The following is a 110,191-nucleotide window of genomic DNA, read 5'->3' as shown; positions in this document are numbered from 1 at the left end:
TTGTCGGGAGAAAACAAAGACCGGGTTTTAGATGAGTCAACAGAGGAAACAGCGCACCGCTAACGCAGAGGCTAACAGGGCTGTGCCCGGAGCTCAGGGGTCTCAGGTTCGCGATGCTGCAGGACGACGGCAAGGCGAGGTCAGGTTTCACGGGACACAAAGGGTCAGAAATCAGTAACATAACTGCAGTTGGGGTTTTTGGGTTAGAAGGAGTTTGGGGAGTGAACGGACTCGCCCTTGCCCTTGCTTGGGGCAGAGACCATAGCGCTGGGGCCTTCCTCCCACACGCCTGACAATGACCTGACAATGACCGGGCTTTGAAGCAGCGGGTGGGCTGTGCTCCGTGAGACCTCGCCTGGGGCTTCCTGCCGCCTCCCGCCTCCCGTTATGTGACCTCACACACTGGTTGCCGTCCTGGGGCTGTTGGTGCAATCGAAGTGTTGGTGGAACGCACAGGGTGAAGTTCCCTCGGCGCGGCTTCTGTGCCCTCCGCCAGCCACAGTGGTCCCTTCCCCAATGCGTCCAGGCGACATTCCGCTCCAGGGACAGAGCGGTGCGGCTGGGCGTGGGGCTCCGTGGTCGCTTGAGCTGTCTTGTGCGGCCCAGCAAACAGGAGATCGTGACCGAGAACAAATGCTTTTCTCCCCGCTGCAGAGAGGAGCCGAGTTCCGCTGATGCCAGGGTATTTATAGAAATAATCGCGCCGGCCAGCGACTCCTGTGCTCCAAATCGATCACGGAGCACAAAGCTCCCTGATTCCCAATGTCTGCGAGGCCTCAGGCGGCCGCGCGGCTCCTTCAAGAGCTCACAGCTGAGGGTTTTGAGGCCGAGAGAGGCTCTTCATGTCTGCATTATTAACTCGGTGAAGCATTCGTCCCAGCAAAAGGGGAATAAGCCCTCTAATCATCCGGAAAACTAATTAACTTCTTTCTTCAAATGCCTTATCAGATCTCTCCTGTGCAGCTTTCCCTGAGCTCCTGGGGACCGAAACGCAGCACACGAGCGGTTATCAAAGTCCATGAAGCCGTCAAAAATGTCTTTGATGCGGGGGCGCCTTTGGGGCGCTGATTCACTGTGGACTTGAACCCTAGGTGCCCCCAGCTGTGAACTTGGGCAAGTTACCTGTAACCTCCCGTCGCAGCTTCCCTTCCGCCTCCGGGAAGCCGAGCCCCGGACGGGCGTGCGACCTGTGGAGGCGAGTGCCCCCCGCAGCCCTGGGCTCACAGAGCTGTCCCCCGACTGCCACTGCTCCCGCCACGGAGCCAGGACACCCGCCCGAGGTGACTGGAGTGGCCCAACGGAAGCCCATGACCCCACAACTCAAGGACACTGCATTCCCTGCGGAGCCTGGGGGGTCACGAATTTGGACAGAGCGGGTCTGGGTCCTAGAAGCTCAGCACCTGGGACCCCGCCTGGGACATCAAACTGGGTTTGGGGGCGAGCCTGGCCCTGCAGGAGCTTTAGCAAAGGCTGGAAGCCGGGAAAGGAGAAGACACACCCTCCTTGTTTGTCCCCGGGGCCAGTGAGAAGGGCCAGACCCACTGTCACCTTAGCCTGAACGGTGCTGTCCTGTCCTTAATCTCCGAGGTAGGTTTCATTTTCCAAATAGATCAGCCAGACCCGTGCTGACCTGGGACCCCCACATCCCAGAGGTTACTCATCAGCTGGGAGACGCAGCCTTCTCCCCCATTCCTTTCCCCTTCTCGCTCCCACAAAGCTCAGTCTTCCACCGGTACCCACCCCCCCGCTGAGGGAATGGCAACGTTCAACCAGTTTGTGAGGAAAAAAGTCCGTGGAAGGAGCACCGTTCCGTGGGGAGTTGTGAGGTGCGAAAGAGAATTCTGTGCTCAAACAGATGTTTCCTCCCCATCATGAAAAACCATTTATAGTCCCTTCCTGGGGCGCCTGGGTGGCTCAGTGGGTTAAGCCGCTGCCTTCGGCTCAGGTCATGATCCCAGGTCCTGGGTTCAAGCCCCACATCGGGCTCCCTGCTCAGCGGGGAGCCTGCTTCCTCCTCTCTCTCTGCCTGCCTCTCTGCCTACTTGTGATTTCTCTCTGTCAAAAAAAAAAAAAAATTGTATTATAGTCCCTTCCTTACAGTGTTTTAAAATTAATTCAGGATACGTTTGGAATTAAAGGACGAGCATTCCAGTTGAACAACATCCTAAGAAATTGCATGTGCTTCGCAAACTGTAAATAGAGACCCAAGCAGCAGGATAAACGACGACAGGCCAAAACGGTTCTCAGAAGGAGGGGTGAGGGCTCCTGCCTATGTGGAGAGAAGCAGACATAGTCTTCAATCCCAGTGATATTTATAGCAAAGCCTGTCAAATGTCAAGCTTTGAAAATCAATTCCAATTTTTAAAAAGTGTTAAGAAGAAACACTATGTGCACATGAAACAAGGTAACAAAAGGACAGTGTCTCAAAAGACTTGACTCCTAAAGCAATTTATCCATCCACATACAATGGTTAAATGACATTTTCCTGAAATATATGAGTTTTCAAAGCCTAATTGGAGTTTCTTTCTGTTGATCTGATGTCAGAACAATAAATCATTATGATCTCAAAAAAGAAATGTGAATATCAATTTATAAATTAATTGTAATTTGAAAGCTCGTTCATGAGTCTCAGTCAATCAGGCGTGAGAAGATCTGAGCAGCAGAGGTGCGTCCCTGTGACCGCACTGCCCACGAGGCTTCCGATGTAGACAGCCCGAATGCAGTTTTCCCGCAGCGTCGCATGGGACGTGAAAGGTAGTTAGTCTCTGTCAGGGCGAAGGGAGACAGACCTGCCCTCTCGTGCGGAGTAGCCTGCGCACAGGGGGCAACCAGACCGAAGGGCGACAGGCAGAAGCTGTGGGCCACAACATCCCGCGCAGCCCTGTCTCAGACGAGGGCCCTTTTTACAGAAAAGATGAGAGCCCGGTACGTGACCATGGAACGTACAGTCTCCTCCCGCTATGCCGTCACCCGGGGCCCTGGACCGTGTAAGCTGTGGACCTCGGTTATTAACAGCGTGTCCGTGCTGCTCACGAGCTGTAACAAATACACCCACTGAGGCAAGATATTACTAGCAGGAGACACGGCGTGCCAGGGACGGGTGCCCACGTGGGACTTCCTGTGCCCTCGACTCAATATTTTTACCAATCTAAAACGGTAGTACAAAACATGAAGCAAGCCCGTTAATTTCCAAAAACTCACGATGATGAGCGGGTGTCGAAGGGGGACGGGAGCCAAGGGAAAGAGGTGTGGGGGGTCGAGGCCGGAGCGATGCGGGTGGGTGGGGTGGTGGGGATGTAGCCCAGAGTGTGAAGTCCACGCACAGTGGCACGTATGGACTGAAGCAGACGGCACGGAACGGGGAGAACACACAGATCTCCCTCGGACACCAGTCTTGTTCAGTCCATGCAGACACCTCCTACTTAGGGACGCAGAGCCTAGCTCCCCACGCCGAAAGCGTGGGCAGCACATGTGGACAGGAAGAGAAGAGTGACTTTGCCCCGGAGAAACTGGACCATCATGACCTCAGGCTCGCGATCAAGGTCCATACCAATGGTGCGGAGTCAGGTGCACAGAACGCACCCACGCGGTGCACCTAGGCTTGGGCCTGAATCGGCCGACAGGGCCCCTTCCATTCAGCGTAATCCGGGAGACGTTTTGGCTTCAGTGTACCGTCGTAGTACATTTTCTCTTGTTCCTCTTGCTCTCTGGTCATTTTTATCTCTTTTTGTGGAGGAAAATTTTTCATTCTATATTCTTTCTTCTGCAGTTTGGTAATCAATACATTCTGCAGTGGTTACTGGGATTTGATTAAGTCTGACTGATCAAAGTCTGGTATCAATTAGGACTCTTGCCTCTGCAGGGCATTTTGAAGACAGGAGAACACGTACTTAAGATTTATTTATTGATTTATTTGGTGGGGGCAGGGAGAGCACGTGGAGGAGAGGCAGAGGGAGAGGGAGAAGCAGGCTTCCCGCCGGAGCAGGGAGTCCGATTCGGGACTCGACCCCAGGACCCCAGGATTGCAACCTGAGCCAGAGGCAGACTCCCAGGCACCCCAGGAGAAGACTTTTTTTTTTTTTTAAGATTATTTATTTGACAGACAGAGATCACAGGTAGGCAGAGAGGCAGGCGGAGAGAGAGAGAGAGAGAGAGAGGGAAGCAGGCTCCCAGGGCGCCCGGGGGGCTCAGTGGGTGAAGCCTCTGCCTTCGGCTCAGGTCATGATCTCAGGGTCCTGGGATCGAGCCCCGCATCGGGCTCTCTGCTCAGCGGGGAGCCTGCTTCCCCGTCTCTCTCTGCCTGCCTCTCTGCCTGCTTGTGATCTCTCTCTCTCTCTGTCAGGTAAATAAATAAAATCTTAAAAAAAAAAAAAAAAAGCAAGCAGGCTCCCCACTGAGCAGAGAGCCCAGTGCGGGGCTCCATCCCAGGACGCTGGGATCATGACCTGAGCCGAAGGCAGAGGCTTTAACCCACTGAGCCACCCAGGCGCCCCACGAGGAGAAGGCTTTAGTTACATGGACCGCCTGGTTGATTTGGAAGGTCATTTTTCATTTTTGTGTCTCTGTCGCAGGCTTTCATTCCTTCCTCTGGATTACTTGCATCCTGTGGAATTCCAGCTTAATTACTGTTCTAATTGTTTCAGGCAATCAAGGGTTTCAAGGCCATTCTCAGCAGGCGGCGGCGGTTTTACGCTCCGGATTTTGCAGGTCTGGCTGACTAGCGGTTTCACAGTGACTCTGATGTCTCCGCCCCACATCTCAGGGTCCCTCTTCTTCTCAATTAATGACCTGCCCTTAAGAGAAGAGTCTTGGCATGACAGTGCGTCCAACTTACGTCATAATTTACAACCTGAACAGTTGAGTCTGGGGTCTGGCCCTCAGTTCTGACTATGTCGGGTGTGGACATGACTTAAAAATAAGTAAAAAAATCTTAAAAAAAAAAAGAGGGGCTCCTGGGTGACTCAGTTGATTAGGCATCCAACTATTGGTTTCAGCTTGGGTCATGACCTCAGGGTTGTGAGCTTGAGCCCCACTTGGGCTCCCTGCTCAGACCACAGTCTTCTTGAGACTTTCTCCTTCTCCCTCTGGCCCTCTTCCCACTCATGCACTCTCCCTCTCTCCCTCTCAATAAATAACATCTTAAATAAATTAAAAAAAATAAGAGCTTCTTCTTACAGCCGCTGTTGGAGCTCCATGGCCCTATGGCTGCGCATTAAGCTATACCCAGGCTTCCCAGACACACCCCAGTCCAGGCCACCGCGCTGCCGTCTTGATGTCATCCTTGCTGCCAAGACAGTGGATAACAGCAGCCACTTCCCTCCCCAGGCCCTGCTCTCAGTCAGCTCTGGTGCTTCGACATGAACGGATTTCACATTCGGAAAGATCCCCAACTGGGGAGACTGGGGGCCTCAGTCAGTTGGGCGTCTGACTCTTGATTTCAGCTCAGGTCATGATCTCGGGGTCGTGAGATCGAGCCCCGCGTCTGCGCTCGAGGGTAGAGTGTGCTTGAGATTCTCTCTCTCCCTCCCTGTCTGCACATCCCCCGCATACCTTCTTTCTCTCAAACAAACGAAATCTTAAAAAAAGAAATCCCAACATGTCTGAGCTCAGGCGTGGGAGCTACCTACTCCTGGGATCCGACGGAGGATCTCTTCCCTGGGACCACTCCCGTTAGCATGAACTATACAGTGAGGTTGAGTCTGGAAAGCGGAAACCACTCAGGCAATTTCAGTGCAGGGACCGACACAGGACTTGGTTATGTGGGGTCGAAGGAGGCGGGGAGGCACTCAGAGGAGCGGGGCAGGAAGTGGCTACTTCGCCTAGGGCTGAAGAGACAGTAAGAAGAGCTGATGTCCCTGTGTCCCATGTTCTGGAATCTTCCGACGGGAGTGAGATCTGTGAGGAGAGCACGGAAAAAGCTGGAACATGACGGGAGGGGGCGGGCAGGTCGCAGGCGCTGCCACAGAGGACCTTCGGCTGCTGGCGTGGACTGGGCGAGGGGCAGAGGCTTTAGGGTGAGAGCCTCGGTCGTCTCCTTCTGACCTCCATTTCCCTGGCGGGGACTCGCCTGCCTGAGCCTGCCAGGAGGCCAGCAGTCCCGGGAGCTTGCGCGACAGCGTTCTCGAGAATGTGGGGCAGATCAGGGAAGGGCAGTCGGTGGCTCTGAGAGCACTCTGGGCAGCGTCGGCCTGTCCTGCGCACAGCCACCCTCGAACCCTCCAGGCAGGCCGCCCGTCCAGTCTTGACTTAGTGACACTGGAGGAACCCAGGGTCTTTTTGTCCTATAGCTCGTGGCTTTTCTCCAACCCTGTGCAGCTGGACCTCACCAGCCTATAAGCGCCCGATGACGGGACAAGGTGACATCTGTTCTCTCTCTTCCTTTACCTCCCACTGCTCTAACTCCTCGACCTGGAGTCCAGACAGAGGGATGAGGACAGAGGTCAAAAGTCCTCTGGCCAACTCTGCAGGCGGCCACGCCTTCTGTCAGTGGCCCTCACCGTCTGCAGCCGACGGCCATCAGCGCCCTCTCTGTGTGGGCATCCGAGGCCAGTCCTCCGGGGACACAAACAAGACTTTCCTGAGGGCTCCCCGCAGGGGGTCTGGCTTCCGCAGTCTCCTGGCAGGGCAGGTCCCGATGTCCCTGAAATCGTCTCAGGACCTCTGGGACCCCCTCCTTCCCCGCGGTCACCTGCGCAGCCAGGGATGGACCTTTGGGATGGGGGAGACAGCGGGGGGGTCAGCAGTGTCCGCTCAGCTGCGGCCTCGTCGTCCTCCGGAGGGGCGTCGGCCTCCCATCTTCCAGGTTTTCTTTAAAGTGCGGCGCCCTCCGTGTTGTATCCCAGTGACCAACTCTCGGGACACGCTGTTACTTGTCCACCCGTCGGTCGTGTTTCCGTCTTGAATCTGGAAGAGCAAAGGCCCGTCCCTGCACGTGTCAGCGACGGGGGCAACGGTCCGACGCCCCCGCACGTCTGCTCTGCTGGGCCAGCGTCTCTCGCGTCCTTCCCTCCGGGCCTGGCCCGTCTGGGCGCCCGCGGCGCTGCCGTCAGGACTGTCACTGGCTCTGCGGCCCGGATCCCAGCGGGCGCGGCAGGACCGCCGGGCGGGGACCGCGGGGCCTGGTGCCCCTCTGTGACCCCGCGCTTCGGCCCCGGGTGCGGGACGCGGGCCTTCCGGAGACCTGGGCCACCCACCGTCTGGCGGGGACGTTGTGTGTGCAGGGGACGGGGCCGTCGGGACCCTCCGGGGGCACTTGGGGGAGCGGGGCCGTCGGGACCTTCCGGGGGGACGTGGGCGGGGCGGTGCGGTGCCGATGCTGCGGCGCGGACGTGTGTGGCGGCCCCGCGCTCCGAGGGCAGCTGGGGCAGGGGCAGCCGGAGCGGCAGGGGCGGCCGGAGCGCCGGGGCCGGAACCTTCCAGGCCCGGCGGCTGTGGTCGGGGGACCGCGCGCGGACGGACCGGGGGACTCTCAGACTGGCGCACCCGCCGCCCCGGGCGCCGGAAGAAGCGGAGCATTGTGGGAAGGGCGCGCGGTTTCGGCGGGTTCCGTTAAAATGGCGGCCTCATCGCCGGCGCTGCCCGCGGGGCCGTAGCCTGTCCGGCAGGTCGGGAGCCCGCGAGGCGTGAGGCGGCCGGGTACGGCCGGGGGCTCCGCAGGGCCCCCGTGGGCCGTCCGGGCGAGCATGGCGACCCCGGACCAGAAGTCCCCGAACGTGCTGCTGCAGAACCTGTGCTGCCGGATCCTGGGCAGGAGCGAAGGTAGCGGGGCCGGACCGGCGGCTCGCGGCCGGGGCGCGTCCGGGAGGCCGGGGCGCGGGGGGCGCGGGGGGCGCGGGGGCCGGCTTCCCGGGCGGGCCGGCGGAGCGCTGCAGCCCCGGGTGGAGGCAGGAGGGAGCCGGGCCCGGCGGGGCTGAGTCACCGCTCCCCGCGCCGCGGTCCGGGTGGGGGGGCCGGGGCCGGCGACTGGCCTCCGCCCGCCTGGTGGGGAGCGCGCGGGCTGACCGGCGGGCGCGGGTCACTCGGCTGTCACCGGGGGGGGGGGGGGGGACGCGGCGAGCCGCCCCGCTCCCTGCGCCTCGGGCGGACCCGGCCGCTCCCGGCCGCGTTTCCCTCCAGAGGCCCGAACGCCGCCCCGGACCTCCCGGGCGCCCCGCAGATGCCGGTCCCGGGCTCAACCCGGACGGGGCGGGAAGACGCTGGGCGGGGAGCACCGGGGGGTGGTTCTGGGGGGTCGAGGACGCCGGGACCGTCCGTCAGCGCCTGACGCGGCCGGAGACTCTCCGCGAACTCGCTGCGGGAGCGTCGCGGCCAGAGCGGGCGCGGCGGGCGGGCGGGGGAGGGGGACGCGCTGGCCCCGCTGAGGGACGCGGACTTCGCGCGGTTCTCGCTGCGTTTTCCGCGGTTTGGCGCTGGGACGTGACTCGTCGGCGGGTTGTGGGCTCGACGCCGCCAGGCGGGATGCGGAGCGCGGGCGCAGGGCGGGCCTCCCGGGGCCGCTGCGTGCTGGGCGGAGGCGTGGCCCGAGGGAAAGCGCGGGTGAGCGGGAAATGCCGCAGCGGGGGTGGAGTGGGGCGGCCGGCGGGGGCGTGGGGGCTCGGAGACGCTTCCGCGGGGCCGGCGGGCGGCGGAGAGGCCGGGGCGGGGGGTGGATGCGGAGCGCCTCGTTGTCCCGGCGGGTCCGCGGTTTTCCTCGGGGACGGACCGCGCTCCTCTGCTCCCGTCCTCGCGGCTGGACGCTGAAGGCTCTCGCCGTGACGCAGCATGCTGTTCTGCATGAAAAACATCTTTTCTAAAAAAACCCGGAGGCTCCTGTTGATGGGCTGTTTGAGCCCTTCCAGGACGTAAAAGCACCAGCTTCCGCGGACTCTGCGCCCTCCTCTCCCTCTACTCAGAGCCGCGTTGAAACTAGGAGCAAACGGGGTCTCCGAGGTCCGCGGGGGCCTCCGAGTAAGACGGTTCCCGGGGTTGTTCTGAGCACCCGGTTGCCGGTTGCGTCCGTGATTCCAGATTGTGCTGTTGACGGAGGAGTTTGTAGGCACTGAGTGGCCGCGTTCTGACTGGTTCTGCCTCCGTGAGCAAAGGAGCATATTAATTGCTCACTTTACAGTGTTTGGCGTGGAAACAGTTTTCTTTTTTTAAAAAGATTTTATTTATTCGACAGAGAGCGCGAGCGTGTGCGCGCCAGCCGGAGAGGCGGCTCGAGCGGGGAGCGCGGGGGGCCCGTGCGGCTCGTCCCAGGACCTCAGCCTGAGGCAGTTGCCTAAGGACTGAGCCACCCAGGTGCCCTGAAAACGTCGTTTCACTAGTGGAGTTTTACCTGATAACTAAGAACTTTTGGTAACCCTTTCTCTACTGTCCTGTCACAAGCACTTGCCGTATACTTTTGTAGTGTTGCTTTTTCAGTGCTGTCATGCTGAGGAATAATTGATGCTTGCTTTATTTTTATTTTTTCCCCAAAGTAAGCCCTACGCTGATGTGGGGCTGGAACTCATGACCTTGCATACTCCAGAGAGCCCACTGGCTCCCCTACTTGTTACTTTTTTTTTTTTTTTTTTTTTTTTTTTTTTGAGAGAGACAGATGCAGGGCTCCATCCCGGGAACCTGAGATCATGACCCGAGCCCTGAGCTGAAGTCAAGAGCTGGACACTTAGTTAACTGGGCTTCCAGGTGCTCTTTGTCACTTTTACTTATTTATTTATTTATTATTTCTTTGAAAGATTTTGTTTATTAGAGATCACAAGTATGCAGAGAGGCAGAGAGAGAGGAGGAAGCAGGCTCCCCGCCGAGCAGAGAGCCCGATGCGGGACTCGACCCCAGGATCCCGAGACCACGACCGGAGCCGAAGGCAGCGGCCCAACCCACTGAGCCACCCAGGCGCCCCGCCCCCTTGTCACTTTTATTTTTTTTTTTAATTTTTTATTTTTTTTTAAAGATTTTATTTTATTTATTTGACAGAGATATCACAAGTAAGCGGAGAGGCAGACAGAGAGAGAGGAGGAAGCAGGCTCTCCGCTGAGCAGAGAGCCCGATGCGGGGCTCGATCCCAGGACCCTGGGATCATGACCTGAGCCGAAGGCAGAGGCTTTAACCCACTGAGCCACCCAGGAGCCCCCCCCTTGTCACTTTTAATATGAGTTTCATATGAATCAGTTTTTCATAGAGTACTAAAAATTTTTTTTCTAGTTGGCTTCAAGGGACCCTCAGAAACAAAGCACCAAAGTGTGATGGTATTTGACATTTTTATAAAGTTAGTATAACCATTATTTCTCACCTTTCCCAGCCTGAGAACTTGCTAGAAATGTATACTGCCAGCCAGTGACTGGAAAATTCTCTCTACATCCCTGCCTCTCTCCCAGAGCACGTTTTCCGCATTAGGTCTTTGGAGAGTCCTTTCTGTCTGTGGAAACCATGTTCTTGATGTTAAGTGTTGCACCTCTGTCAGGGACAACTTTCCTTTTCATACTTTGTAATTCACTTTTTCACAAGAGATAACAAATACAGGAGTTTCTGTTTGGTGAGCATTTCCACGCAAATGCTCAGGTGTGATGACAGTACCCTGTGCCTTGAGTTAAGGGGACCGCCCTGCCACATAGCGGCGCTGGGAGTGTGTCCTGAGCCACAGGGCAGGCTGAGGAAGGAGTCTTGTCCTCCTGGGTCTTGGACCTCAGGTGGTATTGCTGTTGGTGTCATGATTTTCCAGAAACGGTGCGGAGCTCTTGATGAAGTTCCTGGTAAGTTATGGTCTTCCCTGATTACATATACTTGGGGAAATCGGTGTGTGTTAGACATTACAACCTACATCAGGAGCGCCTGGTCGGCTCAGTGCAGCGTCTGCCTGCAGCTCGGGTCAGGTCCTGCGTGGTGAGGCTCCGTGCTTGCAGGGAGCCTGCTGCTCCTTCTCTCTCTGCCCCACTCACAGGCCAGCTCACTGTCTCTTAAATAAATAAAAATTTTAAAAATAATAAAACTTCTAATAAATGTATGTTGAAATGTGCACCAAATATCCATTAACATACTGAAATTCCAGAGTTTTAAGCTTCATTTTAAAGTCGTGCTTAGTACTCTTACCATTTTAAAATGAGTTTATATGCAAAAATCCTGATTTAAATTTCTAATACAGTAAGTGTTGATAGGTTTAGCCTGTATAAATAACCAGACCCTTTTGGGGATCCTTAATCCTAGGAGTGTAAAGGGGCCCGAGACCAAACAGTCTGAGAACCAAAGATCCAGAGCAATGTGTTTGTATTTTGGTTCTCGTCGGGGAGCACCGTGTTTCATTCGGTGGGCGCTGTGCACGGGCTCACCTGTGATCTGTGTCAGCCAGACCGCTGGCTTGCGGTCGGGCCCCTGCGGCCCGGCGGTGTGTTTGTTGTTTGTTGTGTTTGTTGTTTGCTGTGTCGACAGTGTCTTACTGCGTCTGAGTCTTCGTGCCTTGTCCCTTTGAATTGTGCACATGGGACGCTTATCCGGAATTAATCTTGGGGCCCTGGCTCCGGGCGCTGATTCTGTGGGAGCGCACATGAGCGCGCGGTCACAGAGACCCACGGCTGGAGGGACGCGGCGCAGCTGACTCCCAAGCCCCGAAGCAGCTGTGGTTCAGCTGGTGCCTTGTCTGCCGGTCCTGTAGGACAGCAGCGTCGTCTGCAGGCAGGAGGAGCAGTGAGGCACAGAGTCCAGCCTTACCGGTCAGCTCAGTCTGCCCTGGTCACCTTGGAAGCCCTCGAGGGTACCCAGCGGCGGTGTTTGCGCTCGCCTGAGCCGCATGCGCCTCTCCCTGAGTCTCTGCATGCAGTTTTGTTTGATCTGAGTGTGCGTGGAATCCTTCTGGGTTCTTTCTGGAGAAGAAGCCTCATCACACCGGGGGAAGAGAATCTGTTTCCTGTGTGTCATCTACAGGATGAAGGGCAGATTACCTTGCTGAGAGGTTAAATCTGGGTGCTTTGTTGAGTTATGGTTCTGATGGTGGCAGTAGGCATGACATGCCTTGAAGTGACATTTTCAGATTAATAACAGCCATAAAAACAGCCACTGCTTCTCAAGTGCTTACTCTGCGCTGAAGAGCGTGTGCACTGTGAGCTCGTGTGTTCAGCTCCCAGTGGCGCTGGGGGTTGGGGTACTTAGTACCCTCCTCTCGGAGCTGGGGAGACCCACGTCTCTGGGTCCAGCACCTGATGTCTTGAAGTCATTCCCTCTTGTTCTTCTGTGTCGCACTTGACAGCTTCCCTGTTTGTGAGCTGAGTGGAGGCAGGACAATGCTGGCCCTGCGTGCGGCATGGCCTCTTGCCTCCGGCCTCACCTGCTTGTTCTAGGGAGGCGTGTGGGGTCAGCGCAGTGTCCACTCTCTGGGACTTGTCGGACGCTGTGTCCCGGAGTTCACTGGTACCAGGTCTTCTCAAACAGCTCTTCTCAGAGGTTGGGCGGAGTAGCCCTGGCCTCCCTTCCAGGCTGCCGGCACCCAGAGCGGTTCCAAGGTGGGAACAGAAGACATTCCTGAGGGGTGTTGTGGCTTAAAAAAAAAAAAAAGTTGAATGCTCTCTTAATCTTGGACGGAGCCAGTCATCAAAGAGCTCCAGCCTGGCCTCCTCACCTGGGTCTCAACGGACTGACTTCAGCTTGTCTGATTGGGATTTTCGAACCCGCCGGCGCCGGCATCCTCTGGAGACCAGGCGCACGGTGGCACACGGTGGCACACGGTAGTGCCGAGCGGCTCCTCCCGGCAGAGGGCTGCTTCCTTAGAGAGGCCTTCCCCAAGCGGCCCACTTCACGGGGTCCCCCCTGTCATTTGCCGTCGTGGGGTCCTGCCCGTTTTCTGAGCAGCTCTGACCACAGGCTCGTCACCTGTGCAGGTCCTTGCCTCGTTTCTCGGATCCTCACCGAGACGGCCTCGTTAGCCGCTGCTCTGTTCCGCTGCTGGTGTGGGGCGTGGAGCGGGCGCTTGGGAGTTACTCTTCAGTTCCCGACTGGGCTTAGCGCTGCTCTAGAAACCGAGTAGGATTTGGGGAGTATTGGCCTAGAGACCCGTAGTGAACGTTGTCTGATACTTCGCAATTTCATCTTCGATGGTTGGGCTCGATAAACAGCTATTCACCGCTGCACATTCAATAGCCCGCGGTCGCGCAGCTGCCCTGGGAAGCTAGGTGGGTTTTACTCAAAACCAGTAGATGGGTTTGCACACGTTTGATGTCAGCAAGAGAGAGAGACGACAAACTAGGTCGGCAAGGAGGTGGGGAGATGGAAGGTGGCCAGCGAGGCGGGGTGAGATGCTGCAGGGGACCACGGGTGCCTCGTGCAGAGACACGGGCGAGGGGGGAGGGGGAGGTGGCAGGCGCGCGCCTCTGGTGTGGAGGAGGTTTGAGTGTTAGAAAAGCCAAAACTTAATGAGACTTTTGGAGTAGAGATGTGAGTCTGATGTACTTGAATAGGCTGTTAGTAAACTTTCTGTGGAACTCGGGGTCATGGGAATCTAAAGTGTTCTTTAAGGAGAATGGTTGCACAGGTACCCCTCTGTGGGCAAGTAGTTTCCAGTGCCACATTTTGTTTTTCTTTGAGCAGTGGTGGGGGGCTCGAACCCAACCCTGAGATCAAGACCTGAGCTGAGATCAAGAGTCAGACGCATAACCGGCTGAGCCACCCAAGCACCCCAGTGCCACTTCTTATATATATAAAATTAACATTTACTGCTTAGAAAACTTTAAAAGTGTGGGAAAGTGTGAGGGAGAAAATTAAAACCACTCGCTAATGTTAGGTTTCCGCCGAAACAGTCTATTTCCTTTGCCCCCCCCCCCCCCCCCCCCCCCCGTACTCACCGAGTCCCGAACACAGCGTGTGCTCCACGCTTGCCCCGCGTGCGTGCGTGTTTGGGTCCCCGCGTGCGTGCGTGTTTGGGTGTGCTTGGGACGGGAAGGCCCCGTGAGGCTCAGGTGGCGTTTAGATAGAGAACCAAGTGACGTGCTGGAAGGAGTCCCCGGAAGGTGTGCGGGAGCCGGCCCAGGTCTGCGTGGGACGCGGGCGCCGTGTGCCCCAGGGTGGGCAAGGCGGGGAAGCGTGTCCGGGCGCAGCCAGAGCTGCGGGCGGGAGGGGCGCGAGGGGCATTGGTGAAGTGACCAGGGCTGGGTTGGGCCGGCCGTCCTGGTGAGTTCGGATCTTACTCTGGGTGTGTTGGGAGGGTTCAGGCAGAGCGACGGCACTACTTAGGTCTTAAAAAGATCACTCTGACTTGGGTAGTCTCAGGGCGCCAGAGTGGGACGTGCTGACCGCTACCGCGGGGACTCCTCAGTGAACGGCCGTGCGGTAAATACCCCGCGTGGGGTCGCGCGGCTCGCGGAGAGCGCGTGCGCAGCTTGTACAGCAACTGCCCGGGTGTTTGGCCGAGCGCGGCGCCTGCCCCGCGCCTGCCCCGCGCCTGCCCCGCGCCTGCCCCGCCGTGAGAAGAGCTCCGGCCCGGGGCTCCCCGCCCCCGGGTGGTTTTTGTTGCTGCGGCTCTAAGGCTCTAATGGACGAATAACGGCGGCTCCTTGTGGCTTTAGATTGTGTTTCCCTGACGGTGAATGAATGCATCGAGCCTCTTGTGTTTCTTTGCTGTTCATCTTCTTGGTGAATTGTCTTTTGGGAGCTTTTGTTTTTACTGTTTTCTTCCCCCTTTCCTGCATTTTGAGAGTTCTCTCTGTGCACCTGGATTCAAGTCCTTTTCTGTGTTTGCAGATGTTTTCTGAGTATTTTCATTCTCTTAACATTGTCCTTTGCACAGCAAGGGTTTAATCGTGGATGGACTCCAGTAATCACATTTTGTTATGGTTCAGGATTTTGGTATTTTATGTAGAATCTCCTTGTCTAACTCCAAGTCCCAAAGATATCTTCTGTTGGTTTTTCCCTCAGAGTGCTGTAGGCTCATGTTTTACGCTTACTATGACATAATTTGCGTTGATTCTTGTGTATGTTGTGTGCTGACATTCTTTTCTGAGTTTACCAAAGAGACCCATCCCCCCATTTAATTTGCTTTATTCTTTAAAGTTTTTAAAACAGCTTTAGAAACCTATTTTTTAAGAAAAGATCTTGTTAAGAGTGAGCAGGGCGGGGGGAGGTGGTGGGACTGAGGGAGGAGGAGAGAATCTGAAGCAGACTCTGCTGAATGTGAGCCCAGCTCGGGGCTCGGTTGCAAGACCCCGAGTTCATGACCGAGCTGAAGTCAAGAGTCGAGTCACCCAGGCACCCCTGAAAGCATGGTGATACCGTGGCCCCATTCCACATCAATACATCCTGATTGGTGAAAGATGGGGTTTAGAATCACTATGTTTTTAAGAATAAACTTCAATTTTAGAATGAGTTTCGATTTACAGAAAAATGGGGACTACCATAGAGCGTCCCCTTGTTCTGCACACCTTTCCCGTTACTGGCGGCTTACAGTAGGATGGTACAGTCGTGCAGTGAGTGACTGTCACAACACAGTCAGTACTTAATTTCCGTAGATTTCCTCACTACTGCCTGATGTCCCTTTGCTCCTGTAGGGTTCCTGCAAGGGCACCGTGTGACCTTGAGCTGTCCTGTCCCCTTGGGCTCCTGTTGGCTCTGATAGTTTCTCAGACTTTAAAAATTACTATTTTTTCGATGACTTTGACAGTTTTGAGGATTAAAAGTTACTTTATAGAGCATCTCACTTGGGATTTAGCTGGCGTTTTTTTCGCTCGGAACTAGACTGTGATTCTGTCTGTTGGGCAGAAGGCCCCAGAGTCCAGAGTGCCCTTCTCATCGCCTTATATCTGGGGTGTATGGTGTCAGTGCGCCCGTCACGTGGTCACGCGGTCTTAACCTGGACCTCCCGGCTGAGGTGTGCCTGTCAGTTGTCTCCTCTGCCCGGAGCCCTTCCCACTCCCACGCTCCCCTCTTGGCTGGGCAGACGCCGCGGGGCCCATGCTTACCGCTGGGCATCCTGGCGCACCTGTCCCTTGAGGCGGGCGGCTGCGGAGGGGACTTGACCTTCGTTTTCAGAAGTTCTGTGGGATCAGCGACAGTATTGCCGCTTCCATCCCTGAATTTGTGTTTGTCTTTTCTTGATCACAAATTGGTTTCTCAATTCCAGTTTTTTTTTTTAAGAACCAGCTTTTGGTTTCACTGATTTTGTTTTTCCTATTTTTGCTGTAAATTTCATTGATTTTTGCTTTTATCTTTACTATTTCTTAATGGTCTGAGTTTAGTTTGTTTTTCTTTTTCTAGATTTTATTCTGTAAGCCGAGATTATTGACTTGAGACCCGTCTTCCTTTTTAATAAAAGCATTTTATACTCTACATTTTTCCCCCAAACACTGTTTCAACTGAGCCCCACATATTTTAATGTGTTGTATTTCCATTTTCATTCAGTTCAAGATGTTTTCTGATTTTCTTTGAGACTTTCTCTGGCCGTCGTGCTGTGTAGGGCCATGTTGGTTGCCTTGCAGACGGGGGGAGGATTTTTCTGTTACTGATCTCAGGTGTAATTCCTAATTCTGTTCTTGGTGGAGAACACACTTGGAGTAATTTTAGTTATTTTGTATTTAATAAGGTTTGTTCTGTGACCCCCAGCGCAGTCTGTCCTGGTGCGTGTTCCCCACGTGTTTGAATAGAACGCGCGTGTGTTCCCTAAGTGCCTCGTGGGCTTGGCCAGGCCTGGCTGGTTCTGGGCTGCTCAGGTCTGCATCCTTGCTCGTCCTCTCATCGCTGATTTTTCTGATGATGGAGAAAAGGCACTTCTGCCCATGGTGCCTGTTGGACTGTCTGGCGTTTTGTTGTGTTAGTGGTTTTGCGGGTGTAGGTTGGGGTGCGCCCTGTGGGGTGGTTGTGCTTCCGGGGAAAGGTAGGGCTGTTGCTGCTGTTACCCTGTAAGGATGTTGACTCCGGGGCCTGGGAAGGAGGGCTGGGGTCTGTAGTTCAGTCTGCTGCTTTTACTTCATGCCCTTTGCTGTCCTAGTGTCCATCCAGACCCTCTGTGGTTTGTCTGGGCGAGGTCCTCCCTGGTTGTCTGGGTGAATGGGAAGCGGTAGAGGACCCGGTTGTCTGTTCTCCAGCCAGACTTCCCGCTGGTCCTCTTCTGCCCCAGTTCATTCACACCTTCTGCACGGAGGAGTTCCCACCTCTCTGGAGCCTCCCTCGGTTTCCTTGTTGGCATTTGTGTCGTGCGCCCTGCCCCCCTCTCAAGCAGACACTGAACTTCCAGTCTAACCGTCCTGAACTGGTTCCCACCGGTCCAGTTGCCTCTCCGCTCCTCACACTGGTTGACTTCTCTTCGGTGTGGTTTCTGCCTTGTTTTCTTTGCCCCGTGGGTTTCTGCTTTTGTAAAAACGAATACAGAATTCTTGATTCTCAGTGGGGTTTTCGGTGGGAGTGGAGGCAGACATCTGTGCTTAAGCCGTCGTCCCGATCCGGGGTGCCAGGGTGCTTTGATTCTCAAGATCCCTTTCCGTGATCCCCGTTTGTGCATCCAGTCAGCCTTGGACCGTCTTGGGGTTCTCTGGGACACGCCTGCCTCTCACGGGCCGCGTTCGGTCTCCGACTCTCCCTGCTACTTTTTGTGGTGACCAGCCCAGGTCACCATCTGTGTCCTAGGATTCTTCACACTGCGGCCCTGCTGCCGTCTCCTTGTCGTGGTTTGTGGAACCGTATTTTATTCATTCATTTGCTTCGGTCTCTTAATAGCTCCTCTGTCCGCTCGGTGAAGACCTGGGGGAGGTGGGAGCTAGGTGGGCGTGCGCGGGCCGCACCTGACGCGCGAGGCGGCGAGCGCTTCCCTGAGCGCCAGTGACCTGCGTCCTCTTGTTCCCTGCAGCTGACGTGGCCCAGCAGTTCCAGTACGCCGTGCGCGTCATCGGCAGCAACTTCGCCCCGACGGTCGAAAGAGACGAGTTTCTTGTAGCGGAAAAAATTAAGAAAGAACGTACGTATTTTTTTCGGTGTCACGGTGTGTAGGATTTTTGAACTTGTGTGTGCGCATACACATGCACACGTGTGCTCACCGGTGGTTCCAGGCACGGTGTGATTACAGGTGCTGTTTGCATGTATATAAAACATGTATTAAAAACATGGACAGCTTGGGGCGCCTGGGTGGCTCAGTGCGTTAAAGCCTCTGCCTTCGGCTCAGGTCATGATCTCAGGGTCCTGGGATCGAGTCCCGCATCGGGCTCTCTGCTCCTCGGGGAGCCTGCTTCCCCCTCTCTCTCTGCCTGCCTCTGCCTACTTGTGATCTCTGTCTGTCAAATAAATAAAATCTTGGGGCACCTGGGTGGCTCGGGGGGTTAAGGCCTCTGCCTTCGGCTCAGGTCATGATCTCAGGGTCCTGGGATCAAGCCCCGAGTCAGGCTCTCTGCTCAGCGGGGAGCCTGCTTCCTCCTCTCTCTCTGCCTGCCTCTCTGCCTACTTGTGATCTCTGTCAAATAAATAAATCTTTAAAAAAAAAATAAAATCTTAAAAAAATATGGACAACTTAATTGTGTCTTTTATTAGAACATAGTGCAAGAGGGTTTTTAAATTTTTTTTTTTCAAAGATTTATTTATTTAATTGAAGTAGAGAGCATGAGGGGAGGTGCAGAGGGAGAGGGAGAGGAGCAGGCTCCCCGCTGAGCTCAGAGCCCGACCTGGAGCTCCATCCCAGGACCCTGAGGTCATGACCTGAGCCAAATCAAGAGTCAGACGCCACACAGAGGGAGCCCCCAGGCGGCCCCAGGCGCACCAGCAGAATGTGTGGGTGCGGGCGATGAAGCTGGCTGCGAGCTCCAGGGCATCCTGCCGCTTGTAGGGCTTGCGCGCCCCCTCTGCCCCCTCTGACCAGGTACCACAGAGCGGCGCAGTAGCCTCTGCTGATTGTCCGCGTCCAGACTTCTGGTACTTTAGAAGTTGTGAACATTTTCATTCTGAGCTATACTGAAAGCTCTCGTAGACACCATTACCTTCGAGAAGAAAGCTTTTCCTTTATTCGCTCTGGGTTGCTGACGTGTTTGTTCTCCGTGCGAGGTGGGGCCCCGGCGCTGTGTGAGGAACGGCGCTTTGCACAGAAGGGCCCACGTAGGAAGATTTCTCTCGTGCCCGTTGGAGGGTGGTTTTTCTCTGGAGGCCGGCTCCTTGTGGTTCTCCAGCCCAGCTTCGGCTGCCAGGAAGCAGCCTTGCTGTGAAGGTCACCGCGTTCTCCCTGCTGAGGCCTGGCCTGGCTCTGAACCGCCTGGACAGATAGGCTTCGGACTGACTTCAGTGTTGGCAAACCTGTGATGATGCCTTCTAGGATTTCCCTTCTTTGTGGCGTAGTCACCCGAGCCGGTGCGTCCTTTCCTGCGTTTGACCCGTGGTCTGCACGCCCTGCTGTGGAGCCCAGCTCGGGGGAGGCGGCCCTGCTGGCGAGGCGGTGGCCCTCGGGTACCTTGGCTTGGCCGTGCTCTCCTCGGCACAGCCCTGAAGTGACCCATCCATTGGTGTTACTGAGCGTGATGTATTATTTAGGGGAGGGACACAAATGGAGGATTTATCTTGCTGTTAACCTCTAAAATCATATTTAAAAAAAAATTTTTTTTGTTTGTTTGAGAGAGAGGGAATGAGAGGGGGAAGGTCAGAGCAAGAAGCAGACTCCATGCTGAGCAGGGAGCCCGATGCGGGACTTGAGCCCCGGGCTCTGGGATCATCACCCGAGCCGAAGGCAGGCACCCTACCAGGTGAGCCACCCAGGCACTCCTAAAATCTTATTTTTATTTACATTTCTTGTCTGTAAAGCTGAACGTAAGAGCCCCGCTCTCCTGGAGCTGTAACACTATCACATCTTGGATTATTTTAGTATTTCGGACTTTAGATCATTTTCCTTTTTGGATGATTAGTGACATCTCCGGCCGTCAGGAACTGTGTTAACAGACCGTTCCCTTTGCAGATTCGCATCTCAAGGCCTCCTGGTGCGCGTGTGTGCGAACGTGTAATCAAGTTTATCACGGGCAGTGAGGAGGGCCCGTGGTGTGATGAACACTGGCCGTGGTATGCAACCCACGAATTGTTGAGCACTACGTCTGAAACTAGTGTCCTCTTTGCTGGCTCATTGAGTAGAAAAAGTTTGTCTGAACTCAGTTACAGGACTGGCAGCGACATTGCTGGAGTGGATGTTGCAAAGAAGTCTTGGGATTTCCTTTACAAAGAAAGCTGTGGTCGTGCATAGTTGGGGTGTGCGTACCTTCTGCGGTTTTGAAGACCGGTGTGTCGACGCAGCACGCCTTTTCTGCCTCTTCCCACCAGGTGGCCATTGCTCTGCTGGGCACCCCACGCTGTCAGCACCCCTCTCGGGGTCTGAGGTGGCCCAGCTGCTGGCAGTGCAGTGTTACTGATGTTTCTCTCGCGTCACGGTCACCACTGACTTCCTGGTTTCATTAAATCTTACATAGAAGTTTTTTGATACTTGAGTACAGTCTTCAGTAGATGAACTGAATTAAGGTAGTTCTGTCCTTTGGAATAATACAAAAGTCATTTTCCATTTTATATGGTGGACTTAAAATGCCAAACACTAGCACATTTTATACTGAAACAAATTGCAAAACTCATGTGTGATGAAATTTAACACCTAATGATTTCTGAATTTCTCACATTAGTGAGTGGGATACGTTGTAAGTAAAGATTTGTTTTGCAGTCTGACAGATAAAACATCATTTTCTGGTGAATGTTCTGTTTATTTTTATTGGTGTCGTGTACGGTTTTGTTGCTCCGTGGTTGCTCTGCATGTGTGAATTAGTGTGGGTCTCATTCTGTAGAAAGAACATCTCTTGTTTAACTTAATGACGGTATTTATTTGGAGTATTTTTGTATATCTGAAAAGGCAATCGGCTGACTTTCAGTTGCGTCATCTTTGTTGAAAGCGTTTTGTGGCGATACCCTTTAAAGGCAGCTTTGCTCTTCTGCAAGGACGACTGTGGTTGGGCAGACGGGACCGGGGTGACAAGCTCCGGCCTGTGGTTCGCGAGGTCGGAACGTGACGCCAAGACCCACTCCCCGCTGGTGCGCATGAGGGAGGACCGGCCGTCAAGCTAGTGACCGTCTTGCTGCAAACCGGTTGAGCATTTAGAGCTCCGTGAACTTGGCTGATGGGGTCTCCAGACAGCAGTCCTGCTGCTGTTCGCTCGGTGAAGGTGGCGCCTCTGCTTCGGGGCAGGCGCGCGCACAGCTGCTGTGTGCGGTGTGGCAGGTGTGGGTGCGTGGGGTCTCCTCCCTCGGGGCCCGGGCCCAGCCTGTAGCCTCGTCCTTTGTGGAACGGACCAGAGCACGGGCACCGGGCTTGTTCTTTGGCTTCCAGGAGCCGCTGAGTGTAGCGCAGGTGTCTGAATGCATTCACTGGGGTCTGCTCCGTGTCTGCAGCAGCGCTTGCGGCGTGCGGTTCCGAGTCAGGCTGCAGTGAAGGCTTCGCTCGTTGCCGTCTGGATCCAGCACTGCCGCCATGTTCTCATCCGCACCTCACTCGGCGGAGTCGCTGAGGAGTCAGAGTGGTGGGACCTGGCCCCACCGGACGGCTTGTTGATGTTTGCAGATAGAACGTGAAGGTCCCATCATTCTGTTACTTTGGCCAACTTTCTCGTAAACTCTGCAGCCTCGTGTATCCAGATCTTACAAACGTCAGAGAGGTTAAAGGCACGGACTGAGTCTGCAGAGCTGGGACGTCACCTGTTGGCGAGTTATTTCGACACTTAAGCTCGGGATTCTTTGCAGATGTCCGTCGCCTGTTTCTGTGGTGAAACGACTGCAGAGGGACTTTGGTGTACACGGTTAACACTCCTTTTCTTGTCTCACTCCCCAGTTATCCGGCAAAGACGCGAAGCGGATGCGGCCTTGTTCTCGGAGCTGCACAGGAAGCTCCACTCACAGGTACTGCACGTCCTGCGGGGCCGCGGCCGGCGGGCCGCTCGGGGCTGGGCGCCGCGTTTCACTGTCTGCGTCGAGCGATGGCTTCTAACAGTAGATGGCGTTTGCTTCTTAAGGGCTTTTCAACATTAAAAGTAAGTTTTAGATGGATTTAACGGCACATTGCTAATGAAGACGATGGAAGCCGTGTGGGGAGGGTCATGGGGATTAGGGACGGCTGAGCTCCTGGGGCAGAGGGCTCCGTTCCCTCGTGGGGAGGGAGCACACCGGTGCGAGTCTTCACTGCACATCACACCGAGAGCCGGTCCTCTAGATCCGCGCTCCTGTTCTGGGATCAGACCCCGATCGGGGCTGTTCGAGTGAATAACTGAAAAAAATTCTGATTTTGAACATTTTGTGATTGGACGTTGATAACTCGCACACAAGTGGTTTGTGTTTTTTTTTTAAACCTTTTTTTCCCCTTAAACAGAAGCCTCTACCCTCCTGTACACGCATAAATTAACCGGGGGTGAGAGTCCTGTGTTCTGCCGGGACAGGAGTGTAGCTCATGTAGCTCTCCCCTCCCCCGTCACGGAGAAGAGAGGCCACAGAAGCCTCGCACTTGACTCTTCAAGTACAGCGGTTTTTACTGAGTTGTGCCTAAGGCTCTTAGTGATTGGACTCGTCTTTCAAGTTTCTCTCTTTATTTCTTTTCTTTTCTTTTTTTTTAAAGATTTAAAAAAAAATTTATTTGACAGAGATCACAAGCAGGCAGAGAGGCAGCAGAGAGAGAGGAGGAAGCAGGCTTCCCGCCGAGCAGGGAGCCCGATGCGGGGCTCGATCCCAGGACCCTGAGATCATGACCTGAGCCGAAGGCAGCGGCTTAACCCGCTGAGCCACCAGGCGCCCCTCTCTTTATTTCTAATTTAAAATGGTGGTTTTCCAAAATTTTGTTTGGAACACTGAATGCTCATTCTTAAGCAGTTTAGACAGCCGGTTTCCTGGGGCTAACAGCCAACCAGCGTGGCTCATTGCGCGGCTAAAAGGGGACGGGCGGTGTTAGGACACAGCAGTATAACGCTAGAACTAAAGTGATTAGGAGAATCCCCGCAGAGTAGCAGGCGTCCCGTCCGGCGTCGATGTTTCTTCCGTCTCCCCACTGAGGGCCCTTCTCGGCTGTGCGTCTGTGAGGCGTGGGCAGGACTCGGGGCGTGGCAGGAGTGACGTTGGGGAAGGGGACCCGGAATTCCCTGGTGGCAGTCTCGATGTCGCCGAGCCGGCTAGAGGCGCAGCGAGTACACCGTGGTGCCTGCCAAGCAAAAGGGGCACGGGGTGAGGGGTGGCGCGGGGCAGGTGGAGGGTCAGGGCTGGCAGGCAGCCGGCCGTGCAGGGGTGACATTGGTTGGGAGGGAAGAGTGCTGCCTGACGTTGGCTCGTCGGGTAGTAGCCGCTTCACTCAGCCCCTGGTTCTGAAGTCCCTCCGGGTCTTCCGGGCCTCGTGCATCCTCTTGCCGTTGGGCTCAGGCTGTGCGTCTGAGGTTCACGCTGGAGTCGGGGTCCTGAGACGTCAGACGCTAGGTAGCAGGGCCTGAAGCGGGTCAGAAGCATCTAAGACGTCTGAGGCTGTGCCCGCTGATCGCCCCCCGCCTTCTGTGTGCTGCTTTGGGCTCTGGGGGCCTGAGGGCCGTGGGGGCTGCCCCTGCTTGGGGCCCCCTGGGTCTGATGGGGCTCCAGGCGGTGAGGCCCCGCTGCTCCCCCACTCCTGCTGGGCGGCGGCTTGGCGCTGGCTCCATGGCCAGAGCACGGCCATGCCCTGCTCCCTGGCTCTGGGGAGCCGTGTCCTCTCCGGCCCCTCGGGCCTGCCTGCTGGTGAGGGTCCTGGGTTCCCTGCAGTGCGCGCCCCTTTGCAGGGCCCCTACCTCACTCGCCCCTCAGGCTGTTCTGCTGACAACGGTGCCTCCTGCACAGGCGCCACTTGCTGGGGTGTTGGTGCCCAGCCCCGTATGCTTTTACAGCTTCCTCTGCGCTGCCTGTGTGTCGTCTGGCTTTCTCCGGGCCAGGGCGGTGGGTCCACCCTGGGACACGTGCTGCACCAGGACAGCCTGTGCTGCCTTCCAAAGCCCCCGCCGCTGCGGGGGGGCCCCGTCCCCGCACTGAAGGGCTCTTCTGTGTTTTCTTGTTTCCCAGCCCCAGGGGGCCCTTCACCGCTGTCCAGGCTCTGTCCGGCTCGCCCTGCTCTTTCCTCTGTGTTTTCCTTTTTTGGTGAACATGACCCTGTTTGTTAAGGGGCAGCCAGAAGCCTGAGTGTCACGTTGACTCCGCCTCTCTCCCCTTCCGCGGTGTCCCAGGCAGCGTTGGCGCTTCCTCGCAGGCGGGCCTCTCCGCTGTCCCTCGGGAGTCAGGCAGGCCTCGGTTTGCAGCCCAGCTTACGGTGACGGAGGTCGCCTAGCTTTTCACCTCTGGCTCTGTTGTTTGTGGAGCGAAGAGAGTAAAGCCTGTGTCCCCGCGCGGGTGCGCCGACGGCAGGAGGCCATGCGTGGAGGACGTCCCCCACGGGCTTCCTGTCAGCGGCAGTGCCCTTAGCTGATCGCCTCCCGCCCTTGAAGGAGATGGGATCCGGTGAGGAGCGGCCCTTCGGACGCGGGCAGACGGGCTTCAGGCCTTGCTCCTGTGTCCGTGGAGTCCCCAAGCCCGGTGCCTGCCCACAGGGGGCTGTGAAGGTTGTCTGGGTAGATGCTGGGTCACCGAATGCCCACCTTGCCCTTGGCCGTGTCCTCCCGAAGGACTGCAGTTTCCTGTGCGTCTCGGCTCGTCTCCTCCGCAGTCCGGCCTTCAGGGACTTTCGGCAGGTGCATTCAGGCCGTTGCAGGCTTCCTGCTGTCCCATTTTTTGGTCCCATACAGGAGACCCCTTTGTCTGAGGCTTCATTCCATTCCCAGTGTCCATGCTCCTGCCTGGCGTTAGCTGGGTTCATCTGTCTCCGCTTCCCTGAAAGGCCGTTCCTGCTCCCTCCTCTGTGCGTGCATTGCCCGTTTCTCTAGGAGACCCTGTCCTCTCTGGGGTCCTTTTGTAAGCGTTGGGCCACCTGTGACCCCCACCCCAGGTCTGAGATGTCCCGTGTCCCACCAGAGTGCCTCTGCTCGTTTGTCCCTTTGCCATCAGAGTGAGGACTGTTGGGGCTGCTGAGTTTATTATTTCTGGAAAATTACGTGTAAATCAGTTTTTTTTTTTTAAAGATTTTTATTTATTTACTTGATAGAGAGGGATCACAAGCAGGCAGAGAGGCAGGCAGAGAGAGAGGTGGGGAGAAGCAGGCTCCCCACTGAGCAGGGATCCCCTGATGCGGGGCTCAATCCCAGGACCCTGAGATCACGACCTGAGCCAAAGGCAGGGGCTTAACCCACTGAGCCACCCAGGCGCCCCAGTAAATTGGTTTTTTAAGTTAGATCGTAAGTTAAATACCTGAGATGAGCTTTTTCTTTTACGAAACTTCCAAGGCATATTTTCTACAACAAAGAACTTGTTTAAAGTGAATATAACCATCGCAGTTTTGTAAATAAAACGTGTTTATGTACTCTAGCTTGTGCATCCAAAGGTAAGGCCGTACGAATAGAATAGAAACACTCTGTAAATCTGGGAAGAAACATATCGAGGGTGGGCTGCTCCCGGGTGAGTCGGGGGGCGGCCATAGACTCTTGGGAGCGAATGAGATCCCGAAGGCGGCCTCACGCAGAAACCTGGCGGTTAGCTTGTCTGGCAGCTCTTCCTTCAGAACCTTGGGTTTAGGTATGCACGACGCTGAGGCTTACAGCACGTGCTTTAGAATTCCTTTTTCTTTCTATCTATAATGCTCTTTCATGGCAAACGGCACTTTGGGGGTGGGGCGGGACGCAATCACCTGTTTTATGATGGCATTTTGTTTATAATTGCTATGTTTAGGAAGCTGGTTATTCTAAAAATTATTCTAAGGGGGAACTGCTGTTAATCTGGAATCCGGAATAGGGTGATTCAAAAACGTTCTCATTAGGGACTGCAGACTCGTTTTCGGCAGGGGATGACCCCTCGAGAGCGTTACTTCCAGCCTTACTCAGTGGGCAGTGCTGTTGGCAGTCCCCGAAAAATGAGCGCTCTTAGACTTGGTATCATGCAAATTAAAAGAATGCGTTTCTAGTTCAGAAGTGTAATTTAGGAGAGAGGTAGGTAAAACTGGAAAGTAGTGCAAACTTGTTCTTGTAATGTTTTCTTTTTAAACAGGGAGTTTTGAAAAATACATGGTCAATTCTCTACCTCTTGCTAAGCCTTAGTGAAGATCCACGCAAGCAGCCGAACAAGGTGAGAGGCTCTGTCTCAGCAGCTCGTGCCTTTTCTTCTGCAGATCCGCTCCCATGTCTCAGCGCGCGCCTGCATGCGGGGCGGGAGGGGCAGAGGAAGGGCGAGAATCCCAGGGTCTTGCTGGGACAACGATACCAAGTTTTGATAGGAATTGGCTTCTGTGCTTAAGAAAATAATAAGAGAATAAACAGCTTGTCTAGTTTTCTTGGTATTCATGGCAGGTCAAGAGATTTTCTTTTTTTCTTTTTTTTCTAAAAGATTTTATTTATTTGTCAGAGAGCCAGTGAGGACAAGCAGAGGGAGAGGCAGGCAGAGGGACAACCAGGCTCCTCACTGGGCAAAGAGGAGCCCGATGTGGGACTCGATCCCAGGACCCTGGGATCATGACCTGAACCGAAGGCAGAGGCTTCACCCACTGGGTCCCCAGGTGCCCCTCTTTCTTGAGACCAGGTACTCACTTTCCCGGAGTTACGTCATTGCCTCAGATGTGACCGCGTCCCGTGGAGTAGAGTGGGAAAATGGTTTTCACAGGTTACCGACAGGAGCATGCTGCACAGTTCCGTGTGGGTTAGAGGACCTTTCAGGTTTTCTCGTGTCTTCACATATCATCATGAACATTGACTCCTGTCCTGCCCGCGTGAACTTCATGCGGGCTCCGTCTGTGGCCCGTGCGGCGTCCACAAGAGCTGTCGGGCTGCCACGGGCCAGGGTGTCCACTGCGAGGGGTGCTCTTCCGCAGGGACCTGCGTGCCTCCCGCGGGGGCTCTCTGTGTTGAGAGCCTCCGTCTGAGTAATGAGCGCATTTTGATTTTAGCGTAGTGCCACCCCTGCAGACACATTTGAGTGATTATTTGGGTTTTAGTTTGCTTGGATTCTGAAGAATGTGTTCAGTTGTCAGACCATGTGGCAGTTTTGGAGTTTAGAAAACATTCTGCAACTGAGTCGGTTCTGCCGTATTTCAGACTATAACAAATTATTGCTACTGAGTACGAACTCCATTATAGAACCAACATCTGAATATACGTTATCTTTATTGATTTGGGAAGTGTTCTGTAATTTTTGTATTTTTTTAAAGATTTTATTTAATTTTTTTAGGGGTAGAGAGAGAGCACAGAAGCGAGGGGAGGGAGAGAGAGACAGACTTCACACCGAGCGTGGAGCCCAATGCAGGGCTTGATCCCGCAACCCTGAGGTCATGACCAGAACTGATACCAAGAGTCGGATGCTGAACCGACTGAGCCACCCAGGCGGCCCTGTGTCTCTTTTCTTAATGGATTTCCTTTCCAGGTTTCCACCTATGCCGCGTTATTTGCCCAAGCGTTACCAAGAGATGCTCACTCGACTCCCTACTACTACGCCAGGCCTCAGACTCTGCCGCTGAACTACCAGGACCGCAGCACCCAGTCGGCCCAGAGCGCCGGTAGCATGGGAAGCAGTGGTGTCAGCAGCATAAGTGTGTACGCCTTAAATGGCCCGACCCCGACGCCACAGTCTCTCCTTCCGGGGTAAATCCAGCTTGCACAGACACGTTGCTTAACCAGTAGAGACGGAAGAATCCTCAGGCTTTGATCAGGCATTTTGTGTGTTCACTGAAACTCGCTGTAGAGCCTCGTGTGTGCTGTGAATGTTCTAGGCACTGTATCTGATGTGCTTCCTCCTAGGATTTTATTCTTTCCAAAAACTGTTTCCAATGGGAATTCTCTGCACTTCTAGTTGTGGTTGGCCGTGATGATGCTTGGTCTGCTCTCACCCTGTTAACGCAAGTACGTGTTAGCAAAGGCCCCGTGCAGAAGTGTGACAGGATGGGCCTGTCGCTGTGCGGTAACTAGTAGACATTTCCCTTGCTGTGTTCCTGGACTTATCTCTCAGTGAATATCGTCCCCGTCACTGATGCATGCTGTTCTCGTTGCTGAATTATTGAAGAGATAAGTAAACTGAAATAAAGCTGTCTTGTCCTCAAGTGCTGGGCTCTCCTGCTGACCGAGCGTCACGGTGCCATGTGCTGCTCGGCACTGAGGGTGAGCTCCGGGAGCGCGCGGCCGGCATGCTGTCACATCTCACCGTGTTTTCCGGGGACACAGTTTGTGCTTGGGAATGGAACCGCTGCTCATAGAGTAGTAAACTCGAAACTTTGCTTTTCTTGTTTTTTTACATGTTTCTGTGCATGGTTCCTTCCTGGCAGTCACATTGAAGCTGACTGTCATAAAGTGGGTATTTTTCCAGACCAGTGACTAGAGAGTCGGGGTTGCATGTGTTCCGCGTGACCATGGCATCCTGGGAAGTTAGTGTGACGTAAATATGGTTAGGTTCACGGCCCTAGAACCTCGAATGTATGCACCACACATGGGTTACACATGCCGACTGGTTTCCAGAAAGACAGCGGAAGAGGTTCTGGAGATGTACTCTCTGATGCGTATTCTGGCTAAAAGAGTCAACAGACTTCGTCACTTTTGCTTTAGAATTTGAAATAATTGTTCTGATACTAAAAAAACTGTGTAGAGAACTATAACTGAAATGGTCCTTTAGAATTTTTCTCTTAAATCTAGAACTGCATTAAAGGTCATAGTTCGACAAGTGCTATGGGGGACTTTTCCCATTGAAGCTAGAAAAGAGAAAGGGCTGTTCCCTGCTCACTGCGTTGGTGGGGACAGATGGGGCTGTCCGCGTGGCACCGAGTGAATCAGTCTGCCTTGTGGAGGCTCGTTTGTGCGCTGCAGTCCTGAGAAGTGGTATTTTTGTTGTAAGTGTCGAAACATACGTCCTCAGAAATCAGCTGTCGGGTTTTTAGAATTTCAAAGAGCAGCTTTTTTTTTTTTTTTAGATTTTATTTATTTGAGAGAACGAGAGGGAGAGATCACAAGCAGGAGGGGCAGCAGAGGGAGAGGGAAGCAGGCTCCCCGCTGAGCAGGGAGCCCGATGCGGGGCTCGATCCCAGGACCCCGGGATCATGACCTGAGCCGAAGCAGACGCTTCACCGGCTGAGCCACCCAGGCGCCCGTTACAGAACAGCTTTGACTTATTTCCAAATCATCAAAAGCTGGCCTGACCTTTGTGCTTTTGTCTTTGACTTTCCATGTGTACATTTTTGGAATTAATTGCAAATTATGATATTTTGTTTTGTATTGAACATTGCAAATGCTGGGAGACGAGTGAGCATGCAGAGAGGGGACAGCACTCCAGATTTTTAACTTCTGTGGTCTGCCAAGGCTGGTTAAGTTTGAAGTTAAAATTAGTTGTGAATTTCAAAGCGGTTTCAGTTATGTATATTATGTGTTTGTAAAGAAAAGCCAAATAGATTTGATTTTTATGCTAAGAAATAGGTGGGAGGTGCCAGCAAGAGCCTGAGTGCCAGCTTCAAGCCCCAAAGAGCCCCCGGACCGGTCAGCTGACGGATTCGCGTAGGTGGTGTCACTCGCCCAGCCCACATTTCTAACATTACATCATCCGATATAGTAATAGAAGCAGAATTTCTAGGAGTGGTTTGTCTGTCGAGTGAGCAGCCTGGGTGTTTGGAGATACGAAACACTCTTTCTTCTTTTAGACAGCCTCATCACACGCCCGGAGTGGGGGACGGTCTGCGGCAGCAGCTGGGGGCACGTCTCGCGTGGACTCTGACTGCAAACCAGCCTTCTTCACAAACCACTACCTCAAAAGGTCTCCCGAACGCTGTTTCTCGCAACATGACAAGACCAAGGAGGGAAGGGGACGTAGGTGGTGAGTAAGGATAGACTTTAATGTAGATTTTCTTTGATACTTGGAATTTATGCTTCCCTTATTTTAAAATACTGATGAAGAGTCCTTGCTTAGGATTGTCGAGTGGTGGGGGTTCTCATGACCTGAGGTTCGGAGTCAGCGTATGGTCTCACGTGTCTTGGGAGGTTTGGCAGTGCCTGGGACATTGGAGAAACCTATTGGAGATTTATTTGATGGTTAAGCGGATACCTGGAGGGTCTTAAAACTCCACTAGATCCCGAAAGAAATGAGTTTCTCTCCAGAGAGCCTGATAGTAGCGGTGTTTGGAACATGAGTGTCTGCGAACAGAGGGACGGGCTGCGTTGTCGGCTTATCCCCTGTAGCTTCGGAAGTCCCGCTGGCTGTGTCTTTGCTTACGGAGAAGGCGAGGGCCAGGGGTGTCTTGTGTGCACCTGGGAACACGGCCCAGAGCGCGGAGCCTGGCCTGTGCAGCTGCACCACCTGCCTCGTCCGTCCTGTAACACGGGACGGCTAGGGAGGCTCTGGCTAGGAGGCTGGCGCCTAGACGGGAAGAGTGCCCTTCTCCGATGCTCGTTGGCTGTGGCTTCCGATCTCTAAGCAGCGTCTTCAAGCCCGTGTAATGTGAGAGCTAACGTGAAAAGATGTCACGGTGTTGCCGGTCAGTCCAGAGGAGCAGGAGGGGATGTGCGAGGGACGCAGGAAGGGCTGGACAGGAAGCTGCGGCGGCAGATGAAGCCGGACACATCTGGGGTCTCATGCACTGTGGATGGACTAGACACTTCCTTTAAAGGACATAAAATTCTGTGGAGACAATTACGTACTCTCAGAAGAGATGTGTTCTAAACGTAGGGACGCAGGTCGGTTAGAAGTAAGGGGACGGAGAAATGCATCTCGTAGACACTGACTGCAGGAAGACGGGTGGCCTGGTCGGCACATCACTGTGGCAGGAGGCCGGGGCAGGAGTGTCGCCAGGGCCAGAGGGACGTTCATAACAACGAAAGGGTCGGTTCTTCAGAAGAAATAATGCTGCTGAGTGTATGTTCGCCTGGTCTCAGAGCTTCAGATGCACCAAGGAAAACCAGGCGCTCTACAGGGAGCAGACACCCGCGGTTACAGCCGGTGTGCCTACTTCTCTCACGGTAATCGGTGGAGGGGAGTAGACAGAGCGGTCCATAAGGACAGGTGGGTGACATTCGAACAGTACTACCAGCCGTTTGATGTCGGCGATGTTGATGGGATATTTTCTCCACGACTGAGACACAAACCTGTCCTCACCTTCTGATTCTCTGCCCTGTTGTGGGAGGGCCGACCTTGACTGTGTACATGTTCCATTTTTCCTGCCACTGATGACTTGAATTTCTGGGCATCGCCTCCTTGTCATTGGGTGACATCTAAACTCTGACTTAGTTTTTGTTCAGGGTTCGTGGAAATCATAACTTTTCTGCTCTCTCCACTCCTCTGCATGTGGTTGAGGACGGACCTGTGTCTGTCTGCGTGCTGTGTAACACCCAGCTCTGCACACCCCGTCTTAGGAAAGCGTCACCCGTCTCTCTGATGGACTTGTGCTGCTGTTTCTTGTGCGTGTCGCTCCTGGATTGTGTATTAGGTCCCCACATGCTGCTGTGTGTGTGCATTTCTTTCTGTAGTGAAGACCGTCTTTTTAAGTCCTCTCCGTATACAGTGTATACAGTGGGGCTCAAACGCGCGCCCCCGAGAACAAGAGAGGACGCTCCACCGACTGAGCCGGCCATGTGTCCCACTTCTTTTTTTTTTTTTTTTTTTTTTTTAAGACTTTCTGTAGAAGAACTCACACGCTCTCCAGCTCTCCATATCCTTTTTAGAGAATTCTTGTTTCTTAGAATTTCATACTTTTTCCATCTTAGGCTTTTTTTTTTGGTTTTAAAATTTTGTTGTGGTTGCACATGCATAACGTAAAACTAATCGTGTCCTGAAGTTTATTCCATCTTAAGATGTGCTGTTTGCTAATCACTTTCTTACAAAAACCGCTTCAGGTGCTGCGGAAGTGACTGAGGCAGCGCTCGTCAGAGACATTCTGTACGTCCTCCAGGGCATAGACGGCAGGAACATCAAGATGAGCAGCGCGGGGAACGGCTACAAAGTGGAGGCCAAGGTACAGGAAGCTGCCCCGTCAGACCTGCGCGAGCCCCAGGCCAGCGGGAGCTGTGACGAGCTGGAATTGGGGCGACTTGGGGCCAGAGCTTGGTTTGCCGGTCAGCTGCGTGGTCAGGGCCCGGTGTCCGGTTCCCTGTGTGCTCGTGGGCTCGTGGGCTCGCGTTTGGGCCCTTCTCCTTCCTCATCTGCCCCCTGCGTCCCGTGTGGTGGTGTCAGCGAGGCACCCAAGGCCCGGTATGGCTTGGCATCTCGGCTGTAGACAGACGGTTCCCGATAAGGTGCCTCTGCTGACCTGCATTCACCTTCCAGAACCTGCTATCCCACAGCCTTCTGCAGCTCCCGGCTGTTGGAAGCAGTGGCTGAGGGCACAGGCCGCACTGGGGGCTCCTCCAGTCGCGCCTCAGGGAGGTGCCCTGAGCCTCACACTTCCACAGAGAGGTTTTATCTCCCTGCCGGCACCTGGTGCCTTTGTTTCCCAGAATCTCTTTTGTCTTTATTGATGGTGTATTAGTCACTTTTAAGTTCCATGGATTGGAACCTTAGAATTAACTGAAAGTACAAATGATTGAGAAAAATAATAATTGAAATTCTAGTGTTAACTTTTAACTCTTGATATATTTACCTTTTAGGCAAACCTAAGTAGATCTTTGAGGGATACGGCACTCAGACTTGCGGAGTTGGGATGGTTACACAATAAAATCAGAAAATACACCGACCAGAGGAGTCTAGACCGCTCATTTGGACTTGTGGGTCAGGTATGTTCATGGTTACCAGAACATTTAGGACACTGTTCATTTGGGGAGTACTTAGTGTACTTAAAATCTTGTTATGAAGGTAATTCTTAAAAAGAGGTTTCTTCTCAAATAGAGAAGTTTTGATAATAGAACATTGTAGCTGTCACGGTCCACTCCGGACAGCAGAGGCCACAGTGTGTGTGGACAGAGAGCACCAAGCACTGCGCGTCGTTCACGGTCGCTGTTGGTGGGGTGTGAACACAGGAGAGTGCGTGAATGCATTAAAATAAACCCCACACGACGGCTTGCAGGCCACTTTCAAACAGGTGTGGAGGCTGATGTTTAAAGAAACAGGTTTTACCCTTTGCAGGTTCGTTCCACTGAGTACGCCTCGGTTTATATCCTAGAGTTCCTTCCAGAAAGTTCCTGTCTCAGGACTAAGGGAAGGTCTTCCTTACAGCTTCTGACTTGTCACCTTTGCAGTGTTTAAGATAGCAGATGTACAACGAAGTTTTTAATCATGCGGTGTGGAAGATGAGTGTCAAAACAACAGTGAAAAATTGGGAGGAACGGGCATGGAGTTGCCAGTTTTCCAATACTGCTAATTAAAAACATTGGAGAAACAGATTTTAACTGAAGATTTGGCAGGAATATAATCCTAAAGGATTATTGTCTAAAGTGAATACACTTTTAGCTGTCATCTGTGTTTTACATTTCTTTTCTGCAAAGTTTGTGCTAAGGCGTGACACGTCCCTGACATTAGCTGCAGATGTGGTGGGGGCTGAGCCTGCGGAGGCCCGTCAACAGCATTTCAACCCTGCAGCGCACCCGAATGGTGGAAGCCCCGGCGCCCACACACTCCGCGCCGGCTGGTGTGGGAGGCTGTGTGGCACGTGAGGACCAGGTCGTGCTTCATGGTACCTGCTTTTCCCCGCAGAGTTTCTGTGCTGCCTTGCACCAGGAGCTGAAGGAGTACTACCGGCTGCTCTCTGTTCTCCATTCCCAGGTAAGCTTTGCTTTTTCATGTCTTTGTGATTTGCAGTGTTACACAATTGCAACTCCATAGAATTTTTAAGTTTCTTCATAATTATTTTTAAAAGATAAAACTGGTATTTGTAAGGGGTGGCTGTCGGTGAAGTTCCAGTGTCTTCTGGAGGCGAGTGCTCTCGCTGTCAGGGTTCCAGCTCCCGCGTAAATGCATCACTAGGAGCCTGACGGGACCGCTCTTCTCTCAGAGGGACGTTTGCTTCGTGCTCTCTGTACGTGGGTTGAGAACCGATGGACGCATTTGGTGGCTCGTACTTACACGTTTCGTCTTTGTGGTTTCTCAGCTGCAGTTAGAGGACGACCAGGGTGTGAATTTGGGCCTCGAGAGTAGCCTGACCCTCCGGCGCCTGCTGGTTTGGACGTATGACCCCAAGATAAGACTGAAGACTCTGGCGGCCCTGGTGGACCATTGCCAAGGTTGTTCTGCGTCTCCTGGACCTCTGTTATGTCAAAGAGAGTTTCGGGGAACGTCATCTACGTTTGTTTTGTGCCCGCTCGTGGGTATCCTTCCGTATGCCGGTCACGTCCAGGCTCGTAGATAACTTGCGGGGGGATAACCAGCTGCTAACACGGCCCTGTCTCTGCCTTTGTGGAAGCTTAGTATTTCATTGACGTGAAGGAAGGAGGGAGGACCTAGTTTTTCAGGCTTTCGTGGTCCCCGGGCTGTAACTATTCATGTTTGTGCCTCTCTTGCTTGCCTCCGACCTGGCAGCCTTTCCTGGGGTCCCTCCCCCCCGAGGTTATGGCTCACGTCCGGGCTCTCCCACTGTGTGTCCCACACTCTCAAGTGTGCACGTCTGGCCGAGGCCTCTCCTGGGCTCTTGGTCTGCATCTCTGCTTGCCTTCTCAGCACGTTTCCTCACTGTGCTACCTTGGCCAAGAGCTCTCTGGCTTTTCTCTCGGGGTGTCATGCGCGGGCACGGAGAGTCGCCCCGTCTCAGGGTCGGGAGGGCTGAGGCACGTGAGGAAGGGCGTGCCGGCGAGGGCGTGCTCGCGGGGCGTGTGGGAGCGCAACTCGGGTGTCCTCTGTGTGTCCCGCAGGAAGGAAAGGGGGTGAGCTGGCCTCCGCTGTGCACGCGTACACAAAGACGGGAGACCCGTACGTGAGGTCGCTGGTGCAGCACATCCTCAGCCTGGTGTCCCACCCTGTGCTGAGCTTCCTGTACCGCTGGATCTACGACGGGGAGCTCGAGGACACGTACCACGAAGTAAGGAACACTTCCGGCCTCGGGGTGGTTCCCAGAGGCAGGGGCGCCCGCGCCCTCCTGGGCTGCTCCCCGTGGCCGTGGCCTTCCCCTCCCCGGGAGGCCAGCCCGCTTCTTTGAGGGCTGCGTGTGGTGTGCACGGAGCTCGGAACCCCGGTTCCCTCCGAGCGGTGCTGCAGGAGCTCCACGGAGAATTAGCGCCCGGTTTTAATGGTGGGAAGCCCAGGAGGTCCTGTCCCCTGCACGGGACTGGGACTGGGTCTCCTGTGCTCTTCCCCTCGTCCTCACGGGTTCTGTGGCTCCGCAGGATGAGCACGTGAGCTAGACGTGGGCCCCGCGGTGCCTGCAGTGCTGGTGACGGAGTCTGCATTCCTGCTGCGCGGTGTAGGTGCGGTACATTCTGCAGGGAGGCCGCACGTGTGCTCCCGAGGACTGTGCACCCCGCAGGACCGCATGGAAATATCCTCCTCTGACATGGAGGAGGAGGGACGCGGCCCACTCCCAGCCCTCATCAGGGCCGCTCCCTTCCGATGGGCCGCAGCCTTGCAGGGGTCGTGGCACCGTTGACACGCGTGAAGTGGTTCGGCCCCCCCTTGGGTTCCGCAGACGCGCCACGGGGCTCATGGCCACGGTGGGGGAGGCTCACGGGCAGAGGGGGTCGCGGCAGCGGCTGCGTGGGGTGGGGGGAGGCCGCTGGTGAGTGTGGGGGGTGCCTGCGATTTGTGCCCCCCGGTCCTGGGTTTGTGGGCTCACCTAGTGTCTTGTGGATGAACTTGGTGGGAGCGGTCATGAACTTCGTGTCACGCTCACGTTGTTTCCTGATACTCGTGCTGGAGCCGGGCCTTTGCAGACAGGCATGGCTGTGGAGCCCATGGCGGGGCGTGGCTTTGCGGTGCCCTCGAAGCCCCCAGGTGGTGTCTGCAGGTGCCGGCGTGGGCGGCTCATCGCGTCCCGCGGCCCCTTCCGTGGTGGCGCCGGCGGCGGCCGTACTGTGGCGCGCACTGAACGTGGACTTCCCGCTTGTGTGTCACGGCTCCTCTGTGCGGCTGCTGGTGTTCATGGTTGCCGACCTTTTAAACGGCCTTGGGAAGAACGTCCTTTCCTGTGCCTCTCTCTGTATTGACCGGTTTCTCTAAGGTCAGCCCTGGGCGGTGGCATGGCTCGCTGTTGGGGAGGGCATCCTTTAAGTCTGGTTCTGCTCTTTCCAGCTCTGGGGTGGTGCTGCCTGTCCCCCCGCGCCGGCCCTCTGTGGTTCCTGCTGCTCCCGCCCGCGCGGCTCTCCCCACTCCGGTCTTGGAACAGCTTTTGCTCACGCCAGGGCGTGATGCGCGGCGCCTCCTGTGATGCGTTTTACTGGTTCCTAGTGAGACGGGCGAGTGTTCGTGCTCGTTGGTTGTTCTTGTCCTGCTGTTGCTGCGTCTTCCGTTTCCCCTTTGCCCGGCGCATTTGCCCGTTCTTCTAGACTTGAATCTTGGGATGGTTTTATGTATTTGGATATCTTAGGTCTGTGATTGCATTTTTTTTTAAAGGATTTTATTTATTTATCTGACAGACAGAGATCACAAGCAGGCAGAGAGGCAGGCAGAGAGAGAGGAGGAAGCAGGCTCCCCGCTGAGCAGAGAGCCCGACGCGGGGCTCGATCCCAGGACCCTGAGACCATGACCTGAGCCGAAGGCAGCGGCTTAACCCACTGAGCCACCCAGGCGCCCCATGTGATTGCATTTTTAAAATTATTTTTTTTAACAGTTTTGTTAACATTATTCAGACTTAAGAGAAAAGTTGTGAGAGTCGTACGAGAGTCACAGATTCGACTGCTCACCCTCCCTCCCCGATGTTCCTTTTGCCACATGCACTGTGTGTAGCACATTCCAGCGCACAGCACTTGACAGGAAATAGAGGTGTTCCCAGATTCTTACTGAAATTGGACTTTATCTCACTCTCTGATAACACGGAGTCAAGATTTTCCTGGAATGACATACAGAAATAAAAGATTTATATAGGGAGAAAAAATTAAGATTACAAAAAGATGAAAAATTGTCCCTTTTTATTAATAAAGAACTTCTATTCCACATCCTTCTCCACCTAGTAATTAATACAGAAACTATATGAACTTGGTGATTCTCGTTTTCTTAATAGCCACCAGCTGACCCGACGAACGTGATTTTCTTGGGGGCTGGGTGGGAATCGTCCAGATCTCCTGGCATGTATATATTGCCACCCATGAGAAGTCAGAGCCACAGGCTGGCTAATTATCTTCTTTAAATTTAGTACTTGACTTCTAATTTGTAATACTTTTGCTTTCTTTCTTGAGAATAATTTAGTTTGCGTGTTCGAGCAATGAGGTTTTCAAGGCGTCCTTAATTGTACCCCTGGTTCATTGTGTGCATCTGTGTTTTTAAAATAGGCTCTGAAGTACTGCCGGTTCCTTCTCGATTGTCTGCCTTCGGTGTGATTTGGGCTTGTTTACCTGTTTATTTTGTTGGTACTCATTGTGGGATTGTGGGACTGGAGGACTGACGGCAAATGAGATGGAGTTAGACCGACTTCGTATTCTCCTCTCGACGTTTTCTCTGCTGTCTTTGAACACTGACTCACTGGGGTGACACAGAAGCAAACGCTTTAAGACTGGGGTAGCTTACGTGGGGTTACTCATTTTGGAGAACTCCTGTTGCACAGAATATACAGAAGGTAAACTGGGTTTTATTTATTTAAAGAATAAGCATCCCTGCCGAATACGGTATTAGGATTAGCAAACGATCACTTCAACTGATCTCAGTTTTGGCCTCATTGGTAAAATGTTTCTTTCTTTTTTTTTTTTTTTTTTAAAGATTTTATTTATTTATTTCACAGAGAGAGATCACAAGTAGGCAGAGAGGCAGGCAGAGAGAGAGGAGGAAGCAGGCTCTCCGCTGAGCAGAGAGCCTGATGCGGGGCTCGATCCCAGGACCCTGAGATCATGACCTGAACCGAAGGCAGAGGCTTAACCCACTGAGCCACCCAGGCGCCCCGGTAAAATGTTTCTGACATGTTTTTCTGTTTGTATAATTTCACACTTCTAGAAACGTCGGAAGGACTATACAAAACACTCCTCAGACTGAGTACTGACCTTGTACTATAGTAGATTTACCTTTTTTTTTCTTTTTAAAGGTTTCATATTTCCTGGTATTCTCAGTTGGGGTCGGAGTTGAGAGAAGGGCTTGGGCTCTTCAGGATCAGCAGGTGTTTCGTTCGCTGGTGACTTTGCCCAGCCTGTCCCTCACGCCCCAGAGGAGCTTGTTTGCTTCACTGGTTGTGCTGCTGGGATTTCTCGAAGTGCATCGTGACTGACAGAGCCAAAATGAATCCTTTTGACGTAAAGTGCGTGACGTCCCCGGCTCTGGGCCTCCTATGGTTGGTACTCTGAGGCCGGTGGGCTCACACCGCCTGGCAGTGGGTCTTGTTACAACTCAGCTGCTTCACCACTGGTGGGCAGAGCCTCAGGGATCCGGTCCTGGAGTCCCGTGGCTCCACGTCAGCCTCTCACGGGGCTCTGTCCTGGCAGGCGGCTCGGCCTGCCCTTCCGAGCCTTCCCCCGCGCATTGCGGTGGTGGTGCCGGGCCATGGGTTGTGCCGATGTGGGAGGGTGAGTTAGGCACATCGTACGCCTGCTTATGTCGTTGGCTCGTAATTAACAGAAGAAGAGCGCCAGGCAAAGTCAGGACCCACTGGCCCTCACGTGTCTGTGGCCTTTCTGTGGCTCATGGTCACCTCCGGCTTCTTTGCTTCCTGTCGGACCACGCGTATGTAAATGTTTGTTCAAGTCTTTGATTAGTTTTGGGGAGGTTTTCTTTGCTTAAAATAATATATTTACCATAAGAATTTGGCTATTTAGACAATTGCCTTCTGTGTTTGATCCTTAGATGATTAAAATTTGAGTATTTTTGTCTCTTCCGTTCCTGCGTTGTTTCACTTTCCCTCCTCTGTGTAAGGAGTTGCAACTTAGTTTTAAAATTGGTTTCTTCAAGTGTAGGTTAACGTAAGTAGCTGTATGGGAGTCTTATGACCGCTCTTTCGGAAGTAGTGTATTAAGTACCTGTATGCGGAAATGCTCTGTTCTGTAATCAAAGAAAGCACAAAATGTAGATAAACAGAAATTGTAAAAAGGACCCAGAGAAGAAATTCTGGCGTTGAAAAGTACGGTAACTGAAATGACAAAAACATCGCTAGTGGCTCAACAGCAGATTTGAACAAGAAGAAGAAAGGTGCCTTGCTCATAGGCTAACAGGTAATCTGGTCTGAGGAACTTGAACTAGGAAGACTCATCAGGGCCCACAGGAGTCCACTCTGTAACCAAGCCGTGGAAAGACAGAGAACCTTAGAAGCGTCACGCGAGTCCTCACGGAGAAGGTCCTTGAGTAGGTCAGTAGCTGATCTCTCCCCAGAAACCGTGCGAGCTAGCAGGTGGTAGGGTGACACGTTCAAAACACTGAAAGGAAAAACTGTCATTCGGGAATTCTGTATCCTGTAAACACCATCTCCAAAAGTAGAGAAACGGAGTCATTTGCAGTTAATAAAACCTGAGGGTTCCTAGAAACACAAAGCATCGGCACCAAGTCCTGCAGAAACAGAGAATCCGAACAGATTTACGACAAGTAAGGAGATTGAGTCCATAGTCTCAGGTACTTCCAGTAAAGGAAAGCCAGGCTGGATGACTTCACTGGTGAATTCTACCAGATAAGTAAAAAGTTAGCATTAATTTTTCTCGAAGTCTTCCAGAAAATCGAGGAAAGAACACTTCTTAACTCATTTTGTGAAGCTAGTATTAGTGTGATCCCAACGCCAGAGAAAGACAACCCAAGAAGACTGCAGACCAGTGTCCTTCGTGGGTATTGTAGCAGGAGTCCTCACCGAGCACTAAAATGGGCTGGAGGGAGGGATGGTACACCCTAAGCACGTGAGACTTCTCCCAGAAATGCAGGGGTAGTTCAGCATAATTAAAATCAATGTAATAAAACATGTCATCCTCATAAAAGTGAAGGAAACACACACAGCCCAGTCGATGCAGAAAATGCATTCGATGAAGTTCATCACCAAGTAGGAAGAGAAAGGAGCTTCTCACCTCATCAAGGGCATCTGTAAAACACCGACGGTACCATCATAGCGGTGAAAGGGTGTACACTCCAGCCCCAAGATCAGGACGGGCTCCATTTTCCCCACTTCTACTTAACATTGCACTGGAGGCTCTAGGCAGGGCGGTTAGACAAGGGAATAGCTGTTAAAAAACAAAGACTCTCAGATTGGAAAGGAAATAAAATAATTTCTGTCACAGATGACAAAATTTTATGTGTAGAAAACTAAAGTGTTCCTAATTTGTATCTGATAAACACGTTTTCCACGTGAGCTGGGTGCAGGATCCACACATGAAAATCGGTCACTTTGTTAAATGCTTGAAATAAACACTCCAAAAATAAAATGAAGAAAATAATCCCATGTGTGATCGTGTCTGAACTGAGCAGCGCGTGGGGAGAAACTAGAGCGGAGAGGTGGAAGCAGTGCACACTGGACACCACAGAACTGCAGGGAGACGTGAAAGCAGATCTCCGTGAGCACGGGGCAGCGCGTGTTCCTGGGTCGGGAGAGGGCGTACAGTGAAGGCAGCAGTGCGTCCCCAGATGACTGCAGATTGAACGTCATTTCTATCAGAATTTCAGTGGCCTTTTTGCAGAAATAGGAAGGCTGGTCCTCAAAGCGCTGTGGAAGTCCATGGCGCCCGGAGAGCCACACACTCTGGAAAAAACCACCACCGAAGTCAGAAGAGTCACACGTCCTGATTTCATGACGTAAGACGAGGCACGGCAGTCAGAGTTGTGGTCCTGGCATGAGTATAGACGGGTAGATCGAGAGGGTAGGATTGAGATTCCAGAACTGAATGCATTCATTTTTGTTCAGTTGATTTTTAACAAGTGCCCCAAGACCACTCATGAAGAAAGACTAGTCTTTTCGGCAGGTGGTGCAGGGACGGCCGCACATCCACACGCGAAAGAATGAGTGGGACCTCAGTTGGACCTCAGATGTGTACCATACATAAGAAGTAACTCAAAGTCGATCTCCTACGGAGAGCTGTGAGCGCTTAGAGGTTAACACAGGTGTAAATCGTTGTGACTCTGGATCAGGCAGTGGTGTCTTAGATGCGTCACCAAAAGCTTAAGCAGCAAAAGAAAAAGATAAATTGGTTTCCTCAGAATTAAAAACTTATGTACTTCAAAAGACATTGAGAAAGTGAAAACCCACAGACTGGGAGAAAATGTTTCAGGTCATCTGCGTGGTAAGGGTCTAGCACCCGTGTGTAAAGAACGGTGCCGACTCGAGCCAAGAGATGAACAGCCCAGTAGAGAAATGGGCCAAGTCCCGAGATCTTCCCGAAGATCCGCAGGCGGCCTTAAGCAGCGCAGGAAAAAGACGGGGACGTGGGTCGTCATGGAAGTGTGAACGGGAAACCACAGTTGGATACTGGCACGCACACTCACTGGGATGGTTGTTAGAAAGAAAGCCGGAGTGTGACGAGTGTCGGTGAGGACTCCGAGAAATTGGAGCCTAACGCAGTGCCGGTGGGAACGGAGTGCTGCGGCCGCTGGGCCACGGAGCTGCCGGTGCCTCGGAGGTCCCACGCGGACCCGGCTGTCCCCGGTGCTCAAGAGAAGCCGGCACACCGTCACTGAAAACCGGTACGGGGTATCACAGAAGCGCTCCTCGTTACCGGAGAGTCCGGAGCGGAAGTAGGGCCAGCGCCCATGAGCTCGGGGGTGGGCCCGCGGAATGCGGTCTGTCCGCGTCCTGGAACGGAACAGTCAGCCGTAGAAGGACCGAGACTTGGATGCGTGCCGTGACATGGGCGAACCTTGAACACGTTAGGCTGAGTGGAAGAAGCCGGACGCAAAAGGTCACACAGTGGGTGCTTTCGTTTACGCGAAACGTGCGGGATAGGCGAATTCTTAGAAGGTTCGTGTTGTTGGGTGGGGGAGAGAGGGACCGGGGAGGCGGTTGCCTGACGGGTATGCAGTTTGTCTGCAGGCGGAGAAGATGTTCTAGAACTCTATAGCAGTGGTGGTTACACACCTTGTTCTGGAAAATCCTAAAAAGGCACTGAATTCCACTTTTTTTTTTTTTTTTTAAAGATTTTATTTATTTGTCAGAGAGAGCGAGGGAGAGAGAGCGAGCACAGGCAGACAGAATGGCAGGCAGAGGCAGAGGGAGAAGCAGGTTCCCTGATGAGCAAGGAGCCCGATGCGGGACTCGATCTCAGGACGCTGGGATCATGACCTGAGCCGAAGGCAGCTGCTTAACCCACTGAGCCACCCAGGTGTCCCCTGAATTCCACTTTAAAATGCTGCCTGTATTACGTGAAGCTGGCTCCTAAGATTTAACTCTCCTTTGCTGAGTTGCTTCTGCCTCTCTGCCGGTTTGAGGGTGTCCTCGATACCTTCCATGTGTTCAGCCGGCCGGAGGAGAGCCCGGCCGTTCAGTCTCGGGTCCCTCTGACGGGCCTTGGGAACCTCGTAGGGAGGTTTGGCGTGCACTGTGACGTGGGCACGGGAAGGTTTTGGAGCACGGTGAAGCCCGAGCCTCCACAGCCCTGGCCGGACTCGAGCGGGACAAGTGCCGAGCGTGCGGTCAAGGGTGGGGTGAGGAGGGGGCGAGTCCCGAGTGCCTCCGCAGCGCACACCCACTCTCGCTTGTAGGACAGTGTCTTGGGAGTTTGTCTCTGGGGCGCTGGGGGGAGCGTAACCATGAAGGAAGGATGGGAAACACTGCATACAAGCGAAATTACTAGGTACGGGGCTCTGCTTAACCTTACGTGTGTTTCCGGGTTTAATACTAAATGGGCTATACAGGAGTGTGTGTTTTTAGCCACATGTTCAGTAAGAAGCGATTAGTGACTTGGACATCTGTGCACGAGCTTTTCACAGGTGACGAGAGAACGGCTGATTTCCGGGACAAAGGGGACTGTAGTTCGTCCTTCGCATTTACAATGGAAGGGACAGCTGAATTTCCGAAGTTAGTGCCAAAGTGCCCTTCCTTTCCTTGCACACATGCCCACGCCTTTCTGCAGTTGGTGCTCACGGACCTCGGCTCAAGGAGAGTCGCGGGTGGGAGCTGGCTTCCTGCAGGTTAGCCCAGGCCGGAGCGCGTACGGCTCGCGCCGTTCTCCTGTCTTGGGGCGGGTTGGGCTGGGGTGCGGGTCACGTGGGCGACCCGGAACCTTCTCTGCCTTTGCCTGTCCCTCTGGAGCTTTTGGACCTTCCGTCTCTGACCCGGCCGTCCACTGCTCGGGAACTTCATCGCCCGAGGCTCCTGCTGGAGCAGGACATCTGTCTGGCCCTAGAGCGCTCTCGTTGTGTCCCCTCTGCTTCTGTCCTTGGCGGGGGCACTGTCACCTGGTGGGACCGGACTGTGCTCCCTGGAAAGGCTTCTCTCCTGCTGCTCAGGGCTCGGCGTCCTGCCTTCGCTGCTCTGGTGCTGGCCGTTTTGCAACCCGGGAGTGAGTTTCTTTTCCTTTTCCCCAAAATTCCAAGTGGCCTCCGAGTTTGTTGTTTCTGATAGGAAATCGTTCAGACTGCCTCTGGCTCCGCCAGTTGGGGCTTTACTGTGAGTTGTCACCGAAATACAGGCCTGTAGCCCAGCCGCAGGTAGTGCTGTCCAGCTCGCGCTTGTTCGTCTGTCAGGAAACGCAAAGGCGGGCCGGGGAGAGCTTCTGGGAGGTGATAGGTACGGTAGTGATTGGCAAGTATGGTCAGCATTTGGAAGAAGTTTCTTTCTTTCTTTCTCTTTTTTAATTTATTTGAGAGAGACAATGAGCGAGGAGAAGGTCAGAGGGAGAAGCAGACTCCCCATGGAGCTGGGAGCCCGATGCGGGACTCGATCCCGGGACTCCAGGATCGTGACCTGAGCCGGAGGCAGTCGTCCGACCAACTGAGCCACCCAGGCGCCCCTTGGAAGAAGTTTCTGATTATTTTTGGTGTTACAAAGTGGTGCAAATGAAAGCATTTGGTTTTCGCTTTGTTGCTAGTGCTGCCTGGAGAAGCTGGTCTGTTAGGCCTTCCGTAGCGCGCCCGGGTCTTCTCCCCGGAGTGTGCGGTGCAAGTTATGCCTGTTTAAGGGGAGAACAAGATAGTTCCAGTTTTTTTCTTTCCTTTTTTCTTTTTTCTTTTCTTTTAAGAATTTGTTAGAGCAAGTGAGCCAGAAGAGCGAGCACGAGAGGTAGGTGGGGAGAGGGAGAAGCAGACCCTGCCGAGCAGGGAGCCGGACGCCAAGCTCGATCCCAGGACCCAGAGATCGTGACTGGAGCTGAAGGCAGACGCTTCCCTTGAGCCACCCAGGCGCCCCAAGATAGTTCAGTGTTAATTTATTTTTATTTTTTGCCTTTTGGATAATCCTTGTCAAAGGGTGAGGGGCTTCAACTTGGAGCCAGAAAAGAAGGGCGAAGGTAAAAGGTCTTTTGCTTTCAGAAGTAGAAAATTTTCAAACTTGCTTCAGATGTTTGCTTACAAGCTGTAAAACTGAAAACCCGCACCCTGTGTTGGAAGGTCAGTGACTGAGCCAGAGGGAGCGCAGTGGCTGCTTTCGGGGCATCCGCGGGCGCACTCCGCACTCCTGGCACTGTGTTTCTTTCGCGCTCTTGCCAGGAGTGACCGAACGTAGAAGTTTCCCACGTACGATATCTTGCCGTCCTGGACTTGTGTGCCCTGCCGCTGGCGTGGTGGGACGCATCCGTGTACCTCGCCCATTACCTTTCCCGGGTTCAGGTCCTGCCCTGGTCTGGCCCAGAGCCTCTGTCACTGCTCTCTGGGCGGCCCTCGGGGTGGGGGCTCGTGGGAGTTGCCTGTCCGTGGACAGTTGGGTGGGGGTCTGTGTGTAATAATGGATCTGTTTCTTAGAAACTATGCTGCTGGCTAAGAAAATTACCCTCTTCATTTCTGTTTTTAGTTAGGGAGGCCTTGGCATTTGTCCAACAGTTAATGAGAAATCATGGTACAATTATGTTATATTTTTTTCTCAGTTCTTTTTGTGTTTGACACATTGTGAAAATTAAAGAACCTTGAGTGGAAAATGCATCAATGAAATGAAAGCAATTATGCTCTGGCCTTGGTTTTTCCCCTCTGTCACGGTGTATTTTTCAGAGGATTAATTAAATGTGGGGACGCACCTATTCCTCTCCGTGTTTGCTGGCAGATGGGTTGCACGCTGCTCTGGCCCCAGCTGAAGTGATGCTTTCATAATTTCTAAAGATAACTGAATTGTCTGAGTTTTTTATCTTTTAAAATAAATTGTCTTATTGCTCTTACTGATAAAAACCCGGATACACTCCAGCTATCAGGCGAGTTCGTGTGGTGTTTGTAGAAATGAGCTCTTTTTGTTAAGTGAGTGACTGAACAAGACGGTTTACCCGCAGTTCGTCTGGTCTGCTGAGCGGTGGGCCACAGCGAGCGCGGTGACCTGACGACCTTTTGGATTACTCGTGGTGGGCTGATGACATTTAAAAAAAGTTTCTGTGAGGGGTAGTTGACGCGTACCTTGAAGTGACAGTAGGTCAGCTGTCGTAGCACTGATTATGCCGCCGGCCTTCCCTAGTTACGCGCTTTAGGGTTAGAAAGGGAATATAGAAAATTTAGAAAAATCTAAAATGTAAAGATCAGTAAATACCTTGGTAATTTCAACTTGTACCTAAAGATAAGAAATTTGAGTTGAAAATAAATATAGTGATCTTATCCTCTTGGTCATAAAAATATGGCATTTAATCAGATACCTGCTCACAAGGAGATGATTGGCTGCGTGTAATGGATACCACCTAGGCCTGGCTTCATGCCACTAAAAAGTATGTTTCCTTAAAGATTCATCCTTGGGAGTAGATTTCCGTGAACGGGAAAAAAAAATTACCTTTTCTTTGATTGCCTTGGAAAAGTGATGTTACTGAGGGTTTCTCTTTCCTGGCAGCTTATGCTCACTCGCTGGCTTGAAGTACTCCGTTCTTTTGGACACTGTTTTTTCTCATTTAAAAATATTTATTAATTAAAAAATTTTGAGCATATTAACAGAGAAAGTTTATTAGTGATCCCATCTTGAACAGATAACCTGTTAATATTTTTTGTATGTTTCTCTGTGTGTCAGATACGGCGCATACATGGTATTTTGTAACCCTTTTTACTTCACGTGGAAGTGGGTTTGTGGATACGTGCGCTCTTTTCTCCCCGGGGAGAAGAGCCGTGCGTTTTTCCACCCGGTTCTTGGAAGGGTTTAGGATAGCTAAGAAAAGCTTTAGTTTTGATGACTACATGATACTGTTTTATAATTTTTGTCTCTTGCCTTGTCATTAGGTAGTGTAACGTACCCTGTAACGCACGGAAGTGTACCGAACCCTGAGCAAAACGATCCTACTCCAGTCACGCAGGGGCACTACTTTCTTCCTAATTTTTCCATCTGTATTCACAGTGAAACTGACCTGTCCTTCCATTTTCGGTATTATTACTGGTTTTTAAGATTTATTTATGGGAGAGAGAAAAGAGGCAGAGCGAGAGGGAGAGAATCCTCAGCAGACTCTGTGCTGAGCAGGGAGCCCCACGCAGGGCTCGCTCTCAGGACCCTGAGGTCATGACCTGAGCTGAAACCAAGTCGGCCACTTAATCGACTGAGCCACCCACGTGCCCATTTTGGGTATTATTTTTATCAGGCTTTGCTGTACGGGACCCATAAAATAAACTGAAGCATTCTGTATTTTTTTCTGTGATCTAGAATTCTTCAACATAAAAATGTCTTTTTTTTTTTTTTTTTTTTAAGCTAAGTGGGCTGTGTGCATTAGTGACCGTTCAGCTTCTCTCGTCTGGGGTTAATCTGGGTTATTTATGTTCTGCTAGGAAACCATTAATTTTGTATTGCTGTATGATGACTAAAAATATTTGTGTAATTCTTTAAATACATCTTGTCTCTGCGGATGGACCTTCCTTGGGGAGGGCTGCGTCTGGCTCAGCTGGTGATTCGGAACTTGTGCTGGAGCCACTGGAAGAGGCCCTTCAGGCATGTTGTGACTTAAGTGGATTTGACAGTCCTGCTGGGAGCCAGGGTGCCACGCGTGACATGGCCAGTGCTGAGTTGCGAACCGCCCAGTTTCTAACGGGAGACACTACCGAGTACTGAAGTTGTGGTGCAAGTGCCCTTTGAAAGGAACCAGGGCTCCTTGGAGGAGGGGCTGAGTCTAGGTCTGCGGGAGAGAGGAAGAAGATGAGCCTCGAGCGCCTTCCATACCAGAAGCAAGGGAGACAGCACGGCTCAAGTCTGAAGGACTTCACAGCTGGCTGGAAGAGGCTCCTGTCACCCCAGAATGGGAACCCCGGAGTGCTGGGAAGGGTAGTCCGTGCACGGCTTGGAACCCAGATGTGCTTAAGTCTGGTCCATGATGATGAAACACGAAGCCCACTGGTCCCCCTTGGAGGCCAGGAGAGGAGGATGCTGTCCGGTGCCACCTCAGCCTCTCTCGGTCTAGTCAACTTTCCGCCGTTTTGACCTGTTGTTTCTGATGAGGTGTCCTAGCCCAGAGGAAGAAATGGCACATTGAAGAGAAGGCGCTGGGTGACTCGGCCGCTAGGCGGATGCTGTCCGGAAGGAAGGCCAGACCCCTGCATTCCATCCAAGATAATCTCCAGAGGCATGAAGGACCGGAGTCCTGGAAACAACACGGCAGGAATGAGAAAATGGTGCGGGATATTTGTGTGATCAGGGGACGGGAAGCTCTTAGGAAGACAGGAAACGCAGAAGCCATTAGGAGGTCATTTACCTGCACAACAGGAACGGAACAGAGCAAAACCGGAGTATGTCGAAATGGTGGTAAATGATTCGCTTGCAAACATGTATAATCTGGACCTGCAAATGGTCATTATCCCAAACACAACAGTTTCGTATATTGATGAGAAGAGGACAAAGTCCCAGAGAAAGATGGGTTGAGGGGATGAAAAGACAGTTTACGGGAGAAAAAGAGCAAATGGCCATTCGCACCAGGAGAGCGGGCCCAGGTTCCGTTGTCAGGATAGTACCGGTGCAGGCAGCCCGGCTCTCGCCAACCAACCAGCAAAACCTGCGGGGAGGTGGCGCGTTCTGCTCGTGGGAGTGCGTGGGCGCAGCTCTCTGCGGTCTGGCTTGTCTGCCGCAGGTAAGGCTCGTCGCGGCTCCGCTGCTCCGTTGGAAACGCAGCTTGTGGAGACAAGCGCGAGCCCGCGGGGACGCCCGCCGGAGGACGCGAGCGGCCTGGTGGCGGCGGCCGAGGGGGAGTCGGGCCCAGTTAGCTCCGAACACCCATGCCCTTTCTGTGGTCAGACGGACTGCGCGGGGGGTCGCGAGGGGAAGAGCCCAGCGGACCGGGGAGGAGCTTCTGAGCGAGGCTGTTCTCGGAAGGTCGCATCCGGCAGCGCTGCTTGGCCGACGGGTGCCGCCCGCCCGCATGTCCAGGTCTGCCCGGAGCCCTCGGTCCCTGTGGAGCATGTCCTCTTCAGCCCCTGTGTTCCGGGCTCAGGGGCCTCTGCGAGGGAGAGCCTGTGGGGGCTGCGCACGGCGGGAGGGGCCGCACCCCTGCAGCGGGCCGCACGTTTTGACGGAGGGAGAACGCCGTCCTCCCACCCAGACCACGAGGTTGCCCGCGGGGTCCGCCACGACGCTCACCACGGACATCGGGTGTCTTCGGGACAGAGCCTGCTCCGTTACACTGCGTTTAAGGAGTCTGGGACATGATGCGATTTCCGCTTAGAGGGTGACGTGTCCAAAATGCTTTCTAAGACGAGTTTTGCTCTGTAACGCGCGACTCTCCTGTGTCTGGAGGGCTGGGCTCTCAGGACTCCTTTGGCGTTGCTGTTAGCGGGTCGTTTGCCACCAGGGTCACTGTCTGACATGGCTGTCTCTGCTCTCAGTTTTTTGTAGCCTCCGACCCAGCGGTGAAGACAGACCGTCTGTGGCAGGACAAGTACACCTTACGGAAATCCATGATTCCCTCCTTCATCACGATGGACCAGTCCAGAAAGGTAAGGCCGGGAGACACACTTGGGCTTTGTATCTGCCCACCATGTGACAGGAGGAATCTTCTTAATGCGGTTTTACTGCATTTTACCGTTAGAAGCGTAGGAATTGAATCCGTTGACCTATTAATGCATGTCCGCTAGTGAGGTCTTTCCAGTTTCTGGAATTCACTCGATGCTGCCCCAGGCGTCTCGTTCTTTAGTTTCCAGTTCATAGTTTGTTCTTATGAATCTTCGTAGTAGTCGCACGATTAATCATTTGTATGTAAAGGTAACTCCAGGCTATTTTCCGTTTTAGGTCCTTTTGATAGGAAAGTCAATAAATTTCCTGCACCAGGTCTGTCATGACCAGACGCCCACCGCAAAGATGATAGCAGTGACCAAGTCTGCAGACTCCCCCCAGGATGGTACGTGGGCGCTGGCGGTGGAGGGGCTGCGCGTGTATTTACTGCCCAGAGCCGCCTTCTTCCAGGGGGACGGACGGATGCTCTGAATTGTTGTCCAAAATACCTTCATTACATAGTGTGATGTGTATGAAATACCACTGCAAATTTCCAGTTCTCCTTTGTTTTAAAGATTTTATTTATTTATTTGACAGAGAGAGACGTCTCAAGCAGGCAGAGAGGAGGCAGGCGGGGGTGGGGGGAAGCAGACTCCCCACTGAGCAGGGAGTCTGATGCGGGGCTCGATCCCAGGACCCTGAGATCATGAACTGAGCTGAAGGCAGAGGCTTTAACCCACTGAGCCCCCCAGGCACCCCTCAATTCCATTTTTTATGTGGGTTTAAACAGTAAGTTTTAGACGAGGTCTGGGTGTTTTACACTTACTAACCACTCGTAGTAATTTATATTCCTGTTTTCTTTAGCTGCTGTAGCGACGCTTTGCCGGGCTGAGGGAGGACAGCTGCTGCTGAGGGTGGCCACAGCCAGCCTGGAGGCTTAGTCAGGGGTCAGCAGGGGCTTACACGTGTGGCTCGCGTTCCGAGTGCCGCGTGGAATTGCCACCTGCTCTGAACGGCGTCTGGCTCCCTTCGGTGCTGTTCTGTCCCGCTTTCCCCATCGGCTGCCCCTGCGCCCTGTGATTCCATGGTGGCGGGCGTGTACCGCTCTCTGGCCGTGGCTGTGTTTCCTGCTCACGGGCTCCCTCTGACCGTGCGTGGGACGGTGTGGCAGGTGTCGGCAAGACAGTACGAGTTCTTGTTCATGGTGATGGCTGTGCCTTTCCTGAAGAGAAACGTGCAGATGAAATCACGATCACCAGCAGTAACAGGCAGGACGTGCTGCAAGCGTACGACCCTGCAGGGCTGGCTGTAGGCCCTGGGCGTGAGCTAGACCCCAGACCTTTCTCACCTGGCATCACCAGGACTGTGCCCTGTGACATCCTCGCCGCCCTGCAGCCGCTGCTCGGCTCGCTGCTCCTGGGTCGGACGGCTGCAGGCTCCACGCGGTGTTTCTGAGCCGCCTCACTTCCCTTGGCTCCGCGTTCTCGGGGTCTGTCCATGCGGCCGCAGTGGGATTACCTCCTTGTAAGGCTGCGTCCCGTTCCGTTGTGTGCGGACCCCGCATTTCCTGTGACTGCCCGTCTGTCGGGGACGCTTGGGCTGCTTCCGGATCTCGTGTTGAGGGGACGCTGCCCTGAACGTGGGGCGCGTCTTTGCAGATGAGCGTTTCCACCTTCTTGGGTAGATGCCTGGTCACGGACGTCCCGGAGCTTACGGCCGCTGTCCTTGCCATGTCTTGACCCTCCATGCGCTTGCCACAGCGGCTCCTCCGGCTCGCGCTCCCGCCAGCTGTGCCCGTGGGCTCCCCTCCGTCCGCAGCCTTGCCGGCGCCTGGGGGTGTGTTTCCGTTTCTGGCCGTTCTGGCAGGTGTGAGGCGGTGCCTCTTTGGTCTGATTTGCGTTTCCCCGACGATGAGAGGTGGCGAGCATCTGTTCACGTGCTTCTCGGCGCAGTTTGGTTTTTTGTGTCTGAGAGGACTCGCGGGAGGAGGTCTCCGGCGCGTGCTGGAAGCGCTGTGCCGGGAATCCAGACGGAGGCCACGGCTGCTGCTGGGCTCTGGGAGGTGCCCGTGTCACCGTGCTGCTTGGGACAGGGCTCCGTGCTGTCGCGGGTGCTCCGGCTGTTGGGGTCAGACGCCTCTCCTCCTGCCCTCAGTGCATTTAGACACGGTTTAGCGTGTACATTTCTGTGATTCGTGGACCCCGGTTTAGTTCTTAGAGCAGAGAGAGGTGAGGTCCGAGTACAGACTTTCCGGACATACGTGTTTAAGAGGTAGAACAGGGAAGAAGAGCCAGGAGAATGGTGCGGACAGGTGTCGAGTGCTCTGGTGCCTACGGAAGACGGCCGGCTCGGGGCACGGGACGTGGGGCCGTGCTCACGTGCGGGGGGCGCGGGGGATTGTGTGCCTCTGGGCTGCAGTGCCGCTGCTGTGCCGCTGTCCCCCCAGCCCGAACCCTAACCCTAAAAGCATTTCTGGGGTAACATTTACATTTTTAAAACGATACAGACGAGCAGAAGTACGTAGCCCACTCCCCACCGCCCCTTAAAACGTGGCCACTGTCCCGCTCATGAGTCGTGTCCACATGTTACTGTGTCATTGGATTCCACCCCACAGTGACGTGTGGTCTGAAAAGCAGTGATCAAAGCAGGCCTTTCTTACTGGGACTGTTACTCTGAGCAGCAAGCAGAAAACAGCCCCGAAGGCTCCTGAGGCTTGGGAGCGGCTCGAGGGGAAGACCGTGAGCTGCTGAGGCCTTGCCTCGTCTTGTTGACCGCGAGCAAGTCGCTCCGGACGTGTGTCTTCTCCCTGTGCTGTTTCTGCTCAGTGTAAAACTGTGGAAACGTTTGTTTTTTATATATTACTGCTGAGAGTTAGGTCTCCTTGCTGGGGACAGTCTGTTCTTACTCCGTGTCCCCCCCCAGAAATCTCCCGGTGTGGCCGCTGTGGCGGCCCTGACCCTATAGCCAGGCTCTCTGTCCGCACAGCCCGTCCTCACACGGGCCGTCCTGTGACCACTTCCCAGGGCATCCTGTGGGCGCGTGTGGACCCTTGAGTCGTGACCACCCTGCACCGCACGGCTCATTGGTGTGGTGGGGGCGGTTTTGGGTTTGTTACACTGACTTGACCCGGAGGTCAGCACGCGCCAGCCTGCTGTTAGGGCCCTTTCCCAGGTCACGGCCTGGGGCTCGGGGCTCGCTTGCCTTCCTGTGCACGCATCCCGCTGGGTCTGCCCTCAGTGCCATTTGGGGGTTTTGGCAATGGCTTCTGTACATGGGGGCTTTCGTTTTATGTTCACTGAAATACAAATCATGTACGTCTGTGTGCTTCTCCTCTTGTTCTTTATGGCTACAGATTTGTTCACAGATTTGGAGAACGCGTTTCGGGGGAAAATTGACGCGGCCTACTTTGAGACCAGCAAGTACCTGTTGGACGTCCTGAACAAGAAGTACAGCCTGCTGGACCACATGCAGGCCGTGAGGCGGTACCTGCTGCTCGGACAGGGCGACTTCATACGACACCTGATGGACCTTCTCAAGTAAGCGTCTCAGCCCCAAGAGCGCGCCGCCAGCCAGTGGGGCGCGGTCGGGAAGAGTAGAGGGCGATACAGGGAGACTTGCTGAATTCTTGTAGAGCGTACTGGTGAGATGCCATGTGAAGAGATTGTCACACTGAAGTCCCTTTGTTTGTGCTCATTCTGTGCCTCGTTCACGGAGGAGCCTGTGGGCCTGGGGAGTGCTGTGGCGCCAACCGTCCAGTGTCTGCAGGGTGTGCAGCTGGGTCACAGTTGGCTCCTGTTTGAAATGAGTCCAAAAAACTACTGTTTTGGGCGCCTGGGCGGCTCAGTGGGTTAAGCCTCTGCCTTCGGCTCGGGTCATGATCTCAGGGTCCTGGGATCGAGTCCCTCATCGGGTTCTCTGCTCGGCAGAGATCATGCTTCCCTCTCTCTCTCTCTGCCTGCCTCTCTGCCTACTTGTGATCTCTCTCTGTCAAATAAATAAAATCTTAAAACAAAACAAAGAAAACATACTGTTTTTTTTTTTTTTTTTATATTTTATTTATTTGACAGAGATCACAGTAGGCAGAGAGGCAGGCAGAGAGAGAGAGAGAGGGAAGCAGGCTCTGCACTGAGCAGAGAGCCCGATGTGGGGCTCGATCCCAGGACCCTGGGACCATGACCCGAGCCGAAGGCAACGGCTTAACCCACTGAGCCACCCAGCGCCCCGGAAGATGTGTTCCTTCTCCAGGGCGTGTTTTAGGGCTGCAGTTTTGAAAGGGAGCAACGCCGCTCATCTCCAGGCTCCCATGTGCGAGTGATGGCGCTGTGGTCCGGCGCTTCTCACTGCCCTGGCCTTTGCCGCCCTGCAAACTTGCCGCTGGAGAGCTGCGGTGTACATTGCCGCCGCTGGAGAGCTGCGGTGTACATTGCCGCCGCTGGAGAGCTGCGGTGTACATTGCCGGTGATTGGCAGGGCTTCTCTCCAGTTTTCTGAGAAGTAGTTGGGTTACGTTACTGTGTAAGAGTGAGGCGTACGGCACGATGGCTCTGTCTCCCCCCGCTGTGACGTGGAGGCCCCAGCAGGCTCAGCTGACATCCTGTCTTCTCGTACAGACACTCAAAAAGAAAAGAAAAGGATAAAAGGTTTTCTCCTTGTGATGAGAACTCCTAGGATTTGCTCTCTTACCGGCTGCCCTGTGGGTCACACAGGGTGTTGGCCGTGGTCCTCACGTGGTACACTCTGTCCCTTACCACGGCAAGTGAGCCCCGGCCGACCACTTTCCCCTGCTCCTCTCCCCGCACGGCTGTGTTCTTCACTTGAACACGGGAGCCGCCCCAGAATGTTAGCTTCTTACTGAGAAACCCAGGCATCAGCAACCCCGAAGATGTGTTTGCTGATGATGCCGTAAGTCTTAGCCTTTAGGATCATCGATGTCCTTGTGTCCGGCTGCACTGATGTCAGGAGCTCTCCTCCCATCAGAGCTGTGCAGGAGGTCACAGTAGTTCATGTCACGTAGACCAGGCTTGAGTGGAAAAGTCTGTTTTTAACATGTGTGGCACATGGAAGTATTTTCAAGTAAAGTGGAGTCAAAATTAGTTTTTTTTAGGTTTAAAGAACTGTTTTGCTCCCCACATACTTGGTGAAATCCTGTTGACATTCAATTTTGTAAAACCTTTTTTTTAAAGATTTATTTATTGGAGAGTGAGCACGAGCAGGGAGAAGGGCAGAGGGAGAAGCAGGCTTCCCACTGGGCAGGGAGCCTGAGGCAGGGGTTCGATCCTAGGACCTGGGATCATAACCTGAGCTGAAGGCAGGAGCTTAACCGACTGACTCCAGGTGTCCCTAAGTCTGTGAAACTTTTGTTCCCGTGTTGTAGTGGTTTCTTTTGTCTTTTTAATTTTTATAATTTTGAACCCTTTTATTGATTTTGAGTTTTTATAAAGCTCATTAAGGATTCAAGTAACATTTTCTTTTATTTTTAAAAAATCTGTTAGACCGGAACTTGTCCGTCCAGCTACAACTTTGTATCAACACAACCTGACTGGAATTCTTGAAACAGCCGTCCGAGCGACCAACGCCCAGTTTGACAGCCCCGAGATCCTCAAGAGGCTGGACGTGAGGCTGCTGGAGGTACCGTGGCTTCAGGCCTGCGTGGCAGGGAGTGCCCTGCTTGAGGCAGGTGGTCTAGCCTGGTGGGCGGGGGGTCGCTGCCTGCTCGGCCTGTGCTCAGATGGGCAAGCTGGACGGGACCCTGGGCCCAGAGCCTGCAGTGCTCCCAGGGTGCCTGGCAGCTCGTCGTGGAGTAACTCCTGTTTCTGGTGACGTGGCAGGAGCCACAGGAATGAGACGTGATGACGATGCTTATGAGCAAAAGAGTAACACGGCGAGCACCGGTGTGTTTAGTTTCAGTTTGCTGGATGATGACTTTTCTTTAGGGAATGAGTCTGAGAAACATCACACACAGTTTGCTCTGATGAAGGACCACTAGCAGGGACTACTAGGTTTTTAAAATGTGGTCTTTTGAAGGATTTGGGACGTAGAAGGCAGTGAGTTTCTGTCAGCAGAGTGTGGTGAGTAATTCTAAATGGCTTCTATGGCGCTTCTGCAGAGCCACGCCCTTCGTTGCACGGTGTCTGCAGAGTGTCTCCTGGGTGGCCGGGGCTGCGGTGCGGAAGGCACAGGAGTGCACAGAAGGGTGCAGCTCTCAGGTCGCTGACACTCTGAACTGCGGAACCTTCTGCAAAAGTTGGGCTTGATTTTACTGCTGCTTCTCCGAGGCCCGGACCTGTCCCCTGGCCGTAAGCAGAGTGCCGGCCGGAAAGCCTGCAGCGTTTGTGCTTGTCCCCAGGTCTCTCCAGGTGACACCGGGTGGGACGTGTTCAGCCTGGACTACCACGTCGATGGGCCCATCGCAACGGTAAGGCCGTGCTGAGTGACGGGGCAGCGGCCACAGCCCCTCAGGCTGGCCGTCGCTCGTTTGTGACCGGCCGTCTTCTCTGGGAGCGTCTAGAGAAAGCCGGGCCGGCGCGACGTCTGGGATAGACCCACTGAGTGAAAACAAGCGAGACTCGTGTGTGTCTTTTAGCTGAAGTGATCTGTAATTTTAAGAATTCTTAAAAATACCCTTTGTTGCATCTTAGGTTTTAGCGAGGACTCAGTAAGTGCGCCGCCGGTGCTGCCGCGTTGCTCGTGGACGGCAGCGAGTCCTTCAGAGGCCAGCAAGTGTGTTTCAGGGGAGTCCCGGTTGGACTCTTGGGTAAAACGCCGCTTACACCGGCAGGAAATAGCTGTAGCGTTGTGTGGAGTGCGTTTGCCGCACTTGGCAGAAGCGCCGTCGCGGGCTGTGGGGAGACCGACCGTCAGCGTGTGTCCGCGGCGAGCCCGGCCCCTCGGCGCTCGCGCCTCTCTTCAGACCCGAGTGAAGCCTCCTTCACCGGGAAGCTTCTTTGAACCCACCTGAGTCCTTCCACAGCTGAAGTGTTGGAGGAGGACATGCGTTTCTTTTAATTATTGGGGAAAATACTCCACTAAGAAGAAATATAATTTGGCTTTAAAATTTCTCCAGGGATGAGTGCCACCCCCGCTGGGGTGCTCCCCCAGGCTGTCCTGTCCCGGTGCTCCCGGTGCGCCCTGCGGGGTGCTGGTGCTGCTGCCGCGGGCCGGGAGCGCCGGGAGCTCATGTGCCTCCCCAGTGTTGAAACGTTACCAGGTCGAAGCCTCTGTATCGTAAACGCGTGACTGCTGTCAGGTTTAATTTTTTTGTCATAGTCAAGTTCATCTGTTCTCCTTTGACTTCCATCCTAAATGGTTTTAAATTCTTACTCCTTAAAATGCTCTGTCCTAGGGCTCCTGGCTGGCTCAGTCCATTAGCGTCCGGGTCCTGAGTCCCGCTCAGGTCATGATCTCCGGGTCCCGAGTCCAAGCTCTCCGTTAGGCTCCCCGCTAGGCATGGAGCCTACTTGAAGAAAATCTGTTCTGTGCATTATCATTGAAATCAGAAACTTTCCTGTTACCTAGTTTGTGAGTACGTTGTATGTTACTGTTTCTAGCGTGAAAGACACCGCAGTAGAGACCACCGTATCTTATTTCGAAGGACGAGTGTCTTGAGTCGTGGTGAATTGAGCGCGGCCACAGACGCAGCTGCTGGGTTCTGGGCGCTACCGCGGGCTTCACTGAGGTGCACAGTTAGGTGCGGCACCGCTTGTGTGCGAACACTCGCTTAGGCCATCTGTTTTTCAAAGTCTAGGTTTTGGAAAGCTCTAGTCGAAACAGTGAAGAAGTTTGTGTCTCGGATTTATTTAAAGGACACATTTGGAATGGCTCTAGCCGTGGCTAACAGGTGTTGACTTCCATGCCAGTGCCATCGGGGGGAGGGCACGCCTGGGAGGCTCCTCGGAGAGGGGGAGCAGGGCCTTGGAACGCATCAGCAGGGTGTGCTGGGGACAGTGTGCAGGGCGCGACGTCTTGCACCTCTGGCCGTTGCTGTTCCCGTCCTGGGTTAACTGTGTCCTGGCTTGTTATATTTTCCCCGACTTGGAATATTTTATTGAAAGGTACACTTTTTAAAGTCAAATTTTGGAAGAAAATGGATTGTCTGCTTTTTCCCTGTTAAGTTTATTGTATTATCTCTATTCCTTTATGTTCTCATTAACTGAGATTGTCATTTTTGTAGAGCATTTAATTATGATGAGAATGTCTCCTATATTAGTCCCATAATTTATCTGCTGTAGCGCAGTGTGATTGTAGCTTCTTGCTAACCCTGTGAAGGATGTGGAGGGTTATCTCTGATCTTCCCGCTTGGGTGCTGCGGAGGATAAAATCCATGGGTCGGCCATGGATCTGCAGGGCATTGCGGTCAGGTGTCAGAAGCTTATGTAATATTTTTCTGAGTTTATTCTACACAGACAGTGAACCGAAAGCCCAGATGTGCAGTGACACTAAAGGTGAAGGGTGTTTCCCCCGTGTCCGTGCAGTGGGGACGACTGTTCTTTCTGGAACAGCTGCGGAGTTTGAAGGATTGTGATGAGACTGGATGTTTGTGAACCGGGTCCCATGGAGTGTGCTCTGGGAGCCCGGCGCTTACAGGAGCCTCCAGATGGCGTTTGTGTGGCACATTTATTTTTTTATTTTTTAATATCTTTTTTTTAAGATTTTATTTATTTATTTGACAGAGAAAGATCATAAGTAGGCAGAGAGGCAGGCAGAGAGAGAGGAGGAAGCAGGCTCCCCGATTCAGGGCTCGATCCCAGGACCCTGAGATCATGACCTGAGCCAAAGGCAGAGGCTTTAATGCTCTGAGCCCCCCAGGTACCCCCACATTTCTTTAATGCAGTTGTAAAGCTGTTTCATCCCATCACTTTCATCTCCGTAATGGCATGAGCAGTAGTGCGGGCAGCACCGCAGAATAGATGGTGCCCCTCCCTTCAGGGTTGATTTCAGAGCCCGTGCAAAGCAGTCCCTAACCACTCCCCTTTAGACGTGCACCTGCCAAATGCTGGCCCAGAAAGCGCTGCGGGAGACAGACAGGTAGTCCCTGTAAGGACTACATGTAGGCAGTGCCCCGAACACACACGGCGGGAAGCCGGTCCAGCAGTGTACGGCGAAGTGCTCTGATTGCAAGGGTCAGTGAAAAGTGTCCTGTCTGGAGAAGGGGCCGGGAAGGGCATGTGGCCTTTGTCCTTGAGGGGCAGGCGGGGTCTGGGCTGGAGGAGAGTGTGGGTTAGCTGGGGCATAGGGGCTGCAAGAGGGTGATGTGGGGGAACGCCCCAACCCAGCACTGCTGGCGGCAGAGGTCCCGCTTAGGTGGCCTCTTTCCGGTTTGTGCTGCGAGGGGAGCGCTGGGGACACAGAAGATGCATCCCTTTCTCACGGCATCTAGGAAAGGGCAAACATATGCCCCATCTGTGTGCACACATACGCAGTAGTGTCGGAGCCGTGTTTGCATGGGACAGACAGACTCTAGAAGATTCTTTGTGGGTCACCTGACATGTGTATTTAACTGGCCCCCGTGGGAGGGAGGTGAGCGTGGAAGGAAGGCCTCCTCCCACCCCTGCCCACAGGGCGCATCTTCCCGGGGTGGGACCCTGCGGGCCAGTTGCAGTGAAATGGCTTCAAGAGCAAGATGTACCTCCTGGAAGACCACCTGCAGCCCCTTTAAGCCCGGGGGTCCTTCCCGGCCCTGCCTCCGCCAGATTCATCCCCCTCACATCTCCCTCGGGGGTTTGGGCCCGGGAAGCTGCCGCGGAGCTGGAGCCGGAGCCGGAGCCGGAGTTAAGAGTCCGCGGGTTCGACTAAGGGTTAGGCTGGGTTTAAAGGTCCCAACACACCCGTCACCAGCCACGTTTCTCAGTTTGTGGCATTGATGTGAGAGTGACGCGCTGCTCAGCAGGTCCCCGATCGCTGCGGTTTAGTGCCATGGGACTTACTGGACGTGTTAGTTGCTCACGTGCTACTTAGCACTTATGAGACTTGATTGTGTGTTCCTTGAGTGCTGTCCTGGGAAGCTCTTCTGTTGCAGGGGACTACTCACCTGTGTCCTGCTCTTCTTTTCAGGTGTTTACTCGCGAGTGTATGAGCCACTACCTGCGGGTGTTTAACTTCCTGTGGAGGGCTAAGCGGATGGAGTACATCCTGACCGACATTCGGAAGGGCCACATGTGCAACGCCAAGCTCCTGAGAAACATGCCCGGTAAGCCCACCCTGGGCAGTCGCCGCACCCGCAGGGACTGGCAGTGCCGTCCCCCGGCTGAGAAGTGACGCCTGTGTGCTTGCGGGCGTGCTGTGTGTGGGAAGGCTGTAACACTGCGGACCTGGGTTTCTCTGTAGATCGGGAAGAAAACTGCGTCACGCTGGGTTGTTCCAGATCGCGAGGTCTCTCTCAGAGCTCCGTGCGTTTGCACTCTAGTGTTCACATAGGGATTTTATTAATTGATTTTTAAGGAGTGAAGCTGTTTAATAAATGAGTGGTTCATTTGAAATTCACTTAGTGTGTTGATTAGTCTGTTTGGAAATTGCTTGAATGTTTGTTTTGGTTTGTAAACCAGGACATGGAAGCATTTGGTAACATTATTTTATAATTATAAGCGGTTATGAACTTTCTCATGTCAGATAGCCAGGCTTATTTTAAGGTTTAGTAAGTACTGAGTACGTTCCATTATCCGTTCAGAACCTTGGAGAAGGTGTTTCAGCAGTGTGTCTTTCAAGAGGAGCAGCAGTGATAGATTCTTAATCCTTTGGGGAAAGTGATTATTGAGAAAGGAGCCATTGTTTGACGACAGGCAGGCGTGATCCCTCCACATGTACTAGGTCAAGGCTGATCCTTGAGCAGCTCCCAGAGTTCCAGTATAATGACACCCCAGAAGCTGGGGGCCGGTGTGTTGACACGACGGGCAGTTTGTGTTCGCTGTCCCACGCCTTCTGTATTCACAGCTGGTCTTTTCCTGGGGATCAGGATGCCCTTATGCTCCTGGCCTTGCTTCCTCTGGACTCACTTCTTAGAAAATTGGTAATAAGGACCCTCTGACATGGCTGTAAAGAGGGCGAGAGGGAACGTTTTCTTTTAACTACCATAAAGCTTGTGGAGAGGAGATACTACCTTTGAGTGTCTCTAGTGCATGTGGGCTTCCTGGCGGAGGGGCTGCTTTGTTTGGGAAGGTTAGAAGGGGCGTCTGGCACTCAGCCTCGCAATCTCCTGGCTCTGTGCCTGTCCCACTTTCCCATGGTATGCTCGGGGTGACTTGCTGTGTCTGCTGGGTGGCCATCGTGGCTGGCCTTGCGGTCTCCTTGGGGGGCGTTGGTGCTGCGGTGCGAGGGGTGCCCGTGTCCCCCTTCCTGCCTGATGCGGACGGGCTCCGTGCTGCCGTGCCTTCGCAGGAGGCGTCTGGGCAGCCCCGGCTCTGTAGCAGGTCCCGCTGTTAGCTGGCAGTGACCCGGGTCTGCGGGACCTCACTCTTGCACTCGGCAAGCTCTGCTTTCGACACGAGGGTCACAGACGTCTGATCAGTTTTCTGCGTGTGGGAGAAGTGGGCTTTACCCCGCATGGCGTTAATCACGCCAGTGGAACGTCGTGCCGCTAGGGAGAGCTCTGTGTTAGCTGCTGTCACTGACCCTTTCCTTGTCGCTGAGACCTCCCCTGGAATCTCGCAGAGTGTCGCTCCTGCCTGTGTGTTTGTACCATCCTGTCCTGTCTTCTTCGGCTGCGGGGGTTTTCTTTTTCCCCATGAATGTAGCTAACGGGATAAGCTTTTTTTGTAAGGATCCGTCTGTTTGCATCTGGATGGTTCCTTAGATGGTTAGGGATGGAACAGCTGGCGGACAGGCACGGATTCTCATCTTATTTTACGTTTGCGAAGCTGGTGCTGGGATTTCAGCTCTGGGTGTGTGTCGTCAGATGACTTCGGGGACAGATGACTTCGGGGGCGAGGTGCCGGTTCAGGGCGCAGCCCCCTGGCCCAGCCCTCTGCCTGGAGGTGGCTGTGTTGCTCTTGATCAGCGGAAGCTGAAAGCTGGGTGCTGCCTTCAAGCAGATTGTCCCTTTGTTTTAATGTCTTTAATGCATTTTAAATGTTGAGTGTAAATGCTTTCTTTTGTCATTTGTGTTTTATTTTTCAGGAAACTGGTTTTTTGCTCCTGTTTCCGTTGGGGTGTGGTGTTCTTTCTTTCAGTTATAAGGAGTATTTCAAAGTCGTTAGTGTCCAGGCCGCTTAATGAGCTGAAATCAGTCAGCTACTTCGTTAGGTCTTGCTAATACAGAAGATTGAGAAACGTGTAACCTGTAACCGTAAATCTGAGGCAAAAACACAGAGCGATCGTATACAGTGCTTCTGTAAACCACTGCTGGAGTTGTTCGCTCCTGTACGGGGCGGATAGCTGGCGCGCCCACGCGCAGTGTCATGGGCACCCAGATATCGTTGCAGTAGTACTTGTCGAAATAACTTTTTTGGAATAAGTAGTTACACTGGAAAATGCTGTGTTTGGTGCGGGAGTTTCTGATCGCCGTCTGCCGCGATGCTGATGCCCGTTTCTGTGTGTCTGTCTCTCAGCTAGGCAGAAAAAGTTGTTAGAAAAATCGTTTAAAGATTCGGGGTCCCGTGGTACGGAGTCTTGTTGTTTTGGTTGTTGGATTCAGTTAATCTAAAAAGTATCACAGTTAGTGGCGACTGAGTTTGTGTTTCACGGAACAGCTCACAAAATGAAATAGATAAGCAGTTCACTGAGCCTGTGTTCTTGCTCATCCTTGGTGTACGGGGCGGCGGGCGGGGGAGTGAATGGAGGCCCCTCCCCGGAGAAGTGCTATTGAAATGATCTCCTTTTCGGTCCTGTCAGGAATGAAAGTGAGCGTGGTGGCGGTGGGAGGGGTCGTCAGGCCCTGTAGGGGACGCACGGCCACGGATGCTGCTGTGTCCCGCCTGTGTCGTTGGTGGCTGGTTTTCTTCCTTGGTTCATACGATAATAATGTTCATCGTACGGTGGACAGTGTTCTGGACTGCAGAAATGATAACTTAAAAAACGAGTAGACATTTTTCTCTTTAAAGTATCCCTGTGTGTATCAAGTTTGCGTACACGAGGAGGCTCCTCGGTGATTAGACCTTTATGAGGAGTTCCCTGTGCCGGACCGTGAGCCATGTGGTTCGTGGTCAGCACAGACGCGGAGCGGCTCTGACTAGGCAGGCCCGCCGTCCGCCAGCACCACGCTGTGGCCAGGAGCCCATTTCCTTGTCTTCTGCCTCGGCTCCCTCATCTGGGGGCAGGGTCGTAGCCGCAGCGCTCACTTCCTGGGGTCTTGGATCCTGGGTCTGTGTAGGGCTCTGACCAGTGTGGCCTGGGGTGGGGGTGGGAGGCGCCTTGCAGGCATCCCTGCTGGCTGCCTGGCCGCACAGAGGACGGCAGATGGCGTTTGCAGGGCCTTCGTGGTGACGAGCGGTTCAGCCTACGGGGTCCGAGGAATCCTTCTGGCCAACTTGGAGCCCTTCGCCTTGAGAAGTAAATCAGGCGGGTGACTCGGTCGCGTGGCTTGTAAGTATCGTAGGCTCAGTTACGCGTACAGCTTGAAGGAGGCGATTGGCAGTTGTGAAGAAACTGCTTTAGGGTACTTTTTTTTTTTAAATAAGCTTTTTATGACTTTTAACAAACCCGGCGCTGTTGAAGGTGCATCTCCAGGCGCGCGGGTGCTTCCCGTTGAGGTGCTCGGCAGTGCCGTCAGGTCCCCCCCGAGCCCGCGGTGTTTCCGTCGGCCGTGACGTTCTCGCAGCGGCCGTCAAGGGCAGCGCGGACTTGCAGACGGACCTCACGCCCGCTCTGACGGTTCTGCTTTTGTGTGTGCAGCCGTCTGCCCTGAAGCCAGCCCAGTGGTGGGGCGTCGGGTTCCTGTCGGACCCGGGGTCCTCACGGGTGTGGCTTGTACGGGGCCACCGCGCGCCTGCTGGTAAGTACATGCGGTTTCTGCAGGTGCCATTGCCCAGCCTTCAGGGGAGAGGTGGCGCTGTCCCTGCCGCCCTGGCTCTGGGGTGAGGCCCCAGGTGGCGTTGTACGTGGCCCTCGTTTGCTTTTAGAAGCTTCCTGATGCCGTGACGCAAGCGACTCCCACGTAAAACAGCATTTTGTGACGCTCTTTTATGCCGAAAGCAGTTTGGGTGAGCGGGCTTGGGTGTCAGGGAGCCCCGTCCGCCGCTCGGGCAGTGTCCGCAGGAAGAGCGCGGATGACCGTCCTTCACGGGAGCATTGGCGCCGCCCAGGAACACCGGGGTTCCCGACGGTGGGGACGTCGGGGGTTTGGAGCGTGCGCTCGTCCTCTGAGGTGGCCTGCAGCTGCGAGGGCCCAACGCCGACCCGGCCAGCGGAGTCCCCACGGGGCACTGAGGCCGTTTCTAAAGTCTGTGTCCCGCAGCTCTCTCTGTCCCATGTTTGTTTCACTTCCTTGTCATACTTGGGGCCGAGGGCGGCGCTCGGAGAAATGCGTGCGGCAGTCATTTGCCCGCGGAGCTAGTTAAAGGCGTTTGGGCTGGAAACAAAATACACCCAGTCTGACCCACACTGAAATGTGCCTGTGACCGTTCCTTTGGTGGCCCCATCTGCCTGAGCCCTCCTCTGCATGGTGTCGTCCCCTCATACTCGGGAGAGTCTTTGATCAAAAAATGAAAAGTATGAACAGAGAATGGCGATCTGTGGTGACCTCTAAGGCTTTCGATGGTTCTGTAATCTTTCAAAGAATAGGAACAGAGTCGGCTCAGGCCCGTCTCCCTCCTGGGTCATGTCTCTCTCAGGGGACATGGTCCCTTTCGGGCCCTCAAGGAAAGGTCACTTTTGTCTCCAGATCTCTGGGAGTCACAAGGTCTTACACAGCGGCAGGCATGTTGTGAAAAAGCCACGGAGCTGAGCAGTTAGTCAGGCTCGCGCAGTGAAATGTGTCTAATTTTTGGATGCAGTTACTGTATTTTACGCCGTCCCTTGTCAGGTCCTTCCGTTATGTGAAGTAGCGCACGTGACGAGACAGCTAAGCCCTTGCGTAGCTCAGAGGGCCCGAGACCGGCCACGGAAGGACCGCTCCCTGTGCGGAGGCGCTGACCGTGAAGGCTGGAGGCGGTGGTTTCGAGAGGGCGCGCGCAGCCGTGCGGGGCTGGAGGGGAGCGTGTGGCGGCTGACGTGCGCCCGCGGCGTCTGACACGGCTCTTCGGCTCGCTTGCAGAGTTCTCCGGGGTACTGCATCACTGCCACATTCTGGCGTCCGAGATGGTCCATTTCATCCACCAGATGCAGTACTACATCACGTTCGAGGTACCCGGCGCGCCCCTCCCTCCCGCTGAAACACGTCGTGTCTTTGTGTGGCGTACGTTGTCGGGGTTGTGGGACGGGGAAGACACACCTTACCCGAGTGTCGCGGTTGTGTCTCCTAGGTGCTGGAGTGTTCCTGGGATGAGCTCTGGAACAAAGTGCAGCAGGCCCAAGACTTGGACCACATCATTGCGGCGCACGAGGGCTTCCTGGACACCATCATCTCCCGCTGTCTGCTGGACGCCGACTCCAGAGTAAGCCCCGGGGGCTGCCAGGCAGGAAGTGGGAGCAGTGAGAGTCTTCTCCTCTGGGGCTCCTGTCCCCCGGGACATCTTAGGAATCGCCCAAAGGCCACGTTAGTAGTAACTAGGGCTGTTTTAGTAATCGCTTAACATTCTGGGTGGGCTGTTTCCGAGCGGAATTAGAGCCAAAACATGCTCTGAAATGGGTATAGGCGGGCGAGGCATGTAACCGCGCCTGTCCGTTCGCTCAGTGTGACAGCGGTGTCATCTGTGGAGCTCAGAAGACAGAGACGACCCCCGGCTGGTTTCGTGTCATGCACGGAGTAAGCCAGGCGGGCGGTGCGAGGACACAGCACACGGCGCCCATCTGTGAGTTCAGGAGGCGGATGGCGTGAGCATGCGCAGAGCGCTCCGGGCTGTCCCTTTGCTGTCTTATCCAGGGACCAGGGTCTTCTCTGTGTTTGCCTTGGTTAAGGGTGTGTCTGGCTGCACGGGTCAGAAGATCGGCTGTTTGTCTAGAAAACTGTCGGGGTCCTCGGTCCCAGCTCGGGCGCTAGCGTTGCTTCCCCGTAGGCCCCTGTTCGGGACGTTGCTGCTCCGTGCGGCCGAGCCTCGTGAGTTCTGACTCCATTCCCACGTCTGGGGAAGCAGTGAGCACATTGTTTTCCTTTGAAAGGAAGATGCTGTGATGGAAGAGCCAAAATTTTGTGTGCATTTTAGACATGAAATGTGTGACTTCACAGAGATTTCCAGCTCGCGGACGGCTGCCTCTGCTTCTCCCCGCGCCCTCCTCGAGGGAAACACGCTGCCTCCGCAGCCGCGGCTGGGACGCGCTGTCTGCGTGTGCCCGATTTTACTGCTGAACCTGTCGCTCGTCTGTGCAAAACAGTTGCTCAAAGATGCTTCTATGTAGAAAGCTCTCAGGAATGTACGGAAACAGCGGCACACAAGTAATTTGAAACACTTTGGATGTAACTAGTAATTCAAGAAACCCGCACCCACGGCCTTTGACCCTGGCCGCAGTGAGCCTCGTCTGTGTCAGCTGAGCCCGTAGCCGCAGTCTTGGTGAGCCGTCCGGCTGGTGGCGCATGCGCTGGAGGCGCTCAGGGGTACAGAGGGACGGCACAGCGCTGTCACGTGGGAAGAGGTGTGACAGGCTGCGAGAGGTAAACGGTGTGATTCACAGAAGCCTGTCATCGAGTGAGGGATGCGGCAGCGGTCGCCACCTCTGTTCCTAGAGGCTTCGGAGCCATGGGTCGCGTTTTACAGAGATTAGCGTCGTTAGAGTCTGGGCTTTTCGGGGGACCGGCCCACGTGTGAGGATCACGGCCGCACTGACGTGGGTCTGCGTGTGGCCCGTGAGGAGTGTCAGCGGCTGGCCGCACTGGCTTTCCGCCATGTGCGCGTGTGACAGTTCTGGACGGAACAGCCATACCTCTTGCTTCTAGAAGATTTCCACTGCTGGGACAGAATCCAAGGAGAAAGCGTTTTCGCCTGTGGCACCGTTTTCTTGTGGTCGTGGATGCTTATGTGCGGGGTGCCCCGAGTCACCGTGAGCGTGGAGGGAGTCACGGCGCTGAGGGCTGGATCATCCCTGCTGAAGCAGCCCCTAGACCGCCGTTCTGGACAGAAGCAAAGTACGTTTGGGGTCTCCCTTCCTGGGAGCACAAGGCTGCTTGACAGGCATGCGGCGGCCGTGGCGGGCAGGTGCGGTGCACACAGGTGTGAGTCCCGCCTGTGCCTTGCTGCGGAGGCCGCATCCCGCTGTCCACCGCTGCCACCCCGAACGCGCGTTCCAGTCGTCCCGCCCGAGCCACTGCGGACAGAGCCCAGAGCAGTCGGCTTGTGGATGAGCTGCCTGCTCCAGAAATGCTAATTCTTACTTGATTATGATAAACAATTGAAAGAAATGAGGCTTCATTAAAAACCAAAAAATTAGAGCACCTCCGTCTTTTGTTTTGCCTTTTGCTTGTCAGGTCACGCCCCTCCAAAAGAAGCAGCAGCCTTGCGGCGAGCCCGGTGTTCTCCTGGGTCCTGGGCCGCCCAACCCCAGCCTCAGCGGCCGCAAGTTACTGACGTTTGTGGCCGTGTGTTGCCGACCCTTCGAAGGGACATGCTAGGGCTGGGCGGAGCGCGTCGCCCAGACAGGGCTGCAGGGGGGTGTTGCACGTGTCCTCACTGGCCGTAGTGCCTTCCTCCCGCAGCAAGCTGGGCTGCCTGTCCTCGCCGCCCCGGCTTCCGCGCTGCCTCCTGTCCGTGACCCCGAAGCCCCTCCCGTTTCCCCGGCTCTCCTACGCGTCTCGGTAAAGTCCTGTCCTCTTTCTCCCATAACCTCTTGCGAGTCTTTTTTAGGTTCTTAGCACTGTAATTGTGGCATGTGGCTGGTTTGGAGGAATGTTACTCATTTCATGACTTTGATTTTTTTTATCCAATATTTTTCATCCCAGGGGTTTCTAGATCTGTTTCTAGACCCTGTTTTTACAAGGAAAGCCTGTTTTGTTTCTTTCCGGGGGTCTGTTTCCTGCCTTTCCTTACCTTGGGGTGTTAGCTGGGCCCCCCCGGCAGCACGGGAAGGCTCCTGGCCCATCCCTGACGATAAAGGGACATTTATCCTTTCACTGTTCGCTCTGACGTTTGCCGGGAGATCTCGTAGGACTTAGATCAAGGAGGGCCTTGTCGTCCGGGTGCGTCTGGATGTTTGTGTCAGTCGTGAGTGGCTGCTAAGTTTTAACACGTGACTTTTTCTCCTGTGATTTCAAAATTATCTTTTCTCCTCAAATCGTTAGTGGGTTTTTAAGTTGAAGCGCAGGGTGGAGCTGAGCCTGCTGTTCGGCTGTGGGGCGCCCTCGTCCGTCTCCGACGTCCCTGCGCGTCGTGTGATCCCAGCCCCGCCGGCGCACCACTGTCTTGGAGTTTGCCATTCCAGTGTGTGCGCGTCTGGTGCTGTGCCTGGATGTGTGCTGCCTCACCCCAGTGAGCTCTGCTACAGGTCCCTTTCTCTCGCCCTCTTCCGTGCTGCACGGGGGGAAGCAAGACTGAAATACGGGAGATGCCCGGGAGGGGCACTGCGCAGCGTGGGTGGCCGGCCCCAGCGACGCGTTTCAGCGTGACACCGTCCTTGCGTTCCTGCTGGACGCTGGATTTTAAACTCGGTGCTGAATTTGTCCTTTATCACATTACGTATCCCCTTTCTCACATCCTCCGTGGCTGGTCTTGGTGTGTGTGGCCACAAACAGTGAATCCAGTGGACGTCCTTTCTGACGCTGAGAGCTCCGCGGTCGGGGGGCCGCTGGGTGTTGAGTGCGCAGCACTGGGCCGGCAGAGCGCTGGGAGAGCGCGAGCGGACAGCTTGTTTATAGTCTCTCTCCGTCTCCTGTCCTCAGGCGCTTTTAAACCAGCTCAGAGCCGTGTTTGACCAGATCATTGAGCTTCAGAACACGCAGGACGCCATATACAGAGCCGCGCTGGGGGAGCTGCAGCGACGACTGCAGTTTGAAGAGAAGAGGAAACAGCGTGAAGTCGAGGTACGGCTTTTCCACCTGGGGCTTCTCAGTTGGAATAATGAGCTTATCACCAGCACAGGTAGTTTTCCTGCTGAAATGGTCCTGGAGACGGTGCGCACACCTGCGTTTGGAGTCCTGAGCGGGCTCTGACTGCTCCAGGCGTGGCGGTCCCCCTCGCTGTCACCCTGTGTGACCTGACGACAGCGTGCCCCGGCGTCCCGTGAGTGAGCCTGCAGCTGCTGCGTCCACGGGCACTGGTGGCTCTGCAGACCGGCCCCAGCTCTGCGCCGCCCGGTCACCTGGCCGGTAGACACACACGGACACATGGCAGCCAAAGCTCCACACTGCAGCTGTTGTTAGTGACCTTGGGGAATGCATGACCTTGGGCTGTTGAAGATGTCCCCACCGTGGTTCTCTGCTTCCTTTTCTCTTTTCTCTTAGGTTCATAATGATGTTTCCAGTTCAAGTTTGGGGTTAAAGGGACTTCATTTTCCTTCTCTTCTACACTCGAAATCCTGGTTTTGAATGTTAGCAGGCGGTCACTCGCTGTCTGACAGCCCCTCCCCCAGGGCACACGGACGTGCACACAGCTGTCTCCACGGCGGGCCCCCGCAGGCTGGCAGTGGGGCGCACAGTCGTGGTGCACCTCGGAATCCGGGTTCTGGCGCACTTGACGTGGTTATGACTCCCTGGACGGTACGCCCCTGCTCAGTGGGCAAATTAATTGGTTTCAGTTTGGCTTTTAACTTATAAAACAAAATTGAATTTAATCTTGTAAAATGGTTACCTGGTTTTGCAGTCAAACCTACGACACAGATCTTTGCCGCTTTCTGCTCTGCACCAGTCTGTGTCTTGCAGCCCAAAGACAATGTCACCGAGTTGGGATGTATCAAAGGATGGGACATTACAGATAAGCTTTGGCTCATTCCATAATTACAAAGTTCATGTATCGTTCTGATGAAAATGTTGTAAGTCTCCACGTTTACAAACTACCGGAGAAAATCACGCAGTCTCTCAGTGGATGGATAAGCTCATTGGACACTGAGGAGAGTCTGATAGTAGGTTTGTTTAAAAGGCCCGAGTCAAAACCTCATGCCAGTGGTGCCGTCCTGGGACTGAGACCCAGACCACTGTCACCCCGTTCAGCACAGCTGTGGCCGTGGCCGTGGAGGCCCACCCGTGCTAGCAGCTGAGACGAAGAAATGCAGGTGCGCACACGCAAGCGAGCAGTTTTGTTCTTTTTCTTTTTTGGGGTGGGGGGGCAAAGGTCATGGCTGTGGATATAGAAAATCTAAAATAATGTTTAGGTAAATTAATAGAATTAATAACTGACTTTATCAGGGTGGCTTAAAACAAGGTCATCATGTAGAAATCAATTCTATTTTTATCAGCCACAAACAAAATAAAATTTTTAAAAATGCTTTAAAAGAGCATTAAAGTGTACTGATATGGGTAAGGCCCCAGTTCAGGAAACTGTGAAACAGGACTTGGCGGCTGACGGTCCTCGGGCCGGGCCTGGCCTCCCATGTGTCTCCGGAGGTGGGGTGTGATGGGAGCAGCCGTGCCAGTGATTTCCACGCTGTCCGTGGTGGCTCGTGTGCTGTGTGGGAGCGCGGAGTAGCAGCACAGATCACATGGCACGTGGAGCCCAAAACGTGTGCTCCCTGGCCCCTCACGGCATATCGCAGGGGTGGCAGAGGGCCCCTCGGTAGGCAGAGGCATAGACTGCGTTCACAGGAACTCAGAGATTCAGTGAAGTCCCAATTCTAATCCCCAACAGTTTCGGGTTTTTGTGTGGGTGTAATTTTTGGGGGGAGGGGTAGAAAATGATAATTTTAAAGTTTATGTGGAAATACAAGGACGCAGCTCGAAGGGAGGAGAATTTTGGACAGGAATAAGTGAGATGGTTGAGTATACATATACCCTCAAGATTTCCAAAATTACAGCAGTGAGAACGGTGGTGTTGGCTCAAGCACGGACAGTCGGGAGCAGAATAACACGCAGGAAGAGCCCCGCACATTCTGGATCGTTTGTTCTCGACTGAGAACAGTGGGGAATGGAGCACTGGTGGATGGTGTTAGGCGGCTGTCTCGACCCTGCCTGGCACACACGCGACCACCGTGAGGTGGGCTGTGAATCTGCACGTGAAGGATGAAATGCTAAAGCAAGCTTCCAGAGGGTGCCAGAAGGAATAAAAGTTTTATCATTGGGTCAACGACGAGGTAACTCTGTTGATAAAAAGACAAGAATCCCGTGCTGACTCCTGTATGGGCTGGCCGAGAAGGCATTTAGACTCACCATTCGTTAAGAACCATCCTAAAAATCGACGTAGACGTCTCTCCAGTACAGGAAGATCAACCGTGCTCGGAGAAGTGGCACGAAGCTTTCCCACCAAAGTCCAGGGTGAAGGGGTTCCGGTACTGGGAACCATCTGGGTCTGCTCACCGGGCAGGTCTGTGTTAGAAACCGTCGGTGATGAGGGAGAGACACAAGGCATCGCTTTCACTAACTAAAGCCTGGTTAGCTTGTGACAAATGATGGAAAGTGTTACGTGTTCTGCAACGTGGTCCTGTAGTTGTTACTACAAGGACGGGGTTCTCTGTGCTCCTGTGTGTTGATACGGAGCATCTCTGGGGGATCTTACTAACTGGAAAGAGTGAGCGAGAGCACAGTTCGGTGTCAGCAGACTCTCGTGCAAGCGTCGAGCAGCTCGCAGGGCGTGGACAGCACCCATCTCCCCCGCTCTCCCTGCAGCGCAGTCCTACCGTGGCAGCTTCTCGTGCCCAGATTTTAATGTAATCTGGTCCTTCCGATTCTTCAGGGCCGGTGGGGAGTGACAGCGGTGGAGGAGGAGGAGGAGAGCAAGAGGATTCAAGAATTCCGAGAATCGATCCCAAAGATGTGCTCGCAGCTGCGGATTTTGACTCACTTCTACCAGGTGCGTGTTGGCGCCACGGCACGGGGCCCGCGTCACGCCGCCGTTTTTCTGCTGTTCACCCTCGCTCTCAGGATGAAGAAAGAGGAGTCCTTTCAGTGCACCCCCCACCCACAGCGGGGCCCTGTCTCGGCTGTGACCTTCCCAGGGATCCTGGGCTGTCCCGGGCTGGTTCTGGTGTTGTCAGCGGTGGGTGGCAGTCCTGCAGGGGCCGGGCAGAGCTGTGCGGCCTCAGGGTCCTGTGGGAGCCCGGGGTGAGGCCGGAGGGAGCGCAGGTGTGCGGGAGCTGCTGCGGGGTCGCCGAGCGCGGGAGGCGGCGGGGGCTTCACTTGGCCCGCGACCCCGGAGGCTGGGGGAGGAGCAGGTAGAGTGCGCGCTGCTGCGGGTTTCTGTGTTGTGGGTTTGGTCTGATTCTTTTCCGGCGTGATTTAGTGATGGACATACAGGTGAGAAGGTTTTACCTAGAATTTTACGTTTGGTTGTTGGTAACTAATCAGACAAGCATCGACGTTGAAACCGTTAGAAATGACGTTTCTGGGCACTATTGTCTCCATGTGGGTCGGGATTTAGAACGAAGCCGCATCCCTGTTCCACAGCGTGTGGTTTGCTTCCCGGGTGCTCACGCTTGCCACCATGGCTGTCTGCAGCGTAGCGGGGCGTGGGCGGGCGTGGTCCCCATCGCAGGCGCCCTTCCTCTGACATTAGCTACCACAGCACTGTTGTCGAAATGCTTCCTAAATGGCGGCAAAGACGGGATTTTGTTCAGTGCAGAAACACCGGCCGGGTGTTTCAGTAATGGAAGAGCTGCCGGACCCCGTGTCGCAGACACCATCTGGGCCCCCGTTTCTTACAGCGGGAGCGTAACCGTTCCGCACTCTTGGCGAAGGTGGAAGTGCGTCCGCAGGGGGTGATCTGCAGCGTACAGTGTGTGTCCCTGTGCTCACTTCTGAGGGAGGTGGGGATGGTTACACGTTTTCCTGAGACACTTAACACATTTGTTTTAAAGATTCGATTTATTTATTTGCGAGAGCGACAGAGAGCACACGAGTGCTGGGGAGGGGAGAGGGAGAGGGGGGAGCAGACCCCCGCCGAGCAGGGAGCCCGAAGCAACCCCAGGACCCTGAGATCAGGACCCGAGCCGAAGGCAGAGGCTTAACGACTGAACCCCCCAGGCGCCCTGAGACTTAATTCATTTTTGCAAAGTAATCTTAATCTGTATAATCCCAGTTTTACTCAAATTATGGTCTCATGTTTCTCAATCATAGCCATTGAGGTATCTTTTCCTTAACAGAAACGAAGTCCTTCTCTGTTCTCTTTGACTTCGAGGCTGAAACGGCCCGTGATTAGCAGCTGCGGCCACGCACGGCCCCGAGCAGTCCCACCCGGAGGCGCAGCCTGAGCCCAGACGCGCTCCCCACAGTTCCTCGTAGCGAGCGTCACGCATCATCACCTGACAGGAAGCCACTGCCTGTACGCTTAGCACTCAGATTCCTTAGGGCCTTTTCCCGAAGCCGTCGGATTCCCGAAAGGACAAAGGGGATGTCCATGGCACCCCACTCTGTGCTCGCTCAGGTGCGAGTTCTCTAGTGCAACATACCCGCGTCCCCGGAGCTCGGAGAGGGACTGAGGTGCCGTTAGGGTTTGGAAGGACTCATGGGTTGTCGTGTTTCAGTGCCAGCGTCTCTGCAGACGGGACGTTTTCCAGGTGTGCAGGCAGGGAGACAAGCTTCCCCCTACTTTGGACAGCCACACACCCCGTGGCCGTGACTCAGGAGCCCGGCAGGGATGGGGTTTGAGCCCAGAAGTGCCTCGGCCCTGCGGAGAAGCAGCCGGTGTCTGTCACGTGCAAGCTGCTCTCATGTCCCCGCGCCTCTACAAAGCCCCCTGAGGAGGAGGTGGCTTAGCCACACTCTGCCTGGTCTTCAGGACAGTGACTCGGCCCACATCTGCCAGGAGCAGGGACCCTGTGGTTACGGGTTAGAGGTGCATTGTTTCTCTTGTTCTCATTTTTGTTTCTGGCAGGGCACTGGGATGCAGTGCTCTTCAGCTCAAAGGGAAGATGAAAAGCGTAGCCGTGGTTTTACATTGAAAAGACAAAGAATGGGCCTTTTTTTTTTTAATGTCAGACGTTTTGCTGTTTTGCTTATTTTTATAGAACTTAGGGCAAAAAGGATGTTCTTTTACGTAACTTACTGATGGTGCATTCATGTCTGTGGACGCAGCTGCCGTTGGCTTGGTGAACCTGGGTTCCTGGGGCAGCCGTCTTCCATTTGGGACGCCTGCGGCGGTGCGTGTTTCTGCAAGTCTGTCGGTCTGGAAGGAGAAACCAGCCCAGATGAGGCTGCGGCGGCGAGGGGGGCGGCATGCGTCGTGGAGGCCCCTCCTGAAACAGCTGTTCTCTTTCTCCTTCTCAGGGCATCGTGCAGCAGTTTCTGGTGTTGCTGACGACCAGCTCCGATGAAAGCCTTCGGTTTCTGAGCTTCCGGTTGGACTTCAACGAGCACTACGAAGCCCGAGAGCCGAGACTGCGGGTGTCGCTGGGTTCTCGAGGACGGCGCGGCTCCCACACGTGAACCCTTCCCTGTCCTCACGGGGAGCTGCACGCGCTGGGCACTGCATTCCGAGACAGACACATTCAGATCCTCAAGGCCACTGGCATGTCCGCCTTTCCTGCCCACGTGTCCTTCAGCATCTTCGATGGCGTCTGTAGAGTCAAATCCTGTTTTCGTACAGCCGCGGTGAATATACTCGTAACCTCACCCGTTACGACGCTGGTTTGCACTATTCAGGTTTAGTTTTTGAAGTCGTCATAGTAAAGAGACCCCACACTTTGTTGAGGCTTCTGAAGCTCTCCGCGATATAATTTATATTTGTCACTTTCTGAGAACTCGCAGTTGCTTTTAGAGAAAATTAGAGCGAGTGGATGTTCATCAGTTAAGACGGTGATGTCATTGCTCTTCTTTTAACCTCCTCTTTAGAGGGAGTTTTGTTACATAATCTAATTAAATTGAAACAGAATGTCCCTGCTAAGAAAGTATATAGAGCATTTTATTTTGGTTTGTAGTGTGTAAAATACTAATCTCTGTAAGAACGCTTATCCTTCTTTCAAAGTCTATCTTCTTTCAAAGTTTACATTTTTATATTTAATTTACTCCTTCAGATAACTTCTAAACTAGTGTAGACCTAGTTTAGTTGGGGGGGGCATGAACTGAACACCCGCGAGCCTCCATTTCTCCATCTGTCGGCCGAAGTGATATGTAAATACGGATGACTAGAAAGTTAACGAACTATTTTATTTTCAAATTCTGATAAGCATTGGGAAGAAACTGACTTGAATAATGAAGATTTCCTTTCTCTTTGCCTATTTTTTCATTGTAAATATTTATAGACTACTGACCAGATGTGGGGGAAACTTTTTTTTGTAAAAATGTCCTATCAAGTCACATAAATCTGCCTTTATGATGTTGCATAAATGAAACTTAGAGAATTAAAAGCAGTTATCTTTCCAACGTATCCATTCTTCCTGGAATGAATGCTCTGGAGAGACCCAGGTCGCCTGTCAGGTTTGTGGGCCAGGAGGCGCGTCCGGGCATGAACTGGGCGTGGGTGAGACCTGGGAAATGCCCCGTGTGTGGCCTTGGGATGGAGTGGAGGGTGGGGAGCACCTGCCATCAGCTGTTGGCGGTTCCCGTCCGGGTCCCTTTCCGACCGGAGGGGCAGTTAGGAGTCTGGCTCTGCAGAGATGAATCTGTGGTAAAGGCTAGAACTTCGTAGGATACCAGCTTAGTCTTAGTTTAAAGATTTGTAAAATTGGAAATTGGATGCATGTATCTCTACCGGACCGTGTCCCAGAAGGGATGGTGTGTTGCGCACGGGTTTCCCCCACCGGCCCCAAGCGGGTGCACCTGTGCAGACTCCAGCCAGCCCAAAGCCAGGAGAGCAAAGCAGCAACCACCATTAACTTCTGTTGGGGGTGGGGGGCGGCTTGCACACTCCCAGGCCTCGAAGTGACCCGTCTTGGGCTTTTCTTAGGGCACATCTGGCGGACAGTGGACGGGTGCTGGCAGGCGCGGCCGCGGGCGCAGAACCAGCACTGAGCTCTTCTGCAGTGCAGGCCCCCTCGGGGCAGGGGCTGAGGGGCTCTTCTGTGACAGCACAGCGGCATAATGTAGACTTCGGAAAATCGGGTCGCTTCTGTCTCCCTGGGAAGTTTTCCAAGGATTTTTTTTTTTTTTTTAAAGATTTTATTTATTTATTTGTCAGGGACAGAGGGAGAGAGAGCGAGCGAGCACAGGCAGACAGAGAGGCAGGCAGAGGCAGAGGGAGAAGCAGGTTCCCTGCCTAGCAAGGAGCCCGATGTGGGACTCGATTCCAGGACACTGGGATCATGACCTGAGCCGAAGGCAGCCGCTTAACCCACTGAGCCACCCAGGCGCCCCAGTTTCCCAAGGATTTTTGACTTTGGAGCCTGTTTTTATTTTCTTTAAAGCACTTCCCCCTTAGTCCTCAGTAGAAACCACTCTGGAAAATGCTAATTTGGGACTAAAACACCATTTGAGCTGAGGAGCCATCACATAAGTAGGTATGATTTGTGGGTTTTGGAGGTGCTCTCCGAGAGGGGCCTCCCAGCGGGGCCAGGACAGCTCTGGCGGGTCTCCAGACAGAGTTGCAGTTCTGGCCGACGGAGACAGGGCCACAAAAGGGCCCCGGTACCCAGAGGGTGGTGTGTCTGTGGACGAGGCCTTGCCAGAGCTGGTTTGAGACCCCACCGGAGATGCCCCGTGAACAGACAGGCCTGTCATGGGAGCGGGGTCTCAGCGGTGAGGAGTCGGGGCTCCCCACTTGGTGGTTGAGGTGGGAAAGCCTGTTGCAGGGCTGAGTCCTCTCTGGAGGCAACGCTCTGTTGTGGCTTTGGAGAAAGAGTTGTGCTAGCTTTTCCGGTCATCGTGAAGATCAGAGACCACTGTACGCACCGGGTCCGGCTCTGAGCAGCTCTTCCTAAACGGAGCTCTTGTGTTTCTGGTGGACGGGGCACTGCCCGCCTGCCCAGCGCCGCTTTCCTGCCATCGAGATGCCTCTCACTGCCCAGGAAGGTCTGGTACTGTGGCTGCAGCCACAGATCAACCCTGGCCAGGACTTCCCTCCTTCGAGTCCTACTGGGGTGGCAGGCTGGGCTGAAGAGGGGAGGGGAGGGCGCCTCTCACTCCTGCGTACGTGTAGGTCACCAGCAGAACTCACGGTGGCATGATTCTCCCAGCCCTATGGAGAATGTGTCCTGGCTTGATAGGACAGAACATACAGCCAACACAAACCTCCCACTTCCTAGGAGGAAAGCACTTTTATCAAATCACCACAGTCATGCTCAAGGTGGGTCCGAAGGCACAAAGTCTGCGTGAAGTGTTGAGTGTTAGCCGTGGAGGTTTGGAACCACGGAGCTGGCGAGCGAGCTGGTGGCCCAGGGTGAGCATGGCTCCTTGTGGCTTGGAACGCTGGTGTGAATGCTGTGGCCACCAGCAGGGAGGACAGGCCTCCTGCCACCGTCATCCTGGAAGACTTGAGTAGAGCTCAGCGTAGCCGGTGGGGCCTCCGCGGGCAAGAGCTCGCGCCACCCTGCTCGTGCGCGTTCGCACGTCGGAACTGGGAATCAGGATCCACGTATTCGCAGGTGTGTGGGAACGACCCGGTGCGCGCAGCTCGCACGTGAAAGGCAGAGCCGCTCAGTTCCGTGTTGGTGACTCGGGCGGAGTTGCTCAGGTCTGTGCGGCTGTGACACCGTCTGGAAGGAGCGATTGTTCTTCCGTGACCCTGCTCTGTTTCAACCACCTCCACTCTCTGGACGCTGGCAGGCGGGTAGGTTATAAACAACTGTTTCCTTCCCTGCGCTGCGGATGAGACGACTCTGATTTCTCAGTTCCAAGCTCATTTTGTTCCTAGAAAATTGTGTGTTTTCTTTCAGTGCTTTTAAATTTGTTGACATTTTTATATCGATGCCTTTGCAGTTACTGAAACACTCGTATCTGAGTTCCAGCCCTTTCCTTCCTGATATTACGTGTTTTTCTCTTTCTTCCTGCGCCCTTTGCCCCTGTGAGTGTCGTCGATGCGTTTCAAGAATTACTCTCGATGTCCTCGTCTCACACGTGTAGCTGCCATTCTTCCCTTTGTAAATTCCTATTCTGTGTTTAATACCTTCCGCTTTCCTTTTGGTTTATTTTTTCCCCAACTGAATGCTTGTGGAACTTCTTTTTCTCGTTGTGTTTCTGACGGAATCGTTCTCTGCTTTAGCTTGAGGTACACCGCAGGTTTGCCGGGGGCGTTTTCCCGTGTCACTAATTCCTACCTCCTCCATGGCTCTCACCGTCTTCTGACCGTGGATATGGTCACAGCGCAAAGTGTCGAGGAAGTTTGCTTTCTTTTTACTCTCAATTTTTTTTTTCTGAAAGAGAGGAGTAATAGGAAAATACACAGAAATGTGTCAAAGCATGTATCGAAAGATAGAACAGCAGCGCATGTGGAGAGCAGGACGCGAGAGCGTAAGGAAGCCTCGGGACCAAGTGCCCAGCACTGCTGTTGTGGGTCTCCAGAGCCCGTGAAGCTTCTCTTCAGAGGTGCGTTAGCTGATGACTCGGCAGCTTCTTTGCGGAAACCGTTCGGAAAGAAAGTTGAGAGCTTTGGCTCCTACCACACAAGGAAGCACGTCTCCTTGTGGGCGGCCGTGTGCGCTGTCTCTAGCGTTCGTGTGCAGAAGGAAAGCCGCGGGAGCGGGTGCACAGTCTGCAGGTAATGCCTTCATTTCCCCTGTGACCTAGGAGAGGCTACAGCTGCAGTGTCCACGGTGGGCTCACGACGGACGTCTCCAGAGCGGGCTGCTGTGGTCAGCGCACGTCCCTCCTGCCCGCGCGTCCCCGAGTGCCCGCTCACAGCTGGAGCTCTTCCCGGGGCAGGGGGTCTGGTGGGGGCCGCGGTGGCATCCTCTCTGACATTGAGCATGTTTTCTTTGGCTTATGTGCCGTGACACCATGTCTGTTAAAATATGTGCTTGTGGTTTTTGGGTTGTTTTCTTACAGTTTTGAGAATTCCTTATATATCTGGATAGAAGTCTTTTATCATAGAGGTGATTTGCAAATGTTTTCTCCCAGTTTAAGTCTTTTTAACAACCTCGAGCCTCCATCAGGCTCTGCTCGCGAGCGTGGGGATTTTATTTCAGGCCGTGGCGTGGACAGCGCTCCTGCAGGTGCAGCTCGCGGGGACAGCGCTCCAGGCCCACGAGTAGCCGCAGAGTCCGAGCAAAGGTGCAACTCCTTTCTCGTCATTTTCACCACAAACGGAAACTTGTCAGAGGAAGCGGTTTTCTCCGTACTCACCTGTAGTCAGCAAGCGTCGCCGCTGCGATTGTCGCCGCGATCGTCGAGTTTTCCTCGGTCGCCTGGGGCCGCGGCTTTTGTTGGGGCTGCCTGTGGTCACACACGGCTGGACCCGGAAAAGTGCCCCCGCTGGGTCGAGCTGTGCTGTGGGGCGTAACACGACGCAAATCCCAGATTCTTAGTATGAAGAAACAAACGTAAAATAGCTAAATATTTTTTCATACCGTTCCATGTTGAAGTGATACTTTGTGTGTTTGCGTCAATAAAATATATTAAAATTTAATTTTGCGAGGGTTTGTTTTGTTTTGTTTTTACTTTTTACTATTTCTACTGGAAAATTACAAATTACCTGTGTGTCTCCTGTGTATTTCTGTTTCCATTCCAGGATTCTGCTCGGACACCACAGGGCCTGTGTTGTTACTGTCTCCGCAGGCTCCTTCTGGCTGTGACAGTTTCTCGGGCTTTTTCCTATGACCTGGACGGTTTTGAGGAGTACTAGTCCGGTGTTTCACAGAATGCCCCTCGGCTGGATTTCGTCTGATGTTTTTCTCGTGATTAGATTGGGATTAGGAGCTTTGGGGAGGAAGACCACAGGCGTAAAGTGCCTTTCTCAGCACGTGGAGCCCGGGGAGCGCGCTGCCAGCGCGGCCGGTCACTGTGGGTGCCGACGCAGGTCACCTGGCTGGGTGGGTTCTCATCCTGTGCTCTCGAGGAAGTGGCCCCCTTGTGCAGCCCGTATTTAGGGGAGAGGGGCTGCCCTCCATCTCCTTGAGGGGAGAGCAGCTACGTCAATTATGGGAAATTCTTCTGCATGGGACGTTTGTCTCCTATTTCTGGCCAGACGTTAGTCAGTTTTATTTACCTTCTCAAATGAGAAGCTATTGTTGTCATTGATTTTCTCGATTGTTTTCTGCTTTATTTTTTATTGATTTTTACTCTGATCTTTATTATTTCCTTTTTTCTGCTCACTCTGAAGTTCTCTCTCTCTTGAGACAAAGGTGATTGATTAAAGATCTTTCTGTTGCATTTTACTAATTTTAATATGTTCTTTCATTTTTTTCTTTTCAGAATACTTTCCAGTTTTCCTTTTGGTTAATACTTTGACTTAGGGGTTGTTTAGAAGCTTGTCATCTGATTTCCAAATTTTTATGGATTTTACAGATAATTTTCTGTTACTGATTTACACTGTAATCCCACTGTGGTCAGAGAACATACTTCATATGAGGTGAATTCATTTAAATTTATTGAGATTTGTTTTATGACCCTAGGTAGGGTGTATCTTGGTAAAGGTTCTGGGTACACATTAAAAGAGCGTTTATTCTAGGGGGCACCTGGGTGGCTCAGTGGTTAAGCCTCTGCCTTCGGCTCAGGTCATGATCCCAGGGTCCTGGGATCGAGCCCCACATCGGGCTCCCTGTTCAGCAGTGGGCCTGCTTCCCCCTCTCTTTGCCTTCTCTCTGCCTGCTTGTGATCTCTGTCAAATAAATAAATAAAATCTTAAAAAAAAAAAAAAGAATGTTTATTCTCCTGTTACATGATGTTCTGTGGAGTCCATTAAGATAAGATTTAAGTCTTTTGCATTCTCACTAATTTTTTTCTACTTTTCCTTTTGATTGTTGAGAGAGGGTTATAATCTTTTCGGTATAATTAGGAATTTTTCTCTTTATTTAATTTCTCTCCATTTTTGCTTTATATATTTTGAAGCTCTGCTGTGAGGCTCATGAGTATTTAGGATTATTATATTTCCTAAATGAATGGCCCTCCTTTATAATTGTAAGGTGACCCTCACAATCTCTAGTAATATTCATTGCCTCGAAATATATTTTGTCAATATTACTATCACTCTAGCTTTCTTTTCTTTTCATTCCTTTCTTTTTCTTTTCTTTTATTTATTTGAGAGAAAACGACCGAGCACAAGCAGGGTGTGGTGATGAGGGGGAAGCAGAAGGAGAGAGAAGCAGACTCCTTGCTGGCCGGGGTCCCAGGATCATGACCTGAACCGAAGGCAAATGCTTAACTGACTGAGCCACCCAGATGCCCTCAGCTTTCTTTCATTTGTGTTAACATGGTATATCTTTTCTTTCTTTTATATGTAACATGTTTGTGCCTATTTATTTATTTTTAAAGATTTTATTTATTTATTTGACACAGAGAGAGAGAGAGAGATCACAAGTAGGCAGAGAGGCAGGCAGAGAGAGAGAGGGAAGCAGGCTTCCTGCTGAGCAGAGAGCCTGATGTGGGGCTCGATCCCAGGACCCTGGGATCATGACCTGAGCCGAAGGCAGAGGCTTAACCCACCGATCCACCCAGGTGCCCCTGTGACTATATTTAAAGTGGACATCTTGTGGACAGCACAGTTGGTAACAGTATTTGTTGTTTTTAATACACTTGAACAGTCTCTGTTTTTTAATTGGAATATCTAGATTATTTACCTTTAATGTGGTTACTTATGTGGTTGGCTTTAAGTCTACCATTTTGCTCTTTGTTTTTCCTCACTGCTGAGACAAGACCTTGCTTGTCTAAAACTCAGTAGTTTTTTTTTTTTTTCTTATTTTTATTAACATATAATGTATTATTAGCCCCAGGGGTACTGGTCTGTGAATCGTCAGGCTTACACATTTCACAGCACTCACCATAGCACATACCCTCCCCAATGTCCATAACCCAACCACCCTCTCTCTACCCCTCTCCCCCTGGCAACAGTCAGTTTGTTTTCTGAGATTAAGAGTCTCTTATGATTTTTCTCCCTCCCGATCCCAACTTATTTAGTTTTTTGCTTCTCTACCCCCTACAGCCACCCATTCTGCCTCTTAATCAGAGGCATCATATGATAATTGTCTTTCTCTGATGGACTTATTTTGCTCAGCATAATACCCCCTAGTTCCATCAACATCATCACAAATGGCAAGATTTCGTTTCTTTTGATGGCTGCATAGTATTCCATTGTGTGTGTGTGTGTGTGTGTGTGTGTGTGTGTGTGTGTGTGTGTGTATGGATATATACATACACCACATCTTCTTTATCCATTCATCTGTTGATGGACATCTAGGTTCTCTCCATAGTTTGGCTGTTGTAGACATTGCTGCTATGAACATTCGGGTGCACCTGCCCCTTCGGATCACGACATTTGTATCTTTGGGGTAAATACCCAGTAGTGCGATTGCTGGGTCATAGGGTAGCTCTGTTTTCCACTTTTTGAGGAACCTCCATGCTGTTTTCCAGAGTGGCCACACCAGCTTGCATTCCCACCAACAGTGTAGGAGCTTCCCCTTTCTCCACATCCTCGCCAGCATCTGTCATTTCCTGACTTGTTAATTTTAGCCATTCTGACTGGTGTGAGGTGGGATCTCACTGTGGTTTTGATTTGTATTTCCCTGATGCCGAGTGATGTGGAGCACTTTCTCATGGGTCTGTTGGCCATCTGGATGTCTTTGCAGAAATGTCGTTCATGTCCTCTGCCTGTTTCTTGATTGGATTATTTGTTCTTTTGGTGTTGGGTTTGATAAGTTCTTTATAGATTTTGGACACTAGCCCTTTATCTGATGTGTTATTTGTGACTATCTTCTCCCATTCTGTCGGTTGTCTTTTGGTTTTGTTGACTGTTTCCTTTGCTGTGCAGAAGCATTTGATCTTGATGAAGTCCCAGTAGTTCATTTTTGCCTTTGCTTCCCTTGCCTTTGGCAATATTTCTAGGAAGAAGTGGCTATGGTCGAGGCCAAAGAGGTTGCTGCCTGTGTTCTCCTCAAGGATTTTGATGGATTCCTTTCTCACATTGAGGTCCTTCATCCATTTTGAGTCTGTTTTCGTGTGTGGTGTAAGGAAACGGTCCAGTTTCATTCTTCTGCATGTGGCTGTTCAATTCTCCCAGCACCATTTGTTGAAGAGGCTGTCTTTTTTCCATTGGACATTCTTTCCTGCTTTGTCAAAGATTAGTTTATTCTAGAGTTGAGGGTCCATTTCTGGGTTCTCTATTTTGTTCCATTGATCTATGTGTGTTTTTGTGCCAGTACCATACTGTCTTGGTGATGAGAGCTTTGTAATAGAGCTTGAAGTCTGGAATTGTGATGCCACCAACTTTGGCTTTCTTTTTCAACATTCCTCTGGCTTTGGGGTCTTTTCTGGTTCCATATAAATTTTAAGGTTATTTGGTCCATTTTGTAGAAAAAAATTGATGATGTATTGATAGGGATTGCATGAAATGTGTAGATTGCTTTAGATAGCTTCTACATTTTAACAATATTTGTTTTTCCAGTCCATGATGAGCATGGAACGTTTTTCCATTTCTTTGTGTCTTCCTCAATTTCTTTCAGGGGTACTTTATAGGTTTCCGAGTACAGATTCTTTGCCTCTTTGGTTAGGTTTATTCCTAGGTATCTTTTGTGTGCAATTGTAAATGGGATTGACTTCTTAATTTCTCTTTCTTCTGTCTTGTTATTGGTGTATAGAAGTGTAACTGATTTCTGTGCCTTGATTTTCTATCCTGACACTTTACTGAATTCCTGTACAAGTAATAGCAGATTTGGAGTGGTGTGTTTTGGGTTTTCCACATAAAGTATCATATCATCTGCAAAGAGTGATAGTTTTACTTCTTTGCTGATTTGGATGCCTTTGATTTCTTTTTGTTGTCTGATTGCTGAGGCTAGGACTTCTAGTACTATGTTGAATAGTGGCAGTGATAATGGACATCCCTGCCGTGTTCCTGACCTTAGCAGAAAAGCTATCAGTTTTTCTCCATTGAGAATGATATTTGCTGTGGGTTTTTCATAGATGGCTTTCATGATATTGAGGTATGTACCCTCTATGCCTACACTGTGAAGAGTTTTGATCAGGAAGGGATGCTGTACTTTATCAGATGCTTTTTCAGCATCTATTGAGAGTGTCATGTGGTTCTTTTTCTTTCTTTTATTAATGTGTTGTATCACATGGATTGATTTGCAGATGTTGAACCAACCTTGCAGCCCAGAAATAAATCCCACTTGGACGTGGTGAATAATCCCTTTAATATACTCTTGGATCCTATTGGCCAGTATTTTGGTGAGAATTTTTGCAAATGTGTTCATGGATATTGGTCTGTAATTCTCTTTTTTGAAGGGACCTTTGTCTGGTTTTGGGAGCAAGGTAATGCTGGCTTTATAAAACGAGTTTGGAAGTTTTCCTTCCATTTCTATTTTTTGGAACAGTTTCAGGAGAATAGGAATTAATTCTTCTTTAAATGTTTCATAGAATTCCCCTGGGAAGCCATCTGGCCCTGGGCTCTTGTTTGTTGGGAGATTTTTGATGACGCCTCAATCTCCTTACTGGTTATGGGTCTGTTCAGGTTTTCTATTTCTTCCTGGTTCGGTTGTGGTAGTTTATATGTCTCTAGGAATGCATCCATTTCTTCCAGATTGTCAAATTTGCTGGCGTATAGTTGCTCATAACACATTCTTATAAATGTTTCTATTTCTTCGGTGTTGGTTGTGATCTCTCCTCTTTCATTCATGATTTTATTTATCTGGGTCCTTTCTTTTTCTTTTTGGTAAGTCTGGCCAGGAGTTTATCAATCTTACTAATTCTTTCAGAGAACCAGTTCCTAGTTTCGTTGATTTGTTCTACTGCTCTTTTGGTTTTGATTTTGTTGATTTCTGCTCTGATCATTATGATTTCTCTTCTCCTGCTGGGTTTAGGCTTTCTTTGATGTTGTTTCTCCAGCTCCTTTAGGTGTAGGGTTAGGCTCTATACTTGAGACCTTTCTTGTTTCTTGAGAAAGGCTTGTATCACTATATACTTTTCTCTCAGGACCGCCTTTGCTGTGTCTGACAGATTTTGAACAGTTGTGTTTTCATTATCATTTGTTTCCATGAATTTTTTCAATTCTTTTTTTTTTCAATTTTTTCAACTTTTATTTATTTGACAATGATTACAAGTAAGCAGAGAGGCAGGTAGAGGGAGAGGGGGAAGCGGGTTCCTGCTGAGCAGAGAGCCCGACGTGGAGCTCGATCCCAGTACCCTGAGACCATAACCTGAGCCGAAGGCAGAGGCTTAACCCACTGAGCCACCCAGGGTCCCCTCAATTCTTCTTTAATTTCCTGGTTGGCCCATTCATTGTTTAGAAGGATGCTCTTTAGCCTCCATGTATTTGGGTTCTTTCCAACTTTCCTCTTGTGATTGAGTTCTAGCTTCAGAGTGTTGTGGTCTGAAAATATGCAAGAAATGATCCCAATCTTTTGATACTGGCTGAGACCTGATTTGTGACCCAGGATGTGATCTATTATGGAGAATGTTCCATGTGCACTAGAGAAGAATTGTGTTGCTTTGGGATGGAATGTTCTGAATATATCTGTGCTGTCCATCTGGTCCAGTGTGTCATTTAAAGCCTTTATTCCTTATTGATCTTTTGCTTGGATGATCTGTCCAATTCAATGGGGGGAGTGTTAATGTCCCCTACTGTTATTGTATTATTGTCGATGTGTTTCTTTGATTTTGTTATTAATTGACTTATATAGTTGGCTGCTCCCATATTAGGGGCATAGATATTTAAAATTGTTAGATCTTCTTGTTAGACCTTTTGAGTATGATATAGTGTCCTTCCTCACCTTTTGTTATAGTCTTTGGCTTAAAATCTAATATATCTGATATAAGGATTGCCACCCCAGCTTTCTTTAGATGTCCATTAGCATGGTAAATTATTTTCCACCCCCTCTACTTTATTTATTTATTTATTTATTTATTTATTTATTTATTTATTTATTTGACAGAGATCACAAGTAGGCAGAGAGGCAGGCAGAGAGAGAGAGGAGGAAGCAGGCTTCCTGCTGAGCAGAGAGCCCGATGTGGGGATCATGACCTGAGCCGAAGGCAGAGGCTGAACCCATTGAACCACCCAGGCGCCCCCACCCCCTCACTTTAAATCTGGAAGTGTCTTTGTATCTAAAATGAGTTTCTTGTAGTCAGCATATTGATGGGTTTTGTTTTCTTATCCATTCTGATACTCTTTGTCTTTTGATTGGGGCATTTAGCCCATTTACATTCAGGGTAACTATTGAGGATATGAATGTAATGCCATTGTATTGCTTGTAAGGTGACTATTACTGCATATTGTCTCTGTTCCTTTCTGGTCTACTACTTTTAGGCTCTTTCTTTGCTTAGAGGACACCTTTCAATATTTTTTGTAGGACTGGTTTGGTGTTTACAAATTCTTTTAGTTTTTGTTTGTCCTGGAAGCTTTTTATCTCTCCTTCTATTTTCAATGATAGCCTAGCTGGATATAGTATTCTTGGCTGCATGTTTTTCTCATTTAGTGCTCTGAATATATCATGCCGGCTCTTTCTGGCCTGCCAGGTCCCTGTGGATAGGTCTGCTGACAATCTAATATTTCTACCTTTGTATGTTACAGACTTCTTGTACTGAGCTGCTTTTATGATTTTGTCTCTGTCACTAAGACTTGTAAGTTTTACTATTAGATGACTGGGTGTGGACCTATTTTTATTGATTTTAAGGGGGAATTCTCTGTGCCTCGTGGACTTTGACACTTGTTCCCTTTGCCATATTAGGGAAATTTTCTACTATAATTTGCTCCAATATACCTTCTGCTCCCCTTTCTCTTTCTTCTTCTTCTGGAATCCCAATTATTTTAATATTGTTTCGTCTTATGGTATCACTTATCTCTTGAATTCTCCCCTCATGGTCCAGTAGTTTGTCTCTCTTTTGCTCAGCTTCTTTATAGTCTGTCATTTGGTCTTCTATATCATTAATTCTCTCCTCTGCCTTATTTATCCTAGTGGTAAGAGCCTCCTTTTTTTATTGCATCTCATTAATAGCTTTTTTGATTTCAGCTTGGTTAGATTTTAGTCCTTTTATTTCTCCAGAAAGGGCTTTTATTTCTCCAGACAGAGTTTGGCTAATATCTTCCATGACTTTTTTGAGCCCAGCTAGCACTTGAGAATCATCATTCTGAACTCTAGGTCTGACATATTACTAATGTCCATATTGATTAGGTCCCTAGCTGTCAGTACTGCCTCTTGTTATTATTATTATTTTTTTTTTTGTGGTGAGTTTTTCTGCCTTGTCATTTTATCCAGATAAGAATATATGAATGAGAGAATAAAGTACTAAAAAGGTAGCAAAGACCCCAGAAAAATGTATGCTAACCAAATCAGAAGAGACCCCCAAATCGGGGGGAGAAGAAAGGGGGAAAAAGTAATTAAAAAAATATATATGTATATATATACATGTTAGACTGTTGAATAGAACAGAGCTACCTACTTGATTTTGGGTGAATTTTGGTCTCTTAGAAGGAACTATCTCCAAAGTTTTAAATAAATTAAAACATATATATAAACAAAAATAAGGATGAACATGATTAAGTTATGGAATATGACTATAAAGATGAAAATTTAAAAATTCTAGGAAAGGAATTGATAAGATAATTTGGTTGGAAAGAGGAAAAAAAAAAAAAAAGGAATGTGCTCAGGCTGGGGAATAGAACAAAGCCCTGTGCAAGATTAGGGTATATTTTGATGTGTTAGAAGAAATTGTATTCCAAGTTTTTTTAGAAAAGAAAAAACCTATATGTATTCAAAAATAAGTTTAAATATAATGAAAGGATAAAATATGAATATAACAATGAAGGTTTAAAAATATTTTTTAGAAAGGTATTGTTAAGATAAACTAGTTAAAAATGTTAAAAGAGGAAAGAGAAAAGTAAAAAAATAGAATAAGGAAAACAATAAAATTAAAAAAAATTAACTTTGCAATACTAATGGATCATGGGAAAAGCCATGAATTCTATGCATTGCTTTCCCCCTAGCTCTGGAGTTCGCAGTTCTCCTAGACCGGTGAGCTTGGTCAGTGGCTGGGTGTTCTTGCTGATCTGGGGGAGGGTCTGTTGCTCTGATTCTCAAGTGTCTTAGCCTGAGGCGGAATTGCACCGCCCTTGCCAGGGGTCGGGCTAAGCAATCTGCTCAGGTTCGCTTCAGAGCTTTTGTTCCCCAAACAGTTTCTGTAGAGCTCTGGAGGACGGGAATGAAAATGGCGGACTCCCAATCTCCAGCCAGGAGGAGGCGAGAGCTTGGGGACCCCTCCTCTGTGTGCCCCCAGAGAGAAGGAGTCAGTCCCTCCCATCTCCCTATCTCTGGCTGAGCTCTGAACTCCCCTGGTTTGTGACTGAGCGTCTCTGTCTCTGGCGCACAGCCTCGTTTGGAGTCTCGAAACCCAGCACACTCCTGCCGCAGGCTCCTGAGCCACTCCTCCCGGAGGAGGAAGGTGAGTGTCCCTGGATCTGCCACTTGTGGGGTCCCTGCTCTAAGGGTAGTGGCCCCACTGTGCCTCAGATCATCATTTAAGGTAACCCCGACCTGAGAACCCACTCCTTGGCTCCATCTCTGCAGCCAGCTTTCCTGCTCCGATACCTGCGAGCTCTGCCTCACTCAGGCACCCCCAATCCTCCGGTGACCCTGTGGGACCTGAAACTACGCTGTCCCTGTGAAGGCTCCACCCCCCACTTAGCCTCTGGAGCGACGTCCCTTCGTGGAGCCGACTTCTAGAAGTTTGGATTTTGTGCTCTGCTGCTTGCCAGGAGCTGGCCTCTCCCCCACAGTCTATCTTCCCATCGCTTTGGATTCACTTCTCCGCACGTTCTACCTTCCAGAAAGCGGTCGATTTTCTGTTCCTAGAATTGCTGCTCCTCTTCTCTTCGATCTCCTGTTAAATGTGTCGGTGTTCGGAATGGTCTGATAACTGTCCAGCTGATCACCTGCTGCTGATGTCGTCTTGGTCTCCTACTCCTCCGCCATCTTGCCTCTCCTCTCCTGTACTGGTAGTTTACAGTTAGGGACTTCATTCACCAAATAATTATTATTTTTTTTAAAGATTTTTTATTTATTTATTTGACAGAGAGAGATCACAAGTAGATGGAGCGGCAGGCAGAGAGAGAGAGGGAAGCAGGCCTCCTGCTGAGCAGAGAGCCCGATATGGGACTCGATCCCAGGACCCTGAGATCATGACCTGAGCCGAAGGCAGCGGCTTAACCCACTGAGCCACCCAGGCGCCCGTCATTCACCAAATAATTATTAAGTGTTTATGATGTAGCATTATTAATTTGCACTCTCCGTGTTATTGGAGAGGGCTTCCATTTCTGGCCAAGATGGAATCATAGAGACCAGATGTATTCTGTCTGATAGCAACCAAACCAAACCGAATGCAACTGAAGAAGCTAGACACCATGTCCTGGAGGAGACGATGTATAGCTCCACTGGAGAACCAGGGTGTCTCAGAGATTCAGCAAACAGCCGAGGTGAGCCCTACAGGAAGTCTGCAATCTCCTGGGCAGGGGGAGCGAACCTGGGCAGAGCATGGAAGTTTCTCTAACTAGTGTGCAGGTACTCATCCTGGGAAGCCAGAGCAGCTGACATTTTCAGGGTAGGGTGTCAGGTTAGCTCCGGACTTAACAAGTCTGGGAATCAGGAGAGGTCAGGGCTAACCCTGAGGTAATGGTGAACATTTGGTGTCATCAACATATAAGGGGCATTTGAAGGCATGGGATTTATGGAGGTTACCAGGAAGAAGGTACAGAGAAGATCCGCAACTCAGCCTGAAGTACGCCAACACTTAGGCGCCGAGCAGGAGCGTGGGAGTGGAGGCCAGGGGAGCGGTGTTGCGGGAAATCGGCAGTCAGTTCTTTTGAGCGCTGCTGGGAGGCAGACTTGGATTCTGATGGAGGATTGATCATTGCATTTGGCAAGAAGATGGCTTTGATGAGAGCTGTTCCGCTGGAGTGCTGCTATCGGTTTTTGTTTTTTGTTTTGAGAGAAGCAGCTTTTAGTCATACAGGGTTTTTCCTATATAATTAGGTTCTATGTATCGTTTATTTTTTATTTCTCAAAAGATTTTGTTTATTTATTTGAGAAAGAGCACAAGCAGGGGGAGCAGCAGGCAGTGGGAGAAGGAGAAGCAGGCCCCCTTCTGAGCAGAGAGCCTGATGTGGGACTCTGTCCCAGGACCCCGAGACCATGACCCGAGCCAAGGCAGACATTCAACCAACTGAGCCAGGCAGGCGCCCCTGTACATATCAAGTGTAAAGATTAATTATAAATCCAGAAGCCAGGTTCCTACCTCCTACTTTAAAATATGAGCTTTTCTAATAATGTGGGAGCCTCCTTTGACTCTTCCCATTTCCTGCTTTCTCTGTGTAGATAAATCATCCTGACTCGGGTCAGTCACATGCTGCTTTTCATTTTTAATTTTGCCACTCGCGTTTGCATTGCCAACAATGACGAATTGTTGGTGGAATCTGTAATTCAGCATTTTACTCTTTTTTTTTTTTTAAGATTTTATTCTTTCATTTGAGAGTCAGAGATCACGAGTAGGCAGAGAGGCAGGCAGGGAGTGAACAGCTTCCCCACTGAGCAGAGAGCCCGATGCGGGGCTTGATCCCAGGATCCTGAGACCATGACCTGAGCCAAAGGCAGAGGCTTAACTGACTGAGCCACCCAGGCGCCCCATGTAATTAAGCTTTTGTATCTGAGGTCGTATCGATACCCAAAATGTAAGTCTCATATTGACAATGGACACCTCCAGTTGTAACTGAAGATCACGTATTGCTTTGTATTATTCCGATTTTTGGACACACCACAGTTTATTGCTTGTGAGTGGGTTGTCTGCAGTGTTTAGCTGTTAACAGACATGGCGGGACTTCAGCGCCCGTCTGTCCTCTGTGTGCTGGCGTTTCATGCTTTCACTCTGTTTCTGCCATTGATGAGGTGGGAGTGTTTTCCTGTGTAGACTCTCTGCTGCGATTTCTCATGTGCGAGTTGCTTGTTTCTGTCTTCTGTAATTTTCGGAGAGTTCTGACCATTTTGCTACTGATTTATGGGGGTCTCATGTTTTAAAAACGAGTCTTTTGTTGGTCTGAGATATTGTACAAATTTTTCTCAGCTTCTTGTGTGCTCTCTCAGTGTTGTCTTTTCTTATTTTAAATTTCAGTATAGACCATTTGTCAGTCTTTCTTTTATAACAATGTTATACTAGCAAATGCTGCATTTTGTTTAAGAACATTTCCCAATCCTGGAATTGGGGAAGGTAAACATGTAATAGTTGTGTCTTTCACATTTTGTTTTTAATTTATCCAGAATGAGCTTTTACAGATGGTGGGAGTCCAATTCATTTGTTTTCCGTAAATGTATTCAGTTTCAGGACACCAGCAATTGGGAAGTGTGATCTAAAATGTTATTCTTTCATAAGCCAAAAATCATTGGTCAAATTGTCCCTCCTTGAGTCAACACAAGACAGTCTTAATTTTTATAGTTTTGTAATAGACCTTGATATCTCGAGGAAAATGCTTCAAACTTTTATTCTTTAAGAATCGCATTTTCTGACCTTTTTCCTTTCATATACATTGTAGGGTCCAGTCCCCCCAAAAGAATAAGGTTTCGATTAGGGTTGTCCTGTCTATAAATCAATTTGGAGAAAGGTTCACATAGTTATAATATTGATTATTCAATCCATGAACATTGTATAACTCTCCATGTTTACTTTTGTCTTTCCTTAATGCCTTTCAGCATCCTATAAACTTCTCTGTGATGCGTTAACTCAACTTTTGTTAGATTTAGTCCTTAGGGGCCTCATTGTAAAAATGCAATGGTATTGTATTTTCTTTTCTTTTTTTAAAATTTAAGATAGGATTTTTACCTGTTACTGACACACAGAAATGCATTTAAGTTTTATTTGATTTTGTATCCGGAAGTCTTGCCAAGCCATGGTGGCAATTGTCCACTAAGTGTAATAGCTTATCTGTTACTTCACTGGATTTTCTCTGTACCTGTGCTGGTTCCCCCAGAAGCAGACAGCAGGGTTGGTCATGTGAGAGCTTTATCGGGAGAAATGCTGGAGAGTGACCATGGTGGCAGGGATCTGTTGGAGCCTGGTCAGGCCAGCTGGGCAGGATTCAGGTCAGATCCTCATGGAAGAGGCCTGAGGGGAGGAAGGAAGGTTGGGCGGAAGGGCCAGACTGCAGCATGGTTCTGGCAAAGTTTGACAAAGCACCAGGGAGTTCCCGAGCCATGGTTACTCGCCCGAGGGTTCCTGTGTCCGAGGCTGAGCTGTGTGACCCTGCTGGTCTGTGAGGGCCGTGATGGGTTTCGAGTGTGGCATTGGGGGTTTCAGATCAATGGCCTCCCCAGACGTGAAGATCTGAGATGCTCACGGCCCACACATACGTCTGCTCAGACCTCACAGGGGGTGGCTCAAAGGGAGGTGGTGAATGGGGTGAGCTCACCCTGTCACCGTGTGCCAGCCAGCGACTGGCCTTCCATTTTGCAGTCCCAGGCCTCACCCTGCTGATGTCGGTGTCTTCCCTATGGCCCAGAGCTCCTTCCCGGGTGAGGGATCTGAGTGTCTGCAGCTCGAGCCTTGCAGGCTGGAGTCGCTGCCTCCCAGGGGCACGGCTGGAGAAGACCCTTGGTGGCTGCTGTGACTTGCGGGGCCTCAACTGCCCGCATTCTGGAATGTGCTTGCGGTTCAGGTGAGACCTTGCAAGCTGCGCCGAGGCACAATACAATGTTTTCCTGGGCGTGTTTCCAGCCTGTTGTCCTGCCCACTCTCTGCAGACCCCTCAGGCTCGTCACGAGCTCGTGTCCTGCGCCCGCATCCGGCTCGGTGCACGGGAAGCCCGGGGTGAAGGCCGGAGAGCCTGTCCGGGAGCCGTCTGCGGCCAGTTGTGGGTGAGGCTGGGGGGCTCCTCTCTGAGCCTTCTCGCCCTCTCCGAGCAACAGGGGCTCTCGTGTGGCCTGGGGGTCGAAGAACCCATTGGGTTAGCGGCAGGATGACTGTGTGTCGCGGGCACCTAGCGTCACCTGGCCTCACCCGAGATGTCCCGCCCGCGGCCCCCAGCGCGCACAGGTCTCCTCACCCTGCACTCATTTGGCTGTCATGGCCTCCCAGCAGGAGGGAAGGTGTCCTGCACGTGTCGTCACAGACGTGCCCTGTGCAGTGCCCTGAGGGGCTTTTCATGCCTCATAATCTGGCTGCCAGCCTCTGGAGCCGACACCCTCCCCCTGGTCTGTGGGGCCGTCCAGTGGTGCTGTGAGCCACACGGGGCCTGGTGGGGACACAGGGTTGGGGGGAGCAGGTCCAGCACAGTCCCCCCTCACCCCCGCCGCTCTGGACACCCCCTGGCTGCCTGTCGGGAGGGGGCCGCCTGGGCTCCGTGGGGCTCCGCGGAGCTCCGGGCGGGAGGCAGGGAGGGGAAGATGACACACAGATCTCTGTGCTCCGAAAATATCCCTCCGCTTTCCAGAAAATTGAGTCAAATGGTATGGAAATTCGGCGAAGTGATTATGGGTATTGTTCTGTGGACGTGTTGCCAGGTGTCTCTTCAAGAAGAGAGATAAATTTGTGTTTCTCTGCCTTTATTCTGGGTTTAAGGTTTTAATAAAAATGCAGTGAGGGAATTCTGCATAGCAGCTTGTCTGGAGCTGAGATTCATGCTGCTGACAAGAGCTTCAGACCGTCTTGTCTCTCGCGGGCTCACCGCGACCACTGGTAGCCTTCCCCCACCACCCTCAAGGGCCACCGGAGAACGCGGCAGCCCCCGTCCACCCCAGGGAGTGTGGGCCACCCCTGTTGCTTGCCCTCCTGGTCCCAAGCCTTGGGGCTATGTCACTGGCAGTGTCTGGGTTCCTGCCCACGGGGACATCACTGGGGACGCGGAGGCAGGGTTCACTTGTCTCAGCCTCCACTCCCACTGCAGGTGTCCTACCGGCTAGAAAGCTGGCTTCCCACCCCTCCTTGCTGCAGAGGGTCTGGTCCCCTCCCTTAGGTGCACAGGCTGGGAAGGGTGCAGCTGGGAGAAGGGGCCCAGCCTGCCGGGGCCAGGGCTGCAGGCTGGTGGGCGTGCCGCATGCATCAGACCCCTGGGTCCAGGAGCCCTGAGCCGTCCCCTCTCCAATCCAGACGTGCTGCACACCAGACGACAGGGTGATTCCAGAAGGGGTGTGTGCTGTGCTCCAGCCACAGGGACCCTGGTGACCGAGGCTGCCACAGGCGACATCTGGAAGGGCCCGGAAAGAGAGCTGAGGGCCCTCACCTCCCCTAGCCAGGTGGTCCCCAGAGCCGTGCGGATGCCTGGGGTGTCCTGGAGACAGTCCGGGGAGGGCGTGCTGCAAAGAAGACAAGATGCAAACGCTTTACAGCGTGAACACTTCAGCCACAGAAGGACCCGGGCGGCAGTGTGCGGTCCCCCCGGGGGCACTGGAGGATCCTGGTGAACGTGGGCCTGCGCTGGGGAGGGGAGGGGAGGGGATCTGAACCCCCGTCCCCTCGCGCACGGGGTCCCCTTCTCTATTGTGGCTGTTTGCGGGACTGACTCTGGGTGGGGGACTCCGCACCCTGCCTCTGGCCGTGTCCTCTTTCTCCCCTGTGGCTTCCCGGTTCTCTGGCGCCCTTCAGCCTCCATGCCTGTGACTTCCCTGGATGTTGTCGTGCCTCACACTCCCCGGGCTTGCAGTCATCCGTGGGTGCAGGCCCCGCACCCTGGCCCTGCCCCAGCTTCCTCTGCTTCCGTCTGGGCCATTCCTGGGACTGCTTGCTGTGCAGACGCACGTGGGCAGATGTGTCCTCCTTGATGGCGTGGGTCACGTTTCTTGCGTTCCCACCTGCTGTCCTTGCGGACGTTGGCCTCCTTGTTGTCCAGGTCCTCAAACACGTTTGTCATAGTTTCTCTCTAGAAACGCCAGTGTCTGAGTCATTTCCAGGCCCTGCTGCGCCCCGTGTCCTGCGTGGAAGCCGTCCGGGAGTCTCGGTGTATCCCATCTGGAGTCGGCCAGTGATCCTGAACATTCCATGGCCCACAGCTGGTGGGTGTCTCGGGCGAGCAGTACAGTGGGTCGTTGATGCTGGCGGTGGGTCGTGTCCGAGGGGACCAGCCCGCGGTCCTGCACTCTGGAGCTCGCATTTTCTGCAGTTTTAAACCCCAGTCCCTGCGGGGCAGAACCTCGCGAAGGATGTTTGACCCGTTCCGGAAGCAGCTGCTTCTCAGAGGAGAGGCGAGCGCACTTGGTCGGGGGGAGGATGTGAGGTTGTCTGGGGCGTTTGCTGGGAAGAATGTCTTTTTTTTTTTTTTTTAAGTTTAACTTAACACTTAAAAAAACTCGGAAACATAGTTTTTAAACTTGTTTTAAAATATCTCAAACAAAGGGTGTTTGTAGATTGGGCTTACTCATAAGAATCGTTAAAGTTCAGCACCTTCTAACGACCTGGGAGCAGCGCCTGAGCGAGGGTAGAAATTCACTGGCCGCGTGGGTCGGTGGGCGTGATCACGTGCATACGGTTTAGAAATACCGTGGTGCGCCCCCCCAGCTTGACCTGTGTGTCCCGCGAGGAGTCTTCTCTCGGTCGTGATAGAAAAACCAACAAACATCCCAAGTGCTTCTGCCACAAAGCCTCAAACCCAGTGTGTCCCAACGCAAGCCAGGCACTCGCTCAAACCCGACTTTACCATATTTTAGTCAAACAAGAGTTGATACATTTAAAATTGTTTTCAAATAATTTGCCTCATCCTTACGCTGTCCTTCTAGAATGTCCTCTTTGTTCTGTAACATGCATAATATTGCAACAGTTATGCTTTGTAACTAAATGCACGTGCTTGTTGGGATTCATGCCTGAATTTTAACATCCCAGCTGTCATCGTAAGAAGTTCAGAGATCATTATTTTAGGTCAGCCCTTCCCTGCACTGTTGGGAGAGCAGGGGAGTTCGGATCTGGGGGGTGTTGCAGATAATTTGTTAAGCTAGCGTGCGACTCGCTTTTGCACGTGAACGGAACAGATGCGGAGTTGCCCCCGGCGCTGCGGCTGCTTGCTCGCTGGGGGCTGCTTGCAGGGAGGAAGGCGGGGCCTCCTCCCGTGGCTGCTGGGAAGACACATTCCACAGCCCGGGCGTCCGAGCTTGGACCTCCCGCTGGCGTCCCTGCAGGGCTATGGAATCTGGTGGCTGGGCCTGCCAGCCTGAGTTTGCAGCCAGGAGCTCTGCGGACAGAGCTGCGCGCCGGGAGGAGGGTGTCCGAGTGAGGTCTCTGTGCGTCCGTGCATGTGCCCCACCCCTCGCGCTCCCACGGGCTCCCAGGATGGGTGCTCCCTTTGCTGGCGGCAGACCTTTTGCAGGCTGGGTGGCCGGGGTGAGAAGCTGTCTTCATTTCTTTCCCTCGGCGTACGGGTCCTGCTCTGAGCCTCGACCGACTTGTGTATCTTGTATGTTCCTGGGGCTCAACCTGGAAGAAGGGCCGTGGGCTGGTGTGGGCTGAGGCCTAGGAGGTCCGTGGTCCATGGCCCGTGGCCGGTGTTCGCGTCCACGAGACGAGCAGAGGGCACAGTGGCGTGGCGCTGGCTGGCTCTTGGGGGTTCTCAGAGGGGAGCCCAGACCTGCTGGTTGTCGTTCGCACAGTGTGGGTCCCCACCATGTGGGTGACTGTAGACTGACATTCTGTTTCCCGGAGGGCAGTGTTTGTGTGTTTTAGTCTTTATGGAATTAAAAGGTGTGGTCTCAGCCTAACGCGATGCAGTCTCCCTGGGTGAAGCGGCGGCAGCTGGCCGCCTGGTTCCCCGCGTGGGGCGTCTGCTGATGGCCCCTCAGGGACCCCCAGCCCCGCTGTCCTTGCCTACAGCCCATCAACGTGGGGCCGCTCCCTCTTCATGTGCCGCGTCATCCCACAAGTAACTGATTTTAAGTTCTCACTCCAGGAGCTAATATATATTTTTTCATAATAATCTGCAACTATTTTTATTAATTTCCTCTGAAGAGGGAAGAGAAAGCTCGCCTCGTGTCCGAGAGGATGTCGCTCCCGACCTCGCGGCCTCCCGGGGCTGGTGCGCTATCACCCGGGCCCGCTCATCTGCGTGCCCTTGGGTCACGTCTCAGGCCCCGTGGGTGGCCTTTCGTGCCAGGATCCACGTGTCCCCGAACGATTCATTCTTTGCGTCTCGTTGATGAGGTTGTTACTCAGCAGGTTACAGACGTGGTTCAACTGGCATCAGCCCGGGGAAGGAGGTCGGCCACGAGGGGCGGCTGCCTGGGCACCCCCTCGGGAGCCCGTGTCCCAGGCTTAACCTCAGGTGAGCCCCGCGGGCAGGAGTGTACAGGGGTGCACACGTGCTATGGGGGCCCGGGCCGGGGCGCAGGGAGGGCGCGGGGCAGGGGAGGAGCGGCCCTCTGGAGCCCGGCAGGGCCTGCTCGTTGCTGGGCCTGTGTCCAGGCCGAGGCCCACCAGCCGGCTCATCCACGTGTCGTCCCGACAGCAGAGGCCGGTCCTCACGCACGGAGAGCTGGCGGCCGTTCCCAGCAGGGTCTCAGTGCTGGTGCTCTTGCTGCGATGGGGAGCACCTGAGGCCACGTGGCTGCCCCGTCTCTTCCGGCTGCCGGGGAGTGCCCGCTGGCCCCTGCCCCCCAGTCCACGTGCTCCTGCCCCTCCCGTGCCAGCTGCTGGCTTCCTGCTGCCACGCAGGCCGGTTTTCCTGGTGGACGGCGGCGTCCCCTCTCGTGGGCTCCTCCCTGGATGCCGGGAGGTCGGAGGAGGCACCCCTGCTTACGGCAGGACACCGTGGCTGGGGGCAGGACCACACGGACGTGCCCGGGGATCTGTGTCCTGCACGGTGGGGACTGCGCGGGTGGAATGCTGGACCCTGAAGACGCGTCCCCAGGAAATTACTGCGTCCTCTGCCCCCTTATCTGGAAATAAGATCTGCAGGTGTAATTAAGGTTCCTGAGGGGAAATCAGTCTGGATTGTCAGGGTGGGTGTCCTCCTGAGGAAGGAGGTGTCCCCACCAGCGGGGAAGCTGGAGAAGGCGGGGAAGGTTCCTCCCCCGGAGCCTGTGGGGGCGGCGTGGCTCTGCGGCCCCCCCGATTTTGAGCTCCTGGTCTCCAGGACCGTGAGAGGATATGTTTCTCTTGTCAACCACCAGTCTGGGCTTTGTCGTGGCGGCCCCAGGACACTGACAGAGGACATGTGGCTCTTCAAAGGACAGAGTGAACGCCGACGACGTGACTCTGCCGGTACTTTCCCTTTGGCCCCACAGACCGCTGCCCTCCCTGCTCGCAGCCCCGGCTGCAGACACACTGCCTTTCAGGGACCCGTGAAACCACACCTGTGCCCGCGGCTTCCCATCTGGTTTGGCCAGTGGCAGTCCCAGGTCCCTGCAGAGGGTGGGTGAAGGGTGGGAGGGTGGGGGTGGGGGGTGGCAGGGGTATGGGGGATGAGGCCAGGGTGTTGATGGCGCCATGTCCTTACCCCCCAGCAGTGCTCACGTGCCCCCGGGGCTGGCTGCTCCCCGCTGTTCCTCCTGCGGTAGCGGCTCCGTGGTCTCCTGCCCTCCGCGCTCCAGCTGTGCTTCAGCCCGCCGCCACCACCACTGTCGCCCCCCTGCCCGCCACTGCATGGGGGTCCACTCCAGGTTCCGAGGCTATAGGGGAGCTGCCCTTCGTCCGGGGGCACCTGGCCCCAGGGGGAGAGCAGGAAAGCTCGCAACAGAGGTCGCATCCCAGGGTCCAAGTGTTGGGCGTGGCCTTCTAGGGGCTGCTCGGCGTCCCTGCCTTGCCCTGGCCTTCCTGGGGCAGTTGGGGTCAGTGGGTGCTTAAGGGCGGCTCAGGGCCATCGCTGTCTGGCCTCTGAGTGTGCGTCTCCATCCTGGTCCCCAGGTTAGCTCCCGGAAAAGGCACAGACACCGGCTCGCTTTGGAGGGCATGTCCTGACCGGCCTGTGGCTGAGGCTTCTCCCGTCTCCTCTCCACAGTGTCTGTGCCTTTTCTGGGAGCTGGAAGCCACGGGAGCCCTGGGGCTCCATTGGAATAATTGGGCATTACGGGGTCTGTCAGCCCGGCCCAGACCTTCTGGACTTGCCTGTCACAGGCCATGGGCAGCCAATGCCCACGTCCCGCCGTGGTCAGGTGTCACGTGGCATGGTCTGCTGGCTGCCCTGGTCCCTACCACCCAGTTCCGACCCTGGTTCACGAGGTTCCCGCCACCGGGACCGCCTTCCCGCCACAGCTGGGGAGCAGGTGCGATTTGGTGAGTGAACAAGCCGTCATGCCTGCTGTCTTCAGGTCTGGTTTCCGCGCCTCCTTCCTTAGAGACTTCCGTTGTCCTCTCGCCGGCTCCGCGAAGACCGCGGACTCGGCCCTGTTCCTGCTGTAGTCAGGCCCCTGCAGACGTGGAGCCGGGCCGGGCAAGTGCTCACTCTCAGCCGCACGGCCGCACATGTTGGGTTGAATCAGATCCAACGGGAAGGCGTCAATCAGGGTCTAAAAATAGACCAAGGATTGCGGAGCTTAGTCAGTGCACTAGTCAGCCGTCGTGGGACCAGAAAGATGTTGTTGGTAAAACTCAATTTGTCCATTTAAAGCGTTTCCCGGTGTTTACAGCTCAGGGCTCATGGAAGCCCACGCGGGTCCCTGGGCAAGACACCCGGGTGTCTGGGGACACCAACGCGGGAAGGAGACAAGATCATGAAACAGGCCTCTTGGTTCAGAAGCCGGGCTCTGTTGCCGTCGGTCCTTCTGTCCCTCAAGGGACAGGGACGTGCTGGACTCTGCGGCACGGCCCCTGGCAGAGCCCGAGCATCCGGGATGGTGCCCCCATCCAGGAGGCCAAGGAGCAGCGGAGAACTTCTCATCACTACCCCATCACCATGATTCGCTTTTGCTGAGACGGGGGGATGCCGAGTGTGCCCAAAGGAGCGCTCAGTGGGTGCCTGTCCCCAGTGACCAGCGCGGAGCCACACCTGGGCGCCTGAAACCAGCAAAGGAACAAATACCTATTCTGATCATAATGGATTCTTAGTTTACGGATGAGAAAAATTAAACTGAGGTTTGCAGACACTGAAAAGCTTATCCAAGATCAGGGAAATACCCAGATGCAAATCCCAGGCCCTGTGCTGGGCTTGAGCAGAGCAAGGATGACTAAGACCCAGGCCCCGGGAGGGACCCCAGTCCCACTGCAGGCGTGCAGGGCCGGTGTGTGGGGAACAAGTGTAATAAGGAGCCTGTGGGCACAGCCCGTGACACAAAGTGGAACAGGGTCCTGGGGCCTGGCCCAGCTGTCCCCGGACCCTTCCCCCTCAGGAGGAGGGGCTGCTGTCCTGCCTGAAGGAAGGGCCCACCCCAAGCTTGCTGGCATGTTTCAGGGGCCAGAGTCCTCTGCTGGTGACTGAGTGGTGCAGGGGGGTGACTCCACTTTCCATATCCCCCAGGGAGGGGCCAGGGAAGGAGTAGAGGACGCACAGGTCTCCCCTCCCACCGAGTGCAGTGGGGCTCAGAGGCTGTCCTAGGGAAGACCTGGTCTCCAGCGGCCTGGGGTGTCTGTGCCCGTGTCTGTGGGACCCCTTGGGCCAGCAAGTCAAGCTCGACCCCACTGTCCGCTATGAAGACACTTGAACCCAGCGCTGTGTCCTGTGTGGTCTCGGTCCAGACCAAACATCACGAGCCCTTCCCCTGCTTCTGCACGGCCATGACCTTGAGTCCTTGGTCCTCTTGTTCCCACACATCCTAAAGCATTCCCGGGTCCTTTCAGCTTCGGGCAGCCGCTCTGGAGGCAGCACCAGATGTGCTCTGGCAGGTGCACCCGGGAGGTGGTGGTCACCTGGTGTAGACAGGACTCTGTTCTGCAGGTCAGAACCCGAGGCTGGATGTGGTGGATGGCGGCCCACTCCCTGCTGACCTCTGAGCTCCCTGCTGACAGACTGCCCAGGCCTGCGATCTTGTCATGAGGACACTTCCCACGGGTGGGACAACCCATGCTCCCAACCCCCCTGTGGGAAACCCCATGCTCTCCCACCGTGGGAAACCCTATGCTCTCCCACTGTGGGACACCCCGTGCCCCCAGTCCCCCATGGGACGCCCCGGGCCCCCAGCCCCCCTTGCAGGACCCCACGTGTCTCTACTGAACGCCGTGCAGAGTGCGGTCCGTCACTCTGGGTTGCTATTGTGTTGATGAGATGCCTGCTTTCCCCAAAAGTAGACGTTTCTGTAGCACCTGGATGTCAACACAGGACGAAGAACAGGTCAGCCTGAGTTAACGCAGGCCTGGCTTCTCGCTAGTCCCGGCTGGCGCACGCAGGAAGTGGAGCTCGGGAGGATCTTTCAGCTGGAGCTGGAGGGGCAGCGGGACCCGGACAAGCAGGGGCGCCACATGTGACCAACTGAGACCCGAAGCCATGCCCCTCATGCAGGTGCGCTGACCGGCAGAGCCTGAGGGGACGTATCACCTCTCCAGTGACTAGCACCCTTAGGTCACACACCTCTTGGAGGACGGGAGGGCAGTTCAGTTTGGTCCCAGCAGAAAGTCCCACAGGATGGTGGGTGGCCGGGTGCCAGCGACAGAGGGCCACACCGTGGGTCAGCCCCCACGTCAACCTGGCCACTCGGCGAGATGACCTGTGAGCTGCCTCCAGGATGGGTCCCTGATTCCAGAGAGAGCAGCTTGTCTGTCAGGGGCTGGTAGTGTGCAACCCTCCCCTCACCTGTCCCCGCGTGCTGTGGAGAGACTAGAGAGAAGGGGAAGGGAGCAGGGACGGTGCAGCCCCTCGGGGGAGGAGCTGTCTGGCTGGGGTCGGTGTGGGATGCGGAGGAAGCAACTTCCCATGGAAACAGGGAAACTGGCAGGTAGCGGTTACGGGAGAGGTCTGTCCCCCAGACCCCCCACGGATTTGTGGTCAGCGTCCGGCTCTGCAATGTCCTCTGGGACGCAATGGAGGGAGACCCGGGCAGGGTGCATGCTCAGCAGCTGGCCAGAGTGGCCGTCCCCACACTCCACCCTGGGCTGGCCAGGGGTGGGCCGGCCTTGTGCAGGGCTCTCCAAGGCCTTTCCCGGCTGACAGCCTCTTCAGAGACGAGGAGGAGGGTGCAGAACGTCACCAGAGGTTTGACATTGTGTGTCGTGACTGTGTCCAGTACAGAATCATGAATGGCTGTGATTCTGGGTGTCGAGCCCCTTCCCTGTGCCCCCGTCACAAGCGAACGGCCATTGGCCCAGTTTGCAGATGACGAGCTCAAGGCCTAGACAGGGTAACGGCCCTATGTGTAGTCACACAGACCCTGAGGGCAGGCAGGGTCCCCTGAGACCCTCTCCCATTGGCTCTGCCCGGGTTCCCTGCCGCTCAGCCTCTGGAGTGAGCCTTGGGGCTGTGCCATCCAGGCTGTGTCCACCTACAAGCCGGCTCCTCCGGGCCCGCTCCCGGGGCAGACGTCTCTGTGGTCTGACCCCATCACTGGAGGTGGGCGGTGTGGGGTGAGGACATGTGTCCCTTGCAGTGGAGGATGCCTGTCCAGTACGAGTCCCCAGCCACCAGGGTTCGCCACGTGGCCGTCCTCAGCTGGGCTGACTCCCGAACTACGGAAGGGCAGGGCGGCTGTCATTCTTAGACAAACCACGGAGAGGCAGCGCAGGACAGAGAGTGAGGTCAAGGACGGAGCCGAGCCCTGGGTGCTGCCCCTGGTCCCTCAGGCTCAGCCTGCCCCCCAGCGCCTCCCCACGCCTCCAGGCCCCGTTTGCTCTGGGGTGACTGCAGCGGGCGCTGGCTGATTCTATGTGTCCATGGCTGGGCCATGGACACAGACTTTGGGTCCAACACCAGTAGGAAGGTGGCTGGGAAGACAGTTTCTTACGGGAGAATAACAGGTAAATTGGAAGGGTCTGGGTAGGTGGTGGGGCCCCATGGTGTGGGCGGGCCGCGCGGTCCCACCAAACCCTTCAGAGGAGCACCGAGGGTCCTAAATAAGAGGGGTCCTGCCAGCAGGTGGCCTCCGGGGTGGGATGCTTCGTTCCCTTCCAGGCCTCCCGCCTGCCACCCCGCACACATCAGAGGCACTAGCCACTGGAGCGGGCGAGACCGTCTCCTGAAAGCATCTCTAACGCACACGCGCTGCGGGCTCTGTTCTGCTGGGGGACTCTGACTCCTACAGGTAACGAAGCGCGGTCGTGCGTGTCCCTCACAGAACGACAGTGACGGCGGGGTCGGGGGTGGAGGGACGGCAGGTGTGTGTGTGTGACTGTGGGTATGTGAGGTCGGGTGACAGAGTGGGGTGGGGCACGACAGCGGGGAGAGGTTAGCGTGTCCCTACAGGTCTGTTGCATGGTCTGCGCTCAGCCAAACGGAAACCCCTGGACAGCGTTGGGCACGTGGTTGGCCTTGACGGTGGGACAGGGCGTCTGTTTCTGTTGGTTCCGGATGTTCCCACAAGCCGGGCGTTCCCGTTTCTCACTGTGGTCTCGGCTGGTCCTCAGAACCCGCGAGTGGCGAGCCCTCGTCTCCTATTCTGAGTGGGAAACACCGCGACGGGGCATGGCCAAGGACCTGGGGCCTGTCCTCCGCCGTCATGCGCATGGGGGTGCGCGTCCCTGTGGGGCTGCCTCCCGGGGTGCTCGGAGCTGCCTCTGTGAGGCGCGGGGTTCACGCATGCCGTCGTTCTGAGCTGGAAACGCCACGCGCCTGCTTCACTACAGAACATTTTCTAACAGACGTTTTTCAACTCTATTTGGCCACTTGAAAGTAACGTCTTTAAAAAGGGTTTCCGGGGCACCTGGGTGGTTCAGTGGGTTAAGAGGGCTCCCCGCGCCCTGCGCCAGCGTCTTGCACACCCACGCGGCGTTCCGGGCTCCTCCTGTGAACCGTGCAGCTGCTGCGGCCGTCACGAGCGGCGGACCGTCTCTGGCCTTAGGGAGACATGACGGACACAGGGGCACGGGGACAGTGGCCCCAGCACCCAGGGACACGGTAAGTGAATCCTAGGAGTCTCCTTTGGGCGGCCGTGCCGTCTGGGAGCCGCCGGCCACGTCGGTCATTCACTGTTAAACTGATGTGACTTAAGTGAAACATAAAGTTATTGTTCACTCACGTGGGTGACTCACGGGCGCCGGGCGGGCGGGGCTGGTGGCCCCTGCCCCGGGGAGTGTCCGCAGAGGGGGTGCCCTTTGTCCCGATCTTCTGTTGGACGGCGAAGCTCCAAGCAGGACAGCTGAGCCTGGGGGCCGAGCCCGACTTTATTCTGAAAGACGGCGTTGCCGGACAGTCCCCTGTTTGTGAACTGTCTCTGACGTGACGGCCACGGCGTTGACTGCAGGAGAAGCCGTGGAACCTGCAAAGCCTCGAGCGTCTTCTGTGCTATTTTACAGAAAGCAGTTGCTAAACTCGCTCTAGCGCTCGGTGTCCGGGTGAGCCGGGCATGTCGGCGAGCATGGCACGGCGTGTCGGCCACACAGTGCTCGAGTGTTGGCCTCATGGAGGGGACAACTGAGCGGGCAGGTCTGAGACAGGCCATCACGGGGACCTGGCGGATTTCCATGCGAGCCGCTCAGGCTCACATCCCAAAGTGCGCCGGGATGGGCCATGGGGACAGGCTGCCTCCGCATGCACTCATGCGTGTGCGTCGGGCATCCCGGTGTGTGTGTGTGTTCCCTGTGCGGCCGGGCAGCGGCGGGGCTGCCCGGGGCTGCTTCCTTCTCCAAGGTGGACTGAGAGCAAGGACCACCAGGAGCAGAAACGACCTTTTCCACGAGGGAAAGGCCTCCAGGTTGTTTTCCAAGGAGGCCACGCAGTGGGACTGGTCGACCTCCATGCTTTATTCGCCTCCGAGAGCAGACCCGTCCCTGCAGTGCTGCTTCTAGCAAACGCTCCAGAGGCGGGCAGGCTCACGTTTGGAATCAAAGCAATGCTGCTGCTTGGTGCTGACAGTGAAGTAAGTCCTGGGACGCTGACCCAAGTGACATCTGCGGGGCTCATGGCCACCACAGGCTGGGAAGCGTTAGCTCGGTCACCTGTCCATGGGGTCACAGAGCTGACAGGCCGAGGAGATAGGGTGGGCCCCTGCGCCCCATCGCTCTCCTATACAAAAGCCAGGGTGTGGCACCCCAGGGGACACCTGGGCACAGCAACAGCACCTTTCTGGAAGAATGGGTCCATCTGCCAAGCAGGTGCTTGTGTGACCCAGTGAGGTGTGCTGCGGGGTGTTAAGTCAAGAGGCTGGGAGACCACGCACCGGGGCAGCATCTGGGCTCTGCAAGTGACCAGTGACCACTGCAGCTACTTCCTTCCTAAGTGTCCCTTCTGCTCATCCCAAGTCTTAAGTCTCTCACCAACACCGTTGCAGGCCCAGAGGACACCGTGGACTCCTGGCCTCTGATGTGTGGTTCTCAGAAGATGCAGGTTTGGAATGTGTCCATCAAAGCCCAGCCTTGACCTGGGCAGCTGACACCCTCCCCAAAGCAGAGAGAACAGTGGGGGGATCTCAGACACAAGTTCGTGCCTGGACCGTCTGCGGCATTTAGTCTTGGTTTATGTGTTGGAAGTGTAAGAGCCCTAGGCAGCGGCCAGGATCAACTGGGATAATTCAGACCGAGGCTCCCATGCTTCTGCTTCTGATGGGAACCCCAGGATAGTGGGTGCTGCTCATGCAGGAGCCTCATTTGGAGGAACCAGTCCGACACACAGAGTTAAGCAGCTGCCTCCTGGCACCTGCAGGGAGGGTAGGGCTTTGCTGCACTTGGGGCTGGAGAGGAGCGCAGCAGAGCAACCCCAAAGAGAACTACCTTTGCAGAGAGTGTCCCAGGAGCACAGGGGCTCCAAGTCTTCTGTAGCCATTCCAGCCTGTCTGCAGGGTGTCACACCTCAGTGTCTGGCTGGCCATAGCCCCACACTGCGTGGATCCAGACACTACCCACCACAAACCAATACAGCGAGAGCTGCTGTCAGCCATACCCTGAACTCTACGTGGTTTAACGTGTTCATTCGTTGCTGACAGACGAACTGAGGGTTATCTGGACATTGCGCCAATATGGGCCATGGTGAGGGCAAGTGCTCCAGGAGCAGAACCCCAAGACGGGACGGAAGAACCGAAGGAGCAGACTCAGGACCAGGGTGAGACGCAAGGTGCTGTGCAGAAGAAGCTGCTCGGTGAACTCATGGAGCCGGACCGTGTGCCTGGAAAGGTTGCTGGCTGGGAGCTCAACCAGGGAGGAGGGATTGCAACTCAGCACCACCATCACAGATAGTCGCATCTGCCCATGATCTGGAATTTCTCTTCCAGGCTGACAGGTTGGGTTACCTATTGGTAAACTAACATTGTCCATTCTGTAGTTTGGGTTTCTCAATCAAATTTGTCCTTATTTAGAATCCGTTCCCATGCTATTCAAAATAGATACCTAAATAAGGGTAAAATTCCTTGAGATTGCATTTTGGTCAGACGTACCTGGGGAACCACTTATATTTGTACCAGAAGAGACAAAAGTCCTTACCTGCCTCCTCAGGGTTCTTTCCATACTTTTAAGGGCTGTCACTGGTTAACAACAAATTTCCTGCATGACAAATTAAGTAGATTCATTACTGTCTTTTTCATTTTTTTGTTCCTCTCTTTTAAATTTCTCCACATCTTTAGGTTGGCACATAGTAGCAAAGCAGGAGTCTGCCTTTCCTTCTTTCTTTGAGACACATACTGAGCAGGCACTGAAACACATCTAGCTGGGAGTCTGATAATTATACAACCTGAAGGCCCAGGAGGCATGATGCCAAGTCTGGCAGGTGGGTGGGGGGTTCTTGGGTAGACTGGTCTGTGATGAATGGGGGACAGTGAATGATTCAAGGGAATGTCCACCCCCCACCTCTGGGAAGGTACTCAAAGTGCTTCCTCATGATAGCCAGCGGCACTATTTTCAGATCAGAAAGACCACAAGTTACAAGAGGGAGTACTGTTTTGTGCTGTTTTTCTAAATATAAAAATAAATAAGTCTTGTAAATCTTTACCCATAAAACCTTTTCTTTCATTTCCTCTCTTTACTGCCCAGGACAGTCAGTGTTTCTCAGAGGTCCACCTCTGGAGGAGGTAAGCTGTTGACGGTGGACCTGGTATCCCACCGAAAACAATGGGAAAGCCTGCTTAAAATACAAGTGTGTACATCAGAAACATACTAAGAACTTGAAGGGTCAAGATTCCAGAGAGAAGGACAATTCACTGATGTGACTTTTGTATTCTAAGCCCATCTTCCCTGGGGCACCTGGGTGCCTCAGTCAGTTAAGCCTCTGCCTTCAGCTCAGGTCATGATCTCAGGGTCCTGGGATCGAGCCCCGCATCGGGCTCTCTGCTCAATTGAGAGCCGGCTTCCTTCTCTGCCCCATCACCCCATTTGTACTCTCTCTTTCTTAAATAATAATTAAATAATATATTTTTAAAAATGTTATAAGCCCATCTTCCCCATGAGGCATTGCTAATTCTTACACAGTCACAGAGAGGCTGAGAAGCAGAGCAGAAATCAGGCTCTACACGGCTTTCAGGAATTCCCCAGGGCTAGGAATACAAAATGTGAGCTCAAGGCTTCTGAAGCATCCAGGACGTGGGTCAGAGAGAAGGCATGTGAAGTGTAGTGAGTCTACACATCTTATCCGTTTGCCCCTCTAAAGCATTCTTTAAGTCCTCAGCTGCGCATGCAGAGATGAGGTGAGTAGAAAGTGGTAGCCAAGAGGTTAAGTGGCTAAGGAGAGTATTTAAAAGCAGTTTTGTAGTATAAAAATAAAATAAAAATAAAATTCAAGGCCCTGTAAATTCTGATTCAAATCAGAACTCTTGTAGAAATAAATAAGAGAAACTGGAAATAGACTATATCTTATGAAGACTGAAACCTAGTGTTAAAACAACTCAAGATGATCATGTCTTATTCTAACTAGATGCCAGAACTGAAGGCCCTCCCGAGTCCTTGCAGTGTCTCACAACACAATGTCCAGCCTTCAGTCAGAAAGCACCAATCATACCAAGAGTCCAGGCAACAGAAATAGACTCCTAGATAACAACTTCAATATTGTTGAAGTTGAGTTACTGAGTTACAGTTACTGTTGAGTTACTGAATACAGATAAAAAATAACTATGACTGATATAATTCAGTAAAATAGACAAGATGGCATACTTCACAGAGAACTGGAACCCACAAAACAGAATCAAATGGGACTTCTAGGATTAAAAACACAGTGGTTGAAATTTAGTAAAAAGTAAATGATTAGCCACAGCTGAAGAGAGTAAGTTATCTGGAAGTAGGTCAGTAGAATATATCTGGATAAAAGAAAACAAACAATGGAAAATAAAAAGAATTATAGGAAACATATGAAACACAGTAAAAAGATTTAACATGTAAAATTGGAGAAGGAGAAAGAAATCACTTAGAATCATTATTGGAAAAAAATAGACTAGAATTTTGCAAAACTTACAAAAGAAACCAAGCCATAGATTCAAATGTCACTCTAAACCCCAGACATAACAAATGCAATGGAATTCACCCTGACAAAGTCATTGTAAATCTGAAATCAGTAGACAGAAATTCTTTAAAATGCCAGAAGAGAAAAGGAGCATCAAGAACGTGGATGGAGACAGCAGACTTCTCAGTAGAAACTATGGAAGGCATAAGACAATGGAAACACTGAAAGACAATAGCTGTGAACCCAGTATTCTATATTTAGTAAAAAATATTCCTCAAAAATGAAGATAAAGCTATTTTCAGAAAAATAAAAGCCTGATAATATACCCAGCAGACTCACACTAAAATGCTAAAAGGAATTCTCTAGTCATAGGAATATCCTGTTAGTTGGAAGCATTAAAAATCCACCACAGAATAGAGAGTATGAGAAAGAGTAAGTATAAATCTGTATAAAACTGTATCTACAATGTCTGTGGTATTTCATAATGAAATTCATAATGGATTCATAATGAAACAAATACCAAAGATGGTTAGTAAATGGGGTTAAAGGTTCTCCTGTCCTTGTATTTCCTAGGAAGTTGTAAAAGTGCTAATTTATTTTCAGTTATAGTACTTCTAGGATGCATATTATAATTTCTAACAAAGGTGTTGAAGTAATATTTTAAAAAATATAGTTAACAATGCAATAAAAGAAAAAATAGAATGAAAAAAAAACTTCATTAACTCAAATAAGGTAATGAAGGAGAAAATTCCTGCATGTGAGTCAATTAGAACACAAATAGGAAGGTAGTAGATATAAACCCAGCTGTACCATTAGTCACATTTAATGTACATGGATTAAATAATTAACAAGGAAAAAGATAGATGGAATTTAAAAAAATGCATCCTCTATATAGTGCTTAAAGAGCTATACATGAAATACAATGCACAGAAAATTTGGAGGTTACAGGTTGGAAGACGTCATGCCATGCAAGCATTAACCGGAAGAAAGTTAGTGTATTCATGTTGTTAATATCAAACAGAGGAGATTTGTAGGCAAGAAGAAATACACAGATAAAGAGAAACATGTCACCCAATGAAGGCTTAATTTCAATAGAAAGATATAATAATTTAGTCTTTGAAATCTATAAAGCAAAACTGACAGAACTACCAAAGACTAAGTCCCTAAAGGTCAGAGTGGGGGACTTCAATGCACCCCCCATAGACACTGACAGAACTGATCGATGCAGATTAATCAGTAAGGAGAAAATTCAAACCATACAATGACTTGGTAGGAAACTGCACCGGACATATGCAGGACACACACTTCTTCCAAGGCTGAAATGGAAGAGTCACCAAAAATGGCCACGCTTGGCCACAAGGCACGCCTCAATAAATTTCCAAAATTGAAATCACAGGATAAAGCAGTATTTTAAAACTTTTTCCAACCCATAACATGTATCAGGGGGTCACCGTGCCCAGAGTGGCCATGCCCCGCCCTCCCCGGGCTTCTTACCTTCAGAGGCGCCATCTTGTCCGTGAAGTGCTTGCCTGACTTGACTCTGGACTCAGAGGGAGGCTCACCTCCAGCGCAGGGACGTGTCCTTTCACCAACTCCTCGTTTGATTTTTGCTGGTAATACTGGTATTTATGTTTTTATTCACACATTTAGTTCTCAGCTGCATTTTAAGCTCCCGAAAGTTCACTGTCCTCCCCCATGGCATTCAGACACGGGCTTGGACACTATATGGCTCTCAGGGACATTGGGAGCCAGTGTCTGACTTGGGGGGCTTTGATGCTGTCACTGAGAGGAAACGTTCTGTTCTGATGGGCTCAAACTGTTAAATCACTAAAATTTTAGCTTTTGAAAATCACTGTAATCAGGGATCCATGAGAATGAGGGAGAGGAGTTGGGGGTGGGGCTGGTAAATGATGTTTTTACGTTTTGTTTTGTCAAAGCTCCCCTGGGGACAAACACTGTGAGGTCCTGCTTGGGACCAAGGATGCCTTCAGCACACTGGGCAGGGAGATCCCTCTGGGGACAGGCTCCACCAGGGTCCACGTGACCATGTGCGACGAGAAAGCTCCCAGCGCCTCTGAGTGGAGACACGTGGAGGGGACACTTCCCTCCCACGCAGTGTGCTGAGGGTGTGCACTGGCATTTCAGCGTGGAAATGGCGTATAAATCACAAAGAAATCTAAGAATGTTTCGTTTGAGATTTAAGCACAAAACAGAAAAATTAAAACTATATGAACAAAACAAACCAAAAAACCCCACTGAGATATCTGTTTACTTTTCGGAGGCAGAAAGGTGGTTGGTGCAGAGAGGGAAAGGCTCAGGAGTCAGGGTACTTGCACCCGGCTCTGCCACGGGCCGGGCTACAAGGCAGCTGAGCCTTCTCTCTCTGACTCCGTTTCCTCAGTGTGGATCCCAGGAGTATGAAGCCTCAACCCTGTGGTCCCCCTCTCCTGGGCCTCCATGCTACTGCTGACTTGAGGACATCAAAGAGGAGAGGGGACTTTGGTTTCTCTTGAGAAGCACGTGCAGCAGCAGTCCCAAATGAGACGGCTCCATTTAAGTCACTTTCCATCTGTGTTCTAGAACAAATACCGATCCGTCGCTAAAGCTGTAACTCGGGAGAGCAGTTCGCTCCCTGAGCCTGTTCTCAGACACGACTCGTGGCCTCCACAGAC

At 52.9% G+C, this 110,191-nt stretch overlaps 1 protein-coding gene across 7 annotated transcripts; it reads left to right on the top strand.

The window, feature by feature from the left end:
• Positions 1–7,519: 7,519 nt before the first annotated feature.
• TUBGCP3 (tubulin gamma complex associated protein 3) lies at positions 7,520–74,477 on the top strand. 7 transcript variants are annotated; one of them, XM_047720444.1, is made up of 22 exons: positions 7,520–7,758; positions 17,795–17,902; positions 21,776–21,843; positions 26,074–26,151; positions 27,439–27,656; positions 29,693–29,865; positions 31,878–31,996; positions 32,628–32,753; positions 33,670–33,738; positions 34,064–34,196; positions 34,821–34,987; positions 48,913–49,023; positions 49,316–49,424; positions 52,371–52,554; positions 54,510–54,645; positions 55,364–55,432; positions 59,068–59,203; positions 64,199–64,287; positions 64,407–64,538; positions 67,910–68,050; positions 70,851–70,967; positions 73,379–74,477. In XM_047720444.1, exons 1-22 carry the CDS (start codon positions 7,683–7,685, stop codon positions 73,535–73,537), a joined length of 2,718 nt encoding a protein of 905 aa, XP_047576400.1. In that variant the 5' UTR covers positions 7,520–7,682; the 3' UTR covers positions 73,538–74,477. The 7 variants fall into 7 exon arrangements, with proteins under 7 accessions (XP_047576400.1, XP_047576399.1, XP_047576401.1 ...); XM_047720443.1 differs by having other exon boundaries at positions 52,365–52,554; XM_047720442.1 differs by lacking the exon at positions 7,520–7,758 and adding an exon at positions 10,085–10,730 and having other exon boundaries at positions 52,383–52,554.
• Positions 74,478–110,191: the final 35,714 nt, after the last annotated feature.

The sequence above is a fragment of the Lutra lutra genome, chromosome 3, assembly GCF_902655055.1.
Source record: "Lutra lutra chromosome 3, mLutLut1.2, whole genome shotgun sequence".
Lineage (NCBI taxonomy): Eukaryota > Metazoa > Chordata > Mammalia > Carnivora > Mustelidae > Lutra > Lutra lutra.
The sequence above is the reverse complement of the archived record's forward strand: the minus strand, read 5'-3'. Positions and strand labels throughout refer to the sequence as shown.

Coding starts and splice junctions, on each gene's coding strand:
- TUBGCP3 (XM_047720440.1), top strand. CDS start 10,532: ATGCTCAGGTGTGATGACAGTACCCTGTGCCTTGAGTTAAGGGGACCG. Junction 17,903..21,775: donor GGAAAAAATTAAGAAAGAAC/GTACGTATTTTT, acceptor CTCACTCCCCAG/TTATCCGGCAAAGACGCGAA. Junction 26,152..27,438: donor CACGCAAGCAGCCGAACAAG/GTGAGAGGCTCT, acceptor TTTCCTTTCCAG/GTTTCCACCTATGCCGCGTT.